Source organism: Lissotriton helveticus, chromosome 7, assembly GCF_964261635.1.
Source record: "Lissotriton helveticus chromosome 7, aLisHel1.1, whole genome shotgun sequence".
Taxonomy (NCBI): domain Eukaryota; kingdom Metazoa; phylum Chordata; class Amphibia; order Caudata; family Salamandridae; genus Lissotriton; species Lissotriton helveticus.
Window position 1 is genome coordinate 331,551,880 of NC_136068.1, and position 144,179 is coordinate 331,696,058.

General features: G+C 44.3%; 1 protein-coding gene across 1 annotated transcript; it reads right to left on the reverse strand.

Moving 5' to 3' along the window:
- Positions 1-26,719: 26,719 nt before the first annotated feature.
- On the reverse strand, positions 26,720-103,637 carry SLC32A1 (solute carrier family 32 member 1). The gene is made up of 2 exons (XM_078652141.1): positions 102,584-103,637; positions 26,720-28,987 (listed from the first exon to the last, which is right to left on the reverse strand). Exons 1-2 carry the CDS (start codon positions 102,968-102,970, stop codon positions 27,800-27,802), a joined length of 1,575 nt encoding a protein of 524 aa, XP_078508267.1. The 5' UTR covers positions 102,971-103,637; the 3' UTR covers positions 26,720-27,799.
- Between the last annotated feature and the right edge of the window lie 40,542 nt (positions 103,638-144,179).

Consider the following 144,179-nt stretch of genomic DNA (forward strand, 5'->3'; position numbering starts at 1 on the left):
AGGGGAGGACGAGGAGTGCGTACTTGGCGCCTCCTTGCCGGTAGACCAGTCCGGACCATACATTGAAGGAAAGGTTGACGGAAATGATGTCACTTTTCTGTTGGACACTGGCGCTACCCGTTCTACTGTGAGAACAGTGGACGTTCCAAACCTACCCCTCTCGGGAGAAGCCATCCAAGTAGTAGGTGTATCTAATCAATTGATTAGTACTCCTGTTACCAAGCCCATGGAGATCTCAATTGGAAACTTTAAGGAAATGCATAGATTTGTCGTTTGCGACACCAGTCCAGTAAACTTACTGGGACGTGATTTGCTGTGCAAAATGAACTGTACCATCTTTTGCACACCAAAGGGTGTTGAAATTCAGACCCCAGATGAAGACGGCATTTATAAATTAATGTTAATTAGACCTGACTCAGAAATTAAACGAATGACCATGCAGGATTTGCCCAAAGAACTCCAGGAAGCAGTAAAGCCAGAAGTATGGGACTTTACTGGGAAAGATGTAGGGTTAATGAAGAACGTGGACCCAATACAGATAGCAATCAAGGACAATGCAGTATACCCCAATACTAAACCCGACAGGATGAATGCAGAAGTGAGAGCAGGTGTCACTCTGGAAATACAGAAATTGTTAGAAGGAAACATCATACAGGAAGTAATGAATAGCCCATGTAACTCACCGATTATGGGTATCAAGAAGCCTAGTGGCAAGTACAGAGTAGTGCAGGACCTACGAAAAGTCAACAAGATAGTAGTCCCCTGCTGTCCTATTGTCCCGAACCCAGCAGTGATTCTGTATCAGATTCCCTGGGATGCTGAGTGGTTCACTGTGATAGACCTATGTCATGCATTCTTTTCCATTCCCTTGCATCCAGATAGCAAATTTCTTTTCTCATTTGCCTTCAATGGTCACGTGTATGTCTGGAACCGGGTCCCCCAAGGGTACACAGAGAGCCCCTCTATCTTTAATCAGATCTTGAAAAAATGTTTGGAAACTTTGGTTTTACCTGGGAACTCTGTCCTAGTGCAATACATAGACGACCTCTTGGTGGCGTCTAAAAGTCATAGGGATTGTGTGATTGACACCATTGCCCTCCTGAATCACCTGAGTGAGAAGGGACATAAAGTGGCCCCTGACAAATTACAGTTCTGTGCAAAATCAGTGAAATATCTGGGGCACCAGATAGAGAAAGGGGTCAGGAAAGTGACATCAGAAAGAGTGAGAATAATACAAAAAATGCAGTTACCCCGTACTCAGAAAGAGATCAGAATGTTCCTGGGTGTGATAGGATACTGCAGGCAGTGGATTCTGGGATTTGCAGTCCTAGCTAGGCCCTTGATAAAAATGACCAAGAGAGGAACACCAGATATTGTAGAATGGGATGATGAAAGCTTAACAGCCTTCACCAAACTGCGAAATTGCCTGTGCACAGCACCTGCGTTGGGAATGCCAGACTATACTAAGGAATTTGCCCTTTTCTGTGACACTCGCGATAATTGCGCGTTGTCAGTCCTGACACAAGATCATGGCACAACGAGAAGGCCTGTGGCATATTTATCTGCCACCCTGGATCCAGTGGCTGCTGGATTACCAGGTTGTCTGAAAGCAGTAGCTGCTACCTGCGCAAGTTTAGAGCAGAGTGAGTCCATTGTCATGGGACATCCTGTAACTGTGTATGTCCCACATGGAGTGGTAATTTTACTGACCAGAACAAAGACTCAGTATCTCACCCCTAGTCGGCTGACTAAATACGAGAGGATTCTTGTGGGTGCTGCAAATGTAAACATTGTTAGGTGCAGTATTTTGAACCCTGCCACTTTACTCCCCGACCCAACGGATATGGAAAGTGGAGTGGATGATGAGCATGATTGCATTGATTTACCAGAATTCAATACCAAGCCACGCCCAGATATAAAAGAAGCACCATTGCCTGAGCATGACAAGGAATTATTTGTGGATGGTTCATGTCTAAGGCATGAACAAGGAGGCTTGAGTGCTGCCTATGCGGTAGTCTCCTTAGAGAAAATTGAAGAAGCAGGTTATCTATATCACATAAAGTCTGCACAAGTAGCCAAATTGATTGCTATGATAAAAGCTTGCCAAATTGGGAAGAACCTACGCATAACAGTGTATACTGACAGCCAGTACTGTTATGGGGTTGTGCATGACTTTGGCCAGTTGTGGCTACAAAGGGAGTTCCTGACTTCATCAGGTACCCCTATTCGAAATGGAAAAGTTGTTCAAGACCTTTTAGAGGCAATCCAGTTACCAAAGGAACTGGCAGTGGTAAAGTGTGTTGCTCATAAGAAAAGCATGGACACTGTATCACTGGGAAATGATTTTGCTGATCGAGTGGCCCAGTGGTGCGCTAGAGATCGTTATATCGTTAATCCAAAACGAGGGGGGCCAGGAACCAGCTGCCAACTTCAGGTGTTTGAAGAAGTGCCTACATGGGATAAAGTGAAAGAGTGGCAGCAGGCGGCACCTTGGCAAGAAAGAGAGAAGTGGAAGGAAGATGGGTGTAGACCAAGACGTGTGGATGGTGTCATCATAGGTCCAACTGGTATGCCTGTGTTACCTAGACACCTGCTTAGCACAATGGCGAGGTTGATACATGAGGGATCACACATTGGTAGGGACGCCATGATTCTAGTGTTCCAACAGACTTGGTACAGTAAAAAGTTCAGGAAAGTAGCAGAGTCCCTCTGCCAGAGGTGCCTGACATGTCAAAAGATGAACCCAGGGAAGAAGACTGTGGTGGAACTGGGAAAAATTGGGAGGTCTGGGGGATCCCTTTGTGAGAATACGGGTTGATTTCATCACCATGCCCCGTTGTGAAGGGAAGCGATATGTCCTTGTCATGGTCTGTTTATTTTCAAAGTGGGTGGAAGCTTTCCCTACTCCCCAAAATGACGCCAAAACAGTAGCTAAGTGTTTATTGAAAGAACTGATACCTAGGTTCGGGGTTCCAGTCACTATTGAATCAGATCAAGGCAAACATTTTCAGAATGAGGTGATCGCCGAACTCTGTAAGGCCTTTGGAATATCACAAAAGCTTCACTGTGCATACCGTCCAGAGGCTTCTGGAATAGTGGAACAAGTAAATGGAACTATCAAAAACAGACTAGCAAAACTATGTGATGCATCTAAGATGACCTGGGTAAAGGCCCTGCCCCTGGTCCTGATGGGACTCAGAAGTGTTCCTGACCGCAAGACAGGCCTAAGTTCTCATGAAATCATTATGGGAAGAGTGATGAGACAAGCATGGGTGCCAGGAAGCAAACTGTTGAGTATTACTGATGATTTGGTGCTTGAATACTGCAAGAGATTGGGTGACCAAGTGCGTTCTATCTCTCGCCAGATCGGAGAAGACGCCATCCTCAATCCAACGACTCCTCTCCATAAACTGGTCCCGGGAGATTGGGTCAAGATAAAGAAGCATACTCGGAAGAGCTGCCTGGAGCCAAGGTGGGGAGAGAAACGTCAGGTGATCCTGGTAACTACCACAGCAGTAAAGTGTGCAGGGGTTCCACGCTGGGTACACGCCAGCCACACCCAGAAGGTATTACCAGACGAAGTGCCTGAAGAAGAAGGGCGTCCAGCAGAAGATTCTGCAGGAGCCAGACCAGAAGTAGCTGACGACGTACAGCCCAGTACCAGTCGAGCTGCAGAATCAGCAGACGTTGGCCCAAGAATAGTTGATAACGAACTGCCAAGAGCCCAGCCTGCTGAAGGGGTCCAAGAAGCGGAGCCAGAAGTAGCTGAAGACGAGCTGCCGAGCATATGGCCAGAAGAGTGGATTCCATTGATTGATCTCACTGAAGACCCCATTCGAACAAGTGAAAGACTTTGGGAAGGTAGAGAGTGGACTAGAGAGGAAAAGCAAGGCACAGGCGAAGAACCTCAGAATCTTGAGATTCACATCAAAACTGAGGAAGGAGAAGGTCAGACAGGGACAGAGCACGTGATTGATACAGAACAAGTGAATGCTACAGAGCCAGTGCCCGATACTGAACAGGTGAAGGATACAGAGCAAGTGTTTGATACTCCTCCACTAACTCCAGATGTCGGGAAGGGACAGACTAGACATAGTGTAATAGTTCGAGCAGAAGAAAGTCCAGAGATCGAAGTGCTTGAACAGGATCAGATAGAATTAGAAGAACGTGTTCAGGAAACAGAGTCAGAGACCCTTGAAGAGCAAACACATAATTTACCTGAACAAGGCCAGATTAGTACCCAGGCAGAAGAAATAGGTGTGAGTCCTGGAATTAGTCAGGTAGAAGAAGAAGAAACTGAAACAGAATTGCCAACAGTTAATGAGAACAAAAGGGCAAGAGAAGGAAACGAAGTCCAAGTACCAACTAAAAGACTTAAGAAAAGAAAGCATCTTGAGCCTAGATTCGTAAAGAAATTAAGACTAAGGATAAAGACGGTGGAAGAAAAACGTGCAGAAGAAAGGAGAAGTACTCGCATAGCAGAGCAACAAGAAAGTACTTCCAAAAGAAGGAGTGATCGAATAAAAAGACAAAACAAGAAGTACAAGTCACCTGAATGGACACTTGTGTTGGAAGAACTTGAAGATCTCGATATAACTGACGTAAGCGACGGAGAGCCCGTCCCTGAGTACTCTGACGAAGAAGAAGACGAGCCACCGTGAATTTGCACAAAGTAAGATACTCGTGTAAAGTCACAAAGAGGGGTCGAGAAACTTCTTCTGAAGCCAAAATGTCTGATTCAAACGTGAATGGTAGACCTAGTCGCAGCGGTTGCAAAACTTGCTGCAAGGTATGTGTCTGTAGTGTAGTTGTCCTGATATTAGTTTGGATAGGACTAACAATTTTCATTCCCTTTGCTGTAAGCAAAGATACTAATATTGTCCCTACTGAAATTGTAAATACTGACAGTGAGGAGCTGACAACACAGAGTGTAGCAAGACATGAGAGAGCACTGAGACAAACAAAACAAGACTTAGAAGTATCAGATGAGGGAGGACTACATTTTCATGGAGTTAAGAACAGGACACACTTAAATGTTTTCGCAAACTTGTTAATACACTATGTAGAGACTATGGAAATTGAAGATTGCTATGTCTGCATGAAGCTACCTACCTCTTTAGCTGAAGGCGTGACATACCATCACTTGCCGTTGACATATGGAATCTCCTGTAGTGTTTTAGCTAGTTTATTTTACAAAAGAGGACCGTTACAGTACTATTACTCTAACAATGACGTGATCTTTTCTGAGCTTCCTATACGTGGGAACTTGAATCCTGTACATACCAAAAGTGACGTAATACGATATATGGGAGACTACTTTCTGACTATAGGTAACATTGACATAGCGGACGCACACAGAGATAACTTGACTTGTTCTTTGCGTGAGCAGGAAAAAATGTTCCTGAACATGGCAGAGAAAAGGAGAATTAAAATACAAAAGAAGGCTAATGACGAAAGTCAGAAAAAGCCAAGATGGGCAGAGAACATGGAAGGCACCTCAACTGGTGGGGCGGGTCCTGCTCTGTTGCTGGATTTTGAAAATAAAGGCAAGCTATGTCTTCACCGCGAGAAGACTAGCTATTATAATAACATTTTCATTGGTTCCAGTGAATGCGAACATAATTACAAGGTAATTGGAGGTTGGGGTTTCAAAAATGGGTCAGAGCCTGTGTTTCCTGGAATTTATTATATTTGTGGGGACAAGGCTTATTTCAAATTGCCGGATCACTGGTATGGAAGCTGCTATTTTGGCATTGTCTTCCCGAAAATATACCATGTGAATGGAGTTGCTGGAAGCAGTGAAAATACTAATGGCTTAGTGCGTAGTAAAAGAGAAAGTATAGGTGAAATTATGGGTAGTATTTTCAGTGCACTGATACCTGGAGTGGGAGTGGTTCTGAACACTCACAGAATTTGCAAATTGTCAACTATAGTGGATGTGTTGTCTACTGACACCGCTCATGGATTTCTGCTGGTCAATACTGAAATGGTTGCGATCAGATCAATGGTTTTGCAGAATCGACTTGCCCTTGACACCTTATTAGCGAAAGAGGGCGGAGTCTGCCGGATGTTGAAGGCGCAACATTGTTGCACTTATATTCTGGATAAAAGTGTACAGCTCAAAAGATATGTGAAAAACATTACTAATTTGGCAAAGGAACTCAAACCACTCGAGGTTGATAGTGCCTGGAAGAGACTGGTAGATGGTCTCTCAAATGTAGGTCATTGGCTTGCTGGCGTAGGTAAAGGCTTATTGTTCAAGGTACTGATGCCAATTGGAATTATAGGTCTCATCCTATTTTTCATATTTGTCTGTTGCAAATGTCGTAAGCACACCAAAAAGCATGAAGTGAATGCAAGAGGGGTGAAACGAAGTGTGGATGAGCTCGAATTAGAAGAAGTGAATAATCAGATCTATAAAAAGGTGAAGAATTCTCACCCTACCAAAACTGAAAGAGAAAAGCTGGAGCGATTGCTGGAAGAGATAGAACTGTATAAAGTGTGAAAGGAAGTTGGCCTCTGGTTCCATTTATTTTGTGATGATAGTAAATATCATCAAAGAGGGGATTGATGAAGCAAAGCTTCGATATTTTGCGACTTGCTGTATTCATGAACCTCGTCTGTGTGTAACAAGGTAATAATTCGTTTGTCTTACTAACGTTATTTTATGTTTAAACGAGGTTTCCAGAAGCTTGCAAATGTGTTTTACTAAAACGACTTACTCGAGTCATTTAAAATGTCCGCCGCTTGTATTTAGTTACTGCGCATGCGTCAGTCACACTCACGTGTCCTGACGTGTCTGCAGAGTTGGAGGGAAATTTATGCGCATGCGTAATACATAGCTTTGCCAATCATGTGGTACTGCTCGTGCCACTGCTCTTGTGTCTGTTGATATGTAGCTAACATTTAGACTGCATAAGTATATTTCCTAGTAATAAGTTGAAAGTATAAACCCTGTGATGTGTTTTCATAATGTTATTTCTATGTATTAATTTGTTTTCGCTTACTTTTCATGTACCGCGGGGAATGGGGGTCTGACTGCACTAAAAGCCATCTTGGAGGTCCCTTCTACGCATGTGCGACTTTCTGGGGCACCGACAACCTTGGCTGATGGAACACCGCCAGTTGGCAGTGATGGGCAAGATGCTCCTGAGAACTGACCTGCAACCTCAGCAGGACGGAGTCACATGTCCATATTCCGAAACAATGTTATATCTCTATTGTATTTCTCTGCAGTTTCTCATGGGAACCCCAATCTCGCTAGGAGGTACCCAGATATGTAAATGAAGCATCCAAATAGTGTGTTATGATTGGTGTGTTACCCAAATCCTACCTTTGGACCAATCGAAATTGGGGATTCTGACACTTTGCAACATTTGGGGGGTGGTACCCTGTCCCAAAACAGTATTTCTACCCTGGGTTCACCTAGGGAATTTGTCCGACTTGTCTGGTTAGCTGACCTGTCACTGACCCATCGTACTCAATAGGTGACTAAAGATACAGAGTGCTGCGGAGCACTCTGTCCGAAAATTGACCATAGACTAAGGTTCTACTGAACCTTAAGTGCTGGCGAAGCACTTTGCTGGGAGTTCGCTGACCCAATCGGGGTCTTGATCGATAGCTGCAGAGAGGGTGGAGCGCAGGCGTTGCTTCCAAACTGCGGGTGCGGTCCTGTCCTGAGCGGTCCTGTCCTGAGGGTTTGCTGTCCTGTCCTGAGGTCCTGTCCTGATTCCTAATCCGAGGTTATCCTGTCCTGTCCTGGGTGTTCATTCTGCACCTGCTGTCCTTTGAGGGGTATCCTTCCTTGAGGGTTTCCTGTCCTTAACTGACCCGTGGCCAGGGTTTGGTTTCCACACCAATCTAGGTAAATACTGCTCTAAGTTCTTTAAACTTGCACCTTTCTACTTTTCTGTCTTTTGCTTCAATAAAGAGACACCTTGCACATGTTGATTTTTCCATGCTTTTGCCGCAACTATTGAAACGTAAAGTAATTTGCATATTTTCATAACGTGTTCCCATGTTACCCTACCTTTTAGAAATCATATTTTGCATTGCAGTTTGTCATTTTCTGATATGGTCTAGAACGGCCTTACTTAAATTGTCTAAAGGATTTTTGCCTTAAATACATAGCGTTTCCTGTTTGCATCTCATATTTGCATTTAAATGATTACCCTGACTTTATTTCTCTATAGTTATGTACTTTTCATTATCTTGGTTATTGATTGCCTTATTCTTGTAAGTTTGATGCTTGATGAAAACGAACTTTAGATAAACATTTTAAAACTTCCAGTTGTCCGTGGTCATTTTACAACAGTATTGAATGCCATTTGAATTTGCATTTGCTGCCTTTCCTTTTACAGCTAGGCTCCTGATCCGTTGAGGTCATAGGTACCCGTGTCGGTGGATGGTAAGTCGGGTACACTGAGTAATAACAGTAGGGAACACACACAAATTGGTAGCAGCCCGTGAAGTCGCCCTGTCAATGAATAGTGTGAATTGAAAGTATATGGGCCCTGAAGCCGGAAACGGCGAAATCATTGGCTGGGTGACCTCGCGCGCTCTATCAGTACTCATACTCTTAGACAACATCATCGCAGCTGAATTGAGAAACATGAGAAGCAAATATAAAATAATCTTCACCATTACAGTAATCGTACCATTTCAAATTATTTGGGCATAGAAATCTAGATACTGAGGGCCTCCTTTATGAGGTGCCTTACTCTGCCGGAGAGTCACTTTTTGTGACGTTTCGTGGTGCTGGAGCATGCTCCATATTTCCAAGGCACCAATAAGACACTATTTTGGGCTTAAGGCTGACTCGTGAATATTGTTCCACTTAGCGCAGTTTTCTGCGTTAAAGAGACATTCAATGGGTGTTGCTGGGGGCATTCCAAGCAACATCTATGGCTTTTTAACACAGCCCCAGATTTATGAAAAATCGTAACTCTGAGGCAGCGCCAAAAACGTAAGCCTCCTCACGGGAGGTGTAGAAGAGACACAACATTGAGAAATATCTTTATTTCTCCTCGTTTTGTCCTTTTTCTATGTGTGCTGCATTCTGCAGCATGCTTAGAAAGAGGAAACAGCCTCTTGTGATTGTTTTTGTGCAGGATGGTTTCCCTTCCTGCACAAAAATAATAATTCATGCAACGCAGACTCCCTTGCACCATGGTGCAAAGGTGCCTGTGTTGGCACACAGCAGCCCATTGTGTACTGGCGTAGGGTAAAAGGACAGGACTGCGCTGCAGCACATTTCTTACCATTTCTTTTGCCATAAGGCAGCATAGCAGGAATGCCTGAGGGGCTGCTCTACAGCAAAAAACTCATAAATGAGGCCCTGCATTCCTAACTCTCAATCCTACCAGGACATAAGAATGGGCTCATGATTGGCCACCCAGCTGGCTTCTCCTGCATCACCAAAAACAGGGTCCCATGCTGTAATACAGAGTTTGTTGTCCCTGACGAATTCTTCCAGTCAAAGCAGTGAGCACTGCCACCTCAAATGATCAGCACAAATATGTGCAGAAACAATACTCTCCTAATTTTTTTCCTTCATCTCCTACGGCAAATTGAGCCCTAATGGTGCCTTTGAGAAACTACTGGGTTGTGTGGTTGGATCGTGTCATACTTCACCTCACCTTTCTTCCGCCTCCCCCTTGAACAACTTACCTCGAAGTGGCAAGTGACACCACTGGCAATACTTGAGTCTGCAGTAACTCCTGCACCCATAGAGGGTGAGGCTAACTCCTAAGAACATTATAAATAAACCTTCTTCATTGATCTACATCTCGGCTACTGGACTAATTTACCTTCATTACATTTGCCGATGATCTGGAAAGAATCTACAAGTACCATCCTTGGGTTACAAATTTTAATTCTGAAGAATCTTCAAGGTAACTACAAGAACCTCTTGAAACTTCAAGCTTTTGTTCAATAGGCATATTGGCACCCCTGAGCCCCACCAGTGACCTATCTACTGGTTGCCCCAAGCTTAACGTGCCAGTTCCTGCTCTTCTAAATCAGCGGTGTACCAGTTACTGCTCTTCTAAGCCAGCTATGTACCAGCTCCTGCTCTTCTAAGTCAGCTGTGAGCCTTCTGCTGTGTGCCAGTTTCTGCACTTCTAGTAAGCTGTTTGCTTTCAGCTGTGTACCTGTTCTTGCTCTTCTAAGTCAGCTTACTGTTTGCCTGTCTATACTCAGTTTTACGTGCCAGCTCCCATTGAACTTTGATTCTACCCTTCCTGCTGCCTTGGAAGTGTTTTGTTCTGCTTCAACCCTATTGTGCCAGTTCCTACTTCAATTGTACAAGAGCTGCATCATACACAGCCTGGGCCTTGGTTATGTCAAACGTCTCATCATAAGCCCTGCAAGTTCCTCTACGTTTCTTTGAGAGATCGAGCCGGCTTCTACGACTCTGTTATCTACTCCACTCACAGGCACTTCCGAGTTTTCACACTCCGTGTTCAAATACTTTTATTTAAAATGGTGATCACTCCTGCCGGTGTTTTGTACCTTTGCCGTGAGTACTTTTCCAATTTCATCTTCTGCGCTTTGCCTCTGCGTATATTCCATTTTTAAATGCGCCACTGCCTCCCTGCTAGGCTTTATGGCAATTTAACTGCTCCCTGTGATTTCAAATTTGTCTCGAGCTAACTCGTAGCGCATGCAGCCTTGCCTGCTCATGTCGCTTCTTCGCCATCTCCATGGTTCCTGCATATCCTTTGTTTACTGCTTCGATGCGATTTCATGCTATCACATGCCGTGAGTCATCTATCTGGCTCAGCGACCGAACGTGCTGCCATCTTGTGTTTGTCGCGTTCCTTCATTTCAGAAGCGACTTTCAACACTTTACGCGCTCTGCCATCCACGTTGTTTTCAAGTGCCTCAATAAAGTTTTGAATCATCGTAGGAGTTTTCCTTTACTGCCTCCCTGCTGGATATTTATCAGCGCACTGCCTCCCTGCTGGGCCTCTATGAGCATCCGCGTTTTTTTCTACTCTAGGACATTGGATCCGTGCAGCGGATCCTTATGCTTCGTTACAGGTACTGTTCTGCCAAACGATCTTGGGGGCATATTACCAAGCAATAGCGATAATTATCGCTATTGCTTGGTTAGAGACGAAATTTTACCGCTGAGCTGCGGCGATTTTTATCGCAGATAAACCTTGGTATTACCAAGGTTTATCGCAAATGCGATAAAAAACGTCCGCAATGCATGAATACCGCTGAAAAGTCAGCGATATTCATGCATTACCGAGCTAATGCTCTTAGCCATGTTATCCACCTCCCATTGGATAACATGGCTAAGAACTGCTCAGGGCAGGTGTTAGCGCGAATATCTCCAAAAGTTGGTAATAGGAGATAGCGATGTTAGCGACTGCACGCCCACTTTGCATGTCATTAGTGATAAATATCACTGACATGCAAAGTGGGGCCCAAGATGGTCGCTATCTCCTACTAGCTGTCGCTAACTGGTGTTAGCGACAGCTAGGTAATAGGGAGATAGTTTTATCTCCGCTTTCTTGGCTTTTAAAGCCAAAAAAGCGGAGATAATCCCCCTTGATAATATGCCCCTTGGTTATGATTATCTTCACCAGGATCTCCTATTTCATTGTGGAAATGCAAGCATTGCGTGAGGTGTCTACTGTTAATGGAACTTAGCATAAGGAAACTCATGCATTTTCATTGTATCCTATTGGCCCAATTAATCTACTGGGCTTTCTTTTCACTATGGTGTTTTTTCCACTGTCTTCTTGGTGATGCATATTGTGTTTATACTCTGGGTTGACTGCTCTATCACCTTTTTCTTATTTTTGCAGTGCTGGGGCATTTTATCACTTTCCACCTTTTGAGCAAACCTTATTGCATGGATTTATCACCTGCTGCATGATAATATAATTTTCATTTATTTATTTACAAAGTTCCGTATGAGAATGTTCTCTGTATTAGGTATTATTGATGATAGTCTTTTGGCTATGTGACTTTCCATGTCACCTACTTTAACTTGCATGATATTTACATTACAGTATTTTGTTACAAGTTTAATTAAGGGAATTTTTCCTGTTTGGCGTATATGCTTTATAATAGCCTTTGGCTATGTGACTTTACACCTGTGCAATTCCATGTGCGTGGACTCGTCACTTGCATTTTCCCTGCATGATTCCTTTTGTTTTAACAGTACTTTACTTACAATTTTCTTTAAGAAATGTCCTCTAGTTGAGGTAGTTATTTATAGTTTTCTAGCTATGTGACCTTCCTCTTCTGCAATTTGATGTGTGGATTTGTCACTTACATTTACATGAGATTTTTATTTTTGCAGTATTTGGTTTACAAAGTTCCTGTGTTGGGATCTTTTGCTGTGAATTTTATTAATTTCTGTCAGGTTCTATTCTAATTTTGTGCTAATGTACTGTGTGTGGATGGTCTGGAATTTGAGGTCCTTTCCTCAAATTTCATTATTGTAGGTACTTCTAGACGGTGTATTTTCACCCTTCTTCATTGTGTGTGTGTATATGTTTCCTGTTTAGTTTCTTTGTTGGGAGTATTTTAGCTTTATAGTTGTTGTTAGTACTCCTAGCAACGCATGTTTTCACCCTTCCTTTTGCTCTGTGTGTTGGAGATTCCTGCTTGGTTTCTCCTTTTGGGGGTACCTTTTGTCTTTCCTGGTTGTTGTACTTTACTTTTCATTTTTTGGCATTCGCTGTTTATCCTCCACTTGCTGGTCTGGCCAACTGGTGTGTACAGGTGTACTCTGGACGTTTTGTCCTGTGTTTGTATTTCTGCTTGTGTTGTATTGCTGTGCATATGCTGAGAAACATGCTTTATTCTCACTTTTTCTTCTTCATTGGTGTTTTTCTTGCACTATATTGTTCCACTTCAGCCTTTATTATGTAATTTTTTATTTTATTGAAACAATACAAATGGGATATTTGTATGCTGTGCCAGGACGGGAAACATCCTTTACCACGCAACTTTTACCACGCAGTGCCTTTACAACGCAGGTTTTACAACGAAAACCATTACAATGCATTGCACTGGGGGGAGCTCTAGGATAGGGAATACTATCCAACACCTTCCCTACTATCCACGGGGACTGGAGTTGGAATAGTAAACTAAACTATTCACTATCCAGCACCCCCTAAAGCAATGCGTTGTAATGGCTTGCGTTGTAAAACTTGCGTTGTAACAGCATGCGTGGTAAAAGCATGCGTTGTAACAACGTACATCCTGCCAGGACATGCATCGAGCGTCTGTCTCTCTCAAAAGAAATGTGCACAGCCTTTGGTAATGCACAGCAGATGCATCCTTTGCACCCAAAACAGCCTTCAGCTGTCTGCAGCGGCCACTAGTCCCAAGGTAAGATCTTATGCCCACATCCATCGTCTAACCTTCATGCCACCAAAAGCTGCTTTGTGTGGTTTTGGCCACGTGCAGAGCGCCTCTGGATGCATAGGCTTGACTATCATCTAACATTTTTTATGATGAATGCGAAATGCTGTTTTTATTGTAATCTGTGGGATTAATACAATAAACCTGATGTGACTTCACTTGACATAGGCTGGCCTACGACAAGGTTAAAGATCGGGGTCAAAATGTTTTTCGTTTGTTAATAATTTTGCTGCCATTAAACAGTTCTTTATGAAATTTGACTGGGTGCCTTCCAACCCAGTTGTGGTATCTCTTGTTCCATGTGGCTCAATCTAATAGCACCAACGTTATTAGTAAATAAAAGCTTTTTTGACTCACTTTAAATCAGCCCCACTCTTTGATAGATCTGCACAAAACTTGAGATGCCTTCATTTAAGATGAGGGAAATGTACATGCCATTACATTTGTGGCTAGAAAGGATGTAATGACCAGTGCTGCAGATGTTTATTGTCTATTCTAGAAGCGTCTGATTATTGACTTCATATAAGGTTGAGATTTAACTCTAATACTTCTAAAATTTCCGAATGGCTATTCAACATCCATAAAATGATAATGTAGAACCCCAGCTGGAAACTCAGTTCCAGCAATACAAATTTGTTCTGCCCTCATAAATATAAGAAAAAAAATTGTGGTAGAAAAACAACAAAGGAAAACTCTGGAACTTACTAGATCCTCATTTAAGATTCGTAGCCATCTTGATTTCTTTCAAGAAAGCTTTAAAGAATAGACCGCTTCAAAGAGGGACTTAACTCCCTTAGACAATTGGAACGTTCTCGATTTTTTTCGATTTATTAGCACATGACCTGCGTTGTTCTCTAATTCTCAATCAAGTACTGAAATTTCATTTGCGTTTCCTACGCTACGTATGGCCTTGGGAACATGTTTGCAAATTTCAAATAAACAAAAAAAAAATCAAATAAAAAAACTCAGAGATACGAGGTACCTCTAGGTGATTGCTATATTTGGTGAAGGTGGACTAGGCCACCCCTGCATTGAGCTTGACAAATCTTGCCACAGTACACCAAAGTAAAAGTGTGAAATGCCAGCTCAGTGACAAGGTTCTAATGGTAACCTTAGCTAAAGAGAAAAAACATGGAACTCTATAAATGTGTGTGTTTTCTCTTTTGGTTTATTTTCTGTTTCCTTTCGTGAGGTGTAATTGCAAGTTTTATTCCTTACACTCACTCATGAAAATGCGATAGTGCATACCAACCACACCCCCCAGAATCAGACTGCATTTGTTCTTTATTTTTCTGGTTGAGTTGTGTATACATGAATCCCTTGAATGTTTGATTTATGATACCTAAACTGCCCAGAGAAGGACAAGACCCTTTATGCTGAGGATAACACAAGAGGCAGGTCTAACATTGTCAATAAAATATGAGCCTGTGCCTAAAACATATTCACAAATAATAGAATGTGTGCATATATACATGTGTGCTGGGCTGATACCGATGCAGAGCAAGACTAGGCACACATCATTGACAACCACCAGCATTTCTGACCAGAGTTTCTATAAATTCAGGAAAATAACCAACTTACAAAACAGTGGCAAAATGGCCCTTTTGCTAGAGTGTCAATTATTGTAGCACTGGGCTGTAAGTAGGTCTCACTTTTCCTCTTTCATCTTGCTGGGCGTCAGAAGGTCAAGGGCGTATACAAGGGGCAAAAGGAGAAGGACCCATGTCCTCCAGAATTTGCAGATCCTTGGTTGCTTCCCCCAGGCAGTGCTTAATTTGTGCCTGGGTTAACTGTGCTTATCGCTGGCACCTATTTATGATAGTCTACCACATGGTGGCGCTATATTTGAGCAGAACTCCCGAATAACGAATTCAATATAGTTTTTTTGTTTTTTTTAAAGCATGGGTCCAGACCATATTTACACTGTAAGGTGACCTGTAATAGTCAAAATGTCACCCTTGTTTTGTGTGATGATTTGTATTTGGCAGTGCTGCCAGGTACATTTAGTAGTACTAACCACAGATGCCTCTTGAGAAATACTTCAGACCCTGGTACTAACATTTTTACAAATTAACCACTGCCCCCAAGTACAATAACCTCATACTGATGCCAATGCTCCAGCTTCCCTTGCTACAAGCAGAGGTGGAACCCCAATTATCACGTTAGTGAGAAGAAACAAAAAGACCGATAAACTGCTAGCTCAACTTGCATGCCAAAATGATATTTCCAGCGAGTTGTGGGCATCCCCTGGTGGATGAGTCTCAAAGCACCATCCATTTCCTCCAGGGTATTGAGAATGGTGGGTGAGGTGCTGCCAGTTTCAATCCTCTAAAAAAAAATGTTTAAACCTTCATGACGCCACCCGCGAGTATCTTCACCATAACATAGGTTCAGTTATGGCCCCAAGGGATCTTATGGGAGGCATGGAAGGCCACAATGAGGGGTTTCATTAAAAGCTATCATGCGGTCTACTGAGGTCAGACTGACACCAAGTTGGAGGAGCTGGAGGTGGGACTTCTTGAGGTATAGGCTCAATACCTGGCCTACCCGGACCCGGCAGTCCTTCGAGACTTACTGCACACCAGAACTGTTGTACAACAAACCCTGAAAGGAGAAGGAGCACTCAGCCTGGACAGCTGCTCTGAGTCACATTTACCAATGGAGAGACAAATCCAGCAAAACTCTTCACTGGCTCTGCGCTGCTACATTCTCGCAAGACCCCATCCAATGTGTCTTCAAGCTCAGGGGAAGCATGTGATTGGTGAGCAGCTGATTGCTGGTGCCCTTGCGGACTATTACAGTGCGCTATACATTTCCCAGGATATGAAAAGCCCCTCAGACGTGGAATTGTTTGTCTGTGACCCCCTGCCCGACCTCTCTCGGCACACAACAGGAAATCCTTGGAGTTTGACATTACGGCAGAGGAGCTTGGTGTGGCTTTGATGCAGGTCCGACTAGGGAGGTTGCCGGGTCGAAACAGTCTCCCGGCTGAATTCTATAAGACCACCTGGTCGCATACAATCCCACACCTGTTGAGAGTTTTCCAGGAGTCGCTGAGGCGGAAACTGAGGGGACAACCGCTGCCCCTGACCCTTAGGAGTGCAGATATCATAGTTATTCTAAAACAACGTCAGCCACTGGCATGTTGTCGGTTTCGCTCTTAAACATCAGGGTCAAGGTATGGGCCAAGGCACTGCTAATATGCTGATCAAGGTTATATCGACCTTGGTCCACGCAGACCAATCAGGTTTCATGCTGGGCCATGCAACGAGGCATAACATAGCGTGAGTGTGCAATACTGTCACTCTCTTGGAGAGACATCATGGTGAAAGTGAGCTCTTACAGGTGAACTTCAGTTAAGTTAAGAGCACTGGAGCTCACTCCAAAGCTTTTTAAATCGGCCAGGGAAACCCAGCCCTCTCCAACTATTCAAAGTTTTTAAAATAGTAGCTTTATCAATGACTCAGGAACAACTCCAACAGTGAAACAATTCACCCAACGGCAAGGGCACTACTCTTGCAATTGGATAAAATGGAGCTGCAAAGCGATCTCTTATCCACCATTGCACAATGTCTAGTAACAAGGTGGATCACATAGAGAATAAGCTTTGCGATAATAAGATTATCCGGCCCTGCACCTGCTCGTGTGCAGTCCTCATCAGCAAATGGGCAACACTTCCTACAATTTTAACAGATTTGGTAGTTTCACTAAAGGCACAATCAGGAGGCCCCACCAGCTCGCCAAACAACAGTGGTATTTTACTTACAGCAAAGTGTGCTGATTCGCAAATGAATCTGATTGAAACCAACTTGGGCATGTCTCCAACAAAGCCTGTCGATCCAGAACCACACAAACCCATCAACCCTACCACCAGAACATTGAGACCAACTTCCTGCCTTCGTACTTCATACTCGGATCTCACTCAGAAAATTAAAGATGAGCCTCTCTCAAGAAGGGCCAAGAAAAAACTAAAGAAACAAGAGAAAAAGGCAAAAGCCTCAAAGAAAGTTGCCCTCTCGTTGATAACTTACAATCAAACACACTCAAGCAAACAATGACAAAATACGGCTCTACCCAATCTTTGCCAAAAAGTAAGCCTCAAGCACTTTAACACTCATAGCGTCAATGGCAACCATCGCTAAACAAACGACTGACAGGTCATCACCTCCAACTATCCTAACGGGTGACTTGCACAGCCTACGAGGTCCGGCAACCGAAACTCAATCAGCTCCCCTATTAAACACCACGAAGCTAGAGCATAATAGCTAACCATGCTTGCTCAAGGAACAAGCTACTATTAGCAGGGCACACATCTCTCAGGGGCTTCCTCCCGGACCCCCAGAAGATCCATGATGCAACAATCCTGCCATTTCAAAGCCCCACTTGCAATTTAGAGACCCGTCGAGGAGATGCCGGACCAAGCTGCAACTCTGCTCAGATGGGACCAAATTCAGTAAAACAACCCACAAGGTAATTCTCACGCTCAGATATCACATCAGAGGCCAACAAGACATCCTAAACAGGGGCAATATACTTAGCTTATTTAAGCATATCCCCACTCTGGCAAAAACACTATCGGACGACCTTGCCTGGGTCAAGTTCTTGAGCCTTCCCAGTGATTCCCACGTCGAATCAACCTCGATCTGGCTGAGCCGTCACACCCGGGTGGGGCTCACACCAGAAGAACAATCGATAACGGCAGACTGGGGAATTGGCACTGCATTTCCCATACCAGAGAAAACTCCACATGTGCTATCAGCACCCCACCAAAAGAACAAAGTCTACTCTGTTTTAAGGGGGACAGCGAGCAATCAACTAGGGAACAGTCCAGCTGCAAAGCCAATATCTTATAATGCTTATAAGATATGAAGCACCTTAGACCACAGGTCCGTTTACATCAGTGGGCCGACGAACATCTCTGGTCATGGAACTCAGACTTGTCCCGAAGATCAACCGCTCCAACGGCACCACTAACTTCACAAAGGCCGCCTATCAACAGACCAGCACCAGGACCGCGAAAACTAACTAACAGCTGTCCATTATATCCTGGAATGTAGCCAGGTTAAAAAGACTCTTTGGTTTCCCTTCAGTGACCAGTTATCTTAGAGAAAATAACATCCTGTGCCTACAAGAGACTTGGGCAACGGAATCCCTAATTCTCCCAGGTTTCTATGAACACATTCCGCAACCATAAAACGGATGTATGACGGTACGACGCATACCGTCACAACGCGTGCTTTTACAACGCGTCTTTTACAACGCAAGTCGTAACCACGACTTGCGTTGGGGGCGCGGATAGTAAATAATATAATTTACTATTCCAACACCAGTCCCCTTGGATACTAGGGAAGGTGTTGGAATAGTAAATGTACTATTCTTTATCCTCTAGCGCCCTCCAGCGCAAGTCGTGGTTATGACTTGCGTTGTAAAGGACGCGTTCTAAAAGTACTGCGGAGTAAAATCCGCGTCTAAAAGGATGTTCCCCCCATAAAACGCAACATCTTCGGAAGAGCATCTGGTGGTCTTTCAATCTTTATTAATCATGCTTGTAGAATAGAGACTACCTTAATTGCAACCAACACTCCTGATCTGCAAGCAGTACTCACTAGCGGTCTAAAAAGTATCAACAAATCAATTTGTCTTCTGCTAAGCAATTGCTATGTTACCCCAGCTGCCCAAAAACAAAACACGCTTTAAAAATACTAACAACAAAAATGGACCTTCTTTCAAACAAATACGTCTCACACTTCCCTACCATTGTTGGGGATCTGACCACTTGTGAGTTAGGAAACTTGAAAATCCACTCCCTAACACACACCGAAGATACCCTCTTTCAGCAACTTTTTCACACTCAAAACTTGGTTTCCGCACACAACATCAAGACAGCCCCGGAACCTTGTTGGCTCCCTCTACCCACCTTCAGGGACAAGTCTACAATCGATTACATCTTCATTTCAGCCCACCTGGTCCCTCACTTTAACAACTTTGAAGTGCTTAACAGGGGTGAGAGCAACCACAGACCTCTGAGGGTCATTTTTTAGCTAAATGGGAAATCTGCACCGCAATTGGAAGCAATAGGGGGCTCTATTGGAGAGGAGCACCATGAAGTCCTGTGAAGAATAAAATGGTCCACAGACCTTGGCCAAAAACCTTTGGAGTGGATAACACAGAAAGAGTTGAACCCTACAGACGTGTGCAGTTTTAGTGGAATTAAAACATGCTCTAGGGGTGCGACCTGGAACCATTCAAGCCCAGGTTACCCACACTTACTGTCCCTCGCTGCAAACAAAAACCATGGGGACCTGAACAAACCAAACGCAGCCTCTTAAAGGTCTTGAAGGCCAGAAGAAAAGGAACCAAAGGCACTCAAACACAGGTAACAACAGTTCTTTGCCCCGAGCACAGAAAGAAAGTTTGGGAGACATGAGCTAAGAAAATTGAGCCAGAATGGGTGAAAATACTTACCCTTCTTAAAGAACGGGGTCACATCCAGCTCTGGAAACACATTAACCAACTGAGTAACACTGGACAGACAAAAGGGAATGGGGTGGCAGCTACTGAGTGGGTCAAACATGCAAAACAGCTACACTCAACCCATCAGAACACGTCCCACACTTGTCTGCAACAACCCTCTCCAGAATCAAGCAATGATGATAAAACACCTAATATCACAGAGGCCGAGGTAACCATTCTGATAAAAGAAATGAGGACAGATGGCGCTCCAGGATCTAATGGGTTCCCCACATCAGTGTTTAAAGCCTCTCATGCATTTTGGGCAGCACAGCTCACACCACTCTTTAAGTATACTTTCGCCACATCCACCGTTCCATCGTCATGGAAATGTTCTATACTTTTCCCATCTACAAAAAAGGGGACAGCACGAAACCAGAAAACTACCGGCTTATTGCCCCATTAGATATTGAAGCGAAAGTATATGCAAGAATATTGCTGAAAGACCTAGAAGCCTGGGCAAAAGAAAGTAAAATCCTTCCTTTTTTTCAATCCGCTTTTAGGCCTGAAAGTTCAACCATAGATAATATCATAGCACTGGGTCACCTGTTACATCAAGCAAACCAGCCATCACAATTACCCCTCCTTTGTTGTTTTGTGGACTACAGTTCAGCTTTTGACTGGGATGATGGAGAAAAACTGTGGGAAAAACTGGACTCCTGGGGAATTCCCCAACAGTTGCTAAAGGTAATAATTGTATTATATCAGGAGACTTGGGTCCGCATCAAGACCAGCCAAACAACCGTAACAGCTAAGGTACCAACTAATAACGGTCTGAAACAAGGTTGTGTCCTTGCCCCTTTACTTTTTAATCTCTATACAGCCGATCTGGGAAAAGCCCTGGAAGGGGCAAGTTTATTAACACCAAGGCTGGAAAAAGTACGTCTCCAAATCCTTCAGTACGCTGATGACATTGTAATAACAGATCATATGCGGACAGACCTACAGAAAGCCTTAAACGCCTTATACAGGTATAATCAAGAGAACAACCTATTGGTGAACCAGGAGAAGACCAGGATACTAATTTGTGGGAAGTACCATTGAAAGAAAACAGCAAATGGCACCTAGGTGAACTACAACTCAAAACATGCACAAGCTACAACTATTTGGGCATCAGGCTATTGGAAGGGGCAAAACCAACAGTCCACCTGAACCACCTAAGAAGTAAGGTGGGCAGCATTATTTACAGTCTGAGATGTCTAAACCAGCGTCTTCACAGTCCGACAGCAGAACCTATTTTGAAAGTTCTAAGAGCTAAACTTATTCCATCTTTTAACTATGGTCATCTGGCTTTTCCTGCTGCCTACAATAAGCTCCTCATGAACCTCCAAATGTATGCCTACAAGAAGGTTTTGGCTCTCCCGCGACAGGCCAGGAGAGCCAGAGTAAGGCTGGAGCTGGGACTCACTGGTCCGGATATCATTGCCTCAGCGAACATATTAAAATGCAATATTAGCACGTGGCGTGTAACTCCATCTTCACTGAAGGCGCAAATCAAAACAATCTTTGAAGAGGAAGGCTCTCCTTGGCAGGTCAAGTTGGCAGTAGCTATAATTTAACTCGAAATAGAAGTCCAAAATCAGCACAATCAGGATACCCTGGTTGCAGCCTGGAAAAAGACGGTGAACATACAGGTCAAGAGAATATCCTTTGAAAGGGACTTGAAAAGCCTACACCATCAACCCAACCTCTTCACACTGGGTGCCTCTTATATCCTGGGAAAACTGCAGCCCTATTTTGAGCAAGCTCTGTCAGCTCCGGCCCATAAAAGAATCACTTATATGAGACTTATTGCACTGCCCATTGTGGACTTTAATCCTTTGTGGGCTCTGCAAGACAATTTAGTCACCTATCGTCTCTGCAGTTACTATCGAGAATCTTGGCTCCATCTGTTGTGTTGGTGCCCAAAGTTAGCCAGTGAGTGGCGCCGCCTGGTACTTCTCATTTGCAGGTCTCACAGCCTTGGTCAATGCAGGGAAGAGTCAGATTTGTGCTTCTATGCTAACACAGTGCAATCATGGCCCGACTAGGGAAATTCATTGATGCACTTTGGCTGCACTGACACAAAACATTAAAGACACAAGAAGTTCTCCGTTGGCCACCAAACAAGAGTGGCTATGATTAAACATCTCCCAAAAGTTTGACGCACCAGAACTTTAGTAATAGTTTTTAAGGTTGTATCTCATGCTTAGCTTTTTAGAAAACCCTGAGAGTTTTAATACTTTTTACTTTTTTCATTTATAGTAAACTGTAATGATAGCATATTGTAACCATTTTAATTAATTGATCAATAAAGTGCAATACTTGAGGGAGTACATTACTGCGGAAGAGGCCCGGCCATTGGCCCAGAATATCCAACCCCATTTACACAGACTGCTCTCTGATTTGAAGCACTGGGAGTTGTTGCACCTTTCTCTCCTCAGCAGATTTCCCATCTTTAAGATGGTGGCCCTTCCTCTGCTTTTGTACCAGCTCCAAAATGTCCTGTTACATTTACCAACATCCATCTTCTCTCATATCGATTCCATTTTGAGAGTTTTATATGGAATGTTGGTCTGTCTATAATCACTCTCTCCAAGTGCTAAAAAACCACATATTATGGCGGTATCGCCACTCCAGACGTTCATTCCTATTATAGAGCTGCTCAGTTAACTGTCCTGAGCGATTGTTGGTTCAGGGCTTTTGTGACACCACTTACGCATTCGAGGGGTGGGTGGTTGAGCTTCCTGACCCTATTGCATTTATTTAATGGGGAGTCAATCCCTTTGGACCGTCCCAGGTGACCAGGGTTTTCCTCCTGACTTGGAGGGTGGCGAAGGATCCATGAGGTGAGGGGGCGGTTCACCAGGGAGATCCCATTGTGGTAAGGCCCTGCCCTATGCCAGGTGGATGAGGTGCAGGGTTTCAGATGCTGGGAGTTAATAGGAATCTCAAGGTTGGGGGACGTTCTCATTGAGAATTCGATTAAGTCTTTTACTGTTCTCCATGACTACTTTCAAAGTCCATCAGACTCAATGTTACAAATATCTGCAGCTTTGCCATGCACTCACACCATATGTCACACACATGGAGGACATCCCAGAATGTATCTCCTTAGAAATCAAAATACTTCTGCCCAACAACTTGCAATTTAAAAATCTCAGTAATTTACCGCTCTCTGATGGTCAATGCCCCAGACACTTTTCTGGCCCTCCAGGGGGCTTGGCTATGTAACCTGGGTCCCCTGGAGGAGGACGACTGGAGAGAGGCGTTGGCCTCTCCTCATGAGGCGGCCAACGATTCCAAGTAGCACTTCATTGAGCTGCGCTATTTACACAAGATTTATTACACTAGGGAGAGGTTGTAGAGGAGGGGACAAATGATTCTGCCATCCGTCAAAAGTGCCAAGCTGCAATGGTAGACTTTGTGCATACAGTTTGGGGCTGTGTGGTTCTTGCCGGTTCTTTGACTGTTTGGAGGGAGTATTGTGACTGACCCTGCTATGGACTCCGAGATCCACCTTACTACACATTTCAGATGGAATAGACACCGGTGAGTACTTTTGTGGGTAAAAGCCTAGCTATATAATAAACAAGACATTGCGAAGGCCTAGAAGGAGGCTCAGGCTCCCTCATTGGAGGCTTGAACTGAGGGTTTGGGTGGCTGCTATGCCTGGAACATCCTATTTACATTGCCTGGGGATGCCCTAAGAAATATTACAAAATTTGGAGTGCTGGGCGGGTTACCGCTAGGCATAACTGGAATGATGTCCTCATCTGGAGTAGTCTCTGGAGACAAAATCAGAGTTTATATTCTTGATGTCATTCAGAGTGGGGGATAGGTTGGGTGAGTTGTGCATATTCCTTCTTTTTTTTTTCTTCGATTTGCGGTTTGAAACAGCGCTAACTTTGCAGTGTAGTTGTTGTTTTTGTAATGCTTGTTTTTTGTGTTGATGAAAGTGGTAGATTTTGGCCACACTACTAGGCGGAATGGCCTGCTACTCCGTTCATTCTACTGCTGTGACAATTGCTGATTATTATTATTTTTTTTAAGGCACCGCCTTTTGCTACAAAATCTAATAAAAAGTCTTGATTTAAAAAAAGTTACAAAAACCATGCTTTACCAGACCCCTCAGACATTTAGTTTCAAAAAGCCTTGGTCATTTTTAGGCAGCTTTAACCAAACAAAGTATCCCAGCTAAGAACGCAAGTGTGTTCCTAACCAAACCACAGGGACAGAGGATAGGCGGTAAATTATCCCGGATGTGTGCAGTAGCTCCGTGTGGCTAGTGCGGGCAATCTTTTTTTTATATATAACCCTCACACAGTCTAGTAGTGCCATGCTTCATCATTGGTTCACCCTGACTCCTAAAGGTCAGGGTGGGCTCAAACATTTTCCAGGGAGCACTTCTGAGAAAGGTGAACAGGGGGCTTGGCTAGAGATTAAAATCCCTCACATTCGCCAAGGTATCCTTTTATTAGTGGAGGAGGTGGGGAGAGTAAAAAACACACTATCGCGGGTGATGTGGACTATTAGAACATTGGAATGTTGGAAGCTCTATTGAAAACAATGGAGTAGCTCTGGGCTTATAATGGCTGATATAAGCCCAGAGCTCCAACATTCCAATGCTTCTTTGTTCACAGCTCTGGCTGTGAACAAAGGCTTCAGAGAGCCTGAGGAAATTTCAATCCCCTTGCTTCCTAAAGCCTTTGTTTAATTTGTTAGAGCATTCTGCCCTCTAGTGGCGGAATGTTCTAATAGCCTAATAGCCCTTCGTAGCTGGGCTTTACTGTCTATTAAAGACCCGCTGCCTTGTTAAAGTCCCTCGCCTTTGGCTTTTAACGCTGCAGCGGGCCTTTAATAGCCAGTATAGCCCGCTACTGCAGGCTATAAGGCTATATTATGGTCCTATGACCCTGTTTTGAACCGACATGTTTCAGCCTTACTTAAAGGTCCAAAAAAGTCTTGGGCTTTCATCAGAGTTGCGGAGTGGTACCTCCCTGGATTTTATTTGCAATTGATACACGGCTAAATAGTGCCAACAAAATAAGATACCAGGCAGTAATAATACTTGCCCGAGTATAGTCTTTAGTGCTGTATTGTCCACACTTGTTGGGTATTGTGTATCTTGGTACTGGGGTGCCCTGTAGTCACACTTTCCTCAAGGGTCCTCCCTGGCTATTTGCCTAGCTTTTCTTCACATCTCATGGCTTATCACGCTGAGCTATTGCACACACCTGGGGTCATTTACCCCCCTATCCTCTATCGCTCTGGTTTGGTTAGGAACACCCTGTGTTCTTAGGTGGGATACTTTGTTTGGTTAAAAGTGTTTTACTCGGGAGGACGTATCCCCCTTCTTCCACGAAGGGCCCTCTCAACCCTCTTCAGCCATCAAGAACCCGTTTCGGATCTTATATATATATAACATTTTTAGGAAGTACTTGGCACAGGAGTCACTAGTGTTAATGTCGAGGAGTTTTCTGCAATAAACAAAATCAGCCATACACCTTTTTTCTCTTTATTGTTTGATATATTTATGTACCACAATATATTTTAAAGATACGATTTGCAATATACATCTCATCTTATTTACCACGTTTACACCACACGTACATTGGAAACATCTCCACAGGTCAGCTAGATTCCACAGAATGAGGTTTTCTCTTTGCTGGACCATTTTCAAGCCAACAAATCCTGCCTGCCTTAAAAATGTAAATGGAATTAAACGTATTTTTTAAAAGTGCTTTTTTTCCTTAGAAATGAAACTGATAACGAGTGCTTGCTTGAAATTGACTTCCAAGATGAAGGGATTTTTCTTCCCAACATAGCTTTTATTCTTTCCCATTTAAATGGTGTGTGGATTTTTTTTGTTTTTACTTCTTTAAATTTACCATACATGGTTATGCCTCATGCACATTAACGCACTTATGAGAGTGGCATTTTCCTCAGCAACCTACTGCATTCTAAGAAGAAAAAGAAATTGATTAGGGAAAAACAAATGTACATACTTCAAATGGTATTACCCACAATATTAAATGTAACTGTTTAAAAAAAGGTTCTGAAACTAGAAACTTAATCCAAAGGCAACTGGCACCCTAGTAATTTTTACTCGTTATCCAAAAACTAGTAAAATGGGTATTCTGTCTTGTAACGTTTGTTTCCTTGTACTGCAGGGTCTGTGAGCAATACCTAGGGGCATATTATCAAGACAGGCGATAATGGGCTTGATAATATGCTCTATGGAATTCCAATTGAAGCCCATGTTAGATGTCCTTCACATTTAACATGGGCTTCAATTGGAATTCCATAGAGCATATTATCAAGCCCATTATCGCCGTTTTAGCGGCAGTTTTCTGCCGCTAAAACGGCGATAATTTTATCGCCTGTCTTGATAATATGCCCCCTAGTCCCCTTTTATTAAAATAGTAGAAATCAAAAGCGATTGTAAAATAAACTAAAATGATTTGTGTGTTCCATGATTTAGCACCTGTGGATGTGATCATACATGTTATTAGATCGGCACAATTAATATTCAATGGTTTACAAATCTGTGTAATATTTCAGGACTTCATGCGATATAAAGTAAACTCGAACAGATACCAAATTTGGAGGTTGTTGGTTCGGTATTTGTTAGGATATCATGACCTAATAATAGGGCATATTATCAAGACAGGCGATAAAATTATCGCCGTTTTAGCGGCAGAAAACTGCCACTAAAACGGCGATAATGGGCTTGATAATATGCTCTATGGAATTCCAATTGAAGCCCATGTTAGATGTCCTTCACATTTAACATGGGTTTCAATTGCAATGCCATAGAGCATATTAGCAAGCCCATTATCGCCGTTTTAGCGGCAGTTTTCTGCCACTAAAACGGCGATAATTTTATCGCCTGTCTTGATAATATGCCTCAATATCCATTAAAACATTAATCAGGAAAGCACAGCTTGTGGACACTCACTGCCTTTAATTTTCCCACACCCCTGTGGGTGACCAGCAAAGATGGAGTAAATCTTTGTATCGCTTTACAATATATGCTAAACAGTTGTATGTCTGAGTATCAAGAGTAAAAATATAATCCTACAAAAATACTGTAGCCAAAATATTGACCACTACAATATCGTGAAGGACAGCCTATATAGGTAAGTATAGATTTTGCATTTTTAACTCCACATCCAGGTAATACGAATATATACATATATACATATACCCATCCCTTTCTCTGCTTGCCGGCTGCTGCCCTGGCAGAACCAGTGCATGCTGGACAGATTGCAAATCCCAGTCTATAATCTTCCCAGCCATTCTCATCGAAATACATTATCTGCACTCCCACAGAAATGAAAAGATTTTATTTGTTAACATGTGGAATTAGCGAAATAAAATCTTTGATTCGTTGTGGGAGAGAACGCAATTCGTCTCTACAATCATCACTGGAAAATATGTATCTATCTATGAAAAATAAAGGTAAATAAATGGAGTTAAGAATAATAAATCTATACATACCTTTATATTCTTGTTATATTGTTATTGTGGTAGCCCATAAGCTAGCAACTTGTTTGCAGGACGATATTTTAAAGATAGTGTTCTGCTACAAAAACCTGCTAAGATTTTGGTGTACATTCGATAAAACAAGCCAACATGCCTTTAAAAGTGGCCTTTGAGATTCAATTTTCTAAGTTACCTTAACTGGGGACTCACAGCACCCAAATCTCTAATGGTCTAATAAGAGCTATCATCACCTCCACAGGATCTGTTTTTACCCAGAAAGCACATGTTTAGAAATTTCCACATTGGATGACTGTCAGATTATCATGACCAATCACGTATATTAGAGTCCATTTAGATGTAGAATGCATTTGTGTGCCTTTATGTAACCCTCTTCTTTTCCTTTTCTCTCTTTCCATTGGTCTTTCATTCCTGATCATTCTTCTGTGTTGATACTAAAGGCCTCTATTAGGCCCTCAATCGAATGGATGAAGCCAGAAACACTGCAGATGCCACCTATAACAAAGATGGAGACATCAAAAAAGACATGATGCCACATGAGCTTCCGCCACATAAGTTTGAGGTGGAAAAGGCTTGGGAGCAAGAAACAGAGGCCAGCTCCTGTGAGGCTGCCAGTGAGGCCCATAAGAAGAGCAAAATGAGGGACATAAATGGCCATCAATAAGGTAAGAACCACCAGGGCACATCTGAGGCCTAGTCCCCAGGATTTCAACCTTCCATCACCACCGTAGCAGTTCGGAAAAACTGATCTTCCTACTTCCTGGAAGAGGGACCGCTCCAATACTTCCACAGCTGCGAAGAATGGCAAAGGGTAGGAGAGTAGGGCTTTGGCAACCAGGAAAAGGTTCACCACAGCCCTTATGGTGGAGGGCAAGTTGTCTGTGATGACCTCCTTTGTTTCATCTGCCCAGGTTAAGTAGGCGACTAGTGCGAAGAGACCTTTGAGGATACAGGCTGCAATGTGGGTCCAGTTCATCATGCATGTGAACTCCTTTGGCTGGCTCATGTTACCCTCAAGGGATGGCAGAAAAATTTGGGACGTGTAGCTGAAAACGATGATGCCAATGGAAATAGGAAACTTCTTGACATCGATGTAGAACTTGACTTTATCCCAGGCCCAGTCGCGTGCCCTGGAGAGGCAGTAAGCAATCACCAAGATGTTGATGACAAAGTGGGCCAGGGTGCAGAGCAAGCTGAACTTCGAAACTGCCTTGAGGTTCTTCAGGAAGGCGCACGGCAGAAGGGCTGCCGTAGCGATGATGGACCAAGACTTCTGCGAGATGGGCAGGTTCGGGAAGCTGTTGTACATCAGGTTGCCACTGACTACCACATACAGGATGCACGTCATTACAAGTTCAATTATCTGGGCCACATTTACAATCCGACCCCCAAGTTTCGGGAACCTGGGGGAACAGCAAGCATTGGCAATATCCACATAGGAGTCCCTGACTCGCACTGTTTCCCCATCTTCATTTTCTTCATAGAGGCAGTTAATCAGAATTTTTCCGGTGTAACAGCAAACCACTGCAGCAAATATAATTAAAAACAGTCCAAGATATCCCCCATGGAGGATGGCATAGGGGAGCCCGAGGACAAACATTCCCTGGAAAAAAGCAGAGCAGACATGGGGTTAAGTGCCAATAAACAGTAATAGATCAGTTATATGTATACAATGTATGTCTGCATGTATTGTATTTATAAACAAAAAGCATAGGCACAAATCAACATACCACAGTTCAAGATAAAGCTTTAAAATACAGGAATAGTGTGGCAACTAGGGTTGGAGTAAGGAAGAAGGGATAGCGGGTATAGCTAGGTCTAGAGTGGAATAGATGGGTTTTGATGAAGGAAGTATAGCAGGAGTGTGGAGTGAAGGTAAGTGGTGTGTTTCATGGAGATTAGCCATGATGGGCTATGAGGTAGACGGTGTGGCTTGAAGAGATAATTTAGTATTTGAATATAATAGATTTATACTTTTTTGTTCAATGAACTGATCTGCATATTGGGATCAAAGTTCACTAATTCAGCATATTAGCCCAGTATGCAAATCAAGAGGTCATTCTTTACAGCTTTCTAACTCTCAAGCCACATTTTTATAGCTACTTAAGGCAAATAACTGGGAAAATACTACCAGGATGCGAAACCCTGAAATGCTTTCCATGTTGCTGGGACAAGTCCAACATTTTGACATATCTACATATTGAAGCCTGCCACTGCATTTACCTCACCATCTTTCTTTCTTGCCAACTGGAAATGTTGCTTTTGATCCTGCTAGAGACGTTTTAAGGCATTAGCAAAGTTGACAGTTTCCCAGGGCCACCATCTTCCAAGAGGGTCCCTAGGTAAGTGATTTTACTCTGGATATTAAACCTATTTCTCAACCTCTTCTGTCTGCATACCTCTGCCTCAGAGGTTGGCTCTCTCTACCAAGTGACATTTTAAGGACTTTGAGACTTTAGCAAAAACATATTTTAGCTGTTTTTCTTTGACCTGGTTTCTGAAAAAACGAAAGTTCTGCAGTTCAATATTGTGTGATGTCTCATATGCTTGAAAGAGCAGAAAATGGACAATAAAGTTCAAAGTTATTCCAAAAAAGCAGCCCCAAATGTGTCTTGTCTGGGGTCCCAAAAATCCTTAATACGATACTGATTTCCGGAGATTGTCAGTTACAGGTCGTGTTAAGAGCATATTCACTTTTGGACACTCCCTATTCCTAATATTAGTTGTGTGACTAATATAGATTTCAAATACTAGAATGCCCATTAATAAACCCGGATAGACTCTATATGTAAAATCACACATAATTACAATTACATTGGCCACTTCATATGCCATACAATGGTTTTAAGAAAATGTTTCTTTTAACATTTGAGATCTCCCCGTAGGAGCATCATCTTAATATGATAACAATCATGAAGGTGACTATAATAGTACTGTACATTACTACCCTGGAAAATACATATTTACTAATATTGTGTAATTGTATTGTTTTTCTGTGTTACTATATTGGTATGCAGTGTTTTTGTATTATTATATTGTGGTGTTTTGTGATAATGTGTGATTTGGATGTATGACGTTACAACGCACACTTTTACAACACATACCTTTACAACGCATTTTTACAATGCAACATCAATTACAACGCATTCCATTACAACGCATGCCATTACAACGAAATTTTAAAAACTACATTTATAACGCATTCCATTACAACGCATAATACCTTTACAACGCATACCATTACAACGCATAACATTACATTGCCTGTTTGGTAAGTATTGGATAGTGTAGGGGTAAAAATTACTATTGTAACTCCAGGGGGTGCAACAGTAAGGTAAGTGTTGGATAGTGTGGGGGTAAAATTACTATTCTAACTCCAGGGGGTGCAACAGTAGGGTAAGTGTTGGATAGTGTAGGGGTAAAAATTACTATTCTAACTCCAGGGGGTGCAACAGTAGGGTAAGTGTTGGATGGTAATGTTATGCGTTGTAATGGTATGCGTTGTAATGACTGAGTTGGAATGACATGCGTTGTAGTGGTGTGCGTTGTAGTGTCATGCGTTGTAATGGTTGTGTTGTAATTGCATGCGTTGTAAAAGTTTCGTTGAAATGGTAGTGTGTTGTAAAAGTTGTGTTGTCAAGGTTGTTTCCCTGTGATTTCTGTGCTGCTGTGATGATATATGATATTGTACTTTGGTGTTCTGGTTAGTTGTGTGAATGTGTTTGCATTTTGTGACACAGAGATTGCTGTTGTTCAGTTGTGCTCTTTGCATGTCTTAGTGTACTGCTATTGCATAGTTATACTGTATGTAAGTTGTGAGGTTTGTCTTGTGTGTTGTATGTGCTGTGCTGTTAATGTGGAATTGTCTTATGTTAGTGTTATGTTGCTGTTTGGGCTTGTTTTAATTCCTAGGTGTTTTGTCTGTATATATATACCACTGGGGTATGCGAGAGGCGCTACCACCAAGCCTTAGGAGGTCTACGGGCCATTAATCCTGCCTTTCTTGTGGACAGTCGGACCCCGGGGGACAGAAAACCAGCAGGACGCCACACTGTTTATCGTAACAGTGGGCATCTGGCAGAACAGTGTGCGCAGGGAAGTATACCGAAGCCGAATCAACAAAAAACAATGATGTCAAACAAATGAAGAAATGACTCTTGTGGGGCAACTATCAGCGCATGTTATGAATGATGGGACATGTAGTCCGAAAGTGCTTAACAACTCAACCGAAGGAGAGACCTCCAATAACTGTGAATTATGAGCACTAAAGCTAAAAAACGGAGGAGAAAGGTCGTGAAATATCCGGAGGTTGTTGTAAACTGCGCGAAATAATAAAGTGTAAGTTACAAACAAAACAACAAATTGGATTTGAAACTTGCCCGCAAGTCCTTCTTCACTTTTGGTGAAATTAAAAACTATTTGAACCCTAATCACCTGCTCTATCAGAAATGCATATGATTAAGACCTGTGAGGGTCGAAACCGGTAATGCTGTACCTGCTGATTAAAGTGGTTCCTCTGATGTCCGACTGGTGGGCTTGATTTCTGCGCTGGAGATGGCGAGGAAAATTTGTATATATATATATATATATATATTCACTGAAAAAACCATAGGTTTCAGGAGTTATATAGTTAGGTCATTAGCTTTTACAAAACCTTTGAAATTCACTCAAAAAACTATAAGTTTTAGTGGTGTTATAGTTAGCTGGACATTTTACTCATACAAAACCATTGAAATTGCTCCTATATAGTTAGTTGTACTAACTATATTTCGCGCACCCGCAATCCACTGCTGATGATGTCACATATTAGATCATTCATGTCATGGTCAGTGACATCACTGATGACATCTTAAATGACATCACTGATGACATCACTGATGATATCATCCAGTGAATGTGGTTTGCTTCGTTCTTTAAATATGCATTATATATATAGCAATTTGCATTGTAGAATGAGTGGATATATATAAATAAATATTTGGATGGAGGATTTAGTAGCAGTGTAATTGACTGTTTACTTGACCAATTTATAATGTCTCACTAAATATAGTGGATAGTGACTAAACTGTCTGAATATCTGTATCACTTTGTCAGTTGTTGTGTAAACTGATTCTACAGTAGAGTAAACGCACCACCCAGAGAGCGCCACGACGTTGCACGAAGTGAACCGAATTGTGGGTCCGTGGAAACACGAAGAGCAACGAGGTGCCACCAAGGACTGTCTTTGGTAAGGGCTATGTATCCAGCCTTGAAAATGGGTAGGATAATAATTGACTTTTTGCGAAAATAATATTGATGAACTATGGAGAGTGAAACCCGTAGCAGCATGTTTAAAGGACACCGCCCATTGGAGGGTTTTAAAATGGACATGTCACTTAAGCACCACAAGCCCCATAATGCAATATGTATAAAAAGTCCATCTGGGGACCGGAAAAAGTAATTGATTAAAAGGCATTTTGGTAGTGGTTGCTGGCGGCGTGTTGAGTGTTGGCTCGCCTCTGAGGAAGTTCGTGGAACGAACGAAATGCATAAGGAAAAAGCCACATGCTGTTCAACAAAGAAATAAATACCTGCAAACAGCAAAGTCAAGTGTGCGACTCGTCTTTCCTTCGTGAGTGGGAGTTTTGGAATATATGTAACGGCTTGGTTCCGCCGTAGAGTAAACGCACCACCCAAAGAGCGCCACGACGTTGCACGAAGTGAACCGAATTGTGGGTCCGTGGAAACACGAAGAGCAACGAGGTGCCACCAAGGACTTTCTTTGGTAAGGGCTATGTATCCAGCCTTGAAAATGGGTAGGATAATAATTGACTTTTTGCGAAAATAATATTGATGAACTATGGAGAGTGAAACCCGTAGCAGCATGTTTAAAGGACACCGCCCATTGGAGGGTTTTAAAATGGACATGTCACTTAAGCACCACAAGCCCCATAATGCAATATGTATAAAAAGTCCATCTGGGGACCGGAAAAAGTAATTGATTAAAAGGCATTTTGGTAGTGGTTGCTGGCGGCGTGTTGAGTGTTGGCTCGCCTCTGAGGAAGTTCGTGGAACGAATGAAATGCATAAGGAAAAAGCCACATGCTGTTCAACAAAGAAATAAATACCTGCAAACAGCAAAGTCAAGTGTGCGACTCGTCTTTCCTTCGTGAGGGGGAGTTTTGGAATATATATATATATATATATATATATATATTACCTACTGGCGATAGCCAGTAGGTATATATAGTTAGGATTTTTTTCCTATGGGATTTTTGAAAATTCTATGTCGAATAACTTTAGCGTTTGACGACAGAATTGGCTGAAATTTTCAGGAAAATGGAACATTTTGTTTCTGAGCAGCCCTTGAAAATTTGGGGGGGTTTCGTCAAGGGGGGGCCGAGAAAAAAGGTGGGTCCCAAAACGTGTTTTTCCCATGCAATTTTCCATAGGGCGGTTGGCCTCACTTTTAGCCTGAACGGCTGAATGGATTTACACCAAACTTGGCAAAATTGTAGGGACTGGTAGCCCGATGTGCCTTTGCTATGTCTCAAGATATAGGCTCCAGTGGTTTTTACGAAAATTAACTTTGAAAAATATATATTGGGCTACATTGGGCTATATATATGTTGGAGCCCAAATGTAGCCCAATGTAGCCCAATGTAGCCCAATGTAGCCCAAAGATGGCCACCAGAGACAAAAAAAAACAAATGTAGCCCAAATATCAGCCAGATGTAGCCCAACTATAGCCCAATGACAGAATGTCCCAGTGTTCTAAAGAACTACTAGAGTGCTAACAGTCCTACTTATTACAAAGGTATGGCACACCTGAAGCCATCTTGATTGGAATAAAGTGGTAACTCTTAAAACATTTAATTTAAAAAGGAACAAAATGAGGGGGTTCATTTTGCCATAGAAAGTATGATTAGCGAATATATGACGAAATCCCGCATACCATCAGTCCGCAAAAAAAATCCTGCATGTACTATTAGGCCGCAAATTAAAATAACGAAAACTTTTAGAACGAATATGCCTTTAGCATACACTAAACAACTAAACTACCCTAAACCCTAAAACACTACCCCCAGCATGACCCTACACTACACAAACAGTACAACACTACCCTAAACCCTAAAACACTACCCCCAGCATGACCCTACACTACACAAACACTACAACACTACCCTAAACCCTAAAACACTACCCCCAGCATGACCCTACACTACGCAAACACTGCAACACTACCCAAAACCCTAAAACACTACACCCCAGCATGACCCTACACTACGCAAACACTACAACACTACCCTAAACCCTAAAACACTACCCCCAGCATGACCCTACACTACACAAACACTACAACACAACCCTAAACCCTAAAACACTACCCCCAGCATGACCCTACACTACGCAAACACTACAACACAACCCTAAACCCTAAAACACTACCCCCAGCATGACCCTGCACTACGCAAACACTACAACACTACCCTAAACCCTAAAACACTACCCCCAGCAGGACCCTACACTACGCAAACACTACAACACTACCCAAAACCCTAAAACACTACACCCCAGCATGACCCTACACTACGCAAACACTACAACACTACCCTAAACCCTAAAACACTACCCCCAGCATGACCCTACACTACGCAAACACTACAACACTACCCAAAACCCTAAAACACTACACCCCAGCATGACCCTACACTACGCAAACACTACAACACTACCCTAAACCCTAAAACACTACCCCCAGCATGACCCTACACTACGCAAACACTACAACACTACCCTAAACACTAAAACACTACCCCCAGCATGACCCTACACTACGCAAACACTACAACACTACCCTAAACCCTAAAACACTACCCCCAGCATGACCCTACACTACGCAAACACTACAACACTACCCTAAACCCTAAAACACTAACCCCAGCATGACCCTACACTACGCAAACTCTACAACACTACCCTAAACCCTAAAACACTACCCCCAGCATGACCCTACACTACGCAAACACTACAACACTACCCAAAACCCTAAAACACTACCCCCAGCATGACCCTACACTACGCAAACACTACAATACTACCCAAAACCCTAAAACACTACCCCCCAGCATGACCCTACACTACGCAAACACTACAACACTACCCAAAACCCTAAAACACTACCCCCCAGCATGACCCTACACTACGCAAACACTACAACACTACCCAAAACCCTAAAACACTACCCCCAGCATGACCCTACACTACGCAAACACTACAACACTACCCAAAACCCTAAAACACTACCCCCAGCATGACCCTACACTACGCAAACACTACAACACTACCCAAAACCCTAAAACACTACACCCCAGCATGACCCTACACTACGCAAACACTACAACACTACCCAAAACCCTAAAACACTACACCCCAGCATGACCCTACACTACGCAAACACTACAACACTACCCAAAACCCTAAAACACTACCCCCAGCATGACCCTACACTACGCAAACACTACAACACTACCCAAAGCCCTAAAACACTACCCCCAGCATGACCCTACACTACGCAAACACTACAACACTATCCTAAACCCTAAAACACTACGCCCAGCATGACCCTACACTACGCAAACACTACAACACTACCCTAAACCCTAAAACACTAGCCCCAGCATGACCCTACACTACGCAAACACTACAACACAACCCTAAACCCTAAAACACTAACCCCAGCATGACCCTACACTACGCAAACACTACAACACTACCCTAAACCCTAAAACACTACCCCCAGCATGACCCTACACTATGCAAACACTACAACACAACCCTAAACCCTAAAACACTACCCCCAGCATGACCCTACACTAAACAACCACCACAACTCTACACTACACTAACACAACACTACACTACACAACACTACACTACACTACACAATCACTAACCCACGAAAAAATTAACACAAACCCACTTACCTCTCTCGTCATCGTGGTTTTCACAACGCAAATGCATTTACCATACATGCCTTTAAAACATAATTCTTTGTAAAGGCATGCGCGATAAATGCACATGCGTTTTGAAAAAATGCGGGATAATGGTATGCGAGGTCAATGACCTTGCGGGATAATGGTATGCGGACTGAAAGTCTGCGGGATAAAAAATGCGGGAAAATGGCTGCAAACCATGATTAGCAGCAGACTTCCCTGGTGAGCACTAGATTTACTACAGTGATCTAATGAGCAACTAGAGTGCTAACATTCAGAATTTATGGCAAATGTGTGACACATCTGAATGCCTTCTTGATAGAACCAAAGTAAACAAGCATTGAAAATGCAATAGATCTCGCCCTCGTTTAAGTTAAAGCCATTCTGTTTGTAATGAGGTGGCTTTTTAGCTTTGCTTTTATTAGTGTTTTTAAAACTTTCATGTAAATAACATGCATATGTATGCATATATGTATATGTATGCATGCATTTATATTTATATAGATATGCAGATTATATATGTTTATATATGTATATTACCTACTGGCGATAGCCAGTGGGTATATATAGTTAGGATTTTTTCTCTATGGGATTTCTGAAAATTCTATGTCTAATAACTTTGGCTTTTGTGGACGGAATTGGCTGCAATTTTCAGGAAAATGGCACATTTTGTTTCTGAGCAGGCCCTGAAAATCTGGGGGGGTTTCGTCAAGGGGGGGCCGAGAAAAAAGGGGGGGGTCCCAAAACGCGTTTTTCCCATTCATTTTTCCATAGGGCGGTTGGACTCACTTTTAGCTCGAACGGCTGAATAGATTTACATGAAACTTGGCAAAATTGTAGATATGGTTTGCCCGACGTGCCTTTGCTATGTCTCAATATATGTGCTCCAGTGGATTTTGAGAAATTAACATTTAAAAATATATATATATCTGTGACAGCGCTCCGGTTAGCGCCCCGGTTCGCGTACCTGACGCGTAACGGAACTTCGCGAAGCGAAGCTGATTGGCTCTCCGGTGTCTGTCAACATTCTAAACAGTCCGGAGCGGCCGCCATCTTGTCTCTCGGTACGATCGAGAGACAAGATGTGGTGAAAAACGAAGGGGGAAATGAAGGAAAGGGGGCAAGGTAGACCACTCCTGACCCCCTAGGATTGATGAGGGGGATATTAAAGTGCCCCGCGGGGCAAAAAAAAAAAAAAACAGGGCAGCTAACCGGCAGCGTAGCTGTCAACATTGTAAACAGTCCGGAGCGGCCGCCATCTTGTCTCTCGGTAGGTTCGAGAGACAAGATGTGGTGAAAAAAGAAGGGGGAAATGAAGGAAAGGGGGCAAGGTAAACCCCTCCTGACCCCCTAGGATTGATGAGGGGGATATTAAAGTCCCCCGCGATTTTTCGCGGTAGAGGCGCTTCCCGGTACGCGAACCGGGCAGCTAACCGGCAGCGTAACGGGAGTCCGCCATCTTGTGTTTTTGGAGCGTCCGGTTCGCGTACCGGGTAGCGTCCCGGTAAGCGTAACAAGGGGAAAACCAAGAGAAACAGTAAAAAAAAATTAAGGGAATAGATTTCCAGCAAACTTGGCAAAATTGTAGGGACTGTTTGTTTGATGTGCCGTTGCAAGGCCTCAAGATATGTGCACGTGTGGATTTTGTCTAATTAAGGTTAAAAAAAATATATATATCTGTAAGCGTGCTCCGGCACGCTTACGTTACGGGTTTTGTTTGCGCTGCAGAGCCGATACGTCACGGTTATGCGACGCGTCATGAGGCGTCTCACGTGGCTACGTGATACGTCACGTAATAAAGAATATATTTTACAGCTATAGATATTAGCTTTTAAAAAACCAATGAAATTCACTGAAAAAAACATAGGTTATAGACCATATATAGTTAGGAATTTGCATTTACAAAACCTTGAAAATTCACTGAAAAAACCATAGGTTAGAGACCATATATAGTTAGCTGGACATTTTATTGACATAAAACCAATGAAATTCCATATATAGTTAGTTGCACTAACTATATATCGCGCACCCGCAATCCACTGCTGATGATGTCACATATTACATCATTCATGACATGGTCAGTGACATCACTGATGACATCACTGATGACATCATGACACACCAATACCAGTTACTACATACGCACTCACTGATTCCTACGTCTACACACACATTCACTCATTCACCCATACAATCACTCATACATACAGTCACTCATTATTACAACACTATCATATGCACTCATACACCTATGCAGACACTCACACACTGCCACTCATCCATGCAGTTACTCACACACCTAGTCAGTCCTGTAAAGAATCAATCACACTTCCATTTCCTCATCTATACAGTTAAACACAGAACACCATACTTCAGTGACATCACTGATGACATCACTGATGACATCTCAAATGACATCACTGATGACATCTCAAATGACATCACTGATGACATCATGACACACCAATACCAGTTACTACATACGCACTCACTGATTCCTACGTCTACACACACATTCACTCATTCACCCATACAATCACTCATACATACAGTCACTCATTATTACAACACTATCATATGCACTCATACACCTAGTCAGTCCTGTGAAGAATCAATCACACTTCGATTTCCTCATCTATACAGTTAAACACAGAACACCATACTTTTCACACATATACTAACACATACTTACTCTCTTATACATTCACTGATACAAGTACACATTGATATGCACAGAGTCACACACCTCCCAGCCAGCCACACACACACTCAGTCTTCCATACATCCACTCATTCTTCAATATGTAAAACATATTTAAACTTTACAAAAACACACAGACACTAGATGATGTCATCAGTGATGTCATTTGAGATGTCATCAGTGATGTCACCAGTGATGTCATTTGAGATGTCATCAGTGATGTCATCAGTGATGTCACTGACCATGTCATGAATGATGTAATATGTGACATCATCAGCAGTGGATTGCGGGTGCGCGATATATAGTTAGTGCAACTAACTATATATGGAATTTCATTGGTTTTATGTCAATAAAATGTCCAGCTAACTATATATGGTCTCTAACCTATGGTTTTTTCAGTGAATTTATATATATATATATATATATATATTCACTGAAAAAACCATAGGTTATAGACCATATATAGTTAGGAATTAGCATTTACAAAACCTTGAAAATTCACTGAAAAAACCATAGGTTATAGACCATATATCGTTAGGAATTAGCATTTACAAAACCTTATTTTACTCACACAAAACCATTGAAATTCCATATATAGTTAGTTGCACTAACTATATATCGCGCACCCGCAATCCACTGCTGATGATGTCACATATTTCATCATTCATGACATGGTCAGTGACATCACTGATGACATCACTGATGACATCTCAAATGACATCACTGATGACATCACTGATGACATCATCCAGTGACTGTGTGTTTCTGTAAAGTTTAAATATGTTTTACATATTGAAGAATGAGTAGATGTATAAGTGTCTGGATGAAGCATTTAGTAGGTGGGTGACTGACTGTATGAGTGAGTGATTAAATGTGTCTCACTGAGTGCATGGGTTAGTGACTAAACTGTCTTAATTTGTGCATTATTATGTCTGTTGTTCTGTAAACTGCTGCATGTGTTGATCAGTAGCTATATGAGTAACTATATGGGTTATTGATTGATTGTCCAAGTATTTGTATGGGAGACTGAGTGTATGTGTGGCTGGCTGGGAGATGTGTGACTCTGTGCAGATCAATGTGTACTTGTATCAATGATTGTATAAGAGAGTAAGTATGTGTTAGTATATGTTTGAAAATGTAAGGTACTCTATGTTTAACTGTATAGATTAGAAAATGGAAGTGTGATTGATTCTTTACAGGACTGACTAGGTGTGTGAGTAACTCCATGGATGAGTGGCAGAGTGTGAGTGTCTGTATAGGTGTATGAGTGCATATGATAGTGTTGTAAAGATGAGTGATTGTATGTATGAATGATTGTATGGGTGAATGAGTGAATGTGTGTGTAGACGTAGGAATCAGTGAGTGCGTATGTAGTAACTAGTATTGGTGTGTCAATGGTTTCAAAAATTATACTCTGTATTTAACACTGGGTGTAACAGAGGTTATATTAAAGTGTGAGGAGATGCATTGTATTGTCACATTAATGATATCATCATTGATGTGACCATTGATGTCAAATGAGATATCATCAGTGATGTCATCAGTGATGTCATTTGAGATGTCATCAGTGATGTCATCAGTGATGTCACTGACCATGTCATGAATGATGTAATATGTGACATCATCAGCAGTGGATTGCGGGTGCGCGATATATAGTTAGTGCAACTAACTATATATGGAATTTGAATGGTTTTGTGTGAGTAAAATAAGGTTTTGTAAATGCTAATTCCTAACGATATATGGTCTATAACCTATGGTTTTTTCAGTGAATTTTCAAGGTTTTGTAAATGCTAATTCCTAACTATATATGGTCTATAACCTATGGTTTTTTCAGTGAATTTTCAAGGTTTTGTAAATGCTAATTCCTAACTATATATGGTCTATAACCTATGGTTTTTTCAGTGAATTTCAATGTTTTTTTAATAGCAAATATCATAAGCTGTCGAATGTCAAGTACGTGGTAAGTAAAAACATTTTCGTGTTTATGCACACTGATCTGCTTTGAATGCTGCCCCCCCCTCATTTCTATTAGGAGTACTCTCTCTTTGCAGATAGTGAAAGGTAGTTAACGCAGGCCTTTGCCCCCGTTGTAATACGTCGTGCCTGCTTCTCTCTCCATTTGATTGATTGTTATCCAAGCATTTACTGTTTTAGAATTGGTTCTCTTTGGTTCATTCTCTATTTACAAACAAACACAGAGTCGCAATACTCTGTTTAGTCTTTGCAGATAACGAAAAATCGTGTATTTAACACTGGGTGTAACAGAGGTTATATTAAAGTGTGAGGAGATGCATTGTATTGTCACATTAATGATATCATCATTGATGTGACCATTGATGTCAAATGAGATATCATCAGTGATGTCATCAGTGATGTCATTTGAGATGTCATCAGTGATGTCATCAGTGATGTCACTGACCATGTCATGAATGATGTAATATGTGACATCATCAGCAGTGGATTGCGGGTGCGCGATATATAGTTAGTGCAACTAACTATATATGGAATTTGAATGGTTTTGTGTGAGTAAAATAAGGTTTTGTAAATGCTAATTCCTAACGATATATGGTCTATAACCTATGGTTTTTTCAGTGAATTTTCAAGGTTTTGTAAATGCTAATTCCTAACTATATATGGTCTATAACCTATGGTTTTTTCAGTGAATTTTCAAGGTTTTGTAAATGCTAATTCCTAACTATATATGGTCTATAACCTATGGTTTTTTCAGTGAATTTCAATGTTTTTTTAATAGCAAATATCATAAGCTGTCGAATGTCAAGTACGTGGTAAGTAAAAACATTTTCGTGTTTATGCACACTGATCTGCTTTGAATGCTGCCCCCCCCTCATTTCTATTAGGAGTACTCTCTCTTTGCAGATAGTGAAAGGTAGTTAACGCAGGCCTTTGCCCCCGTTGTAATACGTCGTGCCTGCTTCTCTCTCCATTTGATTGATTGTTATCCAAGCATTTACTGTTTTAGAATTGGTTCTCTTTGGTTCATTCTCTATTTACAAACAAACACAGAGTCGCAATACTCTGTTTAGTCTTTGCAGATAACGAAAAATCGTGTAAAAAAACAAAAGGAATCGAGCAAAATCAGTAGGCCACTAATGGGATCTCTTTTTGACCTCGCTAAAATAGAAACATTAGGAACAACCCCTCATGACAAATACGAAACTAGTGAGATGAACTGAACTCCACACAATGATGGCTGCAAAACAGCTCGCCTCCGCCACCCACCCCGCCCATAATAACGATAAAGAGCGGCTGCCATGATTGGTTGCGGAATGGCCACGACGGAGCTACGAAATGGTGGTGCTCTCATGCTAACCCCAGCTTCAGTCTGAAACATCCAGAAACACTGTAGACTACCAATTCGATCAGTTCCGGTAGCGCCCCAATGTAACCCGGTAGAGAAGAACTAGCCCTCCCCTCTTTGACTGATGGTTCTTGTTGCCTGTCCCTTCTGTTGTCATTTAACAGAACTATTTAGCCTGCTGAAAGGGGTTGTGTTCCGACCGCTGGTTGGTGGAGACATTTTGACTATATTCTGGACCTGCGTTGTCGCGTAATGCGTCATATGACGCGCCGCGTTAGCGCATCCGGAAGTCCTCCGGGGCGCGACGCGCAGCGCGTAACGTAAGCATAACAAGTCATGTGACTTGTTAATAAAACTTTTCATTGGTTCATTTTACTTTTCCTATTCTAATGATGGAAGGCTTGGTCATATGACCTAAAAATTACGCTTTTTATTACTTCCGAACATTATTTTTTCTTAAATATATGTTATAATGTTCCAGGCTAATGTTCTTTCCCGGAAAATTTACAACTGTCCTGCAAGTAAAATATATTCTTTTTTCGAGAAAAAGAGCGTTTCTTCGTCCCATGACGGAGCCGTTGAGCAAAAGAGGGTCGACCTGCTGTCTTAGTCGCCGATACGCCTGAATATGAGATTCTTATCGATCACTTTATGTTGCAGGAGTAGAAAACACAACAGCCCTTGACCATTTATCTTTACTGCGTTCCTGCGTATTATACCTTTTACCCTTCATGTAATTGGTCTGCTTTATTTCACTTGCCTTTTAATGATTCTAAAACAGTGACTATTATTAAAAACTTTACCAATGTATATACTACTACCATGTTTTCTTTTAAAAACCTTTATTGTGAAAATTTCATTATACAAATACGAGCCTATAACCACGTGGGCCGGCCACGGAGCAAACTGTAATCGTATATGATGAGTAGACATTTACACTGTAGAGGAACGTAACGGGCGGGCCATTAGGTTGCAAGAACTAAGGTGTCTAACAGTTGCGGAATTGGTGGACGTACATTTTATAATTAAAATACGACAGGGCCAGTTACAATAAAATTATCTAGATATACATTTGCGGGCAAGTACCATGGGTGACGTTAATTCGAACTTTCAATAGTAAAGTAATCAATAACACATCAGAACTTAATATCAATAGGGATGTCGAAATATTCAATCAATTCTCGTCCCCGCCCGCCATGTGCTTCAAAACTGCATACGTATCTCGTGATTTCAAGGTTCTGCAACCAGTACACAACAAGGAGTTACGAGTCCCATTTATTCCGGCGCCATTTTGGGCGACGACGGGCAGGTCCAGGATATAGTCAAAATGTCTCTAGCAACCATCGACTATGATGATGTTCATATGCTGTATTTATTAGAGTAACACTCATCTGTCCACATCAAATTAATTTGCCACAATCTAAACATGTCATTTTAATCTTTCCAAAGTTCTTCTAAATATTTGGGACCGTTTCCCTTGCCTCTGATGCTGTCAGTGCCACTTCTTTGATGAATGTACTGGCAGGTCGGGGGTTCTCCTCCAAATCTCTCTTTTATGCAGCACTATAATTAATTGGTGCCACCTCTCCATATGACGATGCATGGTATAGTTACCATAACTATATTTTTTTTCGGTTCCTCTGGAGAGTACATCGTGGCAGATGAAGCGTGTAACGTACCGGGCATTTACCTTTTTTTGCATGTACAGGAAAGGAAAAAAAAATCGAGCGTCCGAGTTCTAAGGTGTCCCAGGGCCATTTTAGTGGACCAGGCCCAAATCCAAAGAACAGGCCGCCATTTTGAGAGTCCTGTTGCAGCCGCCTGTCGCTGTAGCATCAAGAGCAGCCGAAACTCAGCTGAATGGCAACTGAAACGGTAAAGGGGCGCCCCACTACAGCAGACGAGCCTCCACCTAGGAAGGCCCGTTCACGCCGCCTCCCCCCCCCCCTTCGGGCACCCCACGCCGTTATTCGGAGCAGTATTGTAGGATGGCCACACCAGTGCGGCAACTTGCTAGACATCACCTCGGTGGTAACCGAATCTCAGCACCTTGTGGTGTCTTCTCTTCAGAAAATATTGTTGCGCTGCCTTTGGCCCCATTCGCACATCGGTCCGCTACTGACGCCATCTCACAGGCTAATGGGGCGCCCCACGCCGAGTTTCAGCATTGCAGGATGGCCACACCAGTACAGCAACTTGCTAGACATCACCTCGGTGCCATCCGGATCTTGGCATCTCAGCGCCTTGTGGTGTCTTCTAGTCAGAAAATATTGTTGCGCTGCCTTTGGCCCCATTCGCACATCGGTCCGCTACTGACACCATCTCACAGGCCAACAGGGCACCCCACGCCGACTTTTACCATTGTAGGATGGCCACACCAGTGCCACAACTTGCTAGACACCACCTCGGTGCCATCCGGATCTTGGCATCTCAGCGCCTTGTGGTGTCTTCTATTCAGAAAATATTGTTGCGCTGCCTTTGGCCCCATTCGCACATCGGTCCGCTACTGACGCCATCTCACAGGCCAACGGGGCGCCCCACGCCGACTTTCAGCATTGTAGGATGGCCACACCAGTGCTGCAACTTGCTGGACACCACCTCGGTGCCATCCGGATCTTGGCGCGTTGTGTTGCCTTCGGCCTATTCGCACATCGGTCCGCTACTGACGCTGCCTCACGTGCCAACGTATTTTCTCCGCATTTTATACCCTATGCCGCATAACAGGTCATGTGACTTGTTTATAAAACTTTTCATTGGTTCATTTTACTTTTGGTTTCCTAATGATGGAAGGCTTGATCATATGACCTAAAAATAACACTTTTCATTGGATGAAAACTTTTTTTTTCCCCAAACGATGAAAGCCCCACCTTGTTTCTGGATGTTTCAGACTGAAGCTGGCGTCACCATGAAAGCACCACCATCTCGTGGCTCCGTCGTGGTCATTCCGCAAGCAATCATGGCAGCCGCTCCCCACCAGAAGCCTGCAGGAGTCGGGGGCCCCCAAAACTTTTGATGAATCCTCAAGGCGGAGGGGACGCTTTCGAGAATGGGGTCCAAGACCTAGCAGACAAGCGTCCGATTTCCAAGGTGTCCCAGGGCCATTTCAGTGGACCAGGCCCAAAAAGGAAACAGCCTGCCGCCATTTTGAGAGTGCTGTGACAGCCGCCTATCGCTGCACCGCAAGAGTGGGCGCAACTCAGCTGAATTGCGGCTTTTGACACAGTGGACCAACAGCGGACGGAATGGCAACTGAAACGGTAAAGGGGCGCCCCACTACAACAGACGAGACTCCACCTGGAGAGGCCCGTTCACGCCGCCTCCCCCCCCCCCGGGGCGCCCCACGCCGTTATTCAGAGCAGCATTGTAGGATACCAAAACCAGTGCGGCAACTTACTGGACATCACCTTGGTGCCATCGTTCTGCTGCCTTGGAACTATTCGCACAACAGTTTGCTACTGATGACCCACCCCCCGCGACGCCCCACGCCGGATGCCGAAATCAGTGCGGCACCCAGGCAACATGACCTGGGTGCCGTCCAGAAATCTGGACGTTGTGCTGCGTTGGGACTATTCGCACAGCCGACCGCTACTTCGTTGTTTTTCCCTAAAAAATTTTATATGTTATTACTGTTTTTGTTTTCTTGTATATATTTATAAGTTATTAAAGTTTTATAATCTTACTACTTTGTTGGAGTGCTATATATTTTTAATGTGACACATAATTGTAAAAACTTTGATGTACAAAGAGTCATCCCTGGAATCTTCCGCTTCAGGCTCGGTCCCCTCCCCAATCACAATACAGGATGGTTTTCAGATAATAGGAACGCGTCGGCTGTGACGGATCTCATCGAGTGTGGGCCTTGATCTACTATAACTCCTTTGAAGAGGGGTGATTCTTTACAGCTGGGGCCATAAACTACATCTGCAGAGCTAGCTGATACCCTAGGACCGGCCTGGACAATCGGACACAGAGGAAAAGAAGTGTCAGAGGGTGCGGTAGTGAATAGGGCGAAAGGGAGGTGTCGGGCGGGCACAGGGTGTGATTCTCAGGGAAGAGCAGCGCAGATGGGGGGAGGTTTATTACCCATGCATAAGACAGAGAGCGGGGGTGACCACTGCCTGGGGGAGATGCTTGCGAGGGTGGGGAGCCATGCTAAGAATCGACAGCGTGCAGAGAGTGGGTCTGGTCAAGGCATCTAAAATGACTGCCGTGCACGACAAAAGTGTGGCATTTGAAAAAAGGCAAGATGGCGCAGACAATGTTTTTCAACACTTCCTGATTTCCTTCGAATCGAACGTTAACAGACGTTGGGGCCTATTACCAAAGTTAAGCGATATTTATCCCTAACGATGCTTAGCAACAAATTTTTTACCGCTAAGCATCGTCAGAAATTATCGCAGATAAACCTTGCTATTATCAAGGTTTATTGCAAATACGATAAAAAACGACCGCAATGCATTAATATCGCTGAAAACTCAGCGATATTCATGCATTACCGAGCTAATGCTCTTAGCCATGTTATCCGCCTCCCATTGGATAACATGGCTAAGAACTGCTCAGGGCAGGTGGTAGCTTTTGGAGATATTCGCGCTTATCGCGAATATTTCCAAAAGTTGGTAATAGGAGATAGCGATGTTAGCGACTGTTTCCAGTCGCTAACATCTTGGCATGCCCACTTTGCATGTCATTAGTGATAAATATCACTCACATGCAAAGTGGGGCCCAAGATGGTCGCTATCTCCTACTAGCGGTCGCTAACTGGTGTTAGCAACAGCTAGGTAATACAGAGATAATTTTATCTCCGCGAAGCGGAGCGCTGTTACAGATATATATCTTTTTTTGAACGTTAATTTCTCAAAATCCACTGAAGCACATATATTGAGACCTAGCAAAGGCACATCGGGCTACCAGTCCCTACAATTTTGCCAAGTTTCATGCAAATCCATTCAGCCGTTCGATTATTATTATTATTTTTTTTTTTTCCCCGCGGGGCCCTTTTAAAACCTCCACATCAAACCTAGAGGGTCAGGGAGGATCTACTATGCCCCCTTATGGTCATTTGCCCCTTCGCTTTGGCCTCCTCTTGTCTCTCGATCCTACCGAGAGACAAGATGGCGGCCGCTACGGACTGTTTGGAATGTTCACAGACGCCGGAGAACCAATCAGCTTCGCTTCACAAAGCTCCGTAACGCGAAAAGTCCGCGAACCGGAGCGCTGCCCGGTCCGCTGTTACAGATATATATCTTTTTTTGAACGTTAATTTCTCAAAATCCACTGAAGCACATATATTGAGACCTAGCAAAGGCACATCGGGCTACCAGTCCCTACAATTTTGCCAAGTTTCGTGCAAATCCATTCAGCCGTTCGGGCTAAAAGTGAGGCCAACCGCCCTATGGAAAACTCAATGTTAAAAACACGTTTTGGGACCCCCCTTTTTTCTCGGCCCCCCCTTGACGAAACCCCCCCAAATTTTCAGGGGCTGCTCAGAAACATAATGTTCCATTTTCCTGAAAATTTCAGCCAATTCTGTCCATAAACGCCAAAGTTATTAGACATAGAATTTTCAAAAATCCCATAGAGAAAAAATCCTAACTATATATACCTACTGGCGACCGCCAGTAGGTAATATATATATATTCACTGAAAAAACCATAGGTTTCAGGAGTTATATAGTTAGGAATTAGCTTTTACAAAACCTTTGAAATTCACTCAAAAAACTATAGGTTTTAGTGGTGTTATAGTTAGCTGGGCATTTTACTCATACAAAACCATTAAAATTGCTCCTATATAGTTAGTTGTACTAACTATATTTCGCGCACCCGCAATCCACTGCTGATGATGTCACATATTAGATCATTCATGACATGGTCAGTGACATCACTGATGATATCTCAAATGACATCACCGATGACATCACTGATGACATCATCCAGTGAAAGTGGTTTGCTTCGTTATTTAAATATGCTTTATATATATAGCAATTTGCATTGTAGAATGAGTGGATATATATAAATAAATATTTGGATGGAGGATTTAGTAGCAGTGCAATTGACTGTTTACTTGACCAATGTATAATGTCTCACTAAATATAGTGGATAGTGACTAAACTGTGTGAATATCTGTATCACTTTGTGAGTTGTTGTGTAAACTGATTCTACAGTTGGTTACTAGCTATGTGAAAGTCTATATTAGTTATTGATTAGTTAACTGAGTATTTGTATGGGAGTGTGAAAGTGTGTGTGGTTTGGTGGGGGGTGTGTGACTGTCCAAAGATGTGTGAATAGTTGATTCAGTAGATATATGAAGTTAAAACTACATGTTCTAACAGTTTGGGTGAGGGAATCTCTTTATAGGTGTGGTGATGAGCAAATATATTTCTCAAAGGTACAGGTCCAACACACTAGAAAAATAAAAGGCAGTGTATGTGTCAGTTGTTGTATATAAATAAGTATACATAAGACACAATGATTGTGTGAGTGACTGTATGGATAACTGTATACTTGTAATAATGATTTTATAATTCACTAAGTGGTGTTTGTATAAGTGTTTTGCTAAGTAAATATGTAAGTATGATCCATTGTTTGCATAAGTGAATAGGATGACTTCATATGTGAATAGGATGCGTGCTGTTGTTTAATGTCGATATAGATGTATAAGTATTTTTGATAGTGTTCTATTGTTCATTGACAGCATGTATGAGTGAATCCATAGGTAAGTGATTAGATGTGTGTATACATCTATGAATCACTGAGTGGATTTTTAGATACTTGTATTGCTGTGACAATGGATTTAAATATGATACTCTGTATTTTACAAAGAGTGATGAAAAATTGTAATAGTGTATGAAAAGGTGTATGTGATTGTCACGTGGATGATGTTATCAGTGATGTCATCAGTGATGTCATTTGCGATGTCATCAGTGATGTCACTGACCATGTCATGAATGATCTAATATGTGACATCATCAGCAGTGGATTGCGGGTGCGTGAAATATAGTTAGTACAACTAACTATATAGGAGCAATTTCAATGGTTTTGTATGAGTGAAATGTCCAGCTAACTATAACACCACTAAAACGTATAGTTTTTTGAGTGAATTTCAAAGGTTTTGTAAAAGCTAATTATTAACTATATAACTCCTGAAACCTATGGTTTTTTCAGTGAATTTCAAAGGTTTTTTAAATGCTAATTCCTAACTATATAAGGCCTGAAACCTATGGTTTTTTCAGTGAATTTGCAAGGTTTTTTAAATGCCAATTCCTAACTATATAAGGCCTGAAACCTATGTTTTTTTCAGTGAATTTGCAAGTTTTTTTTAAATGCTAATTCCTAACTATATAAGGCCTGAAACCTATGGTTTTTTCAGTGAATTTCAAAGGTTTTTTAAATGCTAATTCCTAACTATATAAGGCCTGAAACCTATGGTTTTTTCAGTGAATTCGCAAGGTTTTTTAAATGCTAATTCCTAACTATATAAGGCCTGAAACCTATGTTTTTTTCAGTGAATTTCAAAGGTTTTTTAAATGCTAATTCCTAACTATATAAGGCCTGACACCTATGGTTTTTTCAGTGAATTTCAAAGGTTTTTTTAATGCTAATTCTATTAGCGGATAACGTTTAAATATATTAATATCCTAGTGGGACCACCTGAGCAGCCGTAAGGGGTCAGGGTGTTTCTACCCTGCCCCCTTTTTGTGTTCTACACGTTTGTTTTTCTGCTTTCTTGTGCCTCAGTCTACTAAGACCCAAGATGGATGCCAACACTTCCTGGTTAGAAGTGTTGACAGCCAATGAGCATGCAGCTTTCTCGGGAAGGCATGCTGATTGGCTGTCACTGTCTGTCAACACTAGTACAAGATGGATGCCAACACCTCCTGGTTAGAAGTGTTGACAGCCAATGACCATGCAGCTTTCTCGGGAAGGTATGCTGATAGGCTGCCACTGTCTGTCAACACTCAAAACCAGGAAGTGTTGGCAGCCATCTTGTGCCTTGTTAGAACCAAGGCACAAGAAAGCAGTGAAACAAAGGTGTGAAACTCGCAAAGGGGCCAGAGTAGAAGCACCCAGACCCCCTAGGCCTGCTCAGGGGGTCCCACAAGGACCCCCAAGGCAAAAAAAAAAGACTTTTTTTTTAAAAAAGTCGCGGGGTACCTCCAATTTATATAAAAATGCTACATTTTTTAAAAACTCGGTCTTTCTTTTTTTCTCCAGGGTACGCGTACCGGTACGTGTACCGATACGTGTACCAGGGCGCGCACCCCCTCAAAAAAAATAATAATAATGAGTGTGTGTGTGTGTGTGGTGTGTGTGTGTGGGGGGGTGGGTGTGGGGTGTGTGTGTGTGTAGGATGTGTGGGTGTGTGTGTGGGGTGTGTGTGTGGGTATGTGTGTGTGGGGGGGGTGTGGGTGTGTGTGTGTGAGGAGTGTGTGTGTGGGTGTGTGTGTGTGTGTGAGGTGTGTGTGTGGTGTGTGTGTGTGTGGGGGGGGTGTCAGAGGTGTGTGTGTGTGGGGGGTGAGGTGTGTGTGGGGGATGTGTGGGGTGTGTCTGTGAGGTGTGTGTGTGTGTGGGGGGGTTGAGGTGTGTGTGGGTGGGGGTGTGTGGGGTGTGTGGGTGTAGGTGGCGGTATGGGTGTGTAAGGTGTGTGTGTGGGTATGGGTGTGTGGGGTGTTTGTGTGTGGGTGGAGGTGTGGGTGTGTGAGGTATGTGTGGGGTGTGTGTGTGGGGGGTGTGGGGTGTGTGTGGGGGGGGGGGTATGTGTGTGGGTTGTGTGTGTGTATGAGTAAAATGTTCAGCTAACTATAACTGGTGTCAAACCTATGGTTTTTTCAGTGAATGTAACCGTTTTTTAAATGCTAATTCCTAACTATAACTGGTGTGAAACCTATGGTTTTTTCAGTGAATTTCATAGGTTTTTTAAATGCTAATTCCTAACTATAACTGGTGTGAAACCTATGGTTTTTTTCAGTGGATTTCAAAGGTTTTTTAAATGCTAATTCCTAACTATATAAGGCCTGAAACCTTTGGTTTTTTCAGTGAACTCGCAAGGTTTTTTAAATGCTAATTCTATTAGCGGATAATGTTTATATATGTTAATATCCTTGTGGGACCACCTGAACAGCCCTAGGGGGGTCAGGGTGTTTCTACAAGGCCCCCAAATCTTTTTTTTCTTTAAAAAAATGAGGTACGCGCACCGTACGCGTACCGTGCGCGTACGGTACGCGCACCGTAAGCGTACCCCGCGACTTCCCGAATTTTTTTTTTGTTTTTTTGGGCCTTAGGGGTCCTTTTGGGACCCCCTGAGCAGGCCTAGGGGTTCAGGATGCTTCTACCCTACCCCCTTTCTGAGTTCTACACGTTTGTTTTTCTGCTTAACTGTGCCTCAGTCTACCGAGGCACAAGATGGCTGCCAACAGTTTCTGTTTTGGAGTGTTGACAGACATTGGCAGCCAATCAGAATGAAGCTCGTGCACTAGAGGTACGCGTACGGTACGCGTACGTGCACGTACGGTACGCGTACGGTAAGCGTACCGTAAGCGTACGGGTAAGCTCACGGGTAAGCTGCCATAGATATATATATTTTTTTGAACCTAAATTACTCAAAATCCACTGGAGCACATATCTTGAGACATAGCAAAGGCACATCGGGCTACCAGTCCCTACAGTTTTGCCAAGTTTGGTGGAAAACCATTCAGCTGTTCGGGCTAAAAGTGAGTCCAACCGCCCTATGGAAATTAACATGGGGAAAACACATTTTGGGACCCCCCTTTTATCTCGGCCCCCGCTTGACGAATCCCCCCGAAACTTTCAGGGAAGGAGCGGAGCGCAGCGAGGCAAAGTTAAGGAAAATTACAGGCAGATTTCTCAACCGGTGCCAAAGTTATTCCCAATAGAATGTTGCGATTTCCCTATGGAAAACAATCCTAACTATATATACCTACTGGCGACCGCCAGTAGGTAATATATATATATACATATATATATACATATATATATATATAAATATATAAATATATATATATATATATATATATATTGAAGAAAGAAGTGACTCAAACAGATAGATTCACCAAAGAACAAAAATATATTTCCACTACAACGTTTCAGCTTCCGCATCTTGGAACATGTTCAATACAGTTCAATGTGCTATCAGTCCTAGTACTTAAGAACATCCTAAGCATTACGGCAATACCCTCGCTCATATCGAGCATAAAAGGATATTAATTATTTAATATAAAACCGACATTGGACTGACTTGGCACCATTATCAAGCCGTATATCGGCTTTTTTTGTTCCAATTTACAGTTTTCCGTCAAAGATTTTGCCTTCTATCGGCCTATCCTCCCCTTTCCCATTGATGCATAAGTAACCACAAAACCTTTAGAATCATAGATATTACATAGCATGTTATATATCTTGCACAAAACATAATGAATCATTGATTGTTAGTTTTTCCTTCCAGATTAGTCTCCCAGATGTATTGACAGCTCCTCTCCTATATTCATCCCCATCGGGGTCTTTGTTCCCAGATCAATAATGTATCTGTATTCGAGTCTGCGTAACTTCCTGATCCTATCCCCACCCCTCATATTTGGTGGAATTGTATCTAACCCATAATACCTTAGAATCTCCCTGTTACTGACATGTTTCTCAGCGTCATGCCTCGCCACCGGATAGGTCGCATCATTTTTGGCAATCGCCCTCATATGTTCTAGCACCCGCATCTTGATAGAATTGATCGTGCTTTCTATGTACCTCAGTCCACAGGGACAAACCAGGCCATACACTACATAAGTGGTGTTGAATGTAATGAACTTCTTTATGGTTCTAGGTTTCTTGAGTCCCGTCACCTTATATGTCAGCGTTCTTTTGCTACCAGCACAAGTCTTGCACTTACCGCAAGGATAAAAGCACCTAAGCTCCCTTAGTGTACTCATTGTGCTGGGAATAGTATGGAAGTGACTCTGTACTAGATTATCTCTCAAAGATCTTGCTTTCCTTTACGTTATCATTGAAACAGGCGGTATGTCAGGACCTATCACATCATCAGATTTTAGAATATTCCAATGCTTTCTCATGATTTTTCTTATATAATTGGCTTCAGTCGAGTAGGTGGTTATCAGCCTGAACTTACTGTCTCCCTTGTTGGTTTAGACCTTCTTGTTCTTATCCTCAAGGAGGGTTTCTCTATATATATTTTCCACCCTATTAAGAGTTGTCTCTAGGAAATCCCTGTTATAGCCTCTGTTGACAAATCTCTTTAAGCTGGCCTGAGCGGCTATTCTAAAGTCAGAGTTCTGCATACTGTTATGCTTCAATCTTAGGAATTCCCCATAGGGGATACTTCTGACCAACCCAGGTGGATGATTACTAGCCGCATGTAGTACCAAATTCGGGTTTTCGGTATAACGACACACTAGGTTTATTGTCAAACACACGTATCACCTTTGCGAGGAAATTCGATGGCCCACGTAAAGAGTTGAAAGCCAAGGAGATTACATCTGAAATGGTGTGGATTGAGACACCAGAATCACAAGTCACAGGGGAAGAATCATCAGACGATGGATCTAATAAATCAACATCTATGAAGACCCCTTTTCAGGAGGAATTTCACATCATGAGACAGACTTGGCTAAGAGGGGGCAAGACAAGACCTCCAGAAACAGAAAAAGAAAAACTAGGAGGGGCGGCTGAAGCAGAAGGGTCAAATGTGCAGAAAAGAATTACCCGCAACAAGAAAACGAAGAAGTGGAACTAGACAACCTAACCATTGTCAATGTAACTTTCAAAGTGTTAACAACCTAGGAAAAGGAAGTCCTAAGATTGAGGCCATCTTTCTGCCCATCGAACAAATGGGAATATACGCAAACGCAGATTGACCTTTTCAGAAGGACAAGCAAACTAAAACTTCACAAATATTTCAAGATGAAACCTAATTTCCTAAGACAGAAGAAACCAACTAATACAAGTGATGTAATGGATGCTCGGTAGGAGCAGATTTGCCAGCCCAAGAAGCAAATAATCTTATGATGGATCAGGTAGCAAGGACTGTACATTTGGGTTTTAAACAAGAGAAGGATGAAAGTTTGTTTAAACCAACCTCCCAATTTTTACCATAGTTACCCCATGATGCTATAGACATATTCTCTGATGCGGTAATCAAAGATCTTCAAATATTCAGACAACGAGGAGGAGGCACTCGTGTTAATTGGAATGTAACAAAGGAACAACAAGATGCAATTGAGAACTTACGCAAGGACGCTGAGACTGAGACTATATATAAATCATCAGATAAGGGAGGAAATATAGTCCTTCAGACCAGAGAAAACTATAATTCTGAAGCATTAAGACAATTGTCAGATAACAGCAATTATCAAATCATCACCAAGAAAGTTTATTTGGAAAGCATTCAAAGATATCACGATCTCATTAAAATTGTGGCTTGATAAATTAATGCTCAATATGGATGAATTCCTGTTTCTTCGATGTTTGAATCCAGTGGTACCAACATTTTACCTCATTCTGAAAATTCATAAGGACTGTGAAAAGCCCCCAGGAAGACCTAATGTCTCCTCACAAGGGGGACTCACAGAACATCTATCCATTTTTGTTGATTACTTCATTTTTCCATTTGTTAAAGATTTACCTGCATACATTAAAGATTCTCTGGATTTTTTTAACCGCATTGATGAACAGACATGGGAGTGTGGATACAAATTGATTGGACTGGACATTACGAGTCTCTACACTCAGATAAATCACAAACATGGACTGGAGGCAATTGCACATTTCTTGAATAAAAGACCTTTGAAATTCACTTAGCATAATAAGATGAATTTACAATTTACGGAATTTTGTCTGACGAACAACATATTTGTGTATGGGGATGACTATTACCGGCAGATCTCTGGTACTTTGATGGGCGCTTGCTTCGCCCCCAGTTACGCAAACTTGTTCCTTGGCTGTGGGAGAAGCAAGTGTCCAAAGCGCAAGAGGGTATAGATATGAGCAAGGTAATCTCTTGGTACCGTTATATTGATGACTTGTGTATTGTCTGGAATAGCAGGATGGATTTGGCAGATGAGTTCATAAAAAGCCTTAATAGCAATGTTGTCAATTTGGAGTTCATTGGTGAAGTCGGCCCAGGTTCAGTGAACTTCTTAGATCTCAAGATAAGTGTGATTGACAATAGTAGGTGGTTATAGTAAGGACCTTGCTATGAAAAGCATTTTGTATTTTGCCAATATCTTTGGCATCGTTTGATGAATCTTTGCAAAATTTCCCAAACTAGTGGGGCGGTCAGCTGCTGTATTGAAAGTTTCGGGGGATTCATCAAGAAGGGATTGTGAAAAAGGGGGGGTCCCAAAACACGTTTTCTCCATGTTAATTTTCGTAGGAAACTGTTGACGCTGCTACAGCTCGAACTGCTGAACGGAATTAAACCAAATTTGGCAAAAACGCAGCTCTTGGTCCAGAGTGCCCTCTTTTTGTGAAATGGTGTAAATCCATTCAGTAGTTCCTGAGAAATTTAAAGATTTCTCAGAAATACATCTGTGGCCAAGGTGGACCTGCAGACCCTCGCGATCTCGTGCCTGACATCTGATTGGGTGCCAACACTTGAAACCAGGAAGTATTGGCAGCCATCTTGTGACTCAGTTGAGCCAAGTCACAAGATAAAAGTAAAACAACAAGAAAAAGGGGCAGGGTAGGAACTCTTGACCCCTTAGGCTTGGTCAGAGGTTCCCACAGGACCCCAAGGGCCAACAAAAGAATTTTTTTTTAAATGTTGTCGAGATTTGTAGTGGAACCGTGAATCCAGCAGAAAAGGTTGAAAAACAAACCACAGGCTCCTGCGCTTCATTTCTTTTAGTCCCCAGAGTGGGCCAGGTCCCAGGGACAATAATAAAAAAAGGAGATGCAAGGGCCTGCGTGACCCCCTACAGTCCCGGGAACTGCCTCCTCCCCGGGGCTTATACTTTAAAGTGCATGGGGCCACATTGCCCTCCACAGCACTGGGGACCACCACCTCCCCGGGGCTAAGTATTTGAAATTCCGGGGGGCCCTCCGGTCCCCCCACAGCACTGGGGACCTCCCTGGGGCTATGTCAAAAATAATGCATGGGGGACTCCTGACCCCCATGCAGCCCCACAGGCTGCCACCTCCCCAGGGCTAGTTTTACAATAAGGCGTAGGGTGTTCCAATCCCCCAAATGCAGCACCGGGGTCCGCTACCTCCCTTGGGCTCTGTATAGATGGGAGGGGGCTATGCAGCGCCCCTTGTGAAGCTGTAAATGGGCCTGGGGACTGCCGCCCCCCCCCCGTGCCGGCTCCAGCAATGCCCCAGAGTGCCCACTCCCAGGACCTTGCAGTTTGCTATGGGATGGCTGGAGCAGTGCTCCTACCATCCCATAGCAAACAAGTCTGCTAGCTTTGACCAAGCGAGCACACTTTGCTTTTTATCCCCAGGGAGCTGTATCTTAGCAACCACTCTGCAAATATGACTGCTAGTTAAAAAACCATGGAAATTCACTAAAAATAAACAAATGTTACAGGGACGTTATAGTTAGGGTCAGATTTTACTCATACAAAACCAGAGAAATTAAGCCATGATAGTTAGCTGAGTTAACTATAACATGTACCCCCACAATGCACTGCTTATGACCTCACATATTACATGGCACATGACATGGTCAGTGACATCACTGATGACATCACTCATGACATCTCAAATGACATCACTCATGTCATCAGTGATGACAACAGCCACAGCATCTCTGCTGCACCATTTATATACCCACTGCCACTCCCACACAACCATTTACAAACCCATTCACAGACCCATACCAGTACTTACACACCCACTGTCTGATTCATAGATCTACACACACATCCACTTGCTCACCCATACTGCCACCCATATTCCTGCTTACTCACTAATACAGCCATTGACATATCCACTTGTAAACCCATACAGGGACTCACACACTGAGTGAGTCACCCATAGAACTACTCACACACCTACACACTCACCCATACAGTTGATCACACAGATATGTACTCACCCAAATACTTACATATACACCAACTTACTTATTCATACAAATAGTAACTCATACTCACTCACCTATACAGTCACTGACAGAAGCAGTTACTTATCCATATAGCCACTCTCATATTCACTAAATCATGCATATAGTCACTCTTATACACATCACTCACCGATACTGCCTTTCACCCAGTTACTCACCGAGATTGGCACATGCACTCAATCACTGACACAGCTATACAGACACTCACTCACCCATACAACATCTCACATACGCACTTAGTACCCCATACAGCCACTGACTCACCCACTCACTCATCCATACAGGCGGTCACACACCTCCTTGCCCACACACATAGACACCCAGACAACCATAGAGGTAGTCAGACAACCAATCTATTACCCATATAGCCATTCACATACCCACTAACACACTCATACACCCACTTAGACATCAACTGACAGAAAGATACACACATTCACACAACCAGTCACTCATCCATACATTCACTGAGACACCTAATCTCTCACTTATACAGTCAGTCACTCACCCACTGAGTCATCCATACAGTGATTCAAACACCCATTAATTCACCAATACACCTTGGTATATATATTTAACACTCATAAAACTTCAAAACACACTCACAGTCAATGAATGATGTCATCATTGATGTCATGAGTGATGTCATTTGAGATGTCATCAGAGATGTCATCAGTGATGTCACTGACCATGTCATGAGTGATATATTATGTGAGGTCATAAGCAGTGCATTGAGGGAGCGCAAGTTTTAGTTAGCACAACGATAACAGCTGAATTTCTCTTGTTTTGTAGAAGTGAAATGTCAGCCTAACTATAGCGTCCCTGTAACTTTTGGGTTTTTTGCGTGAATTTCTAAGGATTTTTGAATTCTATTTGCTCACTATAACGTCCTTGTAACCTTGTTTTTTTTGTGAATTTCCAAAGTTTTTTCAAAATGCCAATTCCTAAGTATAAGGTCCCTGTATCCTTTGTTTTTTAGTGCGTATATATATCTATAAACCTATGTTTTTTCAGTGTATTTCAAAGGTTTTTTAAATGCTAATTTCTAACTATAACATAGCAGCCTCATTTTCGGAGTGGTGGAGAAAGGTGAGTGTGGCCTCCAAACACCTTTTAGCAATCCCACTGTGTGGGATTTACTGGAGGTAACAGGAGGGGAAGTTAGCCCCCAACGTCAACCTTGTGGGCCAACTACCCTTTTTATTACCTCCAGTAAGTCCCACACAGCAAGATTGCTAACTTGTTATATCAGGCCCCACCCCCTCCCTGCACCACTGTGCAAACGTGCCCCCTGGTGCATTGTAAGTTAAGGGATTAAGTATTCTTGAATCATGAGGGTTTCTGGGAACCAACTAGACCACCAGGTACCTCCAGTATACTCCAGTATACTGGAACCGGGCCTGGCCCACCCGGGGCCTCATTAAAATGAAGTGTGGGAACTTGTGCTTAATTTTTTTTTCCGGCGGGATTCTCAACCCCAACGCGAATTCCACCGAAATAAAAGAAAATGCTTTTTTGGGCCCTGGCCTGGGGATCCTTGTTGGACCCCCTGAGCAGGCCTAGGGGTCAGGGTATTTCTATCCTGTCCCCTTTTCTTGTTTTTTTTATCTTTTTTTACTGTTTTCTTGTGACTCAGTTCTACTGAGTCACAAGATGGCTGCCAACACTTCCTGGTTTGGAGTGTTGGCAGCCAATCAGGGTGAAGCTCGTACCCAGGAGAGTACGTGAACACACCGCACCCACAGATATAAAAAAAAATGCATTTCTCAGCGACTACTGAATGGATTTACACCTTTTAAAATAAAGGGCCATTTCTGAACCAAGACCTACCTTATTGGCAAATTTGGTGTAATATTGTTTGGACTGTATCTTTGTCTAAAGTTTCCTATGGAACCCCCCTTTTTTCTCGGCCCCACCTGTCGAATCACCCTAAAACTTTTAAGACAGGATCTGACCGGAGCGGGCCACTACTTTTGAAGATTTCTCGAAGATTCGTCAACCGGTGCCAAAGTTATTGGGAAAAGAAAAACACTTTTTGAATAGAAACAAGGTCCTAACTATAACTACCTACTGTCGACTGCGAGTAAGTAATGTGTGTGTGTGTGTGTGTGTGTGTGTATATAATAAATAAATAAATAAATGAGCGATTGCCCTGAACTCCCTCTGGCCTCTGAGTTCTTCTTTTGGGAGGGAACTGGAACGCGATGTTTACTGCGCCTGCCCAACGACGCAGAACGGATGGCCCCGCTACATAAAGCTGCCCTGGAGCAAAGTTGGACACCACGCTGCTTGCAGCGTTTAACATTCGAGGGATCGAAAGGCTCCAGTGACCACCAGAGGACATACAGCACCATTGGGGAGAATAGGTATTTCACCTATCTGGGATTCCAGTCCGCATTGACTGCCCCTGCCCTGTGGATCGACAGTGTGCCACCTCTGGTTGTAGTGGTACGGGGGACCAAGGGCAACGGCCGTGGACTTTCAGCGGCTTCAAGACATTGTGCCTTCCACACCTTCCTACTTGCCAGCACCAGCCTACAGCTTTACTCACTCCTCCACACCACCCGCCAGAGATGCCTGCCACAATGCATTCTGGGACCTGTGGTTCGAGATTCCACACGAACTACAGTGGGTGAGTCGACCACTTAAGGGGGAGGAGATTTAGATGCTGCTAAGTACTTTGGTAGGAAGGAGCCATTTGGGAGGACTTGTCTCGGTGTTTGGGCGCTGAGGAGGCTATTGGAGCCGAAATGCATACGCCGCCACTGGGAGCCTGTGAAATAAATGAGCGATTGCCCTGAACTCCCTCTGGCCTCTGAGTTCTTCTTTTGGGAGGGAACTGGAACGCGATGTTTACTGCGCCTGCCCAACGACGCAGAACGGATGGCCCCGCTACATAAAGCTGCCCTGGAGCAAAGTTGGACACCACGCTGCTTGCAGCGTTTAAACATTCGAGGGATCGAAAGGCTCCAGTGACCACCAGAGGACATACAGCACCATTGGGGAGAATAGGTATTTCACCTATCTGGGATTCCAGTCCGCATTGACTGCCCCTGCCCTGTGGATCGACAGTGTGCCACCTCTGGTTGTAGTGGTACGGGGGACCAAGGGCAACGGCCGTGGACTTTCAGCGGCTTCAAGACATTGTGCCTTCCACACCTTCCTACTTGCCAGCACCAGCCTACCGCTTTACTCACTCCTCCACACCACCCGCCAGAGATGCCTGCCACAATGCATTCTGGGACCTGTGGTTCGAGATTCCACACGAACTACAGTGGGTGAGTCGACCACTTAAGGGGGAGGAGATTTAGATGCTGCTAAGTACTTTGGTAGGAAGGAGCCATTTGGGAGGACTTGTCTCGGTGTTTGGGCGCTGAGGAGGCTATTGGAGCCGAAATGCATACGCCGCCACTGGGAGCCTGTGAAATAAATGAGCGATTGCCCTGAACTCCCTCTGGCCTCTGAGTTCTTCTTTTGGGAGGGAACTGGAACGCGATGTTTACTGCGCCTGCCCAACGACGCAGAACGGATGGCCCCGCTACATAAAGCTGCCCTGGAGCAAAGTTGGACACCACGCTGCTTGCAGCGTTTAAACATTCGAGGGATCGAAAGGCTCCAGTGACCACCAGAGGACATACAGCACCATTGGGGAGAATAGGTATTTCACCTATCTGGGATTCCAGTCCGCATTGACTGCCCCTGCCCTGTGGATCGACAGTGTGCCACCTCTGGTTGTAGTGGTACGGGGGACCAAGGGCAACGGCCGTGGACTTTCAGCGGCTTCAAGACATTGTGCCTTCCACACCTTCCTACTTGCCAGCACCAGCCTACAGCTTTACTCACTCCTCCACACCACCCGCCAGAGATGCCTGCCACAATGCATTCTGGGACCTGTGGTTCGAGATTCCACACGAACTACAGTGGGTGAGTCGACCACTTAAGGGGGAGGAGATTTAGATGCTGCTAAGTACTTTGGTAGGAAGGAGCCATTTGGGAGGACTTGTCTCGGTGTTTGGGCGCTGAGGAGGCTATTGGAGCCGAAATGCATACGCCGCCACTGGGAGCCTGTGAAATAAATGAGCGATTGCCCTGAACTCCCTCTGGCCTCTGAGTTCTTCTTTTGGGAGGGAACTGGAACGCGATGTTTACTGCGCCTGCCCAACGACGCAGAACGGATGGCCCCGCTACATAAAGCTGCCCTGGAGCAAAGTTGGACACCACGCTGCTTGCAGCGTTTAAACATTCGAGGGATCGAAAGGCTCCAGTGACCACCAGAGGACATACAGCACCATTGGGGAGAATAGGTATTTCACCTATCTGGGATTCCAGTCCGCATTGACTGCCCCTGCCCTGTGGATCGACAGTGTGCCACCTCTGGTTGTAGTGGTACGGGGGACCAAGGGCAACGGCCGTGGACTTTCAGCGGCTTCAAGACATTGTGCCTTCCACACCTTCCTACTTGCCAGCACCAGCCTACAGCTTTACTCACTCCTCCACACCACCCGCCAGAGATGCCTGCCACAATGCATTCTGGGACCTGTGGTTCGAGATTCCACACGAACTACAGTGGGTGAGTCGACCACTTAAGGGGGAGGAGATTTAGATGCTGCTAAGTACTTTGGTAGGAAGGAGCCATTTGGGAGGACTTGTCTCGGTGTTTGGGCGCTGAGGAGGCTATTGGAGCCGAAATGCATACGCCGCCACTGGGAGCCTGTGAAATAAATGAGCGATTGCCCTGAACTCCCTCTGGCCTCTGAGTTCTTCTTTTGGGAGGGAACTGGAACGCGATATATATATATATATACATATAAAATAAATAACAGCTGACAATACTCTTGCTGTTGATTTGATAAGATACCCAGTAGGTGAATAATTCTCTGCAGGTGAAAAAACCTAACAAATGCTTTATAATCTCTAGAGATTTAAAACCTTTTATGTAATATAACCCTCTCTCTTATCCTTCTTTATTTTAACAATGGCCATCTCTCTATTGAGCACCTTCGTTACATATTTTTAACATCAGTACTGTACAGTTGAATATTCTCACATTTAGACAAAACAAAAGTTTTGTCTAGATTCGTTTTACCTTCTCTCTTCGTATATGATGTCTACTTGTGATACTTACTGTATGTAGATTAAGCTACAGTATGTTAGAGATTGGGTTTATAATTGTGAAAGTAGTCGCATTCCTGAAAATGAATTTATCCACCAGTAATGGAATGAATGCAATGAAACCTGTGTCTTGTATACAATGCTCAATTTTTAAGGTTAAACAGTGATTGGCATATGTATTTAACAAGAAGAAAGAAAGAATAAATCAACAAAAGAATGAAAAATGAAAATTGCTGGAACAAGAATCAAAATGTTATCACAAAATGGTGACACATATTCTACTATGTTTCATGTATTGTGAACCGACATGCTGTCGTGTTTTGTAAATAGTGATATAGGACTACTATGGCATGAGCACTTTAAATAAGACTGTTTGGGCATGGGACCCTATGGTACAGCTGAAAGCAATAAGCCGAAACACGTCGACCCTCTCTATTTTTTGTTTACACTAAATGCTTTTTTTATTTTTTTTATGTGAAAACGTTAATCGTTGTGCGACTTCTTTCCTATGGTGGAGCGGTGTTATGGGATTTCTTTGTGAAATGTGGCAGCTGCGCCGCATGAAGCTTACACCCGGAGGAGAAGGCAAGACAGCATTTTGAGCAGCAACCGCAGGTCTCTGAAAGGTGATTAAACGCTGATGACTCTGCCCTAATCAAAAACAACTGAAGACTAAGCTACTGGTAAGCGGAAGGGCTAGTTGGGAACTGTGGGTAAAGAGGAGGTATAAGCACCACGTCTCAAATGCTGCAGAGGGGGCATGGAGGAAGGGGGCTTTCCCACTGTCTCCACTTGCAGAGAAACCATGGTGCACTTTACCACACTAAGAAGGGACAGCCAAAGAAGTGAGCATGCATATACAATGTGCATGAACAAGCCTTTTTGAAAACTTGAGGCCATTGTCTATGGCAACCCAATCCATCCAAAATCGGAAAGCAGGGGTAGTTATTCCTTGATTTGTTTATGGTAATAGTGAAATTCAAGTTAATAGTTGTGCAAAACAAAGAAAAAATTCCAAATTAGGAGGCTCTTTTGAAACATAGTGGATAGAAGGATGTTAAGAGCCCAAATAGCGAATGAATTATTAAATGAGGAAAAATCAGTAACATCAAATGGAATTCCTACTGTGATTATCAAAGATTTAGAATATGCACAGGCAACAGAAGTGAATAAATGGTGGGAGATGACCTCGTAAAGAAATACTGAGGCGCTTAAGAATTCTAATTATTTCGACATTGAGTGACCTGAGTGAGGATTTAATTAAGAAGTTGCAAAATGACAGAAATGATTGTACTTTTAAAATTATGGGAACACTCAATGAACATGCTGAGAGGAAATTTGACAACACAATAAATAGAATTAAAGAATTGGAATGTGAACTTGAGGAGCACCCTGACAATGAAGTGACCAAAACAATGTTGGAACAAATGGAAAAGAAAATCAGCAAATATGAGTCTGAGGTGGAAAAACGCAAAGTGACAAAATTCAATAGGTATTGAATCACGTATACACGGGGTAGAATGTATTTCTTTGTAAGGAAATATGACAGCTTCAGAAATAGAGAGGCCAAGGATAGTGATATGGAGAGTAAGGGAACTGTAGAGACTGTAGATAGTTTAGAAGATGCTTCAACTCTGATTTTTTTGCGATTGATGCAAATGAGTACAAGACAAAGAAGAAGAGGAACATTCCCCAAAAGTGCCAGAGGCAGGCGAAAATATAAATATAAAGGAACAGAGGAAGGAGGAAGGCAAACACCAGGAGGTGAAAAGTAGAAAAAGTAAAATTCAAGACAAACTTAGTAAAGGAAATCCTGGTCATTAACCTTTCCTCCAAAATCCTCAGGGGAAGGCACCTGAAAATACTTAATAAGCGCACGTCCAGATGTGGAACTAAACTTAGCAAACATATGGCTTGATCTCCACAAATTCGCGTTCAAACTCAAGCTAAAGAAACATTTCCTAACACATCCTCAAAACATCACAATTGCAAATGTTGATGGCATCAAATTATGAGAAATTACTGTGAGAGATGTCTTAGATTGAAGATCACTGGAAGCCCTTGAAAAAGAATCAATGGGATTAACAAACAAATGGATAAAGGAAGTGCCAGATACAGATTTTTGCAATGAAATTCGGCTTGTAACTTTTAAGGCAGGAAATAGTGGTCATAAATCCCAATCGTTATTTTGTCTGCAAATGCCACCAGGAAATAAACTAGATATTTTCCAGGAAGTATGTGTCGAAGAAATCAATCACCTGTTTCATTAAAGAAATGTGAAAAAGAAACATAATGTAATGTTGGGACAGCAAAAAGCTAATATAGAACTAAGAGAGGAACGTCAAATAACATAAAGGCATCTGATTAAGGTGAAAATATTGTCCTGCAGGACCACCGTAATACATGATTGGAGCGGAAAAACAAGTGAATATCAGACAACATTACGAAAAACTGAAGAACAAGCAAATAAAAACGATCACTTAGGAATACCATGAAAAACTCATGGATTGGTTGAACCTGGGTCTAGTTGATGTGGAAGAACACAAATATTTAAACACAGAGCATCCAATGACCCCAACGATCTATTTTCTGCAAAAAATACATAAAGATCAGCAAAATCCTCCTGGTCGACCAATTATCAGCTCCATTGGTTCTTTATTGGAGAACATCTCTCGATTAATTAACACTTTTCTTATACAATAAGTAACAGCATTGCTGTTTAAGGGAGTTCATGGACTTTCTAAAATCCTATGGAAAGATAACTTCCTTATGGCAGCAGTGGATGTTTCCTCATGTTGCCCTCCTATTTAAGGGAGTCTATGGACTTTCTAAAATCCCATGGAAAGATAACTACCTGATGGCAGCAGTAGATGTTTCCTCACTTTACACATCGATTCAGCACAAGGACGGTTAAAAAGAATGCAAACAATTCCCCAGAAATCCATTTGTAACATACATAGAGCATTCAAACATGCTCATGGAAATGCTCAGCGTCTGCTTGACCCACAGTGTCTTTATTTTCAATGGCACCCATTATTTGCAAAAACAGAAATAGGAGCATCATTCGCTTCAACCTACGTAAATTTATTTATGGGTTATTGAGAAGTGGAAACTGTGTGGATAGAATCAGGATCGACTAGATCACGTAAAATTATGGACCACGTTATTGATGATCTCTTCCTGATTTGGGCGGGAGACATCGTGGTCCTGGAATGTTTTATTCTATCCTTGTATCAGAATGTCGACAATGTGAGCTTGACTTGCATCATACGTCCGTAACAGATCACATTCTTCGACATTGAGGTGTTTGTTGAAAACATGAAAATATGCACCAAAGTACATAAACAAATAACATCATGTAATAGCATCTTGCATGCCAAAAATGAGCATCCCAAAACTTTAAATTGGAGTGTCTCCTTCAGGGAGATGCTAAGGGCTAGGCGGAATTGCTTGGAGGAGGCAGCCTTTGAGCAACGGATACAAGAAATGCATGCAAGGTTCCTATAAAGAGGTTACCCACTTGAAATTCTAAAAAGTGCATCAGAAAGAACATGAAAGCAAAAAAGAGAAGAATTATTGCTACTCGTAGGAAGGAATCATGAAAAGAGAATACCATTCGCATAATTATGGATTATAATTGCAAATATCAAGAATTGAAGCAAATTTTAAATAGAAACTGGGAAATGTTGAATTTGTATGAGACCTTGAAAGAGGTATTAACTGATCATACAAGTATCATCTATAGGAAGGTCTCATCATTTTTTTATTTTATTTTTATTTTAGCGATTTGTATAGCGCCTGGTGACCCAAGGGCATCCCGCGCTGTAATGAGATTGTTTATCCTGAAGGAGAGGGAGGGAGGAGGAACAATTATTTCGGGAATAGGTGCGTTTTCAGTTTTTTGCGGAAGGTCAGGTAGCTGGCTTCCAGTCTGAGGGTGCGTGGGAGGGAATTCCATCTCACGGCCGCTTGCACCGAGAATCGTCGACATCCGGTGCGGGTCTTTTTGAATTTGGGGACGTTGGCCAGGTGCTCACTGTCTGAACGGAGGGATCTGGATGCTTTGTAGGGGGTGACCAGGCTGCTGAGGATAGTAGGGCCAGATCCGTTGATAAGTTTGTGTGTTGTACACATGGCTTTGAATTCCACCCTTTGGCGAACAGGGAGCCAGTGCAAGGCCTTGAGGGCTGGTTTTGCTGACACTTTCGAAGGAAGGTTCGTGAGCAGACGGGCCGCAGCGTTCTGTGTCCGCTGTAGTCTAGTCAGGGTGGCCTCTGGAGCACCCAGGTAGACCATATTGCTGTAGTCAAGACGGGACAATACTAGCCCCTGGATAAGAAGTTTCCTAGAGGCAGGTGGTAGTAATGGGAGGATCTTACGGGTGGTGCGCATGAGCCCAAAACAGGTGCCAGCAGTTTTGGCCGCTTGCGTCTTCATGGTGAGCTCCGGTTCGAGCCATACTCCAAGGGTTTTGATTTCACGCTTCGGGGAGGGGATTTCTCCGAATACGTCGGGCCAGACTGTTGGGGGGATAGTTGCCCATTGTTTTCCCAGGAGCATCACTTCGGTCTTAGACCCATTTAATTTTAGTGATGAATCACTCATCCAGCTGTGTATTTGGGTAAGGCAGTTCGCCAGTTTCTCCGGGTGGTCGACTAGTTGGGATAGAGAGACGACCAGTTGAGTGTCATCAGCGTAGCTTACCATTTTTATGTTAAATGGTGTCACCACGTCTTCCAGGGGAGCCATATATGCGTTAAAAAGCATCGGGTCAGGGAAGATCCCTGAGGGACCCCGCTTGTGAGGGGGAGGGTGGCTGAGTGGTAGTTGCCGTCCCATACCTGGAACGTGCGTCCGGTGAGGAAGGATTCTGTCCAACTAAGTGCCGTCCCGGTGATCCCTGCTGCCGCGAGCCGATGGAGGAGGACACGGTGGTTGACTGTGTCGAAGGCTGCGCTGAGATCCAGGAGGATCACTGCCACTGACCCTCCTGAATCCAGTATGCGCCTTGCCTCCTCGATGACGGCGAGGAGAGCAGTATCTGTGCCATGGCCCGGGCGGAAACCAGTTTGGGAATCCCGTAAGATGTTGTTTGTTTCAAAGAACTGGGACAGTTGTCTGTTGACTAGTTTCTCAGCTAGCTTGCTGATTGCCGGTAGGAGAGAAATTGGACGATAGTTTCCCATGTCTGCTGGATCGAGCAGTGGTTTTTTAAGGAGTGCTTTTACCACCGCGCTCTTCCAGCTGGCAGGGACAGATCCCTGGGTAAGTGAGCTATTAATGAGCTCCGTGACCGTGGGAACGATGACAGGGGCCACGGTTTTGAGGAATCTGATGGGAGCCGCATCAAGTGGTGAACCACTTCTCATTTTGGTCATGGTTCGCTCGACCTCCAGACATGTTACTGGCCTGAATGTCTCAAGTTGAGGACGAGGATTACTTTCGGTTTGACTGGGGGGTGTCGGATTGTCCAAGTGGCTTGTGGGCCCGGGAGGGGGGAGGGAAACTAGTATACGGGCGATTTTATCGTTGAAGTACGTGGCTAGGTCATTACTTCGGTCCACCGAGGGGACACTGGAGGACGGGGAATGGGGTACTTTGAGCAGCTCCTTTACGATTATGAAGGATTCCCTGGCTGAATTAGAAGATTCTGTAATCCGCGTGTCATAGTGGGAGGCTTTGGCGTGCCTGATGGCATCTTTGTAGAGTCTGACTGTATTGTGGTATGCTTCCTTGCTGGAGTGCTGCCAGTCTTTCCTCCAAAGCCGTTCGGCTCTTTTACAGTTTTTACGGAGGAGTTGGAGGTCAGTGGTATACCACGGGGCGGACCCAGGTTTTCCGTTTTTATCCTCCCTAGTTCTTAGTGGGAGTACGGAGTCCAGGGAGGTGGTGATCCACTCTCTGAAATTGCTGTCAGCGACAGCCGGGTCGTCTGCGCGAGCCGGGCTGGTGTTTTTAAGAATGCTGGCCCATTCTTCGGTAGGAAGTCTGGACCAGGTCCTGTCATTAGGAGATATACTAACATAAAGTCATCTACCGCAAATGAAACCATTGGGCTCCCGTTAGCTTTCACAACAAGGTTTTTGGAAGTGTGCCGGAATGTAAGGCATGTGAACATTGTATCAACAAAACAACATATATATTCAATATTGGGAAAAAAGAAAATATCATGGAATATAACACATGAATTCATCAAAGTTGGCAATTGCCTATACATATAAAAGTATATGAAATTGCAAACTTTGATGAATTCATGGCAAAGTATTTTTAACAAAGTAATATTTACTGTAAATGTATATGTTATATATTTTATTAGCACTTATTAGCACTGTACTGCTCACTCTTTCTACCAGCACTGTGTATTTTTCTGAAGAACTTTCTAGTAGCACCATGCGCTTTATCAATAGATGATAGATAAATGTGAGAATATGTAGTATTGGGTACTCATCCAATGAATGAGAAGAGGCCATATATAGATGAGAAGTAGTTTGTTTTTTAATTGAATGATAGTAGGGTATGTGGAAAAAATCCCTTGATTTTCTGTAAGGCTAGATCTTTATTCCTACTTTAGGGACTTTATAAAGCATTCACACTTTAGTAGGGTACTTTAAACATATATACATAAAATAAACAACAGATAATGATCTTGCTGGTGATTGATTGAGGTGTTCTGCAGTTGAACAATTCACTGCAGTTGAAAAAAATGAATAAATAACCTGTAATATTTCCTCGGTATATAAATCATTTTAGGAAATATAACTTTTTATTTTATCACTCACTATTTTAACTAATGAGAAAAGGCCACATATAGATGAGAGAAGTTGTTTTCTTAATTGAAGTGAGATTAGCACATATGATATTATTCCTTGATTTCTTTTGAGGACACACCAATATACCTATTTTAGGATCTTTATAAATCACTAGCTCGTTATTAGGGAATTATTAAAGATATATATGTATATATATATATATATATATATATATATATATATATATATATATATATATATATATATATATATATATTCCAACAAGGTAACTCCTTCTGGCTGTCGGGGCCCCATGGGAGGTGGCGAAAATACCGGCGGAGAAAACCAGTAAAACAATTCCAAAGTTTCGGAATAAACACCCTTTGATTTGGATACCTACTAGCAGTCTTGCAGTTACTGAGAGCAGAAGGATTGTGAAGCAGTTTTGTAACTTTGGAATATATATATATATATATATATATATAACCTACTGGCGGTAGCCAGTAAGTAGTTATAAATAGGACCTAGTTATCATAGGAAAATCGCAACATTCTATTCCCAATAACTTTGGCGCTGATTAACGAATTCTTCACGAATTTTTCAAAACTCATGGCCCGCTCCGTTCCGCTCTTACCTTGAAAGTTTCGGGGTGATTCGTTATGGGGGGGCTGAGAAAAAAGAGGGGTCCCAAAATGTGTTTTCCCTATGCAATTTCCCATAGGAAACTTTAGACACGGCTACAGCCCGAACTGCTGAACAGAATTACACCAAATTTGGCAAAAAGGTAGCCTTTGGTTCAGAAAAAGCCCTTTTTGTTAAATGGTGTAAATCCGTTCAGTAGTTGCTGAGAAAATCAAAATTAATATCGATATGTAGAGGTGCGCAGGATCTGCGCACCCTACTGATCACAAGCTGCATGCTAATTGGCTGTCAACACTCCAAACCAGGAAGTGTTGGCAGCCATCTTGTGCTTCAATAGAACAGAGGCAAAATAAAAGAGAAAAACAAATGTGCAAAACACGAAAAGGGGGCAAGGTAGCAACACCCTGACCCCCAAGGCCTGCTCAGGGGTTCCCACAAGCAGATCGTCTGCAAAAAAAAACACGAAGCACGGACGCCCGCGCTTCGTTAATATTTAGCCCCCGGGTGGGCCAAGTCCCAGGGGCAATTTTTATATTGTGATAGGGGGCCCGGGCCCCGGGGACTGCCATATTAGTGCCTTTCAAACATATTTGCGGGGGGCTCACAGCCCCCCCACTGCCTCGGGGACACCGTCACCCCCGGGGCTTGTGAATTAAAAGGGTGGGGGCATCAAAGGACCCCCCAAGCCCACCAGGTACCTCCAGTAAGCACCACAGAGCTGCGTTGCAGTGTTGTAAAAAGGGGGGTGGCCTCTGAACACCTCTCTGCAACCCGGCTCTCTGGCGCATACTGGAGGTACCTGGTGGGCTAGTTGGCCCCAAGGGACCCTCAGGATAGAAGAGGAATTAATTCCCCAACTTAAAACGTGCCACAAGGCGTGTTTGCAGACATGTCACCTCAGGCCCAGCCCCCTTCCTTCACCATTGTGCAAACGTGACCCCGGGCGAGTTGTAAGTTGGGAAATTAATTCCCCTTCAATACCGAGGATCCCTGAGGGCCAACTAGCCCACCAGGTACCTCCAGTATGCACCAGAGAGCTGGGTTGCAGGGAGGTGTTCAGAGGCCACACCCCTTTTTACACCTCTCTGTAACGCAGCTGTGTGGCGCTTACTAGAGGTACCTAGTGGGCTAGTTTGACCCTAGGGACCCTCAGGATTCAAGGGGACTTAATCTCCCAACTCAAAACAGCCACAGGGCGTGTTTACACAGTGGGGAAGGGCGGGGGCGGGGCCTGAGGTGACGTGTGCAAACACACCCTGTGGCGCATTTTAAGTTGGGGAAATAATTCTCCTTCAATCCTGAAGGCCCCTAGGGGCTAACTAGCCCACCAGGTGCTTCCAGTAAGCGCCACTGCGCTGCGTTGCAGAGAGGTGGTCCAGGCCGTGCCCCTTTTTACACCTCTCTGCTACGCAGCTCTGTGGTGCTAACTGGAGATACCTGGTGGGCTAGTTGGACCCAAGGAACACTCAGGATTCAAGGGGACTTTATCCCTAAAATTAAAACGGCCACAGGGCGTGTTTGCACACATGTCACCTCAGGCCCCCCCTTCAGCAGTTGAAAACGCGCCCTGTGGTGCGTTTTCAGAGGTAGTTTTAATCCCCCTGCCCTATTATGTACTAGGGTCTTACAGAGGAGGCCATGGTAATCACGGGGGTACCCCAACGCATAGAGTTCCCTAGTGTATGTAGGTGTTTTCACTGTATTCTGAGTGTCTTTTAGCATAGCACTGGCTCTAGAACTGGTTAGTCATGGTCAGTTACCACCAGTGCCCATCTGAAAAAGTTGAGGGTACAGGATAATTTTGCAACAAGGCCTCTTTCTGCTCCTCTGTTTGTTCTTTCTGCACGTCTTCCTTCTTCCTGCACTTTTCTTCGTCTTTGAGGACTTCTGTTGCTTCTTTCTGCATTTATTTTTCTTCTTTCTGTGCATTTTTCATCTTTCTTCACATGTCCTACCTCTGTAGGCATAGTTAGAAACTAGCATTTAAAAAACCTTTGAAATGAACTTAAACACAATATTGATATTGATATTGATATTGATATGTATTTATTGAGCGCTCGTACGCCCGGGGGCTTCATGGCGCTATAGACAGGAACGCAACGCGCCAATGAAAGATAGAGATAGGGAGCTCAGCAAAACGCATGGGAAAATAGCCAGGTTTTAAGAGAATGTCTGAAACTAAGGATGTTGTCACAAAGTTTTAAATGAAGAGGAAGAGAATTCCAGAAGGTAGCAATAGGTTTCAGTCGTGTTATAGTTAGAAATTAGCATTTTAAAAACCTTCGAAATTCACTGAAAAACCCATAGGTTTCAGGCATGTTATAGTTAGAAATTAGCATTTAAAAAACCTTAGAAATTCACTGAAAAAAACATAGGTTTTAGAGGCGTTATAGTTAGTTGGACATTTCACTCGTACAAAACCTGCAATGCACTGCTGATGACGTCACATATTACATCACTCATGACATGGTCAGTGACATCACTCATGACATCACTGATGACATCTCAAATGACATCACTGATGACATCATCCTTGTGATAGAGTGGCAGACCTCCTCTCACCCTAATATAACCTTTGATATACACACACTCAAAAATAGAAACCAACATTTTCAAAACAATGGACATACCAATCCCACTTACAACAAACCTATTCAGTAATTCCAAGATCTACACACACATCCACTCATTCACCAACAGTCCTATACAGTCACTCATACATGTACTCACTCATCATATGTACTCATACACCAATACATACTGTTACACACCGACACTCATCCATAGTTACCCACACAAATATTCACACATGCAAACAAATTATCAAACATCCATTTACTTGCATATACAGCTATACACACACCCCCACACTTACATCTACAGATACGTACACATACTTACTCTCTTAAGCAATCACTTATAGAAACACATACTAATTTATACAGGAACTCTTCCAATCTCTCACTCTCACATATACTCACTTATATACACCAATACTCACAAATACTAGTTTAAAACATATGTAGTTACTCATAAAGACACTATTGAGACAAACATTCACTCACTAACACACCCATACACATACTCATCCACCCATACAGTCCTCCACACATGCTGTCTTCAACATATACAAACAGTGAGTCACTCATTCATGCATCTATGCACTACGTAATACCTCCCACTGAACCATACAGACACTCAGACACTCATACTGGTACTCAAAAAAACAACTAACAACCTATATAGACACTTATGTAGCTACTCACCAACCCATGCAGCCACTTATACACAAAGTGAAAAACTGATACAGATATTTACATATTTAAATATTATTCACTAACCCATGTATTCACTAAGATACACTTAATCAGTCAGTTGTACAATCAATTTTACAAAACAAATCATCCATTTAGACACTTATATACCTATTTATTCTTCCATCAACCTTGAGGTATACATATATAAAACATATTTAATTTTCAGAAAACATACGTTCACTGGATGATGTCATCAGTGATGTCATCAATGATGTCATTTGAGATGTCATCAGTGATGTCATGAGTGATGCCACTGACCATGTCATGAGTGATGTAATATGTGACGTCATCAACAGTGCATTGCGGGCGTGTAAGTTATAGTTAGCTGAACTAACTATAACGGGTAATTTCCATGGTTTTGTATGAGTGAAATGTCCAACTAACTATAACGCCCCTGAAACCTATGTTTTTTTGTGACTATATATATATATATATATATATATATATATATATATATATATACACCTGCACAGTTCCTCTGTTCCGAAAGGTTTTTCGAGAAATGCACTCACTCAGGATCTCTTGATTCAGTTGTTTTATTCAGTGAAAGCGTCAGTAGCCATGCCCAACACGTTTCGGTTTGTGCCTCGAACCTTTATCACAGAATATTTTTTCTCTCAAGGACAAACAGGCATCATTTATTGTTACTTCCTCAAGTATTTCCTGTTTCCTCAATCGCATAGCATTATGGTATCTGTAGTGCAGTACATTACTTTTTTTAGAATATATGTGATTTTTTTAAAAAGAACAATTGATTTAAAGTGACGAAGTGCTTCAGTGCACATATTATAAAGTGCTGGTATATATGCAAAATAGTGCAGTGATTTTAAAACCGTTTATAACTAATTATTTCAAATTTTACCTAAAAGTCATGAGGCAGAAATACATTACATGCTCAATCTCTTTTGTACAGTTATACATGTCACTCAGTTTTCATTGATTTGTTCTCCCTGGTGAGATACACGCCTACCTTAATTAGGCCAGATACAACAATGGGGCCGATCCACTCTTTGAACCAAAAGAGGATCAAATGCTCGATTGTTAATACGAACCTTCAAGCCGAAACTGCACTTCAACTTTTCTACATCCAAGCATCGATTGCAGCCGGGCACATCACTTACTGGGCTCACTTTACTGCAATACTGCTAAAAAAGCTCACAGTTAACTATCTCTCAAAAGACAACCTCCGTATAGAGGGCAGTAAACATAATCTAAACAAAGAACAGAGAGTACAACTAAGGAACCTCAAAAGTTCAGCAAACTCAACCCTACGCAAACTGGGAAAAGCTCCTAAAAACATCAGCCTACGAGCAGTGCTGAAGCATCAAAGAGCAGCGCTAAAGCAATTTAAATGGAACATCAGGAGAGAGGGTGAAAACGAAGCATGGGCCAAACTTCTATACGTCACCAACAGCAACAACAGTGCCCATTTCTGAGAAACAGTAAATGGCCTCATGCATCCGCAGCAAAAAGAAATAGGATCTCACATCACTCAAGAGACCTGGATAAAATATCTTTTCAAACACTTCCTTGATGTCACAGAGCAGCCAAGAGCCCAAGCGGGGACTAGTAAGATCCCAGAGAGAAATCGGGAAATGTGTATGCTAGAGGCACAGGGTCAGGCCTTCTCAGGCTTAAACACCATCCACTCAGAGACATCGAGGTGCCAGCAGTCAGACTTCATCAAAAAGCAGATAGCTAAAGGCAGGAAAGAAGGCGCCCCGGGCCCAAATGGCATACTACCTGCCCTCTACAAAGCAAAGAACAAAGAGTGGTCTGAAATCATGCAACCTCTATTTTTGGAAATCAGATTACTAAACAGACTTCCAGAATCTTGGAAGGGCTCGACGATTGTCCCAATCCATAAAAATGGAGACAAGGCTGAACCAAACTTCTATCGCTTAGTAGCCCTCATTGACAATATTTTGCCGGCACTATATTAGAGGAGCTTACACTTTGGGCTGAGTCAAATATGATAATACCGCTGAATCAAACAGGCTTCAGAAAAATGACTGGAGCATCAACAAACATTCTCGCCATGTCATTAATTATTGATGCAGCAAAATCATCTAAGATTCCCTTACATCTGTGCTATATCGCCTTTCGCGCTGTATTTGATAACATCGAGAGAGGCCGACTTTGGGGGAAACTAGCGCAATGGGGCCTACCACAGCCGACCCAAAATATGCTGATGCTCCTCTACATGGACACCTGGGTACAGGTGAAATTAGGAAGCGGCACCCACCTGTCCTCAAAAGTACCAAGTACTAAAAGCTTGAAACAAGGGTGCGTGCTTGCGCCAACTTTGTTCAATCTTTACATGGCGGACCTATCGAAAGCGCTCGATGACTGTAATTCTCATTCCCCAAGGATAGGAGGAAAAACCTTGAGCAACGTTTTGTATGCAGCTAATATATTGCTACTCAGTCACACTTACAGTGGCCTCCAACGACTCCTCACTGGAATGCAGAAATACGCCAAGGAAAACAATTTTAAAATAAATCTCAGCAAGACACGCACAATGTCAATTAACACAAACAAAAAACAACAGAAGTGCTGGTTTTCTTGGTGGCATAAAAATTTACCCAACTTGCGAGTATAAAGACCTGGGAGTCACATTTGATAAAGAAGGCTCTTTTGCGCAACAGAAGCAGGAAATAAGAAGGAGAGGCTCATTGATTGCCTTGACAATGAAAAATCTGGCAACCCGACTTATGGGTCTGACTTTGACCCCGTTTCTGAAGGTAATCCAGTCAAAACTGCTTCCCTCGATCACCTACAGCAACGAGGCAATGCGGAGAAGGGACTCCAAGTACCTGGACAGCATACAGGTCAAGGCCTACAGAACAATGTTCTCGCTCCATATTTATACATCTCCAGCACAAATAAGATTGGAGTTCGGCTTCCAAAAACAAGATCTAGCCAGGCATGGAGCATACATCATTTGTTGCCATAAACTAAGAAGCGCGACCACAAACACACTAAACTCTCTGCTATGGAGCGACATACAAAGCAGGGACGCTTCAGAGGCAAGAAAATATCTTAAGTCAGCCATGGAAGTTACCAAACTCTCAGAGCTCTGGGACAAACAACTTGGGCATAGCAACTTCAAAAAAATAGTCTGGAAAACTGTCAAATCACTATCCTTATTGGAGGATAAGGCTTTATTTTCAAAAAGATTGCATGCATGGATAACTTTAAACTCCTACAAATCATTAATACCGTAAACATACTTCAACCAGGGGTACCCCAAATCCACAAAAATTAATTTTTTAAAGTACAGATTAGGGATTCTGCCATGCACAGGGCACTTACCACCATGGCTGAGGAAAGACGGCAATGAGACCTGCAGGCTATGTAACGCTAACAATGGTGACATCCTTCACGTAACTTGTCTATGTGAAGAACTGCAACAAGCACGCCAACTGCTTCTTAAAGACCAATATAAGCGAAGGGGGATTGGCACCAGAAAGCAAGCGGTGCTTGCCTGCCTGAATCCATCAAATACGCACCTAAACTGCAGATTTGCGAAATTCTTGAGAGTGGCCGAACCGAGAATGCAAAAAATGGCAGAAAATATTACAGACGCAGGCCGATTAGCAGATTGACAAAAGGACCAGAAGGCATCCTATTGAACATGACTGCCTAGCACCAGTGCGATATCGTTTAGTAAGCAGAGCACATGGGGCAAACACGGCATATGGCTGAACTGGATGAGAGCTTTTTAATAGAGAGACCGGCACTGTCAAAAACGTGCTTTATCCTGCTTTGCCGAGTTTCTTCCTAATTCAAAGAAACTTTCTACTGCACAAATCATTTTAAGTGTTTTTATAATGATGTTTTAAGAATCTTTGAAATCTGTGTTGCAATGGTTTTAATTAACTAGGCAAAAAAAAAACTGAAAACCTGGTGAGATACACATTAATTTTACTATGTATATTTCTTTCTTATTTTATACATTATCTTCATTTATTGTTTTGACTATAGGATAGTTCGTAGTAGTATCCTAATGTTTAAAGTTCTTTTTTATTTTTCAATTACTGGTGTTTCCTTGTTTTTCATTATTTTTCAAGTTTTCATGTCTCTCTAGTGAGTATTTCAGTTCTTAGAATACCATCTGATTTATCATGAAGATTTCAACAGAGCGTTTGTATGAGCTTCTAGAGATGTTCATATAATTCCTCCACCTTATTCAATCCCAGGGATGTTAATGTCCGAAACGTTACAATATGCTTTGATTCTATCTGTCTGAGTAGTCTCTCCCGATTTCCCCCTCTTTCCAGATTTGGGACGTGTTCAATCACATAGAACTTTAGTGTTTCCCATTTTCTCTCATGCATCTTCCCCATGTGTTTGGTTATTACGTTGGATTGGTCATTGTTGGTGGTAGCTCTGATGTGTTCCAATATACGTTTTTTTATCTTGCATGTCTTGCTACCAATATATTTTAGTTTACATAGGCATTCCACTATATAGATAACATACTTACTCTTGCAAGTAATATGTTGCTTGATTTTCCATTTTACTCCTTTCTTAATTTACACTTATTTTCTTTGTTCTGCAATTTTGCAAGATTTGAAGCGTTTGCATGGCCAGAATCCTTCAATTTGAGGCCAAGATCTTGTTTGTTTTCCTTCCAAGTGGCTGTGTGTTCGTTTGTTGCCAAGGTTTGAAGTCCTCCGATATGTGATGTTGGGGTGGTTTCCTTTCAGGCCTGATACAGTTGGGTCCAGTTTCAAGATACCCCAATATTTTTTTATAATTCTTGTCAGTTGGTTTGTTTCTGCTGTGTATGTCATTATAAGTCTGATTTTTTATGTATTTTCCATTTTTGTTTTCTTGGAATTGTTTAAGATTTCAGTGCAGTTTTTAATGTTTACTCTCTGTAAACTTTTTCACATGACTTTTGTCTGATAGTTCTCCTTTTTTAATCTTGCTTGAGCCGCTGTACTATGTTTTTCAAATTCACCATCTGCAGAGCACTCTCTCCGAAACATTACAAATTCACCATAGGGGTTTGTTCCATTTTTGATTGGTTAGGTGGAAACTGTTGGCATGGAGAATTGTATTGGTGGCTGTCGATTTCTGGTATAGTGTACTTTGTAAGATGTTTCCATCCACATAGATTTCAGTATCCAGAAATGTTATTTTGTTAGAACTGATTTCATATGTGAATTTTAAATTAGCCTTGTTGTTATTTTGTATTTGGAAAAAAGCAGCAAAATCTTCTTCTGACCCATCCCAAACAATAAAAAGATCATCGATAAATCGAAGCCATAAAATTATTTTATCTACACATACATCATTTTCAGATTTCCAGGCAATTTTCTGTTCGAACCATCCCATGACCATGTAAGCAAAATTCGGAGAAAATTAAAAGCCCAAGGCTGTTCCTTTGATTTGCCTAAAAAAGTTTTTATTGAGTGTGAAGATGTTGTTTTGTAAACATGGAGAGATCATTTCAATCAGTATGTTGTTGTGTTGTTGATATTTGATGTTTCTTTAATGTTCTATATTCGTATACAATGAAACAATACCCATTGCTATTAAATTATTTTCTGGACGGCAAGATATTCCCTCCAATTTTTGTAAGAAGTCTGTTGTATCACGTAGGTAGGAATTGAGATCTTTTACCAATGGGGCTAGGAAGAATGTATATAGTCAGATATTGGTTCTAATATAGATCAATTTGCAGAGACAATTGGTGTTCCTGGTGGGCTTTGTAAGCTTTTGTGTATTTTCGGTAGAAAAGATATTGTCGCTACGGTTTGATTCTCGTCTGACAGATATTTCTTTTCATCTTTAGTAATTAAACCCTGGTTCAACCAAGTTTTCAGATGTTTGTCTAATATTTCATTAATTTCCTTTGTTGGGTTGGTTTCTAGAATTTTATAGCAGGTGGCATCTTTAAGCTGTCTATTAGCTTCTTTTACGTAATCTTGTTTATTCTGGATTACTGTATTCCCGCCTTTGTCCGCAGGTTTTATTTCTATGGAATCATCCTGCTGAAGATCTTTTAATGCATTCCTTTCTAGATTAGACAAATTATATTTTAGATGTTTTTGGTTGAGTTGATATAAGTCGTGTATTATTGTCTCATGGAGGTTTTGTTGAATGGTTAGCGGTTTGGTTCAACCGCAATGGTCACGCACCTTTTGGAGCGCCTACAACCTGGGGGAAAGTAAACCGCTTTTATATATATATATATATATATATATATATATATATATATATAGAGAGAGAGAGAGAGAGAGAGAGAGAGAGAGAGAGAGATGGGTAGATAGATAGATATCATGCTACAGCTCTCCCTCAACAACAGTGATAAATACCATATTTTACTCTGCACATCTGCACTTTTGTTAACCAAAGGTATTTAATCAAACACAAGATATCAGGGGTTACAATTGTGCAGAATTGCTAAATTACACTGAAGAGAGCTTGTGACTATTAGGGGAGTTGTTTCCCTGTTTAAAGGTCTTGTTACATGCATTCTGTGAGGTAATAAAATATGTTTTTCTAATTTCAGTTGTTCTCTGCTGTGATTATAAACTCGAAAGCTCGAAACTGACTTTTACACTGTAGTAATGTGTGAATGTAGGTTCATTAGTACATTTGCTCTAAATAACATTTGTTATTGGACCTCATTTATTTTCACTGGCATGGCATACAAGCTTGCATGCCATGAATGTTCATCCTCTTTTACAATATTTATGTTGGCCACACCTTACTGTATCACCTCCTAGTTTATGTTTCTGTACTAAAAGAGATTATTGTAATATTATGTATGGCTCTCATAGAGTGCCTCAATACCTTATTTCAGTTTCCTAAAGTCATAACTCCTTCGTATGGCATCACAACGTTTGATAACAAAACTGGTTATCAACTGTTGTGAAGTCATAATGGTTTTCCAGGCCGGGTGACAGGGTTCTCTGAGAGCCTTTCAGTGTAGCTCTATCTGTCTGCTTTGCCAGAAAGCACAGCTGCAGGAGGGGTAAGGCAGGTAGGGAAGGTAGTGTGTTTTGGTTAAGGATAGCAGGTAAGATATTTATTTTACACCATTGCATCAGGAAGGAGAGAGCATATCATGTATAGCTCTCCCATTAGCCTCTGCCCCTGTGCATTAGTTGAAGGCAGGGGCAGATGTTTTGGGGGCCATACGTAACATAACATTATAGATGGGTAACAGTGAATTATGAAGATACTTTTCGCCTCGGGGTTCTGAGGGACATCATTGACAGCTCGAGCTTCACTCTCGTCTTTTTGACGTCACTCAGAACCCCTCAATGAAAAACATCCCCATAATTCACTGTTACCCAGCTATAATTCTATATATGTACTGGAACTGGTCTGATGTATGGAGATTCTTTTTAAAATCCTTTGACTGCTAAATGAATAGGTGAAAACATATATATAATAAATAAGATAAGATTGAGATGAATATGAACAATATTGTATAGGAATAATGAGATATGGATCACTATAATCATTATTATTGACAGTAAAAGACTGATATTAACAGTAAAGGTTGTAGAATACTTCTGTTACTACTGTATAAATCTCCGAAGATGGCACTGGTACTGCTCTATGGTTATTCTTATTTTCACTAGCATTAGCCCATATGCAGTGAAGGACACATAAGCTCTGCATTATTTTAGAGTACTTAATGCTCCGTCACTGATACGCATCTCACTGCACTCACTGCAGCAGTTGCTGCCCTATCATGGCTGACCTCCCTCTTGCAGTCACTGCAGCACTCACAGACCATTGCTGCTGCCTACCCCCCCCCCACACACACACACACTGCAACAACTGCAGCATTGATTTCTTTGTCAATGTTTCTCAGGTCCCTCTCAAGGGAGGGTAGCCAGGTCTCTTGCCCAAAGGCCCTGCATTGAATGCGGCCCCACCTTTGTGGAACAGCACATCTTTAGGTTTCACTTTTATGTGTTTAAAGGCAGACCTAAGGCCTTGCCAATACCGTGGGTGATGTTCCTTTCTATTTTAGCAGCAGGCCGTATGTAGCGTACACCAGTGCATGCACAAACTATGGAAACACTAAGGGGGTCATTGGGATTGCGGGCGAACTTTGTCCGCCCGCTACCCTATCGGGAAACGGGACCGCCCACCATAAGGGCGGGGGTTCCGTGGGGTCAATTAGGATGCGCCCGCCACAGTGGTTGGCACATCCTGCATTCCTGTCATTGTGGCGGGCGGTGCACTCAGCACCGCCCGCCACAATGCCAGGAAGGCATGTTGTGCACTTCCATGCACAACATGGCAGGCACTGCGGGATGCCTGCTATGTTGTGCATGGAACTGCTGGGGGGTACCATAGGTGCCTCCCATGTGCACCCCCCACCCTCCCGAGTACCTGGGGGCTTGCAACAGGCCCCCGCAGTCTAGTCCCGCAAGCCTTTCCGTGGCGGCACCCATGTTAATATGGCTGGCGGTGTCTAACAGACACCGCCACCATATTAAACCCTTTTCCCCTCGGTCAACTCGTTGACCGGGCGGAAAAGCGGCGGACGGTCTGTCCGTCTGCCGCGGTCCCACCGCCATAGTAATATGGCGGGGGAAATGGGTGGTGGGCAGGGTCGGATCACGGGCGGATCACCACCACCATGTGGGCGTTGGCGATCCGCCCGTGATCCTAATGGGCCCCTAAGTGTGGTGAGTTTTAGACAAATCTGTACTAAAGGCAAGCAATGCAAGGCTAATTCAGAACATCTCAGTGTGGGAAAGCCTTGCATGGTCTGTAGTTTAGAGCCCTGAATACAAACCGCACGACTAATATGGAACCTCTCAGTGGCAGGGCTGTGACGGGCCTCATCGTAGAGAAGTATATTCCCAAAATAAGCCCCCCAAGTTTGTTGTATTGCCTGACTCTTTTTCAACAAATCAGCATGCAGTATAATAAGAGCGCTCCAATGCGTACAGGAGAAATGTCTCTGATGAAGTGGTACGTTGGCCACAGAAACGCGTCAGGCAATACAACAAACTTGGATGGCTGGGGCCGGCTCAACCGTGATGCCAAATGGCAGACGCACTGTTGAGTGCATCTTGAGAAGCAATTGTTTTTAACTTCATTTATTTATTGCATTTCTTACACATTTGTACTCTTTGGTGGCACTTTATGTTATTGGCACTTGCACTTTTATGATGATGATGAGTAGACTTTGAGGGTCAGGAAGGCCCACTTGGGCATAATTGATTTAACATCTAGCACAATCAACAGCTCAAGATGGTTATGTACAGATGGGTAATTTCCACTTTTGAAAAGGTTGTTATTTAAAGAACTTTTTATTGTGTATTTTACGCAATTAATGGTTTTTTACATATTTTGCAACTATTTAAATATTTATTTTTATGGATGCATATTTATTGATATTATATCAATCTGCTTGTGAATGTATTTTGCATCTATTAATTCACCATTACATGCAGTCAATAGTGCTAATGTTTTAACAGACTTTTCTATGTCTATCATTGATTTAGTCATGAGTTTGTTGCACTGTCACTTTAAATGAAAGCAAAATATGATGACGCGCGTCATGTGATCAAGGCCTTTGGATGGCCGAAACGTGGGCACACAGCAAAATAAAAAACAGCACCAGCAAATTGGGTCCACATCATCTTTTTCCTGGGTCAAGGGACGTGTGTGTGAGATGAGGAATTTGAATATATATATATATATATATATATATATATATGTATAGTTCAAAGGGTTGCCATATACTGGCGTGCTTCCTAATCGCTGGTGGTGCCTGAAAAATAGCGCCTCCGCCAGCGCTAGACATATTCAAAGACTATCTCCCAACGTTCATTACAAGAAAGGGAACCGGCACTCGATGTCAGGGGCTTGGAACCTGTTTATTGAGTCAGTTCACCCCAGGTGCTGGAACACCAACGAGAGACGCATTTCAGCAGTTAAACTGGCTTTATCAATCTAAAGTGTGCCATATAGGTGCTCAATTTAAACATTCACAACCATGAACATAAAAAATGCACTTCCTTAGGCAGCAAGGTATATTACCAAATCGGGACATACATGGAGCTTTTCAGAAATAAAACATTGTTTTTACAGTTAGCCAGTGTTAACACTGATAATATAAAGCTCAAAGTGAACTCCTATGAACCTTTCAATCAGTCCATCTGAGCTTTATTTCTGAAGCTAACATCCATTTAATTCCGCAGTCCCTGCATGCATCAGATTGGTATTTGCAAAAACCGGACTGATTTATTGGTGCATAGTATTTATCATATATACAGTTTCTCTTTTTCTTTTCCATATATTTTGTATATTTATTCATATCATTCAAATTGTAAGTTATTATTAACTTTATTGTACTTATGATGAAATTCTCAAAATGTCAATAAAAAATTATAACACAAAAATAAAAACCGGACTGGAATATCCTTTAAGTCCTCAGCTGCGAAGGTAGCATTTACAAGTTGTGTACTTCAACCAATTAACATGTACTAAAATCCTCCATTTAAAACAAAGTTATTTATATCAATCCCACCTTTCGGATTGATTATAGAACACCTGTTATGCAGAACATGTCTTTAATGTTCGAGGGGAAATCCACTCTCGTAGTTTGTAACAATGTCTATTTCTTCATTCAGCATTCCATGATGTATGCACTCACGAAAAGGTGGCTGTAAAGTTCAACTTTAATTCCTGCATCTGGTGTGACTTGATGCGACAATCAGTGCTGAGTTCCTCTGACCTAACCGTCCGGCCAGTGCCATTGCAGTGCCCAGCTCCAAACAAACTCTGGCTGACTCCTCAATTGATTAGAATGTGAGAACAGCGCTGTCCTGTGTCTCTGCTTTATTGATGAAATTTTTTTCATTTGGAGTGTGGACGAAGAGTCAGCCAGAGGTTTTGTAAGTAAGCTGAATATCAACACATGTAGTTTAATCTTTACTGAACATTCAGTAAAACATCTATTGACTTTCTGGATGTACAAGTATCCATTAATGGGAGGACACTGGAGACAAAACTGATCAGGAGAAAAACGGCAGGGAACAGTATATTAAGTGCAAACAGTGCGAATCCCCCTAACCTTATTTATAGTATCCCGTATGGGGAGTTGCTGCATGCAAAACGCAACTGTAGCACAGAGACAACATTTAATGTGGAGAAAGAGATCATGTGCAAACGTTTCAGAGAGAGGGATATAGCAAAAAGACTATCGAACAAGCAAGCAAGAGAGTAGATGAGGTCAGTAGGAATGAACTATTACATCCAGTAAGACGGGATGAAAATACAGAGACTACGAGATTCATAACCACTTTTTCAGGTCAGGCACAAGAGGTGCGCAAAATATTAACCAGACATTGGCATGTCTTGCGTACAGATGAAAGCCTTAAGAAGAGTTTAAACAGCAATCTTCAGATCACTTCTAAAAAAAGCAGATCGCTGCGTGATAAATTGAGTCAGATCCTAATTACTGCAAGCGACAATGCAAAAATCAGTGGTAGTCCAGGCTTTCGATGTTGCAAAAACTGTAAAGCCTGTAATGATAGTATTGACTGTACTAAGTTCATAATAATGAACTCAAACGGAGAATTCATGATTAAGAAACGTTTTACTCATAACACCAGCTATTGTGTATATGCTCTGATTTGTCCCTGTAAAAAGTTCTATATAGGGAACATGATACATTGTGCAAAAAAAAAGTGTTGGAGCATGTACGTGCCATTAGACATAACAATAGACAATATCCGGTGGCACAGCATTTTTTTGATTGTCTTTTTCAGAATGAAAGGCTGCTGAAAATGATGGTGATTGATGCAGTACTACCTAATTCAAGGAGTGGCAATCACAAATTGTTATTAAGTAATTTTGAATCAAGATACATTATTGATTTTGAAACACCGTTACCGAAAGGGTTGAACTCGAGTGAAGAAATGGCTATCCATCGGCATGGTTAAAAAAGTAAAAGGATAAGGTGTTATAAGAGCAGTTTCGATTCCGGAGGCTTTTGTAGTTTGTTGTTTTAACCCCTTGCGTGCAGCCGTCGGCCAACGGCCGACGCAGCCCCACCCACTCTTCAGAACTCCCACACCGTGGCGGAAAAACCGCCGCGGTTAAGGCGTTAAAACACAATGGTTTTAGTTTTTTCACACAGGTGCAGGCACTGTTTACTTTCATCTTTGCAGTGATGAATGTGGACAATTCCCTATCATCGAATATTATTTTTCAGGAACTGGCCATAATGACTACTAAATCATACAAATGTTAATTATTCTAGTGACATAAACATTGGTAGGTGGTCTGCACACCATATTTTTCATTATTTTCCATTTCATTAGTCTAAACATTTTTTGCCAATTGCGTGCGTCCCTGGGTTGTGCAAGCCCGAATGCACTAATACTAAGTAAGAACATGCGGGGAGCACCTTGTATATTTATTTAATTGTTGAGTACTGAACATCAGATTGCTTGTATTTAGATTTTTTTTTTAAAACGAGTCTATAAAAGAGGATATTGGTATTTTTTGTAAATAACGTATGATTATAAATTATCCATTCACAGTTACCCCTGACGAAGGGCTGGATTTTAGCCCGAAATGCATTGGGTTTGAAGTAAAATAAAAGAATGCTGCTCTGAACCACTCAGTGTATGATGATCTTATTTTCCGAAAGAAGTCTGGATGGACACATGGAAATACGAGAAGTTTTTGAAATACAGTACGATAAATGTGTGGATGCGATGAATACCACGATAACAATATGACAAGCACCCATGATGAATTTTTGAATAAATTGAGAAGAAGTTGAATGATTTAAAAATAGAGTTGGATATTGCATCCTCGTACGCAGTGCACCTGGGAGAGGGGCGTGTCACCACGCGCTCCCCGCATGTTCTTACCAATTATTCTAGTGAGCCATATCACCTTCAAGCCCACTGGGGCTGGATAATGTAAATATTAACACAGTATAAACTGATTAATAATGTTCACGATTATATATTTGTGTAATGTAGGAATGTATTTATATATTGGTCATGTTAGGATGGGTTGTGACTTATTGATTACATTTGCCCCCTGGGGCAGGATTGATGTTAAAGCACTCTTCGAGTACAGTGTTAGTTGCACAAATGCTATCAGCCGAATCAAGGCTTGGTGATAGTGTAACATGGAGCAAGTACCTGTCCACAGTTATGTAATGGGGCAGGAATGCTATTCAATTAACAAACTCTTGCACAGTTAAACATGATATATTGGAATTCTTTGGTCAACATTTAATAGCTACAGAGGAAACTCATGAAAAGCAAATACTAACTTTCAAGATAGGCATTAATTAAAAAATCAAAAATTGTTTTTGTCAATAGTTCAACATTTATTAATTAAAAAATAAATACATCTAAAATCATGATATCTTGTACACAAGGAAAAAATAACAAAACACAGGTCCTGAACAATAATCTGAAAAACACTATTCGCAAAGAATACCTAACATATATGTATAGACACACAGCTAAAAATATAAAATTATATTTCATAAATCATATTAAATTAAAAAACTTTAATACTTCAAACATTTGAATGTTACTGAACATATCAAACAAAGTGGCATGACATCATATAGTCTCTCGACGCGCGTTTCGGCGTTCCAACAAACGCCTTCCTCAGGAGCCACACAAGTACACTAAAATATACATAGAAAAGAAAAAGCACATATAAGCACATATTTCAACAAATCTCTCACAGTCCTCCACTGTTACTTCCAACCTGTCTACAATTTGTCAAGTTATTGTTATTGTGTACTTTTACCATTCATTCTCGGAATCCAAGAAACAAGAATCATTAACACTTTTAATTATATTCAAACATTTAAACATCTAAGCAATATTATCCTTCTACACAAAGTTTCATGTCCTCTTTCGTGTGTAGCCATCTCTATACGACAACTCATAAACTAGATAAAACTGAGCACAGATTCATAGTTACTAAATAACTTTTTGAGCAGTTGTTAAGCGGGTTACTATAGAAGGGGTTTATTTGGATGTTAAGAATATGGCCAGCACCGAAGGGGTGTAATCTACTACTATAGTGGAGGGTATTAAGCAGGTTAATCTTCAGACATGGAGGATTAATACCTAAAACAACCACACTTCTAGGTGCTTTCCTATATTAACATCTCTTTTTAATGTGGTGATCTAGAGATGTAAAGAAATTAGAATGCTTTTCTTATATTTTTGAATCCGTAGAGAATAGCCTAGACGTGTCCCTTTTGAAGATTAGCGGATTATCAGACAAGGGGACTCGAGCGGTGTTACTATCATCGACACCAACGATCTATGATCCTAGTAAGTAGATTGGTTCTAAGAAACGCTAACTACTAGGAAACTAACAAACGCATCTCTAGATCACCACATTAAAAAGAGATGTTAATATAGGAAAGCACCTAGAAGTGTGGTTGTTTTAGGTATTAATCCTCCATGTCTGAAGATTAACCTGCTTAATACCCTCCACTATAGTAGTAGATTACACCCCTTCGGTGCTGGCCATATTCTTAACATCCAAATAAACCCCTTCTATAGTAACCCGCTTAACAACTGCTCAAAAAGTTATTTAGTAACTATGAATCTGTGCTCAGTTTTATCTAGTTTATGGGTTGTCGTATAGAGATGGCTACACACGAAAGAGGACATGAAACTTTGTGTAGAAGGATAATATTGCTTAGATGTTTAAATGTTTGAATATAATTAAAAGTGTTAATGATTCTTGTTTCTTGGATTCCGAGAATGAATGGTAAAAGTACACAATAACAATAACTTGACAAATTGTAGACAGGTTGGAAGTAACAGTGGAGGACTGTGAGAGATTTGTTGAAATATGTGCTTATATGTGCTTTTTCTTTTCTATGTATATTTTAGTGTACTTGTGTGGCTCCTGAGGAAGGCGTTTGTTGGAACGCCGAAACGCGCGTCGAGAGACTATATGATGTCATGCCACTTTGTTTGATATGTTCAGTAACATTCAAATGTTTGAAGTATTAAAGTTTTTTAATTTAATATGATTTATGAAATATAATTTTATATTTTTAGCTGTGTGTCTATACATATATGTTAGGTATTCTTTGCGAATAGTGTTTTTCAGATTATTGTTCAGGACCTGTGTTTTGTTATTTTTTCCTTGTGTACAAGATATCATGATTTTAGATGTATTTATTTTTTAATTAATAAATGTTGAACTATTGACAAAAACAATTTTTGATTTTTTAATTAATGCCTATCTTGAAAGTTAGTATTTGCTTTTCATGAGTTTCCTCTGTAGCTATTAAATGTTGACCAAAGAATTCCAATATATCTATTGTCCCTGTCGCTGGAGTTGACAACGCCAAATCAGGGGGTCCTTGTTTGTTTGACATTAACAGTTAAACATGATCCATAAGCATTACTGTACTAAAATGGCCGCTATTGACCCGTAACGCGGTAATAATGGATTTAATTGTACAACCGTTATGGGGCTTTTAACATGTTTTGGATTCGGTTCTTTTTATGCGCAAACATGCATTAGATGGATTATATATACAAGTGATAACACATTATTTATTATGACAAATATAATTGTTGAATAATGTTAAAATGGCCGCCGTATTATTCCCTGCTTTAAACACTAGATGTGGGGAAAGTCCATTGTTGATGGTAATAATGTGAAAACATTCAAAATGGCAAATGCAAACTTTGTTTATTGTGGCCGTGAGCAAGGTGTAAAGCCGAAAAGCATCATTTTATACCATTAAAATTTATGTGAAGCATTGTAGGAGTGCCTGAGGACTTTCTTCTGAATTGGAGCAGGAGCTGCCTAATATATATATATATATATATATCAACAACAAAAGCGAGGTCCTTCCGGGATCTCCTCCCTCGTCAGGTGGCGTCTCAAATTCGGTGGACCACGCCGACCGAAAAATGAATTTCAACAACCAGTTTGCTTGAAAGGCAAAAGACGCACTCAGGAATACTGCAGCAGATAGAATTTATTGCCCAGTTAACACGCTACGCGTTTCGACAATATTGTTTGTCTTGATCACATATATATATATATCTAGGCTCAGTGGGGTAACCAATACAAGCAGCACTCGAACACGGCTTAGCTTTCCCCCAATTAAAGGGTTTTATTGGTATGAAGACAGCTTTACTCAGTTTATTATACCAAGGCACACGACCACAGCCTTACGTGTTTCATTTTCACTTCCTCAGAGGCATTGGTCAAAAGAAGCATGTCGGGCCACGCCTCCCTTTTTAAAACAAATCATATGCTGATATTCAGCTACTCCAATGAGACTGTATGTAAGGGTTTTCTGGGAAGTGTAGTCCGTTAATAAAGTCCACAAATGGATGCCTCTTGGATTAATGCCGATTAAAAGCTCCCCATGAGCCCAGAGGAAAGGTGTGCCGCTAAATCCACAAGGCGCGTTTCATTTCCGAGACACATATTGAGACTCCATGACCCCCTGAATCCGTGGGGTGGTGCTGCTAAGCGGCTGGACCGCCGCTTTGATAAATGAGGCTCAGTGGGGTATCTAATACAAGCAGAACTCAAACATAGCTTAGCTTTCCCCCAATTAAAGCTTTTTTTGGTATGCAGCCAGCTTTCCTCAGTTCATTTTCCCAAGGCACACGACCACAGCCTTACGTGTTTCGTTTTCACTTCCTCAGAGGCATCGGTCGAAAGAAGCATGTCGGGCCACGCCTCCCTCTTTAAACCAAATCATATGCTGATATTTAGCTGCTCCAATGAGACTGTATGTAAGGGTTTTCTGGGATGTGTAGTCCGGTAATAAAGTCCACAAATGGATGCCTCTTGGATTAATGCCGATTAAAAGCTCCCCATGAGCCCCGAGGAAAGATGTGCCGCTAAATCCACAAGGCACGTTTCATTTTCGAGTCAGACATTGAGACTCAATGACCCCCTAAATCCGTGGGGTGGTGCTGCTTAGCGGCTGGACGGCCGCTTTGATAAATGGAGGCTCAGTGGGGTATCCAATACAAGCAGCACTCGAACATGGCTTAGCTTTCCCCCAATTAAATCTTTTTATTGGTATGCAGACAGCTTTCCTCAGTTCATTAACCCAAGGCACACAACCACAGCCTTATGGGTTTCATTTTCACTTCCTCAGAGGCATCGGTCGAAGGAAGCATGTCAGGCCACGCATCCCTTTTTAAACCAAATCATACTCTGATATTCAGCTGCTCCAATGAGACTGTATGTAAGGGTTTTCTGGGATGTGTAGTCCGTTAATAAAGTCCACAAATGGATGCCTTTTGGATTAATGCCAAATAAAAGCTCCCCATGAGCCCCGAGGAAAGATGTGCCGCTAAATCCACAAGACACGTTTCATTTCCGAGTCAGAAATTGAGACTCCATGACCCCCTGAATCCGTGGGGTGGTGCTTCTTAGCAGCTGGACGGCCGCTTTGATAAATCGAGGCTCAGTGGGGTATCCAATACAAGCAGCACTCGAACACGGCTTAGCTTTCCCCCCTGCGAACATTCGAGAGTCACACTCTGCATCTCTCATGTATAACCAGGGCACACCACTCCATCCACGCTGAGAAATCCATTGCGCTGAGGATCCACATCGTCCGCGGCAGGGCGCCCTCGCGTTCAGAGCGGACCGCAAAATATTCAATACGAAAGGGTGCTCCCAAATGAAGGCACCACACGTGGCGTGCTTTTTCAATCCTTTTATTGATCGGCTGACTGCAGGCCATGCAAACTCGTTGTTACAGCAGAGTAAATGTGCCAATTCACAGCCATACGCGTTTTGGGCATTCTCCGGACCTTTGTCACTGGCCCTGACCAGTGAGACATGAGGGATGTAGAGTGTGACTCTCGAATGGTTGCAGTGAACCTACTAAAGGATTGAAAGACTCGTAGGATAAAAGCAGACTTCCACTATGGGCTTTATTAATGTTGGACTCAAAAGACCAAAATGCATCTGTGGCACACGACCACTGTGGTGGGACTATTAAAATCGCTGCGAATTCGGCGTCACTGTTTGTTGTCTGCTTTTTCACAGCCAAGGCCAGTGCCAAAGGGCTGGAGAATCCTCATATGGAATATATATCGTAATGGCGGCTGGCTGGCTGAAAAATAAAGCACTCTGAGTGAGCCACAGAATTTGGGTCTGCTTTTCGTCATTTTACTAAGGCAGGAGCCTTGTCCTGGTGGTGAGTTACTTTCATATATATATATATATATATATATATATATATATATATATATATATATATATATATATATATATATATATATATATATATATATAGTCACTGAAAAAACTACTGGTTTCGGGGACGTTATAGTTAGAACTTAGCATTTAAGAATCCTTAGAAATTCACGGAAAAAAGAAGGTTACAGGGATGTCATCAGTGATGTCACTGACAATGTCATGAGTGATATAATATGTGAGGTCTTAAGCAATGCATTGCGGGTGTGCAGGTTATAGTTAGCTCAGCTAACTTTAACGGCTGTATTACTCTGGTTTTGTACAAGGGAAATGTCAGCTTATCTATAACGTCCCTGTAACCTTTGTTTTTTTTCTGTGAATTTCTAAGGTTTTTTAAATGCTCATTTCTAACTATACCGTTAGTTCCCCCTGCAGCACTCTCTGCCCCTTCAATGCAGTCACCACAGGGCTCACTTCTCAGCCATCACTGCTGCCCCTACTGCGCTCAGCTCTCCTTCCCTGCTACACTTACTGTTCCTTATCTGTTGCCCTCACTACTGCAGTCTATATAAGACTTTCTGCGGCTTGTTTTCAGCTTTCCAAATGTAGTCAGGGCTCCGTTATTACTGCCACCAGCTCTATTTCTGTGTTGCCCAGTCAGTGCCTAATTTGTGCCTTATTTACTGGTACTCCTCAATGGCACTTAATTCTTAACACCATTACTTGTGTTATGACAGTCAGCCACATGGTGGCGCTCTCTGACTATTTTCAGCAGAGAACGTAAGTTTTGCAATTCAGTATACACTAGAAATAGCAGTGCGTCCAGGTCAAGGGCGCGGGGATTTTGCGGTAACGGCCTGCAGGGGGCGTGGGTGAGGCAGACTGAAGTTGCATCCTATGCCATACATTGGGCTCTGGTACATTTTTTTTAGAAATAAAATACTGCCTGCCCTTCATTCGTCACTCACTGCTGTTTATCTGCTGCACGTACAACAGTGCTCACTGCACTACTAACTGCAATTGTCACTGCAGTAAATACTGATCCAGTCCTCATTCGCCAGACAATCCCACTTAAATAACATCTTTATTTTTTTTTAAACATGTCTCCGTAATAATGTATGCCTCGAGTTGGCTGAGAGATCATAGCAAAGTGTTAGCAGGTTTTGCAAGCCTCATACCAAAGTAAGACAGAAAAAGATACTGCACAGCCATCCACCCCCCCCCCCCCCCCCAATCACCCCCCTTCAACCTGGTCTGTTGTAAAAACCCAGGGCACGAGTCGGGGTACCACGCGGGTGGACGGCATCCCCCCACTTATTTCCGAGGGTTTTTCAGGGTGGACGCCGTCCACCCTGCTAAATCAAAACCACGTCCACCATTAAAAAAACGGGAGCGCGGCGCGCACAAAGTAAATAAAGCATTTCCGTAATTTGAACCGGGCACAGCTTGCCCCCACCTCCCTTCTTGACTCCGAGGCTGTATGAAAGCTCCGACCCCCAGCAGCAGCAGCACTGTAGAGGCACAGCGGGATGGCAGCCCTCACACCTCCAGCCCTTGATGAGCTGTTAAGAGGTGCGTGAAGGTGACAGAGGGAGGTGCTGCAGGTTCAGGAGCAGGGCATCCATTCGCATGCAAACAGCCCTGAATGCGTCTTGTATCTGCTATTTAGAGGGGGGCTCACACATTCCATTTCTACCCAGGGCCCCAAACATCCTAGACTCGGCCAGATTACACCCCTGATTACACCGAGGCAGCACCTGCTTCTCTTCACCGAGCTTAATTACTGTCCCTAATTTGTAAGCAAACCTCGGTTCTTCAAACATGCATAATGTAATACAATAAAGAAATGGCACAATCGCACCCACACTGATGAACAAAGTATGGAGGACAATCAGTTCAATCAGTTCTCTTAGAGTATCTTCTGTAAGTACTGTATATCACAGTGGGGAATGGCATTTTGGACATAGAGCCTGTCTTCTAGTTGTCTTGTGCAGGAGGGAGCGAGAAGCCCAAGATGATACTAGAATACTGCATGCCCACCCTGGTGGATCACCTTCCCTCTCCTGTGATGACTCCTGCTCCTGTCCCCCCATGTTGTGGCTCCAGTCCACCCCCGCCTGTGATGGCTCCTGTCCCCCATGTGGTGGCTCCAGTCCACCCCCGCCTGTGATGGCTCCTGTCCCGCATGTTGTGGCTCCAGTCCACCCCCGCCTGTGATGGCTCTTGTCCCCCCCTGTGGTGGATCCTGTCTCCGCCCTGGGTGGCTTCTGTCCCAGTCCTGGAACGGCCCCTGCAGCGAGGGTGAAGTTCTTGACGGGCCTCTTCTCAAAAGGGCTCAGCTCAAAATTAATATGGAAAGGTGGGCGAGTGAGTAAGTGAAGGGATGTGTGAATGGCTGGATGAATTAGTGAAAGGGTGAATGGATGAATGAAAGAGTGAATACATGGATAATGAGAGAGGATGGATGGATTGATGAGTGAGGGGAAGGATGGAGAGAAAATGTAAATAGCTGGATGTATGGGTGGAAGGGTAGCTGGATGATGGATGAGGGGAAAGATGGATGAGGAGAAGGATGAGGGATGGAGGGGAAGGATGGATGAGAGGAAGGATAAATGGATGAGGGGAAGGATAAATGGATGAGGGGAAGGATAAATGGATGAGGGGAAGGATAAATGGATGAGGGGAAGGATGGATGGATGGAGGGGAAGGATGGATGGATGAAGGGCAGGATAGATGGATGGGATGGGTGAGGGGAAGGATGGATGAAAGGAAGGATGGATGAAGGGAAGGATGAAGGATGGATGGATGAGGGGCAGGATAAATGGATGGGATGGATGGATGGGTGAGGGGAAGGATGATGGATGAGGAGATGGATGGATGGATGGATGGAGGGGAAGGATGGATGGATGAGGGGCAGGATAAATGGATGGGATGGATGGATGGGTAAGGGGAAGGATGGATGGATGAAGGGCAGGATAAATGGATGGGATGGAAGGATGGGTGAGGGGAAAGGATGGATGGATGACAGGAAGGATGGATGAGGGGATGGATGGATGGATGACGGGAAAGGATGGATGATGAGGGGAAGGATGGATGGATGGGTGAGGGGAAGGATGGATGAAAGGAAGGATGGATGAGGGGAAGGATGGATGGATGACGGGAAAGGATGGATGATGAGGGGAAGGGTGGATGGATGGATGGATGATGAGGGGAAGGATGGATATATGGATGGATGATGAGGGGAAGGATGGATGGATGGATGATGGGGTGGGTGAAAGGATGGATGATGAGGGGAAGGGTGGATGGATGGATGATAAGGGGATGGATGGATTGATGATGAGGGAATGGATGGATGATGAGGGGGTGGGTGAAAGGATGGATGGATGATGAGGGGAAGGATGGATGGATGGATGGATGATGAGGGGAAAGGATGGATGGATGATGAGGGGAAGGATGGATGGATGGATGGATGATGAGGGGAAAGGATGGATGGATGATGAGGGGAAGGATGGATGGATGATGAGGGGGAAGGACAGATGGATGGATGGATAGATGATGAGGGAAAAGGATGGATGGATGATGAGGGAAAAGGATGGATGGATGATGAGGGAAAAGGATGGACGGATGATGAGGGGAAGGATGGATGGATGATGAGGGGATGGATGGATGGATGATGAGGGGAAGGACGGATGGATGGATGGATGGATGATGGGTGTGTGAAAGGATGGATGGATGGAGAGTGGGTGAAGGGATGGATGGATGAAAGGATGGATGGATGGAGAGTGGGTGAAGGGATGGATGGATGGATACGTGGGTGGGTGAAAGGATGGATGGATGGATGGATGGATGATGAGTGGGTGGGTGGATGGATGGATGGATGATGAGTGGGTGGGTGAAAGGATGGATGGATGAGTGGGTGGGTGGATGGTGGATGGGTGAAAGGATGGATCAGTGGATTGGATGGTGGGTGGGTGAAAGGATGGATGAGTGGGTGTGTGGATGGTGGGTGGATGATGGGGGGTAGGTGGATGTGTGAAATGATGGATGGATGGATTGATAAGTGCAAGGGTGAATGAATGGACATATGAGTGAAAGGGTGGGTGTAAGTATGGATGAGTGAGTGAAAGGGAGAGTAGATGGACAAAAGGATGAATAGATGTGTGAAGGAGTGAAATGATAGATGGATGAGTGATAGGGGCAATGGATGGATTCATGAGTGGATGAGTAGATGGATGGATGGGTGGGTGGATGGATGGATGGAAGGAAGGAAGGCTAAGTGAAAGGGTCGATGGAGAGAGAAAGGGAGGATGGATGGATGACTAAAAGAGTGGATGGGTGGAAGGATTAGTAAGTGAAAGGATGGCTGGATTGGTGAAAGGGTAAATGGCTGAATGGATGAGTGAATGGATGGATGGGATGAAGAGTGGATGGATAAGTGTACAGATGGATAGGGTGAAAGGGTGGATGGATAATGGAGGATGAGTGAAAGGATGGATGAGGGGATGGATGAAGGGATGGATGAGTGAAATGATAGATGGAAGGATACATGATGGATAGGTTTGCAAATGGTTGAATACTTTTGGAAATGGCTGGGCTTACTTATATACTATTGCACAACCTCTGATGTGTCTGTAAAACGTACCTATTGTCCTAAAGTTTTGTCCTGAATTTTGACCTCCTGTCCTGAATTTGTGTCCTGAATTTTGACCCTTTGTCCTGAATTTTTACACTCACCGTCCTGAATTTGCACCAATGCCAGTTGGTCACCCTAATTCTTTGTGCGGTAGAACCAAGGCTCTTTAACACAGCAGCATGAGAGTGACGAGAGAGAAACCTGGCAGAGTGCTGCCAAAGAGCTCTCCCACTCAGAATATTTCATTATTCAAGTGATCGTGAACAATTAAGGGTAAACTGAGATGTGAAAAACTAAACACAATGCGATGCGGCTGCACGAGACTTGAGGAGTTAATTAAGTATTAGTACTAGCAAGTGTGCTGTAAGTTAAATGAAAACATTTTACATGCACTGTGCGCCTCGTGCGTGTAGAATCAGAGTCCCACTAGACCCGGCCCTGCCAATTAAGTGCCGGCGCTAAGCACTGGCACAAATTACGCCCTGCATTGAACAATTGACACCAGGCTACAAAATGTAAGTAGTATGATGGTGTACCCTTGTGTGTTCTTCCGTGTGTCGCTGTTTCCACATGGAATGTTTAATGATGACAGCAACGCCCCCTTCTAGTTTGTGTTGTTGGTCTGAATTGTATAATTTTGTGGAATGGGGAGGTGTAGGATGGTGCTGGATTGTTCATTTAAACATGACTCCATGATGACGTCTGACTTGGCATTACGTATGTCAGTATATTTTTAATTTAGGCTCAATCCTGTCAGTGTTTGGATAATTGCACTACTGGATAGGGGGGCACAAAGTTTTGCAAAGGTTCTGCCCGCTTTCTTCAAGGGGTCCCCACAAAATGACATCATGAGCTAGGCCCACCACGATTTTATAGTAAGTAGTCTCTGTAAAGGGGGAAACAACCATTACAATGCATGAGTCATAATCGGCCCTTTTTTTAGGAACTATCACAAAAATAAACAGTATTAATACAAAGTAAAGCAATGTTTATATTTTGTTGCACTGAAGTAAATTAAGGCAAATAAGTCAAACTAAAATATACCAAAACTAAATACATTTCCTAAAATAAATAGAAATAAATAAATCTGCTAAAATAAATACAATGGCCAGTTAATATATCTAAAATTTAGGCATTGACCCAAGCTAATGCCCCGGCAGCTCCATTGTCTTCAGCCAAGATTCCCAATGTTAGACTAATGTTCTGATTTGTTACCTTTGCTGCAAATTGTAAAGCGTTCTGATATCCTTCGGGATCAAGTTCGCGCTATATAAAACTTTATAAATAAAATAAATAAATCTAGCCACAGCTAGAGAGAGGCAGCTGGGACAAAACTATTTAATACAGAGTCGCTAGTTTACAATAGGTGGGGAGATAACATATAACACTCATCAATAGAATAACGTGAATATGGAGCCCTACTGTGTGTAATAGTCATTATCGAGTGTGGGAAGCAGCCTCTCTGGGAACCTGTAATGTATACTAAATCTTGCAGTCAAACTTTCCTGTAGCGTTTTGAAAATGTGTTCATGTCACCTTCGCCAAACTTCATCCACATTTGGGCTGCTAATTCCTCCATGCAGGGACCTTAAGTCACAGGCTTAAGTACCAAGCAGCTTCAATTGTTAAATCTTGCATTATATGCAAATGATAGATCTGCCTTACATGTGATGTCACTTCCTGCTGTGATGTCACTTCCTGTTGTGATGTCACTTCCTGTCGTGATGTCACTTCCTGTCGTGATGTCACTTCCTGTGACCACGCCTACCTTGGAGAGTCCCCCCACTTCTTTTTTTAGGACTTGTGCCCTGTAAAAACCACTAGGCGAGGAATAGCTGGGGCACTTCGAAACTGCGGAAGCAGATGTTTCTGCGTAAAACACATCTTGGCTCCATGCGGACGTGGGACACATCGGACATTTTGCACAGATTTTGGACATTTTGGAAACTACCCACAGATGTTAGATCTCTGGCAGAGTTTTCAGGAAGTGGGAATGTGTGTAGAAGCCTCAAAAAGAAACGAGAAATGACTGGAGCCAACATGGCGCCTACTGCACAGACCAGCACTGACTGAGCACCTCTTTAACGCTAATAGCTGCTCAGGAGAGACGCGGGAATGACTGAGCAGCAAGCACCTGAATTGTAATTCTCTTCCAGAAAGCCGCCCAGCCCAAGCTAGTCAGTCACTCACTGAGTCCCCTCTCCTCTATGATCAACAAGGCCAGCGGTATTTTCCGAATGATTGTGACTTCATGGCACTTGGAACAATTTCCACCCTCTGCCGCATAATGTGCAGTTATCGACAGAAGAAAGGGTTCTATCTAATCTAAAACGGTGTAAAAGATAAAGGTGCCACAGGTGGTGGTGTTGTTGGAGGACACTTTGCAAATGTTAACAGGTCGCAGTGGTACTAATGAGGTGAATAGTTTTCCCCGTCGTAATTTGCATGTATTCAAATTAAAAAAATATCAAAATGATATAGTCACAGAACGTGCGGCATCGTGCCATATAGTTTGCATTTTCTTACCGTATAATTTAGACAACCATGTAACATAATGTGGTCTTCCTTTACCACATAATTGCAGTGGCCCTGTTTATAGATGAATGCAGCAGTCCTGTGTGCTCTGCCATGTGTAAAATGTTGCAAAGGGCGATTGAGGAGAGATGTGTGTATGTTCTTGTATCACATGCCTCAAGTTAATAGGACACAAAAAGGCCATGGGTGTGAGTGTGTGTGAGTGTGAGAGAGAGAGAGAGAGAGAGAGAGAGAGAGAGAGAGAGAGAGAGAGAGAGAGAGAGAAAGAGAGAAGAAGAAACGTGAGAGAGACTTTTACATCAGGAATTGCAAATTGTTGCTGAAGACATGTGAGTGCAAGGGTACAGGGTCCCACCATATTTCGATGTGTACGTTCCACACATTCAGGAATGTTAGAAATGAATTAATTAAGGGAAACGTGATTAATTGTTCTCATTATTATTGGTCTTGATCAATTTCGTTTCTCAAATGATACGTTTTTTACAGAGTTTTAAAATTCTATCAGCAGATAGATATTCGGGTATTTTTCAGAAGATTTCGATTGATAGGAGTGAAATGGTGTAAGGTTGATGATACACAAGTGTCTGGGCAAATCCTCCTGTGGCGTCACACCCCGTGGAATGGTGGCTGTGGGGCATTCTGATGTGCACGGGGTTTCATTTTATTTATTTCGATTTCTGAAAAGCGATCTCTACCCGTGAAATGGCTGTTCGTTCGTGCGCATCACAATAAACTACCATTAGGTCTAGATGTCGCACAAATGTCTTTGATCTTACTCAGGGTCGTTGGAGACAAAAAATGCACTCTGTGTTTTAAGTTTATATAAAAAATTCACTCGAATGCTGTCATTATATATTTAGCATCGTTTACTCATCACATTCTTCTTTGTTACCTGCATTGAAATGTGAACACTGCATTGAGCTGCTTAGAATAGTATCAGCCTTATTTGAAGCCATGGTGATTGCGCCACAAATATAAACCATTCAAATTGATAATCAGGCGTTATGTATGGAAGACAGTGGCAACGTTTTTTTGTTTTTTTTTTAACCCATTGTTCATCAACGGGTGCCTGTGAGGTCCATTTAGAATGCAAGTCTAGAGTGAAATCACCATTTGGTGTCACCCTCAGACCCAGCGTCCATTTTGTAACTTGAATCATATGCGCATTGAATGAACATAGTATGCGTGAAACTTGGGGGAGGGGCCGGATGAGAGAAGGAAGCATTTCTCCTACACTACCCCTCCCACCTTTCACCACCATCGACCATCACCCAACGGCACTTTGGCATCCAGAGTCTGCACGCCGCCATTTTGATATATCTGCAGTACCGACATTAAATGGCATAAGGAATTCTCTAGAGTAGGCGAGGGGCGGGGCGCTGTACAGAAAATGCATTCCGCGTATATTACAATGTGATATTTAAATTGAATGAATGGATGGACGTATGGAAACACAGACGGGCGAGAGGAGTGAATGCCTGAATGACTGCTGGGCGGATGTGTGGATTGGTGCATATATTGGGGGAACAGCAGACAGGTACACAGGCTTAGGTTTTTAATAATACAACTGCAAATACATCTAGTATTTAAATGTTGGCAACTAAAGGGTAAAATGTGTGTAACGAAGACAAGTGTGTAAATATAGAGAAACAGTTACATGCATACGTATTTATGAAGAGATGTCCCCTTACACACGCGAGCCAGAATAAAAAATGCTAATTATTAAAACTATTTACAATAATCTATGTCACTATAAAATTCTTTGCCATATCGAAACGTTATTATTTCGTTCCGTTACCGAGTGCTTTGTGTTGAGATTCATGCGATCTCACGCAAGCATTTACTCATTGAAAGTGCTTCGTTTTACCAGTGAATTTATTCGATGCGCGGAGCTATTTCGGAAACTGCGAGGCGTGTTGTCTATTTGGTTGGAAAATCGCCTAGGAGAATGCGTTGTCCGCCTGTGGTGGGGGCCAGGGTGATGGCCACCACCCGTTTCATTTGCTCCCCATGAGGCCTCAAGGCTCACCTGTGAGCGAGCACTTGAAGGCAGACAAATATGAAAACTGCTATGGTGTGCAGTGCAGAGGACGTGACGGTGCGCAGGAATATTCGAGGCGATTTGGTCTGCGCTTCTCTAGTCAGACGGCGGTTGTTCTTAGCGCCTAGAGACCCACGGTGGCATATCTACTCGACTCATCGTGAACACCTGCAAGGGCATCGGAGATGCTAGAAGAGGGGGGGGGGGTCTCGTGGTATCCTAGTCCTTGTGTGGAGGGGTGTGTCTGGGGGGGGGGGCGGAGGCACGAGAGGGGATGGGGAGGGGAAGCGGTAGCTCAGGTATGGCCAAGAAGCCTGCCCCACCTGCTTGCCATTGCAGAGTAGCCTCTAACGCTCCTCGGTGAGCGGGTGGACGTCCGCACATGGGAGGGGCGCAGCCCCGGGCACAAATAGAGCCTGGATGTATCTGTGTGACACCCGCCTGCCACAGGGTGAGGGGTCGTGTAGGCTGGCCTCTACTCCCCTCACAGTCCTTGGGTAAAATGCGGGGTCTCGGTGGTGGCGGGTGCCCATGAGGGCACAGCGCCGAGCACGCGCACGGACATGACATGGTACCTGTTGCCATCTCATCTGGACAGGACCAGGAAGGGGGAGTGGGGGCGTAGTTGGTCTCGTTCAAAGCCCTGATTGTGGAGGAGTATTGTGCTGGCTCTAAGAGCGCACCTATATATAGTGTCTTCAAGGGCCCCACGGGTGGGGTGATTCAACCCCTTGAGTGGTGGATTAGCCACGTGACACCTGCAGTGCCCCGTGGGCGAGGGTGGGTTGAGGTGTTAGACCTGGGGGCACGTGCGTGGCTCAAGATGTAGGGTGATGAAGTGTTGGGTTGACCCTGGGGGCACATGCCGGTTCTCGGGAGGGGGGAAGGGGGGGGGGGATCAATGAAGAGCATACAGGGACACGTAGAGGGCCCCACAAGGCACTTGATAAAATAGGCATAGGCTTGAGGGCCCCAGGAGAGTGATAATGCGACAGGCCTGGGACGAAATTACAGGGACCTTGTTGGGTGAGACTTGGTCTATTGGCCCTATGAGGCTCGCCAAGGGCTGCAGGAGAGAGAAGAAATGATAGGCCTAGGAGGAAAATACAGGGGGCCCATGTTGTGGGTGGTGTGGCCCTGAAGTTCATGCAGGGGTGGGCTGATGTGTTCGGCTGGCCGTAGGAGCAGGCACAGGACACCTGAAGCGATGTAATTTGGTAAGCCTAGTAGGAACATGCAAGGCCCCCATGTTGGGACGGTGTGTTCGGTTGGCCCCGGTGCTCATGCGTGGCCCCAGGGGTGGGCTGATGTGTTCCGTTGGCCCCTAGAGCAGGCGCAAGGGCCCTGATGCGAGATAATATGGTAGACATAGTAGGAGCATGCAGGGCCCCCATGTTGGGTGGTGTGTTCTGTTGGCCCCAGTACTCAAGCGGGGCCCCAGGGATGGGATAATGTGTTCGGTCGACCCCCGGTGCTCATGCGGGGCCCCAGGGGTGGGATGATGTGTTTAGTTGGCCCCGCTGCTCATGCGGGGCCCGGGGGAGGGATGATGTGTTCCGTTGGCCCCAGTGCTCATGCGGGGCCCCGAGGATGGGATGATGTGCTCGGCTGGCCCCCGGTGTTCATGCGGGGCCCGGGGGTGGGATGATGTGCTCGGCTGGCCCCGGTACTTATGCGGGGCCCCAGGGGTGGGATGATGTGTTCGGTCGGCCCGGTGCTCATGCGGGGCCCCAGGGCCAGGGTGGGATGATGTGCTCGGCTGGCCCCCGGTGCTCATGCGGGGCCCTGGGGTGGGATGATGTGCTCGGCTGGCCCCCAGTGCGCATGCGGGGCCCCTGAGGTGGGATGACGCATCTGCTCGGCCCTGAGGGCACAGCGCCCTGCTCATGCAGCGGGCACCTACCTGGATGGCATTGGTGACATTCCAGCCCGCCTCCCAGGCGGTGATCTTGGGCTTCCCTTGGGAGGACAGCTCCGAGCACAGCCCCTCGTCCTTGGAGCCGGAGGGCGGCGGACCCGTTCCGTCCCTCTGGTAGTGGAAGTCCCCCTCGGCGGTGGGATCCCCTCCGGCACCGCCGTCCCCGCCGCTGCCCTCTCCCTTCAGGATGTCCATCTGCAGCCCCTGCCGGTGGTCCACGTCCAGGTCGTCGCAGTGCGCGAATCCCACCGCCTCCTCGTCGGTGGCCGCCTGGAAGCCCATCCTGGCGAACATGCCGCTCACCTTGGCCTGGGACTTGTTGGAGACCGTGGTGGCCACGTTGGAGATCTTGCTGCGTATTAAGGTCGCCATGGCTGAGCCTGCTCCCTGCTCCGCCGCCCTCTCCGGGAATCTGACGGCGCTCCCCTTGCTGTGGGCGGGTGGTCCTCGACAAATCTATCTCCACTCCCTACTGGATGCAGGCCGTTTGACCTTCAGTGTTCCTTGGAGCATGACACCATGCCCTGAGAGGACTAGGAGCCCCGCGCCACCATTCTCACTCCCTCTTCTCTCACCTTGCATAGGTCGCAGGGTGTGACCCCTGGAAATGATGTCAGGACTCCTTTTAGGGGTGGACTTACTCGTGCCCTTGGGCCTGCGGCAAGGCAGTTGACAGTTACTGGTGGTTTTTCCTGTAGTTGATTGCTGCTGTCCTGTCTGGTGTGGTGGTTGGATTTGTGGTATGCGTGGCTGGTTTCCAGCTGGTGGTTAGCTGCGGGATGCAGGAGCTGTGTCCTGGGGTGTCTGCGGTTGGTCCCGGGTTGCAAGGGATGCCTCCTGCGGTATGTGCGCCCGGCCTCCTGTTGCAGGTCGCTGTTGGGCTGCAGGTGGCTCGGCCCTCAGGTTTGTTGCCGGGCTCCCGTCGTGCCCAGGCGGCTGGGGGTGGCTGCGGGCTCTCCTGGCCAGGCTGCCCAGGCCCCTCTCGCCCTCTCTCAGCCGCAGACCCAGCTCGGTTGGTTGCCTTCAGAGCGAGCGGTGCCAGTGCACTGCAGAGGAGCCCGGGGGGAGCGCGGGAGAGGCGAGGGGGGCGGGGACCACGGGGCTGCCAATGCTAGTCTCTTCCCCCGCACTCCGCGTCTCCATCCCAGAAACTCCATCCATCAACTGCAACATTTTTTTATTTTTTTTTAGAAAAAAAAATGCAGAGGACTGCTGCATTTCTGAGGGAGGCGCTTCCAATCTCAGCGGGGGCCCTCCCCGCCTTTTTTTTTTCAGTCGACGCAGCACCCGCATCCGTTTAAAGCCATCCGAAGTCGAGCGTCCTTGCAGGGTCCGCAGTGCTTCGTGTCTGTTCGAAAACGAAATAAAAAAAAACAAAAATAATCAAAAAACAGTCCCACGGTGAACGTACTATCACCCAATATGTCAATCGAAACGAACTTACTGAAGAGAATCAGAAACTAACAGATAGAAGACGTGTTACATTAAGCAAACCATATGTATGTGCGCAAGCAAATACATGTAGCTAATAATATAGATGTATGTGTGATACAGACAAAGTAAGACGAACGGCACATTTGAAAATAGTTGGTAAATTCTTCGTATAATATTTCTCCATGTATTCATCTACATGTATATATTTCGATGCAGGTGAGAAATTGACAAATAGGCTTAATTCGTTTTTCATTCCATGGCATACATATATATTAGTAATTTTCGTATATTTATGGATGTGTGAGTGTTTATGTGTGTGTGTGTGTATATATATATATATATATATATATATATATATATATATATATATATATATATATATATATATATATATATATATATTTCTTCACCAAGTTGCTCCGCTACTGGTTGGTAAAGCTGGTGCTGTAATGGCATATTAATAAACCTGCAAGAAATCATATTCCTGGTGGAGTGCGAGTAATTATTCTTTTGGTGAGAAAAAATAAATATATATATATATATATATATATATATATATATATATATATATATATATATATATATTTATGTATATATATATATATATATATATATATATATATATAATAAATAGGGTGACAAGGTGGTTAGTTTATGAATTTATTTATGTCCATTGTAGCTGCATCTATAAATTAAGACTACAGCATGTGATAATAATACACATTTGCAGATGTGGCACGTGCAATATGCTATTTTTATATATTGTAGTGTACGGGGCGTGTCCATGACTCACTGGAGGAGGAAGGTTCCTCGGGTGAGTCATGATACTCTCCCCCCCCCCACACCCCCCCCCCCCCACCCAACCCCCCTCAATGGCTACCATATTGCGCTCAGTGCTTCTGCTTCGATGGTTTACACCGCGTTCTTTTTTCAAGGTGTAGATGCTACACACAAGGATATTTAATTGATTTGCTTGAAACGATTGGCCTGTGATTTTTTTGTAAGGTACAGCCTTGCAGAAACAGGGAGGACTTCTTTAAGAGTTTGTAATGTATACTTGGCGAAAACCACACTCCGTTCAATCGCGTTTTTCCCGATTATTAATATGTGTAAAATGCCGCTACACTCATGTCTTATAATGAAACAGCAGAGTTTCAAAATCCCTGATCTGTAATCTGTCATCAACCGGATAAATCATTTTACACGTCTGCTGCTGTAAAAATATGTACACAAATGTTCCTGTGCTAACCCCTTGCATCCTGGCATTGGTGAACATACATGAAAAATGCCATAGCATAAACCATTTACGCATATGTGCAGTTTGTAATAAGCTAGTTAGCACAATGTTTGAAAGGAGCAAGGGGCACGTGACCCACTGGAGGCTTCCGCTCTCAGGGGTTATAGCCTCTCCCCCAACTCAACAATGGTAATAAAAATCAGCTTGCATTCTATGCATCACCTGGGTGTGTGTATACATAAGACAGACCCACCGGCCATCAGACAGACAGACGGAGAAACAGACAGACAGATAGACAGACAGAGTGAGGGCGAAAGATAGATAGACATAAATAGATAGTCAGAAAGATAGATAGATAGATAGATAGATAGATAGATAGATAGATAGATAGATAGATAGATAGATAGATAGATAGATAGATAGATAGATAGATAGATAGATAGATAGATAGATAGATAGATAGATCATCGTATCACTCCTTTGTTGCAGGCATTACACTGGTTGCCCGTGAGAGAGCGAGCCTTATTCAAACTCGGCTGCCTCACCTTCCAGGCCAGGATGGGTACCGCTCCTGAGTTTATATGCTCAGCCATCAAGCCCTACCTGCCGGGCAGAGAACTCCGTTCCACCCACATGGCACTCTTGGCTACCCCCCGTTTTAAAAAGAAGAAAGCTGGTGGAGCAAAATTTGCGGTACTTGCCCCAGCTTTCTGGAACTCTCTCCCTGTGCGTCTCCGTACTTCACCCTCCTACTTAGAGTTCCGAAAAAATCTCAAAACTCTTCTTTTTTCTCGAGCTTTCGCTGTTTAGCCTCCTCTTGCTGCTGGTACTGGTTATTATCTGTAAAGCGCCATGAAACCGCTAGGTAAAAGTTGCGCTTAATAAATGTTTTTAAATTCAAATTCAAATAGATAGATAGATAGATAGATAGACAGGACAGACAGACAGATAGACAGGACAGACAGACAGATAGACAGGATAGATAGATAGATAGATAGATAGATAGATAGATAGATAGATAGATAGATAGATAGATAGATAGATAGATAGATAGATAGATGGATAGACAGACAGACAGACAGACAGACAGACAGACAGACAGACAGACAGATAGATAGATAGATAGATAGATAGATAGATAGATAGATAGATAGATAGATAGATAGATAGATAGATAGATAGATAGATAGATAGATAGATAGACTGATAGACAAACAGATAGACAAACAGATAGATAGATAGATAGATAGATAGATAGATAGATAGATAGATAGATAGACTGATAGACAGATTGATAGACAAACAGATAGATAGACAGATAGATAGATAGATAGATAGATAGATAGATAGATAGATAGATAGATAGATAGATAGATAGATAGATAGATAGATAGATAGATAGATAGATAGATAGATAGATAGATAGATAGATAGATAGATAGATAGATAGATAGATAGATGAGGGTTGCAAAAAAAATCGCGACGAGTCCATCAGAGACGGGCAGAATGGCGGAGGGGTGTTTGTGATCCGATGCAGAGGGCACGAGGCTCTGTGCATTACCCAAGACGCCTAGAGAGCTGGCCGGGCTTTTCGCTGAAATTATTACAAATCATTGCACAAGGAGGTCGGCGTTGGCAGCCCCGGGTGCTGTGTGCTCCAGATTTGGAACACAAAGGAAGGACCCGCGGCTGTGCACTGAAAGGACCACTTGGCAGTTACACAGCCTCCTCCACACGCAAACACACACAGGCAGACACACATGCACAGGCCCGCACACCACATGAACTCAGTCAGAATCTCACTGAGACACGCAGCAGACACACAGGAAGACACAATTACAGACACTCAAGAGGCAGAAACACGCGCCACACTTACCATCACACACACATACACACTCGCACCTAGAGACTCAGACACACGTACAGACACTTACAGACATGCACAAAGGCACACACGCAGACGCACGTACAGACACACACATACAGACACTGGCTGAGGAACAGACGCAAATACAGACACGGGCACATACACAGAGACAACCCACATACAGACACACATTCAGTCTCGCAGAAAGACACACACACATGTAGACACGCCCGGGGGAGACCGAGGGGGGTTCTGAGTGTGAAGGTGAAGACTACGTGTGGAAACTAAAGAAGGACATATCAAGGTGCAGTTCTACGGTGGAAACATAATTGGGAAATAAAGACTCCGATTGTAAGAGAGGAAATCTAAGGGAGAAAAAACAAGGGTGGTGGTGTAACGCGGGAAGTGTAAGGCGAAGTACGAAGATGGAAAAACAAGGGCGATAACAGAGGAAATACACGTAGGGAAATATAGCAGTGTGTAACCTCACTGAGGCCGAATGGGGCTCGGGTCGGAATGGCGATCAGCAAAGAAAGACAAATATAAACGAGGAAATCGAACGGAGCAAAGCCTGCGGTGGAGTTTTAATTCTGGGAATGGGAAACACAGGGGTGAAAATACAACTGGTAAAGTAAATATAAGAGTTGTAATGAAATATGTATAAGAATGTAAGAGGGGAACTACCCGGCACGGTGTAAGAGGAAGGACATTAAAGAGTGTCCGTAGAGGGAAGACGGACAGAGGAGGATATATTAGGGAAAACAAAAAGCTGGGAGAATACAGGATTGTAGGAATGTCAGGGCTGAAAGAGGGGAATATACACGAAAAGCAAAATATGTGCGTATATTCACCAGACGGAGATTTAACATAGGGACTTTCAGATAGGAAATTTGATGAGGGGGTGCCCTGTCGTTTTAATCATGGCTGACGATGGGCGCATTCCCGAGCAGAGTGGTGCCTGTTAGTACAGAAAGGCTCCAGTACACGCACAGCACCCCCTCCCAGTCCCCCCTCCCCCTCCCTTCCACCTCTGTAATGGAACCTTCCTGATCAGTGGCCGAGCAGCACACCGAGCTACTGGTGGAATGTCTGAATGAAGGAATGAAGGAGTGTGAATATCAATGACACCCCTCCCCACCTTCCAGACAGAGCCTAGCCTACCGTATTTGCATTAAATAGCAGCCTAGCATGCATGTACTCGCTCACGCACATACGCAGTACCACGCAGAAACACGTGAACACGTACACTAGCAGACATCCGCGCACTGGCACACAGGCACACCTACGTGCCAACACGCGCAAACAGACACACACGCGGGCAAATAGAAGGAAACACACAGAATCGCACCCAGACACACTGACGCGCAAACATAGCCACCCTCACACATCTATCAATGTGTACTCTCCCAGGTACCACATACAGCCTGTGGGCCCACGACCTGTGCATTTGTCTATCTATTTTTGTAAAGTTGGGATTAAAAAATACGGAGTCGGAGAGACGGTTGGGGTGCAAAAGATGTCCACCCCGAAGAACCCATATTTTGCCCAGTTGAATCCAAATGCTGTGCTCTGTTGGAAGATTTCAATTTTAAAGGCAGGAGAAATGCGCCAATTTTCCTTGGCAGTCAGTCTTTATTTATGTTCAGTCGAGCTGATGCTTTGCGCGGATGCGAGCACCTCTATGACAGCAGCTGCACCGTGGTTTTAGAGGTCACGGGTCTGTGACATTCAGGAGCCTTTCTCAAATGTCGAAAATGTCATTTTGAAGCGATCTGTAATGTGTAGAGATCTTCTTAAAGCCTTAAGCTGACAGCATTTAGACATTACAACCAACCGCCGATACTACTTTATAATCTGAAGAGCTGTACGCAGCTATTTTCGCGCCAGAAATATACGTGTATAAATCGAGCCTTCTGATTGCGTATCGTTTCGAAATAGAGACAGCAAGCCGCGCCAAGATCGCGGACGCTGTGACGGGAATAAATAAATGGTTGGAAAAAAGAATAAAAATAGATGTAAAATCAAGGTTAAGGGAAATCAGAGAAGAAATCTAATGACGCTGTGAACGTTTCCTCAATTGATGGCTGGCCCGACATCTTCTACGCAAAGCGGAAGGGTGATTTTGGCGGAGCCGGGAGTCTATAGAAATGTCACAGGCATATCCCCGAAGATGTCCGCCCAGCACCCTGCAAGGTGGCTCATTTCGTTGCGTTACAAAAAGGTGCCCGGTTTTGTGCTTGTGTGACTGGACTGTGACCCCGGGGAGATGCACGGCAGCGACAGGTGCGAGTTACAGCTCCTCGACCGTAGGAGTCAGGGAGTTACAACCATAAGCAACGCGTGGGTGGGGGGCAGTGTACTGGGGCTGCGCCACTTCAGGGTGCACCCCCGGCCCTTCCTTCTTCACAAGCATGCCTTGCACACACTGTTATGACGTGTTCACGCATTCAGGCACGCATAGCGCGCGCTGTTTAGGATCCAAGCGCACGATCAGGGCTAATCCACAAAGGCATTTTTGAGTACAGAAGCCAGTACTCCCGCAGTGCTCTGTTCCGTACTCTTCCATGCCCAGGGGGTTGACCCGCATTATCTAAAGCATTCAGAGGCTGGTCATATACAATGACAACTACTAGAATGGACTCACTGCAGGATCCGATATTTACGCCAGTCTAAGTGTCACGCAAATAGCGTGAAAAGACGCTCTATCACACCACACAGACGGCACACAAAATGTTAGGAAAACTGAAGTTAGTTCAGATCTTTATAGATGAGATAGCAGACAAGCGCAGAAATTGAATGACCTTTGACTTTGCATCCATTCTGCATTCGCATTTTAAAGTTTCCTAAACTACAGACACGCGAGCACAGACAAGTAGATTAGAGGTTTTTCGAATCACTCGAACTCACACAGACATACACTCACAACGGGTAAAAGGGGTTCCAAGGAGAGAGGTGGGAGGTTACACACAACGTTTTGAGCTTCTGAAAAGAATGCATGCAGTGTAACAACTCTTACAGTTATACAAACACATCAGACTTCGACAAATGTACCGGAAGTATGTGAAATGCTTATACCATATCAGACAGCATATTTGTCGGGGTAGAACTCTATAGTTAGATGCACTATGTATGTCTTGAAGTTAATGCTGGAAGTAGCACACTACAGCTGAACCCACAAAATACTGCATACAGGTCCATAAAACGATAAACCTGTACACGCAGACGATGGCAAGACATCTGCGTGTCTTTTGCAGGACACTGAAATCACACGCACATGAACACACACACACAAACACACACATACAGATACACACACAGAACCAGACGCGCGCCTGTAATGCGCCTGCAGTTAAATGCAAAGTCTGTCGAGAAGTAGACACTAAAATTAATACACTCAGAATAACTGCGATTGCACGCGAACACAAAGATTGTGTGCAGATCCCTGACGTCACAGACAAACACACACAACCGATATTGTGGCCCTGACCGTGCAAGGCCGGGTGCACGGGCGCGCACGAGCGCCGGATCCCCATGCTGTGGATCAGCCACCAGGACCGGCCGCGAGCTGGTCGATACTGTGTGTGATTCAGTGAAACCATTGATTGGCCGCCGCGAGTGCCACTCTCAAAGCTGGTGCCCTCGCGGCAATAAATCGGCCTTTGTTAAAATGCGGAGCAGTCATGGAGCGCGCCCTGCTCCTGGGGGGCATGGAGGAGACAGGAGTGCCGCGGAAGGAGGCAGAGAGGGGACTGTCCCACCAACAGCCACCCTGTGTTTACGGTCCTAAGTGCCTCAATCCGGGTTGTAAATAATAATACTCCACCACCTCCATCCCTTGTTTATTGTATTTTGCCCGGAAAAAAAAATACACCATGTTATTTTCGTTGTCCCGCTAGGGCTGGAGGCTTTTCTTGAACGCCGAAGCGTGCGTCTGTTTCCGAACGCACAGCTGCCATTGCGAGGAGGTGAGGAAAGTTTAAAACTTAAGACTTCCAAGTCCTAGAAGCGTTCATGCGCCTGTCAGGGCACCCTTCCTGCAGGCCGGCTAAGTCCTCAGTGCTGCGACTTGTGAAAGAAAAGGACACCATCCCTAAAGCACACACAGCACAAAAGATGTGCACCGCGCACGCTCAGCGGGTACCGCCTGACACCCGAGCTCACAGCCGGGCGTCCACCACCACAACAACAATGATGCCGGTCAGTCGGGTGCCACAAGAAAGAGTTCCACTGCGGAGGGGGTGAACAGGCCCGTGCCGTAGGTACCTTTCAGGTCCCCGGTGTCATCACCGCACACGTTCCTCTCTTCCTCGGTGACGCGTGTCCGGCCCTCTCTTCTCACACTGCATTGTTGACCCCAATGAGAAAGTTTCGTTCTGGCTGTCCACGTGTCTCTGTTGTTGGCGAAATACGCAGTGGGTGCGATAAAAGAGATGAGGAGGAGCGAGCGAAGTGGGAGGGAAGGAGCAAGAAAGAATTAAAAAGAGATGGGTACATAAGAGATATGTACAAAGAGAGGGAGGGGAGACGTTGTGAGTGGAGAAGATGGGGAAAGGGAAAAGTGTACACGTGGGATAGGAGGAGAGGGAGGGAGGAAGCAAGGAAGGCTGGTTGTGGGTGGAGAAGATTGGGAAAGGGAAAAGTGGGCAAGAGGGAAGGGAGAGAGGAAGGAAGGGAATGAGAGTTGTTAGTGGACAGATTGGGGAAAGGGGAAGGAAGGAAGGAAGGAAGGAAGGAAGGAAGGAAGGAAGGAAGGAAGGAAGGAAGGAAGGAAGGAAGGAAGGAAGGAAGGAAGGAAGGAAGGATATATATATATATATATATATTGGGGAAAGGTAAAAGTGTGGAAGTAGGATGGGAGGAGAAGAAAGGAAGTAAGTTATGGGTGGAGAAGATTGGGGAAAGGGAAAAGGATTAAGAAAGTGCGAAAGGGAAAATGATTGAGAAAGTGCAGCAAGAGAAAGAGAATAAGAGGCACATGGGACGAAGGAAGGATAGCCTGTGCTTGCTGGGTATGAGGGATGGGAGTGGAAGACAGACAAAAAGAGATATTGAGTGTTGGAGAGACAGATGTGTGAGAGATAAACAGAAGGATCGTGTGTGTAAGAGAAAGGCAGAGCGACAGGGAGCAGACCCCCAAGGACAGAGAGGGCGAGAGAAAGGAAAAGAGAGATTGTCTTTATCGGAGAGTGTGTGAGAGAAAGGTGCATGTGAAAGATGGTGTGCATGTGAGAGAGAGAAGAGCTGGAAAGAAGGAACAACAAAAAGAGCTGGAGAGTGAATGAATGAGAAAGAAAGTAAGGGAGAGAGAGAAGAAGAACTACAAAGATAGAGGAAAAGACAGTGTGGGAGAGGGGAAGAGAAAGAAAAGATGAAAGAGAGAGGTACGAGACGCTCAGAGCTCGCGCCTTTACTCACCTCTCCTCAGGACGCAGTGTTTAGTCACTGTGGAGCCGGGCTCCTGGCCGGCCGCTGGTTGCAGGCGCTGCGGAAGGCACCATTCAAATCGCCCCTCCGCTCCCTCCCTCACAACCCCCCCCCCCCCCCCCCCCCCAGCCGGAGGCTCGCTGCAAACACGGCGCAAAGGTTAGAGTGTCTCAGGAGCGCAAGCCGGCTGCACCCCCTCGCCCCTCACCGGGGAGCGGCGCGCGCTTACTATAACACGTGTGAATTTCTGATGAAACATCGCCGGCGCGCGGAGCCCGGGGCACCAGGAGAGTACAATGCAAACACCGGGCGGGCGGTCCTTTCTTTACCGAGGAGGGGGCGGCCGCACCGCGGATCCCACAGAAAGGCTCCTCAACTCGCTTTAGAAAGTAAACACGGCGGAGATCGGCTGCCATTAGCAGACAACAATGTGCTGCTGCGCCAGGTGCGCTCCATCTAAAATTCTATGCGCGAGTTTACATAATTATAGCATAACACGCTGCCAGCAAAGCGCTTTGTGAAAAGGAGGGGCACGCAGAGGCTCAGACAGTTAGCCAGGGTATGATACGTGCTCACAGACCAGGATAAATTTGTGCTCTCACAACCCAGGATCAGAGGTGGGTCACAAGTCGCAAGATAAAATGAGTGTCCGAAATGTATGATCCGATTTCTGATAATCTTTCGTGATAAATGTATAATAGTGTTTAGGATTGAATGTGTGTTCGTACGTGACTACCTGATACAAGAACAATATGGGCTTTACTTACATTACAAATAAAATGTGCATTCGCAAACGAGCATCCCACGTGTCACTATCCGTGACGAGCACTGTCACGCTGTAGGATAACATGACTTTAAAATCTATGATCAAACGTGCGTTCACAATTCAGTACGAAAGGCTGGTTTTCAGTCCAGGATAAAACTCAAGTCTGCAATTTTAGGACATATTCTGTTTACCGTCAGGCACAAGTCAAGGAGTATATTTTGGATAAAATATGTGTTCACAATCCAGGATAAAATGTGTCTATTCTCCATCTTCCATAACCTACAACTCCCAATTTAATCTAAAATGGCCCAGATTGGGTTTATGTTGGCACTTGTGTAATGAGGGCTGGTCAGCGGATGTGTGCACAAAAGCTATTTTTGGGTGAAAGATGGCCCTTGCACGGAATCCAAAGTGCACAGAGCCCCGACCCCCCCCCCCCCGGTATTTTAATGCAAAGGAGGCGTGTCTGAGCAGCGCAGCACAAACCTATACGAGTAGAGCTATAGGCTTGTGGCTTTGTGCCACATCCAAAGGCCAATAGAATAGGCAAGAGGAGTGATAGAGAAACCAAAATGGCGCAACTCACACGTCTGACCTCCTCTGTGCAGCTATCAAGAAGAGTGATTTTTAGCTCACGCAGCAATGTCATCATCAGCTGGCGACTCCTGCTTGATCTGTTGTGCACTGTTTTTTGTCCTTCAGACAAAGTAGCTCTGCACTTTTTTCACACAGTGCCCAGTGGTGTGAAGGCTAGTAAACCAGTAACCAAATATGTGAACAATGTCACATTCTAAGATACAGCTAGCCTTTACAATAAAGAATGGGGCAACTATTCACAATAAAATATGTGCTTTTCAAACTCGTGCCCTCAGATCAGACATGTATGTTTGTCAGTTATATAAACTAGCCGTTGGAACCATATTTAGAGTGAAAGGATATCCAGTCTCCAACATACAAGGACAAATGTGTGCACAGGTTTCAGGGAGGCATAATCAGTGTGGAAGATGTGTGTTTGTGAGATAAGCGAGAGGGAGACAGAGAGAAAGGGAGAAAGAGTGTGTGCGAGAGAGAGGGAAGAAGCAAACTGACATTTGAACCATAGGCATAGGAGATGCGTAAAAAGGAGGGGAAGCGGGCATGGGCAATCCTGCCGTGTGTCACATGGTTAAATTGGATTTTTCTTATCTTCCAAAAGCAGGCAGCTTCTGTCATGAGAAAAGGCAGGATTAATAGCCACACAATTAATTCTCACAATCCTTGGAAAGATGGATGAAATGGTTCCCTCAAACAGGGTGGGCAATATGCAAAACAGTCATGTGAGTATCTAGGTTCAAGTCTACATTTTTAGTGAAAATATAACAATTTGTCAGCACTTGAGTATCAAACAACCTTATGTAGTGTAGTGGGTTGTATTTTTCCAGCTTTCTGATGAAGATTTAGGGAAACAGAAGTTCCCACAAAAGACAGCCCTAGAAAACGACCAGCTCGTGATCAGGTTAGAAAAAAATAATTCCAGATTTCGAGAGCGTTTGATCACGGATATGCAGACTCTAAACAACGACAGTCGGCTTTCAAGTATGGCACATGGTACTCTGAAACAAGTGTGATATCCTGTACACCACAGCTTTCCAACCTTTTCATGTTGGTGAAACACTTTTTGGAGATGCATCATTTTGGGACACAGTAAGGCAGTGTAGCGAGTGTGTGTAGAGAGTGTGCCCCCCAGAAGAAAATTTTGAAAAGAAAGTGGGCAAATGATGCATTTTCAAGCAAATTTGAGACCACGAGGTCTTCCTCTGTCTGTCTACCTCCCTCTGTCTCCCTCTATCTGCCTAGCTCCCTCTGTCGCCCTCCTCCTCTCTCTGTCCCCCTCCCTCTGTCTGTCTCCCTCTGTCTGTCTCCCTCTGTCTGTCTCCCTCTGTCTGTCTCCCTCTGTCTGTCTCCCTCCCTCTGTCTCCGTCTCCCTCTGGCTCCGTCTCCCTCTGCCTCCGTCTCCCTCTGCCTCCGTCTCCCTCTGCCTCCCTCTGCCTCCATCTCCCTCTGCCTCCGTCTCCCTCTCTGTCTCTCTGCCTCTGTCTGTCTCAGTCTCTGCCTCTATCTGTCTGTGCCTGTCTCTGCATCTATCTGTCTGTCTCTGTCTCTATCTGTCCCTGTATGTGCCTGTGTCCCTCCCTCTGTCTGCCTCTCCGTCTCTGCCTCTATCTGTCTGCCCTGTCCCTTTCTCCGCCTCTGTCTCTGTATCGGTCTGTCGCTGTCTCCCTCCCTCTCTCTGTCTCTTTCTCTCTGTCTCCCTCCCCCACTCTGCCTCTGTCTCCCTCCCTCCATCTGTCTGTCTACCTCCCTCTATCTGTCTCGCTCCCTCTGTCACCCCTCCCTCTGTCTGTCTCCCTCTGTCACCACCTCCCTCTGTCTGTGTCCCTCTGTCTCCCTCTGTCTCCCTCCACCCTCTGTCTACCTCCCTCTGTCTGTCCCCGTCTGTTTCCCTCTATCTGTCTCCCTCTCTGTCTCCCTCTCCCTCTGTCTACCCCATACTCCCTCCCTCCCTCTGTCTCCCTCCCTCTGTCTCCTTCTCCCTCCGTCTCCTTCTCCCTCCGTCTCCTTCTCCCTCCGTCTCCTTCTCCCTCTGTCTCCGTCTCCCTCCGTCACCCTCTCCCTCTGTCTCCCTCCATCCCTCCATCTCCCTCCATCCCTCTGTCTCCCTCCATCCCTCTGTCTCCCTCCATCCCTCTGTCTCCCTCCATCCCTCTGTCTCCCTCGCTCTCTGTCTCCCTCACTCTCTGTCTCCCACAGTTTCCCTCTCTCGATCCTGTCTCCCTCCCTCAGTCTGTCTCCCTCAGTCTGTCTCCCTCAGTCTGTCTAACTCAGTCTCCCTCCCTCAGTCTGTCTGTCTCCCTCAGTCTGTCTCCCTCCCTCTGTCACCCTCCTCCCTCTGTCTGTCACCCTCTGTCTCCCTCTATCCCTGTCCCTCTGTCTCCCTCCCTCTGTCTCCCTCCATCTGTCTCCCTCTCTCTCTGTCTCCCTCTCTCTCTGTCTCCCTCTCTCTCTGTCTCCCTCTGTCTCCCTCCCTCTGTCTCCCTCCTTCTGTCTTCCTCCTTCTATCTCCCTCTGTCTGTCACCCTCTGTCACCTCACCCCAGCTTCCTGGGCACCCAAGTACTTCGCAGGTCTTTAAAAGACCATTTACTGGGAGACGTTATGCAATAGATGAGGCATAGTGAGAACAAAGCTTTCAAAGGAATGCCTCTTAATTAGCAGCAGTTATGTGCTAATTGCCCATTAATACCGGTGTCATCCCGCGATACACCCACCATTTGCAGGCGACACAGTACTGTGTCAGGACACACAGTTTGGAAAGCTCTGCTGTACACCTTACTACAAAATAGAGTATATCTTATGACGCATATAGCAGATGGGCTATCTATCACGTTTGTGGCAGACTAACTGATGGCCAAACTCTAATTCAGGCATCAAGTCAGGATGGGCTCTGTCAAGTGAACCCATTTCAAAATGTCTGCCGTGCAATCCCATTGGATCGCTCATTCATACTCTTGTGCATCAGTGCAACATGGCAGACACTGCAAACACCACTTTAGTTGTTAGAGATGGTGGACCCCAGTCGTGGCTGCACACAAAAGACACATTATGGCCAATGTGTTTTAAGCTCCACAATGAAATAAGCATTGGCAAAACCAACATGTCTCACCTTTGTGACTTACTGGCTTTGCTGATTGTTTTTCGCAGTGCTTTACAGCATCCCCAGTGCTGTACAGTGTGGCTAAAGTTAAAAAAAAAGTTGATGCCACCACCTGTGTCATTTCTCATGAACGCTTAACACAAAAGTAGTGTTTGAAAAGCAAGAAGTGGAAGCAGTAATGGCTTTTGCCAGCACAGCAAAGAGATGGTAAAGAGTCAATTTCCATGAGATCGACAAACACAAGATTGACAAGCTGGGAAGAAAATATGAAGCAGGACAATTAAAGTGGCATGGAAGTTAACCAATGGTAAGCGAGAGATGAACTCCAAGTCCCTTACTGCTTAGCCACAATATGCCTTGCTATAGACAGTACATGTTCAGTCTAGTAGGCTCGACCTAAAAAGACAGACAGCAAGAAACTTTATTGAACTTGGAGACAAGGCCAACAATGTGCAGCCAACCACTTAGCTATACAGCATCTACTTTAAAATGAAGCACAAATATTCTGCCCAATATATTAAGACTTACTAACACTCCTCTAAACATAGAAATGAAATACAGATCACAACAAATGTCTCCACCGCCTACTCTGGACCCCAAAACACATAAAACAAATAGGAACAACTAAGCATAAAGTAAAATAACTTTACAGGTAAACCATATTGCTGGCAGTAGAGGTGGTAACATTTGACAATAAAAACACCACATTGTACAGGAGTAATTCAGAGTGTGGGGACAGCTACCCAAGAATGGAGCTATCGGTGTATTTCACAGTCTCTCCACCAAACATGGCATATTACTTACTGTTTCTCACAGCATCGTAGGAAGGAAATTATTCACCTTCAGTTCCTCTAGAAGTTTTTGGGAATTTCCCACTCCTTACATTCCTCCTTCTATTCCCATTCAGATCTTCGCGCTTAGCTGTACTGGATATACCCCAGGGTATATCCACACATTCCTGGATCCATCTAACACCACACTGCCTCTCAATTTTACACTCTTAAGGGATCCAGGAATCTGGTCTGAGGCTTCCTCATGAATCTTGGACACTAGCTATAACTCTCTCCCAACCTGCCAGTCTTTCTTTATAGCACTTCTACGAGCTTCAAACAATTTCTTAAAGCCCCCCTCCTCATCCTGAAACACACCGTTCCCACTCAGGATCTTAAGATGACGGTTCTGACATCAGTCACATAGTATTAAGCTTAGATCCCATCAAATTCCACATCAGACACATAAAAAACAATATCTGAGGGAAGTTATTGATAGTGTTATGGTGTGGCCAAATTGTCTCCTTTATCACAACACCTTCTTGAGTGGTTGCCTCAGATCCACTGCTCCCTCTACTCAAAATCTCAGCCAATTCATTGGTCTGTTAGACATAGTGGCTGATGGTGCTTTTAAGTGCACTAAGATAGCTTTATCAGCCACTCTTGCTTATTCAGATATACAAAAAAAACGACATTTTCAGAGGTGATAGTTTTTGCTTTTACAATGCATACCATTACAATGCATACCATTACATTGCATTTAAGGTAAGTGTTGGATAATGTAGGGGTAAAAATTACTATTCTAACTCCAGGGGGTGTAACAGTAGGGTAAGTGTTGGATAGTGTAGGCGTACAAAATTATGATTCTAACTCCAGGGGGTGCAACAGTAGGGTAAGTGTTGGGTAGTGTAGGGGTACTATGTGTTGTAATGGTATGCGTTGTAATGACATGCAATGTAATGCCTGCGTTGTAGTGATATGTGATGTAGTATCATTCGTTGTAGTGACAATCAATGTAATGGATGCGTTGTAGTGACATGCGTTGTAAAGGATGTTGGGATGTAATACCTGCGTTGTAAATGTAGTGCGATGTAGTGGTTGTGTTGTAAAGGTTGTTTCTTGTGTGGCATTACTTGCAGACTTGTTTTTTGTTTTCAATTTTCATGCCAGCATCAGATATGAGCATGCTCTATCAGGACCTGCACTAGTCCATCTGCTTCTTGGTTTGCTGAAAGTTTGATTGAATACAGGTTTCTATTGGCCCAATTCAACATGATTGGGTATAATCATCGTACACTAATTAATATCTTGTATTATTTACCCGTCTAGTATGTAATATCCATGTTGTCAGAGTTGTTGCAGGTTCGGAAATCAATATCGACTTTGTAGGTATGTTCAATTCCCCTCAGACACTGACAGATTAGGAGTGGTTTGAATACTGGAATTTAGGGTCAGATCAGTTCCAAAATGCATCTAATGCTGGTTAGCCTTCATTTTCACAGTCAGAATTTCAGTTCATATAAATACTCACGGTGTCCCAGAATCTTTGGAGGGATATGCAGGTTAAAAACAACATGTGCTCGTCACCTGCATCAATCCACCCGCAAGTTCTGAAGTGAGATACGTGTTCTATTTCAAATGTTGCTACCCATTGTGGAGTACTGCAGGTCCTGTGAAGGGTATAGACATGTTTTGCCTTTATAGTGATGGATTTGACTGTGGAATAAAGAAGACTAAATATACTTGTCATGCCTTGAGTGACTCCAGCATAGGCATCTGTCCTTCCTAAAGGTAGTAGGCGCTCCTCATCTTCCTCTCTTGTGCCCATATAAGTCCCCAGTACCATATTGAGACTTCTTTCCGTGAAGGCTGCATTTTTTGAGCCCGCTCCTCATAATACCACCTTCATTCCCAGCTGCTCTTTTCTACTGCCTCCCATGTTGCAAGGCAAAGGTATTTAAACCTAGATACTGTGCCCTTTGTGATCTCAGTTAGTGTATCCAATGGTATCAGGGCTCGTACTATACACAGCTGACTCCAGATTCTTACTCTTGCATTTTTCATGGGGAGACTCAGGGGCATATTATCAAGGACCGGTGTTAAAATTTATCGCCGTTTTATCGGCAGGAAACTGCCAATAAAACATCGACAATGGGCTTGATAATACGCCCTTGTTAATTCCCATAGAAGCCCATGTTAACATCAGAACATGGGCTTCTATGGGAATTAACAAGGGCGTATTATCAAGCCCATTATTGCTGTTTTATCGGCAGTTTCATGCCGATAAAACAGCGATAATTTTAACACTGGTCCTTGATAATATGACCCTCAGTTTGTCTTACATTAAGGGCATGAGTACAATGTGGGGGTACAAACGTCCGCCAGACACTGCTGTGGTCTTGGGACAGACGGACCTCCAGTTGACGGTCCTGACACCGCAATTACATTGCAACTGCACATGGTGCAGTGCAATACTCCCATTTCTCTATGGGAGCTTGTGATGCAGCCATAAACCTGCCGTAGCACAAGCTCCCATAGGGAAATGGGAGCCTGTGTAAAACCCTGCACCGTGTGGCAGGCACATCATGGTGCCTGCCACATGGTGCAGGGATTTACAGGAGGGCACCAAAGATGCCCCCAACCAGAGGGCCAGGGGGTAAGAGGATCCTGCTAGGTGCCCCAAAGGCACTTTCAACAGCAAATCCATGTTGGAAAGGCTGTCATGGATTTGCTCTCATGAAGTGTGATCATAATCCCAAAGATGAAGATGCCTTCCTCACGGGATTATGCACCCCTTCCAACTGATAGAAGTCCACCAAATTGACCGGCTGGTTTGAATTCTGACTGCCGTAATTGTAATAAGGCGGTTGAAAGTCAAACTATGGATGTCAGTCGGAAAGCCTCCAACCAGCAGTCTAAGGCTTTAAGATCGACATCCTAATTAACCCCTAACTCTGGGATGCCCTGGGAGTTCTAGACAGGAGTAGATTTAGCATAGTATCCAATACCAAGCAGGTTCCTAAAGCAGCACTACAAGATGCAATTTACATAAAAAGCCTTCATGCCCAGATTATTTTACCATACCAGAAAGTAATTAGACAGGGGTTGAGTTATATGGGATTGCAAGAAACATTTTAGAGATTTGAAAGTGGAATACACAGCAATAAAGCGGTTTGTCGGGAAGTGCTAGTCCACCTTTATTCAGTTTCCTTCTGAGCTTCTTCAACAATATCCTAATACCTTTGGATGCCCAGATAAAGCTGCTTATGTTCATTATTTGAGTGCTTGTGATGCTATCTCGATAATATTTCAGTGGGACTGTATTAAAGACATATGCCATTTTCGGAAAGATAGATATTTTAATCTGATTATTTCACCCCTAAATTCTTAGAGGGAGATTTCTCAATTTACTCTTCAGGGTTGCTATTTCTTTAGTTACTTTACTGATGTTTTTCGTATGAATCTCATCCAGATTTTGTACAATAGGGAGTCCGAGATATCTGAACGCAGATTTAACATCTCTTTCTGTATAGTTTAGACCCCAGCACATTATCTCAGTTTAAGATGTATTTAACTGGTAACCTGAGCAAGTTCCAAATTTATCAGTGATCTCCTCTAGTTGGGGAATTGTCTGCTTGGATCAGGTGTGTATACTATTAGGCCATCAGCATGTAAAGCAATCTTATTGGTGAAGCCTTGCAAGACAAAGGGAATGACGTGCTTATTCGATCTAAAGGCCTGGGCCAGAGTATTGATGTACATGTTGATGAGTAGCGGCAGTTCTATCTTATCCCTCTTGTGAAGTTAATACTCTCTGATAGATTTCCATTTACCAGCATCTATACAGAGAAGCAGTCATACAGTTTTTGTAGAAAATTAATACATTTAGGGCTTAAGTCAAATACAGTCAGGGCCACCCAGAGATATACCCAATTCGCCCTGTCAAAAGATTTGGCGGCATGTAATGTGGCTATAGTCGGTGGATTTGAACAAGTGATTGCCAGATCTATAGAGCCTTGTGATATTGTTATATTGGGCTCTGGTGGCATGTTCCTGTACTGTATTCTACCTGTTATGCTATGTAGGTATGTGTTAGACCTGGCACCTTGGCGTGAGTCTCCCTTCCACTTTTTGCTGATGTGCCTCAGATGGTTTGCTGGTGTTCGATGCTCAGGGCACTGCGCCACGGCCAATCCGTGCCGCAGTGCAAGTGCTCCCAATGTAAAGTGTATGTGTAATTGATTTCCACGATTGGCTTATTTGGTTTACTATCAGTCCCCAGTAAAGTGCACGAGGAGTGCCGGGGCTTGTAGATACAAATGCTGCTAGTGGGCCTGCAGCGCTGGTTGCGCCACCCACAGAAGCGGCTTCGTAAGATATGTCTCGGGTCCGCCATTGCAGACCCCGAGTATGGTCTGGTACTGTCACGCTGACTGCGCAAGTGCCCACACTTACCAGTCCCTGAACCTTCCCTAACCCTCATATCAGTCACCCCTATGGTAGGCCTACGGGCAGGGTGCATTGAGGCGTAAGATAGGACAAGCCTAGAGTGTGGCATGTCCTCGTAGTGAATTACCGCCCTTTTCGTTCTTCACTATGGAAGGGCTGCCGGTTCTCTTAGGCCAAGATGAGCTGTCGGAACTATTACACGCTATAGTCCCGGAAGGCTCAGGGAACACGGTAGCACGTCGAGTTTAGTATGCCTGAACTCAGAATAATAAAATACTTCCTTTAGTAAGGTTTATTTTAATATCCTGTGTTTGCAAACGCTACTTTTAGAAAGTTAGCCTTTGCTCGCCTAACTATTTAGCCCGCCTCTGCCAGGATGTGTATCTGTTGTCTGGGTTTGTGTGAGTGACAGGGCTGGGAGATTCCCGGGGACAGTCTGGGCCCCCAAGGTGGTGAATAGTGTGCTTACTCCAGGATGGGTGGGCGGAGTAGTCCTTGCCTCTGAATAGGGCTGTGCTCCACCACCACAATGCTGGCTCCACCTCCTGCGGAGCGTCTGATGTCCCTGCCCTGCACCCTGAAAGAAGACGGCAGCTTCCTGTAAACAGAGTACTCCAAAACCGGGTTGAACTAGGCTCAGGCCCCCTGGCCTGCAAAGACAAAAGAATTGCAGTATAAATATAGGAGCTCCGCTCCTTACAAATCAGATCCAGTTTTGACCACGACGAACCTCTGCCTGACTAGAAGGACCAAGAGAAGCTGAAGGATGGAAACCAGTCTGAATCCTGTAAGACTGGCCTGCAGTGGTGCCTTGCTGAGAACGGAGAGGAAAGGACCAGAAAGGACTTTGCAGACTTGTGCCTGAAACGATCTCCAAGGGCTTGATCGAGAGCTTGCCCCCTGAACGGAACCCCAGGACCATTGGGTTCTATCTGCTTGTGCCTGTCTGCTGTTGGGCCTTAGTTCTTATTCCCTCGCCGGAGTTGTAACTCGGGTGCCTTCGCCCCCTCCCAGGTCATGACAGCTCGGAGCCTTGTTGCCCCGCCGTAGAGAGCCCCGCTAATCCCTGAGTCGCTCTCTGCTTCATTGCCGGGCCGCCCGCTCTCCTGTCACCTCGCCGCTAACGGAGCGCGTTGTGCACCTCTCATCTGCTCCCGCTGGAATCTGCACGGAGCGCCTTCCATAGCCTCGGACGGTCCGTACGTCATAACGTACCCGACTGTCTCGCTGTGCCCTCCTGCATACCAAGACCCGTGCCGCACCTCAAGAAAGGCCTCCTCGCACCGTGGTACCGGAAGCCTGGTGTTGCACACGTCTGCCATAGAACGTGACGCCCCTCACATATCCACGAGTACGACCCGGCGTGCTAAGAAGTAGTACGCCCCGCAGGCCTGAACGGCGCCTCGCCCCGTGAGCTGCATCGACCCCAGATCGCCACAACCCTCAACAGTCCTGCTCCTCCGCCTCGCACCTCGAGGGGGCCCCGAGCCGGAGAGATCCTCTGGAGAACCGTTGGCCTCGTCCTGCATCTGCCCTCACCAATAGCCGCGCCTGAAACGCCTCGGACTTCCACAAGCAAGGTACACCTGAACTCCGTCTCGAGTTCTTATCGGATCCAGGGTCCGCAACGTTCTTATTTCCCTGTCATCGTACCTTGCTGAACAACGAACATTCAAAGACTAATCTTGCCTATTGGAATCTGGTGGCCTCCAATCGCTAAACGTTATTTGGTCTTGTGATAATCCTGCTTGAATCTATCTTTTATATAAAGTATACGCATTTTTGATACAACCATACGACTGGTGTCCATTTGTGGTGGGTCAGTGGGTTTACTGTGTGTGATCATAAATGCTTAACTTACTATCGCCCTGAGGATTAGCCTTGTCTGCTCGCGCCACACTACCTAGAGGGTGAGCAGGGGTTATTCGAAGGAGTAGTTCCCTTGCCCTGACGTGGAGCTGAGGGTCCCTGCTTGTCACAAGTGCATACCTGTGCCAACCAGAGACCTCCGGTTCCAACATTGGTACCAGCGGTGAGGATTTCGGATTTGCATTTATGATTTATGTACAGTAAATTTCTGATCACCACGTAGAGAGAGCAGACCAATAACGAGTCACAGATTACGTTCTTGCCGAGAGATCTCCAATCTCCAAACCATGCCTGGTTCACTCCCCGTAAGAGCACCCTCTGTTATCTCTGGATTCGACGAAGTTGACTGGGAAGGGCTTGAAAAATGCAAGGCCGATCAATTGAAAGCCCTCTGCATAAAGTTTTGAGTCTCCCAAACGGGCTGCAAAACCACCAGAATGCAGACCATCAAGGCATTGAGAGCCTGGAAAGAGTCGAGAGAGCCAGAAAATCGAGTGGTGGTGGATCCACCAGATAGCCTTATCGAAGTGCAGGGAGGTCCGTCGTCAGAAGAGCTGGCGGACAGGGCCGCAACCAAGACACATGAAGTGGAGATGGCCAGATTGAAAGGACAGATGGCCATGGAGCCTAAGAGGCTCCAGCTGGAGCATGAGATACGCCTTAAAGAATTGGAGCTGAAAGCAAAGAGCTTGGACGCAGCTCCTGGTGGCAGCACAACACCAGCCCAGGTAGAGTCAAGGGTCTACGTACCGAAGGATGTGGTGAAGGAGTATTTTAAGGGGGATGACATAGGGCAGTGGTTCCGGGCCTACGAGGTAGCCATGTCCTCCCACCTGGTCCCTGAGAGAGATTGGGGAGCAGGGTTGTGGGGACGGTTCCTGACCGAGGGGCGGGATACCCTGCTAGATCTTCCTTCTGAAGAGTCCAACCGCTACCCGCACATGAAAGATGCCCTGATGAATCGATTTGGGTTAACTCCTGAAATGTACCGACAGCGGTTTAGGAAGTGTGTAAAGATTCAGGGGGGTACGTATGTGGAGTATGTGACCTTTTTCTGCAGAGCGCTGGATGGTTGGGTGAAGGGCAGTAAAGTAACTGATTTTCAAGGGCTGCTTGATTTAATAGCATGGGAGCACTTTTCGGATAATTGTTTTCCTGAGTTACGCCAGCACCTGATCGATAGCAAGCTGTCCAACCCGAGGAAGCTTGCTGAGGAAGCGGACCGCTGGCTCAGCACCAGGGTCCACAAAGGTCCAGTGGGAGACTCAGCCAAAGGTGGGCAGGGTCCCCAGCAGAAGAGTGGGGGGGACAGGGGAAAACAGAAAGGGTTCCACAAAGGCCCCCAAAGTAATCCCCAAGGGAACCAAGGGAAAGGTTCTCAGCCTCCTCCACCCCCGAAATCAACCGGGGCCCCGACAGGTAAACCTGTTCAAAGAGGGCCCATCACCTGTTTTAGGTGTGGCGACCTGGGTCACGTTGCCTCTGACCCTAAGTGTCGCTTGTTTGCAAAACCCGCACCCACTGGTGCTCCACCCCAGCCACTAGCTATTGTTAATTTTGGGGAGGAAGTAGCCGTCCAAATGGGTGGGGATCCCGTTCAGATGACCCTAGTCTGGCTAGGAGACAGTGAGATGGTCCCCGAGAACTACCTACCCAATAACACTAAGAAATATGGGCAGGTAGTGACCATCAACGGTAAGAAGGCGGAGGCTCTTCGAGATACAGGAGCCAGTGTGACTGCAGTGAGGCAGCACCTGGTGTCTCAAGAGCAGGTAGTACCACGCGCCTACTGTAGGGTTGTCAATGCTGACAATTCTGAGAGCCAGTGTCCGATGGCTCAGGTTCCCTTTGAGTGGCGGGGGGTCTCAGGTACTCTGCAAGTCGCTGTGAGGACCTCCATGCCTGTAGATTGTCTGCTAGGGAACGATTTGGAGAACTCCCCTGGGGGAAAGGTGGAGAAAACGACTCATCTGCGGATGGTGGGTCTACCCGACTGGGCGTGCGTGACCACGCGGTCCATGGCAGCCAGTAGGGGTGTTGAAGAAGTCCTGGAGCCTGAGGGAGAGACCCAGGAACCGGCCTTAGAGAGAAGGCGCAGGGGGCGCAGACAGCCGGCTCCCGAAGTTCCCACGGCCCAGGAGGAAGCAGACCTCGAGGGGGATGCCCTGGAGCCTACCGGGGAACATATCGCCGAACTGGGAGACCTGCCTGAGCTGACCCACTGGCAGCAGGAAGGGGTTCCCTCCAGGGAGGAATTCTGCAAGGAGCAGAGAGAGTGCCCTTCTCTCGTGGGTATGCGGCAGCAGGCTGTAGACCAGGCCAATGGTGTTCACTCCGGAAAACACTTGGTCTACTGGGAGAACGATCTCCTGTATTCAGAGCCTAAGGCTGCTGGACCTGGGTCAGCCCGTGCGCTGTTGGTACCCCAGAAGTTCAGAGCCTTCCTACTGGGTTTGGCTCACGATGTGCCGTTAGCAGGACATCTGGGGATGAACAAGACCTATGACAGGCTTGTCACCCACTTTTACTGGCCCCAGATGCACAGGAGCTCAGACGCTCACTGTAGGACTTGCCAAACTTGCCAGGCAAGTGGTAAGTGCGGAGGGAAGAACAAGGCTCCCCTCCAACCATTCCCCGTCGTCAGTACCCCATTCCAGCGAGTGGGAATTGACATTGTAGGGCCTCTGGACCCCAAGACAGCCATAGGCAACAGGTTCATCCTGGTTTTGGTGGACCATGCCACCCGGTACCCTGAAGCCATCCCTCTGAGGACAGTGACGCCCCCCCATGGTGGGACGAACACTGATGGGAATTTTCTCACGAGTAGGATTCCCTCTAGAGGTGGTGTCTGACAGGGGCACCAATTTCATATCGAAATATATGAAGTCCCTTTGGCAAGAGTGTGGTGTAACGTACAAGTTCACCACCCCTTACCACCCCCAAGGAAACGGGTTGGTTGAGAGATTCAACCGAACCTTGAAAGGCATGATCATGGGCCTAGAAGGACCAATGAGGCGTAAGTGGGACGTCCTCTTGCCATGCCTACTGTTTGCGTACCGAGAGGTGCCGCAGAAGTCGCTCGGGTTCAGTCCCTTCGAGCTTCTGTACGGCCACCCGGTCCGAGGACCTCTGAGTCTGGTTAGGGAAGGCTGGGAGCAATCTCCCAGGAAACCTCCCCAGAATGTATACAGCTACGTGCTGGCCTTCCGAAACCAGACCCGGCGATTCAGGCAACTTGCTGAGGCAAACCTGGAAGCCAGCCAGGAAGAGATGAAGCGGTGGTACGACCAGAATGCCACTCTGGTGGAGCTTCAACCTGGACAAAAGGTGTGGGTCTTGGCCCCAGTGGAGCCCTGTGCACTTCAGGATAAGTGGACGGGTCCATTTGAGGTTGTGGAGCGCAAGAGTCCTGTCACCTACCTGGTGAACTTGCAAACTCCCAGGAACCCTTTGAGGGTCCTACATGTTAACCGCCTTAAGCCCCACTTGGAGAGGTCCGACGTGGGCATGCTGTTGGCAACCGATGATGGAATGGAGGAGGAGACCGAGCCTCTTCCGGACCTCTTGGTGGCCTCCGAGCAAGACGGGTCAGTGGATGGAGTTAACCTCTCACCCTCCCTGACCCCTGAGCAGCAGAGTGATTGCCACCAGCTGCTGGGGCAATTCTCTGACTTGTTATCCCTGGTTCCGGGTGTCACAGATTGGTGCGTCCATGATGTGGACACGGGAGACAGTTTGCCGGTAAAGCACAAGGCTTACCGTGTGACTGACAGGGTACGAGCCTGCATCAAGGAGGAAGTCTCGAAGATGTTTGCTCTTGGGGTGATTGAGTCCTCCAGCAGTCCTTGGGCCAGCCCAGTGGTCTTGGTCCCGAAGGCTGCGACGCCGGGAGCCACACCCGAACCACGGTTCTGTGTGGACTATCGAGGACTCAATTCGGTCACGAAGACTGACGCGCACCCCATCCCCAGAGCTGATGAGCTCATCGATCGGTTGGGGCTGCCCGGTACCTCAGTACATTTGACTTAACGTCTGGGTACTGGCAGATCGCCTTAACTGACGGGGCCAAAGAGAGGTCCGCGTTTTCAACCCCAGATGGGCACTACCAATTCCGGGTTATGCCCTTCGGGATGAAAAACGCCCCTGCCACCTTCCAGAGGTTGGTCAACAGGGTGTTGGTTGGACTGGACGCGTTCAGTGCCGCCTACCTGGACGACATCGCAGTGTTCAGCGGTACATGGGAAGAACACTTGCGACACCTATGGGAAGTGTTGGCGGCTCTGCGCAAGGCAGGCCTCACGATCAAGGCAAGCAAGTGCCAGATCGGGCAGGGTTCAGTGGTGTATTTGGGACACCAAGTTGGGAGCGGCCAGATGGCGCTCCTTCAACCCAAAATTCAGACCATCCTGGCTTGGGAAGCCCCCAAGACCCAAACGGAGGTGAGGGCCTTCCTCGGACTCACCAGTTATTACAGGAGGTTCGTCAAGGGATACAGCACCATCGTTGCCCCCTTGACCAAGCTGACTTCGAAGAAGCAGCCCCGAAAAGTGATCTGGACTGACGCCTGTCAGGTAGCATTCGACACCCTGAAGACAGCCATGTGCATGGCGCCCGTGCTCCTGGCTCCTGATTTCTCCAAAGAGTTCTTAGTGCAGACAGACGCTTCAGAGCATGGGATTGGGGCTGTCCTTTCACAGACAACTGAGGAGGGCTGGGATCACCCTGTGGCCTTCATCAGTCGGAGGTTACTTCCACGGGAACAGAAGTGGAGTGCGATTGAGCGAGAAGCTTTTGCTGTGGTCTGGGCCCTGAAGAAGCTAAGACCCTACTTGTTTGGGTCTCACTTCCGAGTTCAGACAGACCACAGGCCCCTCAGATGGTTGATGCAAATGAGGGGTGAGAACCCGAAGCTGTTGAGGTGGTCCATTTCTCTACAGATATGGACTTCACGGTGGAACACCGCCCTGGCATAGACCACGCCAATGCTGACAGTCTGTCAAGGTTTTTCCGCCTTAGTGATGATGAACTCCCTGGGCAAGGGTAGTTCTCCCCACATTTCAGCTGGAGGGGACACGTGTTAGACCTGGCACCTTGGCGTGAGTTTCCCTTCCACTTTTTGCTGATGTGCCTCAGATGTTTTGCTGGTGTTCGATGCTCAGGGCACTGCGCCACGGCCAATCCATGCCGCAGTGCAAGTGCTCCCAATGTAAAGTGTATGTGTAATTGATTTCCACGATTGGCTTATTTGGTTTACTATCAGTCCCCAGTAAAGTGCACGAGGAGTGCCGGGGCTTGTAGATACAAATGCTGCTAGTGGGCCTGCAGCGCTGGTTGCGCCACCCACAGAAGCGGCTTCGTAAGATATGTCTCGGGTCCGCCATTGCAGACCCCGAGTATGGTCTGGTACTGTCACGCTGACTGCGCAAGTGCCCACACTTACCAGTCCCTGAACCTTCCCTAACCCTCATATCAGTCACCCCTATGGTAGGCCTACGGGCAGGGTGCATTGAGGCGTAAGATAGGACAAGCCTAGAGTGTGGCATGTCCTCGTAGTGAATTACCGCCCTTTTCGTTCTTCACTATGGAAGGGCTGCCGGTTCTCTTAGGCCAAGATGAGCTGTCGGAACTATTACACGCTATAGTCCAGGCAGGCTCTGGGAACACGGTAGCACGTCGAGTTTAGTATGCCTGAACTCAGAATAATAAAATACTTCCTTTAGTAAGGTTTATTTTAATATCCTGTGTTTGCAAACGCTACTTTTAGAAAGTTAGCCTTTGCTCGCCTAACTATTTAGCCCGCCTCTGCCAGGATGTGTAACCGTTGTCTGGGTTTGTGTGAGTGACAGGGCTGGGAGATTCCCGGGGACAGTCTGGGCCCCCAAGGTGGTGAATAGGGTGCTTACTCCAGGATGGGTGGGCGGAGTAGTCCTTGGCTCTGAATAGGGCTGTGCTCCACCACCACAATGCTGGCTCCACCTCCTGCGAAGCGTCTGATGTCCCTGCCCTGCACCCTGAAAGAAGACGGCAGCTTCCTGTAAACAGAGTACTCCAAAACCGGGTTGAACTAGGCTCAGGCCCCCTGGCCTGCAAAGACAAAAGAATCGCAGTATAAATATAGGAGCTCCGCTCCTTACAAACCAGATCCAGTTTTGACCACGACGAACCTCTGCCTGACTAGAAGGACCAAGAGAAGCTGAAGGACGGAAACCAGTCTGAATCCTGTAAGACTGGCCTGCAGTGGTGCCTTGCTGAGAATGGAGAGGAAAGGACCAGAAAGGACTTTGCAGACTTGTGCCTGAAATGATCTCCAAGGGCTTGATCGAGAGCTTGCCCCCTGAACGGAACCCCAGGACCATTGGGTTCTATCTGCTTGTGCCCGTCTGCTGTTGGGCCTTAGTTCTTATTCCCTCGCCGGAGTTGTGACTCGGCTGCCTTCGCCCCCTCCCAGGTCGTGACAGCTCGGAGCCTGGTCGCCCCGCCGTAGAGAGCCCAGCTCATCCCTGAGTCGCTCTTCGCTTCAGTGCCGGGCCACCCGCTCTCCTGTCACCTCGCCACTAATGGAGCGCGTTGTGCACCTCTCATCTGCTCCCGCCGGAATCTGCACGGAGCGCCTTCCATAGCTTCGGACGGTCCGTACGTCGTAACGTACCCGACTGTCTCGCTGTGCCCTCCTGCATACCAAGACCCGTGCCGCACCTCAAGAAAGGCCTCCCCGTACCGTGGTACCAGAAGCCTGGTGTTTCACACGTCTGCCATAGAACATGACGCCCCTCACAGATCCACGAGTACGACCCGGCGTGTTAAGAAGTAGTACGCCCCGCAGGCCTGAACGGGGCCTCGCCCCGTGAGCTGCATCGACCCCGGATCGCCACAACCCTCCACAGTCCTGCTCCCCCGCCTCGCACCTCGAGGGGGCCCCGAGCCGGAGAGATCCTCTGGAGAACCGTTGGCCTCGTCCTGGGTCTGCCCTCACCAATAGCCACGCCTGAAACGCCTCGGACTTCCACAAGAAAGGTACACCTGAACTCCGTCTCGAGTTCATATCGGATCCAGGGTCCGCAACGTTCTTATTTCCCTGTCATTGTACCTTGCTGAACAACGAACATTCAAAGACTAATCTTGCCTATTTTAATCTGGTGGCCTCCAATCGCTAAACGTTATTTGGTCTTGTGATAATCCTGCTTGAATCTATCTTTTATATAAAGTATACGTATTTTTGATACAACCATACGACTGGTGTCCATTTGTGGTGGGTCAGTGGGTTTAATGTGTGTGATCATAAATGCTTAACTTACTATCGCCCTGAGGATTAGCCTTGTCTGCTCGCGCCACACTACCTAGAGGGTGAGCAGGGGTTATTCGTAGGAGTAGTTCCCTTGCCCTGGCGTGGAGCTGAGGGTCCCTGCTTGTCACAAGTGCATACCTGTGCCAACCAGAGACCTCCGGTTCCAACAGTATGTTCCATATGGAATGTTTATTAGGAAACTCCCTTTGGTGTGTTTCGTTTGAACAGAATGCCTTTTGATCTTTGTTGGGCAACCTCAGTTTTTCAGAAACTTGATGGATTTTTTGGGCAAAGTAACAGGGTCAACTTTTTTCAAGATGTGTACATTTTCACTGATACCATAGAGGACCATGAGCTTAATGTTAGGGAGGTGTAGGAATTTTCAATATGAAGGGTATTACCCTTAAGAAAAGTAAGAGCAAGTTTTGTTGTCCTGAGGTATTGTATTTGGGGCACATTGATATGGAAGATGGAAATAAGCTCAAGGATGATCTGGTCAGAACTATCCACAATTTAGCCCAACCCATCAAGAAGGAGGATGTGCAAGCTTTTCTAGGGATGCTGAATTGTATACCAGTTTCATTCCAAATTTTGCTAAGAGCTCCTCTAAAGTTTGGAATTTACTAAAAAAGGAGGTGCAATTGACTTGGTCTGATGAGTGTTGGGAGGAATTTGCTGACATAAAAATGAGTCTTTGTAAGAAATTGGGTTACTGGTTGAGGGGTTGAAAGTCTTCTCAAGCAGCAATCACAATTCTTCTCAGGATAAAGTCAAAAGGAAATCCTAAATTAACCTGTGCTCACTCCTTGGGTAGCTTAGCACAGAGCAGTCAGGCTTAACTCAGAAGAACTATGTAAAGAATGTGTGCAACACTTCAAACAGTAACACAGTGAAAGTACATCACAAAATGATTCCACATTCCACTGGGTTGCAGTCAGGTTGTGGTGCGAGGTCCTTTTTTTTTTTTTTTTTTTGGGAAGATCACAAAGCATTAAGCAACAGCAATCACATTCATAGCACTTGAAACGATTTAAAAAGAGGAAAGAACATACGACGGACAGAAAGGAACGAGAACAGAAATGTTACTAATAGTATACATTTTCTCAAAACCAGATAGTGATAATCAGAAAATAACCTGATCAGACCTACTGAAGCCTTGTCCAGATTTTCTCAAATTTCTTTACTGAATGAGGGCCACAAGCTTTAGCAGCTGCTTGTTCACATTCAAATATTTGCCATAATGATGCCCACCACTCACTGACCTTAGGCGGACAGCGATCAATCCATGCCCGGGCGATACATAGCCAAGATATCTATCCAATCCCCCTTTATACCCCAGAAAAATATATTTTTTTTCTGAGTCGAAGCTTGCTCCTGAGCCGGACTGTTAACAGTTGGATAACAGCTCCCCAGTAAATATTAGGCAAGGGGCATTTCACAAATATATGGGATAAATTGGCAGCAAAGTGATGACACTTTGGACAGAATGACTTCTCCGAGGTTTGGGACCGCGCCCACTGAAAGATACGGCTAGGTGTATAATACATCATATAAATAGTTTTGAATATCGGAAACGTAAGTTTAGCAGATACCAATGATTGATCTAATACAATTAGAGCCTCCTGAATCTCTGTGACCGACGCTTCAGTTGCTAAAAGTTGAGCCCACTTTGTAGCTATCCTCAAACTGTCATCTCAGGTTATGAGAGTAGCTCCTGATAAAATAAACGTATGGTTAATGCGCCGGTTGTCGGATATAAACAGATGAGGATTTCAGGTGTTTTTTGATCAAATGTTGATTTACAGCCACACAATAAGTAATCCCTTACTTGTAGATACGTGAAGAAAAAATAATGTGGGAGCCCGTACTCTTCCTGCAGTGAAGTAAAGGTCCGAAGCCCCGGAAAGTCATATAACTGCTAAAGATTGTGTAACCCCTTTTCTGGCCATGCCTTTCCCACCTTATCCTGAAAAATATCTGGAAGTATAGGATTATCCCATAGGGGGGTATATGTATGTACAACAGGTAGCGAGTACCTAGAACTAATTTCCCGCCAAATTCGGGCTATGTCTCTAACTACCTTGAATCTAACCCTTTTGAAATATTTAGGATATGTCAATTTGTGCACCATAAATCTGATATCAGGACAGCGCTAACTGATATCCTAGCATGGTTATGCCAGATCGATCCCTGTCAGAAGCCTCTGTTTTCGCCCAGCAAATGCAGCCCAGAAATATAGCTCACAATCACGTAGATTAAAGCCCCCTGCCTATACTGAAGTTTAAGAAACTTAATTGCTCTCTTATACTCCCAGATAAAGCTGTCAATGATACCCTCCAAGCATTTAAAAAAGGTATCCGGGACCCGGAGAGGTATGGCACAAAATAAATAAAGAAATGTAGGTTATATATTAATTTTAATAACATTGCAACGCTCCAGTATGCGGAGAGGTAGTCAATATATAACGACAAAGAATAGCGGTGGGTCAAAACAACAGAGAATGACTAACTATGCAACTAACAAACTGTGCTATTCGACTATGTTCAATGACATGGCTTAACTCAAGTCAATGGGGTACTTCATTCATGTTTGAAAAAAATACCCATCAGTACTCGACCTGTACCGCCCTTTTCATCACGTGGGTTCTTTCATACCACGAAGGAAGGTTGTCTATACTAGTACTTAGAATGTTAGACTGGAAAGGAGCCCAGTGATCTATAGCCAATTTGTATAGGCGGCAAGTGACTACTGTTAAGCAGTGCATGTGAAAGGTGTGATAAGTGAAAAAGTGCTATTTAAAATTAGATATACAGGAGGAAAAATGTCTTTAAGAGGACCTCGCTGCTTCTAAATCAATAAAATAGTAGTGCGATTCTAGTAGTTTTAACTAATAGCTACTAATATATTTTTGACTGGTCAACATGTTTCTGCAGGTTTAGGGACCCCAGTGGTGTCCACTGCTTTCTTCAGGACCGGTAACGCTACTGCTAAAAACGTGTTGAAATTATAATGAAAATGTATCACCTGGGTATTTCGAAAAACTCATTCTCCCAGCAATTTGTGTAGGAGAGAAAAGCCCACCTCACCTGGCTACGGCTCAGGTAGTTGAAGCACCGCTCTCGCCGTTGGTACTCCGGGCGTCCCTCCGGGCCGTTTGGGGCGGTATTTTCATTATAATTTCAACACGTTTTTAGCAGTAGCGTTACCAGTCCTGAAGAAAGCAGTGGACACCACTGGGGTCCCTAAACCTGCAGAAACATGTAGACCAGTCAAAAATATATTAGTGCTACTGGTAAGGCAGAAAAAAGCCAACTTTCTGACAGCGGCATTTTCAAAATTGTAATTTAAAAATCAACTTCATCATAAGATAGTTTTTTTCATTACAATTTAAAATACACCAACCAATAACTGGTTAACTGGTCCCATTTGGAAATTATCACATATTAGGTGTAATAAAGCAACTCAAAAGTTAGCCTATGGGAAAGGTAGGCATTGCAGTAGTGAAACATTCATTTAAGAGTTTTTTCACTACTAGGACTAGAAACTTAAAATTACATGTGCAACATTTTAACTACGTTGCGCCCTGCCCTCAGGACTGTCCCGAACGTACCTAGGGTGACTTATGTGTATTAAAAAGGAAGGTTTGGGCCTGGAAAAAAGTTTAATTGCCAGGTCGAAATGAGAGTCAAAAACTACACATAAAAGCTGCATTGGCAGGCCCAAGACATGTCTAAAGAGCTACTTAAGTAGGTGGCACAATGAGTGCTGCAGGCCCACGAGTAACATTTAATTTGCAGGCCCTGGGTACATGTAGTACCACTTTACTAGGGACTTTCAAGTAAAATAAATATGACAATTGGCTATATGCCAATTCTACTAAGGTTAGAGGATAGTGCTGGTTAGCAGTGGTAAAGTGTTCAGAGTCCTAAAACCAGCGAAAACAAACTCAGGAAAAATTGAAGAGTAAGGGCAAATAGTTTGGGTTGACCCTGCAGAGAGAGCCAGGTCCAACAGTCTTGCGTCAGCACAATACTTATACATTTTGTTTTCCAGATATATCCTGCTGTATGATCATGGATGTCAGTGATAAAGGGCTAGGCACTGTGTGGAAACAGATTCAGCATGACAGTGAAGTCTCAATAGCATTTGGTTCCGGATCTTTGAATGGTCGCAATTGGGGTCGGGTGGATCTTTCCTCGCTCTGTCTCTCGCTAACCACGACGACCCCCTCTCCTTTTGGGGTGGCAGGCCTTCCTTTGTCTGTCCATGCTCAGGCTGACAATATTCATACCAGGCTGGCAGAAGCTCGTGACTCCTTTGCCCCATTAAAGAGAATTAGGATTAAGCGCCCCCATGATGCCCAGCGCTGGTTTTCTAAGGACTTATCTGATATGAAGCTTGCCCTTCGCCAAGCTGAGCGCTAGTGGAGGGTTGATTACTGTCCTCTTAAGAAGACAGTCTTTTTGACTGCCCTGAAAGAATATAAATCAGCAATCCTTGCGGTCAAAATTAAGTATTTTTCGCAAAAAATTCTTAACTCCTCTAACAAATCGAGGGAGATTTTTATTATAGTTGATGAACTTGTTAAACCTAATAGGGTTACTATGACCTCCCACTCCTCTCAGCCTCTTTGTGATTCTCTCAACAATTACTTTGTTGAGAAGATAGCTCTAATCAAAGCAAGTATTCCCAAATCTGATCTGGGAGTTGACACTGGTTATTCTCCTATAAATCCCCTCTCATTCCTGAATTTCCCCCTGATCACAAAAGAGACGTTCCCCTCACTACTTTGCAGAGTTCGCTCAGGTTCTCCCTTAGACAGTTGCCCTGCCCACATCGCTCGCAAAATCTTTCTTAGTCTTCCTGATGTGCCCCTTTCCCTGCTCAATAACTCCCTCGGACTAGGTGTGGTCCCTAGCTCATTTAAATAGGCCATTGTAGCACCCATCCTTAAGAAACCTGGGGCAGACCCGACGACCCTGAGCAATTTTCGACCAATTTCTCTGCTCCCCTTTCTGGGAAAATTACTAGAGGCCCATGTCTCCAGCTGCCTTGGCCCCTTCATTGAAAGCTCTAGGTTCCTGGACCAGCACCAGGCGGGATTCAGACCCCAGCACTCCACTGAGTCCATCATGGTGGCAGTCCATGACGAACCCAGAAAGGGGGCGGACCAAAACATCTCCCAGGCCCTGGTGCTCCTTGATTTGTCGGCGGCGTTCGACACCGTTGATCATTCCATTCTTATTCAACGGGTCGAGAACGCCGGCATCAGGGGCACCCCACTCAGGTGGCTTGCATCATTTCTGCAAGACCGAAAGCAAGCGGTTCGGCTTGGCACCTTTATGTCTGAAGAGAAGGACCTCACTTCTGGGGTCCCACAAGGTTCCGCCCTCTCCCCTTTATTATTTAATCTCTACATCCTTCCTTTGATTTCTATGCTAAGGGAGAAACCAGTGGTCATCTTCAATTACGCGGATGACCTCCAGCTCATTTTTAATATCGACTCCTCCCCCGCCTCCATCGAAAACTTTCAGTCAACAATGACGACCATCAGCTGCTGGATGATCGCCAACCAGCTTAAGCTGAATCCAGACAAGACCGAGCTGGTGCTCACGGGACCTATGGCCAACCCATGGAACCCCAGCTTTTGGCCGCACACTCTGGGCTGTGCCCCCTGTCCGGTGAGCTCGGTCAAGAGTCTGGGAGTTACCATTAGCAAGGATTTGTCTATGAAACCTCAAATTAAATCTGTGATGTCAGTCTGTTTTTACCATCTACGCCGCATCAGAAAGATCAGCCGATTCCTTACTCATGATGCCTTGGTTCATGCTATTTTAGGTCTAGTGGTTTCCCGTATTGATTATGCGAATTCACTATATGTAGGTATCCCTCTTTATCAGTCCCATCAACTTCAGCTTGTTCAAAATCAAGCAGCCAGACTGGTCTTTCGGCAGCCAAAGACCAGTTTTGTCAAACCCCTTTTGAGGAGCTTGCACTGGCTCCCTGTAGTTCAGCGCTGTCTCTTTAAGGTGAGCTATATCACTTATCTGGCCCTCGCTAACCAAGGCTCTTCTTTCATTTCTTCCCTTCTCCCCCGATACATTCCTTCCCGAGTTCTCCGCTCGGCCAGCGTTAACTTGCTATCTTCTTGTCCTTTCAGGCGGAAAAGGCTTGGGAGGTTAAGATTTGCCTTCCAGGCCCCGCATCTTTGGAACTCCCTTCCACCTGATCTCCGTCTCATTCCCTCCTACCACTCATTTAGGAGAGCCCTGAAGACGTGGCTGTTTTTGCAAGCTTTTGAATAACTGTCTCCTCCGCAGTCTGTTCTCTGTCTGTCCTAAAGCGCCAAGAAGCCGTTGGTGAACGTGCGCTGTATAAATGTCTTTCTCATATCATAACATATCATATCATGGTGCAGAATGAAGTTTTTTCTTTAGCAGTTTTTTGGGTGCTGAACAAAATGTATTTACTTTTTGTGAGATGCCAGATTTGTAGTTCAATCTGACCATAAGCCATTTTTTGTAAGCTATTAGTTGCATGCCTATATGTTTTTTATTATAAAGGATGCCCACTTGTAGTTTCAGGACTGATAAGTGCATATCATTTGGTGTACCCATCTTTGTTTGCCAAACAACTTCTTACGTGCCTTGAGAGTCAGATACGTTTTGTGTACTTTGAGAATTTGTTCTTCGCATTCTTCTAGATGTTACAAAATGTATCTTTGTCTTCTTCTAGTATGGAGGTTATTTAGGATCCATATTAAAATGTCCTATTTTGTCCTCTTATGTGTATTACCTGCCTTGAGAAACTAAGACTTATGCTCAGTACTTTTGTGGGTTTGTTAAGCACAATAAACATGAGGGTTTTTTGTACATCCCTCCAGGGAACTCTCCCATTATTCCTAGGCATGTTCTGTAAGCCTATTAGAGTTTCTGCAGTTGGGGAGGTATTATATTATGCATGGATACATCTTAGTGCTTTTGCTCCCTACCCACCTTCCTCCTCACCCTTTACCTGCTAATGTAATTCAATATCTTATAATTAAGATCTTGTCCCTTTATTTGGCCTTTTGTGTGGTCTTATTTAGGTCATCTACAACTTCTATTTTGCTTAGATTATGCACTTGATTTCTACACATAATTCTGAGCATGACCGAAAATCTTAGTTGCTTCTTAGCACCTAGTTTCTGGAGTTCTTTCATCCTTCCTGCTAATTCTCACTGCCGCTGTTATGTTTCCTTACATATGTCAGATCAAACGCTAAAGGTAATGTCTTTGCTGGTTATGGTTTTAGCTTTGCATGCCAGCCTAAACTCTGTTCATTTGTAGTATATGTCCCTTTGTAGTATATGTCAACAGGTTAACTGAATTTTCCTGAGGTTAATCCGGTTTGGGTTGAGCCTGAAAGAGTCTCTATGGATGGATTCTCTGGATTTATTACTCTAATTTTATGTTTGGGCGCCCCTTTGGTAATCCCTCCCTCAGTGGAGATATTATGTAACCTTCTAGGTCCCTTTCCACCACTTCTTCACATGGTTTTAATATTCTTAAATTGTTCTGCCTGGAGTGGTTCTCCATTCTATCTAGATCTTCGCTTAGGGTTTGATTTTGAAACTTGAACTAGCTGATGTCAGTGGTGTTTTTTCTAACTCTTAGTTGATACTCACTAATGAATCTTCCGGAGTTTTCGTCCTTTCTGTAAGATCATCTAGCTCTTTTTCCAGTGCTGGACATGTGGTTTGTATCCCTTTTTGTTTCACTCCAATATTTCAACCCATTTTGGATTTTAGACTTTAGATCCAATAGGACTGACTCTAATGATCCTCCCCCATTTCCTGGTTGTGCTGCACTGCCATCTTGCCCTACTTCCTCAATGTAAAGCTATTCAGAAACAGTGTGATATGGAGAAGTCTCAGATGCTTCCCAATTTACGGTACACAGAGAGAGGGTAAAACAGCAGCAGCTAAACAAAATGATTTGCTGGATTAAATGCCAAAACGACAATAGTAAGAAACAAGGAGAGACTTTTTCAATGGAAAAATATGTTCAGGGTAACTGTGGAAATACTGAAATAGGGCACACAGGGTTGGGAATAGCAGACCTTCCCTATACATGCACTTTGTATAAATTAAGCTTAGTTAAGTTAAGAAGCTTATATAGCGCGACAGATACCCACTTGAGGTTTCCCGGCACTTTAGCAGCAGGTAAGGTCAATCAGGTTCACCTAGTTCACAGCAACCATGTTTTCGACTGTCTGCAAAGGTGATCAATGAAAAACACTATCTCAGATGTGCCAGTAAAGCGTCCCAGAGCTTAGGGCCAAGGAACGCAAAGGAGCGATCTCCCATGTGAGTCCTTTTAATCCTGGGAAAAGTTCACAGGGAGAGGTTGCTGGAGCACAAGGGTCGAGCGGGTTGATGCAGTTTTATCAGGTCGATGAAATGTTGGGGTTCAGTTTCTTCCCTTGCTTTGATGACATAACATGAGGCCTTGAATAGAATGCATTTTTCCACCCTTAACCAGTGAAGCTCATGAAGGAGAGGAGTATCTCATGAATGTTTAGGGAGTCTATGAATCAACCTGGCAGCCACATTCTGCACCACCTGCAAACATCTCATGGGCGCTCTATCAACCCATAGGTAAAGGATGTTTCCATATTCCAATTGGGACAAAATAGGTGCCTGTAGGACAGTTCTTTGGGCAGATATGGGAAGAATCCAGATAAATTTCCGTAGCCATTTCAGAGTTACGAAACAGGTCTCGGATACCATCGCTAAGAAGTTTCATGGAGAGGTGAGTGGCCTCTAAAAAGCCAAGATTCTTTACTTTGGGGGCAGGGACAGGGGTATCACCCAGAGCATGCAGATAGTTTGTGTTCCCCACAGGGATAGGTTATTTCCCATCACCAGCACCTCTCTTTTCACTCTGTTCAGTTTCAACGAGTTGCTGCTCTTTCATGAGGCTACATGAGCCAGGCAAGAGTTAAGCGACTCAGAGTTGTGGTCCTGAGTGGATGACAGGGAAAAGAGGATTTGAGTATCATCCTCATGGGAAAATAATGTGAGACCACAGCGTTCCACCAGATCGGCTAGGGGGTGAACATAGATGCTGAAAAGCTCTGGGCTAAGACCAGATCCTTGCGAGACCCAACAGAACAAAGCATCACACATGGAGAAGGTGCTACCTGAGGAAAACTGGAAGGCTCTATCCTTTAAAAAAGCAGACATCCAGTCAACTGCCAGTCCCTGGAGCCCTAGTTGTGGCAGTCTTAAAATTGTCATATCCTTTGACACAATATCGAAAGCAGCGATAATATCAAATAAGATCTGCACTGCTGTCTTGCTCTCATCTAGGAGCCATCTGAGATGTTCTGTGACCCCAAGGAGGTCAGACTCAGTTTTGTGCGCTACTATAAACTCCACTCCAACTGGGGGTCATGTAGAAAGATTTGTGACCCCACAAAAGCAGATAGTTGTTTGCAAACATGTTTTCTGTGAGTTTAGACAGGCTGGGGAGCAGAGGGATTGGTCAATAGTTGGACCAGGTGGAGGGATCCAGATTGAGTTTCTTTGAAATGGGAAATACAGTGGCAAGCTTCCAAGGCTGAAGAATGCCCCTCTCCTGTAACAAACAGTTGAGGAGTCTTACTAAAGGAAGCAGGGCATCAGGATCCAAGACACAGAACTTGGTTTAGGGGCAGAGGGTCTTTGGGAGAGCCCCATATCATGGCTTGAGCCAGGGACCCAAATAGAGGTAGGTCCAAGGTATCTTATGTGTCCAGTACCTGGTGGGCAGGAGGGGAGTTTGTAGTAATAAAGTTCTCAGAAGCCGATGGTGACAGGTGAGTATTATGCTGAGAGGGCTCCTCCCTGGCCTCCCTCAAAGAATGTTGGATGCCCTGTACTTTTCTCTCAAAGAAAAGCGCCAATTCTTCACATTGAACTTGTGTTAACGTAGCTGTGGGGGCAAGCCTACTAGGATCCGAGAGCTCATCTGCTATTCTGAAAAGCATTTTGGAGCAACTCAGGGCTGTCGTGATCTGATCAGAGTAAGAGGAGGTTTGAGCCATTATACAGAGGTTATGATAATGTTTCAGGGCAGTTTTAAGTGTAAGCTTGGATGATTTGTCACAATTTAGCCTCCATGCCCTCTGATCACTTACATACAGTTTTTACTGCCTGCAAATCCTCAGTAAACCATGGGGTCAGAGGATAAAGCCTGGCGTAAAGCGGGTTTTTGGGGGCAGAATGTGGTCTTAACAGCTTCAAAGCCAGTCATCAATACGCTGCTGATCAGACCTGACCTCTTCCTAAAGATTAGGAATCAAGTTTCTGGAGTGGCTGTTGAGAGCCCTGATGTCCAGCCTTGACCATGCCCTCATCTTAATCTGGGGTCTGTTCGATTCCTGGAGACTTCAGGATGGATTGGCAAACAAAGCGGACCTGCCAGATGATCCGACCACAAGAGCGGCACCAGAGGCAGGGAGGGAAGATTTTTCATATTAGAAAAGACTGCATCTAACAGGTGCCCTGCTTGATGGGTCGGAGCATGATTCATTAGACTCAGGTTTAATGTTACAAGGTCCTCAATTAAGGTCTGACCAATGCTGCAGCAAGGTTCCTCTAGGTGAATATTCAAGTTCCCTGGTAATACATAACTGGCCGATCTATAGCCTTTATATCCCCCACATGTTAAAGACCAAACACACTGCAGCATAAAATGTAGTATACTTGTAAAGCGCACAGCTGCCCCAGCAACGGGGCGTCCCGGCGCTGTATAACTCTGGGGAACCCGTCCTGGCTTTCCCTGTGGGATGGTCCCTTGCTGGGAGTCCCCAAGGTGGAGCCAGGCATCCCTGGAATTGGTGGGGCCGTTGTGGAGATTAGGCAAGCTAATGCCCAGAGTTGCCGAGTGGAACCCCTGATTAGAGTAAGCACCGAAGCGAGAATTATCGAGTCCGCTGACCAAGGTCCACGACCCTGCCGCGTCGGGAATTGAACCCTGGTCCCGGGCTGACTTCTGCTCTCAGGCCTGCCGCCTCTAACCAGTGAGCCACACTACTCCAGCATCCTTTCTGATCCCAAGAAATGATAAGAGCAGTAAAGAGAGCAACTAAGGGAAAGGAAAGTCACTCACGCGACCGCCAGGCTTCTCCTGAACATCCCTGCCAGATGCAGCGTGAGACATCATCTCCGTGCTCTACACTGGCTGCCTGTAGCGAAGCGGGTTAAATTTAAGTCTTTAGTTATCGCCCATCGCGCTCTGCACGCCACAGGGCCAATCTATCTTCAGAAATGCTTTTCCTTTTACACTCCCGCAAGACACCTGTGCTCTACTTTCCAACTCTTGGCCCATGTTCCGCGCTATCGCTTGGAAAAGACGGGCATTAGCTCCCTGGCTGTGAAAGCCGCCCTAGCTTGGAATGCACTACCCCTTGCTCTCTGCTGCATTCAGGATCCCTTTCACTTTAAAAAGAAGCTGAAAACGTCCCTCTTTCCCTAAATCTAGCTCTTCTTTATATCTCTCAAGGCTCGGGCCGCGACACTCTTGTAGTAACTGCGCACGTTACAAATGAAAATAACATAACATGACATAACGTAACTCTAAAAGCCCATTACTATGAATTCACCTCCATGTAATACAAGATACATGTAAAAAAAAAGTGGTGGGAAAAGAAGCCACTATTAATCCCCTTCACATCTAAAGCCACCCCTCACTGAACTGTGACTTCAACGTGATGACACAGAAATGACCAGCTGAACCCTGCACAGGCACTGGAAGAATAGTCTGATAGCAGGCTAGGGAGTAGGAGTTCTTCGCTTATAATATGCTTTTGAATAAATCCCAGGCAAATGGACATTTTCGGTGCACATCCAAAACTGGTTTGTCTTCTGTTGTAGTGTTCTTGGACAGTCTTGGGATGGGAATGTCCCTACATGGCTCTGGAGAGTATGCACCACTGCCCAGAGTTAAACTACTTGTAAAGTTATGGTATGTCCTAGCAGGTTTTTTAATTTTTGCCTCATTCAATGTGACAATCACATATGCTCACTGTGGGCCTCCCATACAAAAGGATTAGGATTCGGGAACACACCCTCGGGCACCATCCCAACAGGAAGGAAGGAAGGGACAGAAAATTCGACATTTTGGGAGGCAGATGAGTGCAGAGTTCCATTCCCACTGTCCTTTTGAGTAGCTGCTGTTTGTCATTGTCTGATGTTATTTTTTTTAAGTGAGCCCTCTTTAATAAAGCCAGTATTTCTACAGGTGTGGGAGCTAATGACTCCTGGTAGTGATTGCTCTATAATTTTATAAAGCTATGAGGTAGTATCTCAGGGTTTTCCATCAATGTCCCCATTTCCCCATCCTGGATTTTTAAATTTTGTTTTTTAGACTTTTTTTTTTAATTAAATTTTTATTGAAGCCAGAAAGTTTTAACATAAACATAAAATCAATGCATCATTAAACCACTAAAGAATCTCCCTTAGGACAAATGCACAAAAAAATCTAAAATACATTAATAATACACACAGCGAGGATCAATAAATGCATTTACACAATAATAAAAACAATCCAAGACCACAACCCTACCTACTTAAGCATCATAAAAACAGTCACCCAACCCTGTTTTAATCAAAATAAATACCCCATACCTTGTTGAATTTCTTAATATCTCTCACCCGTAATGCAAAAATAAGTTCACTTTTCTTAACTATTTTCATCTTATGACCCCGTTCCAAAGCAGAGGGAATCAAATCTATTCGCCATTTTTGCAGTAAAAGTGACCT

Coding starts and splice junctions, on each gene's coding strand:
- SLC32A1 (XM_078652141.1), bottom strand. CDS start 102,970: ATGGCGACCTTAATACGCAGCAAGATCTCCAACGTGGCCACCACGGTC. Junction 28,988..102,583: donor ATGTCACCAATGCCATCCAG/GTAGGTGCCCGC, acceptor GCTTTTTTCCAG/GGAATGTTTGTCCTCGGGCT.